Genomic DNA, 105,143 nt, shown 5'->3' with positions numbered 1-105,143 from the left:
TATTCCTTATTTCAGGATGCAGCATAAAGGAAGCAAGGAATGGCTGGAGTCAGGGAGGAAATGCATGGGAATATCTTAAACTGGTTGTACTGTCTGAAGACAAGACAATGAATCATGTAGCTACACTCTAATACAGATGTTTGTATTCCTTTGAGGGAGGAGCTGGTCAAGTGCTTAAGTGGTTCTGCAGCACCTCTAAACTTTTTAGATGTGAAATTACAATTTATTTGACTGTGGAGTGATTCATAGTCCCTATCAGAATTATGTACTTTCAGCAGTACCAAAAAAATAAAAAAAATCATTATTATTTAATACCTTTGCATAAAGTCCCAAATGTAAAGCTGCATATTTTCATAACTACCAATTAAGGTATTGAAATATATGTAATATAAATTTAAAAAAATAAAAAAAACCCAAACAATCTCTACAAAACTCAATTTACATATAACCCAAAAGATAAGAAGTACTTTGGATACAAGTCTGTGGGTTACTGTTTTTCTTTTTTTTCCCTTTTCCCTCCAGAACAATTTTGAAACAAAAGCATAAATTCATCACCCTTGACCAAAGAGTTCAGATCCAGGGAAGACATTTTGTGGGGAATGAACTATTCTCCCTGCTACCATATACTTGGATCTCAAATGCTTTCCTGACTTGGGACATCTATCAATGCATAAATACAGAGGAAAATAGGCAAGATTATGAAGTTATTTGTAAATAATTGCTTAAAGGAGAAGGATGAAAATGGGGAAAATTGCTTAAGGAATATAGTTTTATGATAGATATTTGCAGGTGGTAAGTGTGTATATTTGCTGTTCTTCTTGAGCAGTCCTTGCTGAGAGAGTTTATATGCATCAACTACTTTCCCTGATTTAATTTAAACTGTTGTACTAATTTTTGTCTCCATTCAAATGGCACAGACAATTAAAATGAAGATGCCTTTATTTGCAAGTAGCACACTTTGTTCTGCTTTTCTCTGAACTGTTTCATGCTTTCTTTCTAATGTCTCATTTTTTTCCAGTGGTCTTTTGAACACATGCTCACCTGCTTTAGAGGATCCAAAGCTACTAATAAAAACACCCTATAATATATAACAGATGCAGAAGTGAATATAAGTGGAAACAGTTGAAAAAGGGGAGCAGACCCAGAGCTGTCATCAAGCTCTTCACAGTCACTAGATTTTTTTTTCACCTGCTCATGCAGTGCTTGCTCAAGACCTGTTGGCAGTGACTATACGTTTCATCTCTCACCATTTTTTTACCCCTCTACCTCACAGGCTTTTTCTGAGAGTTTGTGACTATAATAAATTCATGTTTAAATCCTGCTGAATGTGCTAAACAATGTAAAGTGGTTGCCATTAAAAAGACAAATTTATGTGCTGCCAATATTTTAACTAGGACCTCCTTCTAAAATTTTTCCTTGGAGATTTTCTGGATTCCTTCCAGCTTTGAGAAACTGGTGTGGTAGGGTGAATGCCAGCTTGGTGAGGAGACCATTGCAGGGCTGGAGACCTTCTGATTATTTTTCTTTATAAACAAAATGCATTTTGGGAAGAAATATGGAAATTTCCATTTGACAACTTGTGAACTTTATCTCCATTTGTTGGTTGTAGTAATGTAGTTGGACAGTAAACTTCTGGAAGAAAGACCGGCATAATTCTCTTGTGTTAAACCGCAACACTTAAAAGGGATTTGTCAATTTGGTTATTTACATTTAAGTTCTGCTTACATGTCCTACAATACTTGGCTGTACAATGCTGATGTGTGAAATATCTATAGACACAAATATCTTTTTAGAGAGTGTCTCTGTTGGCAGCACAGACAACACATTCCCAGTTCCCTGTCAAAGAGTACAGAGAAAAATAGTTTTCATCTCCTTCCCTTTCTCTGTCCTCTTTCCATTATCCCATGTGTAATGAAATGCAGTGCTCCTAAAAAAATGTTACAGCTTTGGGGTTTTTTTCCAGCTAAATTGAACAATAGCATTTCTGCAATTGATTGGTGCATGTTCAAAGGAGTTTTGTGTTCTGTGGTGTTTGTTGATTTGATCTATCTGTGTTCAATATGACTGATTTTCTTCTAGAACTGAGCTACAGGATCTTCTGCTTTCTATTTCACAAGGCTCTTGAAATCACACATCTTTATTATGCAATTTAGTGTCACTTGCCTGTTCAGAGGCAGAGCAGGACAGCAGTGAAAGTCATTTTGTGTTATACTGTGCACTTCCTTGCTCCCTGCTCAGTACATGCCTTTAAAGTTCAGACTAGCTCTGCTGTAGAGAGACCTGTCTCTGTTCACAGATGCTTTGTATTGGACATACAGACACATTATAAGTGGAACTTTATTATCTTTTGTTTGCAGCCTCTTTAGTTCTATGTGGTTGATAGTTTTAAGCATGCACTGAAATAAGCACTCACTAAAACATATGGATCCAAGTGCTGACCTCAGTTACATCACTGTAAATCTGGACAGGAACTGTTATCATTTGGTTTTATGCTGGTGCTATTAAGATAAAGAAAGGGAGTGATTTATTAGTGATGAACAGAATTTTTATAGCCATCTCAGTCTTGCACAAGTTTATAAGGTTGTTTAAGTACCAACACTCACAGATTTAACTCCTTCTTATATTATGTGTAAAAAACTCTAAGGCAGGTCATTCCTTGCATAGTAAATGAATGGTACGTAAGGGAATATTAATTAAAAGTCCTGTCATTTGAGGAAATTACTAATTGGATTTTTTTTACATTCTCAGAGCCCTTGTACAATCCTTAATTCAACTAGTTTATTATTTTTAGCAATATTTTTGTGTGATACATATCACATTGCCTGAGCAGATCCTTGGCTCAAAAGAGGATCATTAACAGGACAGGTAACAAGTTTGTAATTTTTCAGGGATACAGACATAATGTGTTGTAACACATTTTCTGGACACCTCAAGAAATTTTAACCAACATTCAAAAACAAGGGAAGGAGGCAGGAGGAAAGCTTTTTTCAGGGATATTGGTTGTGATTCAGAATTATGACTGGTGTTTGGTCTCTCCTTGTCTTTTAATTCATAGCACTTTCTGTATTTTTTCAATGTGTACTGTAAGGGAAAGAGATAAACAGATAAATAAATTTGCATATGTAGAAAGAATAAAGAGTAATATATGTGAAGAAGAAACACTTCAGTCTAAAAATGTTTTGTCTTGGTTGCTTTATGTAATGAGCATAAAATACTGTGGTCTTTTTAATGGTGTCTAAAGTAACTACCATTGTGGGATATAACAAATTATTTTATTGATTAATATTTTGAACATTTTAAGCATTTTAATGTGTAGAGATGAAACTTTTCTGAGAAAACTGGCAATAAAATAATTTTAATTTAAAAATCACAGGAAAAGCAGGAATGACTGCTGTTATAAGGCCACATTCTGCACCACTGAAGTCTGAGCCAATATTGTCTTTTTCACTAATCACTGACTGAATAAACTGAACAATTTCTCTTTAAAAGGACACATTCATTTCATACTTAAGAGAATTGGAAGGCTCAAGATGAATTTATCAACCTCATCAGAAAAAAATGTAAATTTCAGGAGGAATGCTTAAAAAAATAACTATTTCAAAGAAGGTTTCTGGTTTCTGCATTCTGAAAAGCTGTTCAATGTCCAAGATTATAGCACTGAAGATACTGAGTGTATCATTTTTCCATTAATATAAGTAACATATAGGAATTTTTCAGAGATACACATATAAATAAATGCAAAGTCAAGGCCTTAAAACAGCCCAGAAATTCTTAGCTCTCTTGATATCTACAGCTTCTCAGAGCAGGCATTACTTTTACTTACCTGAAAGTGGTTTTTATCTTGACATGCATATATAAAACTTTTATGAGTTCCCAAGAATCTGTGAGAAATGATGCAAATATACTCTGGGGGAGAGGGGCACAAAACCCCCTAAAGGTGGATGTTTAAATATTACAGATAAATTGTGAACTAACATCAAATCTTTATTGAACCGCTCATGAAGATGTGGTCCTTTCAAACACACTGAGTTGAGAGCTCTAAGGCAATAAAAATAGATCTTCTAATATTTATGTCTGAATACTGGGCTTATACAGTAATAATAGCTATCAGGAGGATGCTGTGCATTTGCAGACCTACCCTTTTCTGTGCTGGTGTGCTACACATATGTTTCTTACTTACTTACATAGTGCCAAGTCCTGTGTTTGAAGTGGAAATTATTTTATGAAGATCTTTTTATTAAAAGCATATTTGTATATTTGTATATTTGGTCTTAGACCAAATTATATACAGATACATTTGCAGATATACAGATATACAGATATATAGATATGCAGATATACATTTATGGGTATACATTGCTTCAAAAGATTAGATGTTTCTATTAAGTAATTATTTTCATGCTTGTTACCATTTATTGAAATTTAATAAATGGGTTCAGAATTTCTCCCATTTCTACCTGGATTTATTCTATCTTCACTTGAAACTGCTTCATAATCGAATTCCACTTCACTTTCCTCTCTTGTGCCAAAAATCCCAGGCTGTTTTGGGTATTGACCTGTCTTGGACAACAGTACATTCCCCAAAGTCTCTCTAAAAAATAACTTAATGCTATATAATATTCACATGCATAATATTCATAATATTCAATTCAATATTCATATTATTCATGATATTCAATATTCATAATATTCAATTGCATAATATTTATTTAAATAAGTAAACCTATTGCATAAAACTTTCCTATGGTTTTGTGGTTGGATCTGCTGCAGGGGGGAATGGGGATTTCTGACTTGGGCCAGAATGTGATGCTGCAGCTGTCCTTGTAGAAGGGCCTGAGGAGAGAGGAGGAAGAAGACCAGGGTGTGTACAGACTAATTCACATCCTTAGATAAGTAACCATTTAGAGTTATGTCTTATAATCAAAAGCATTTAAACAGATTTGCAGTTTTTTAAAACTTTAATGTAGTATTTGTCTTTGGAAGTAGAAGTTTTACCTTTCCACTTGATTTTAAAGCACATCAACTTCTCCATTTTAACACACATGCAAATTTAATAGGCAGGTCAAATTAACAGGCTATGCAGAAGGTGATCCTTTATTTGCAGGAAAGAACCAGCATATTTTTGGTACTTTATGCTTGTTGGTAATATGAGCTCCAGCTCACCCCAGCACCTGTAAAAGAAATTAATTCAGTGAAGTTCCCTATTAAACCAGCAACTTGTGGATAGGGAACTACTGGGGTGTTTCTTGTGCTTTGTTTTTGTTTTTTAAATGTGTGATTGAAATAAAAAATAACTGGATTTTTTGGATTGGGAATTTCACCTCTCTCCAGACATGTGGTCCTCTATGTCATAAGGGTGATTCTAACTTTAATTTTACATTCAATTCTGACTGCAAAAGCCTTGACAGCTTTCAGTCAGAAAATTTATTGTTGTTTTTCTCTTTCTGAAGTGTACTAAACTGAGGGCAGTATTTTACTAAGATTTTAGGGTCTCTTTATTACTGCTAATATTGTAAAATACTATGTCATAGCAGCTGATCTACTGCCACAGAAGATCTCTTTGCTGTTCCAGTAGTGAATATTTTTTCTGGTCTGTGGAAGACTGTTAGTTGACTCTTTTATGGTTCATCATAATTAAGGAGGATCTTATTGATTGTTAAAATTTTCACTCAAGTGAAACATCTTCCATGTCTTCCACTCCACTTTGGCCAATAATCTTCTCTGTGCCATATATGATGGACAAAAGTTGGCTGGCTTGTTTGTGTTTTGGAGGCAAACAGGACCAAAATTGTCTCTTTTGTGGCATTCAGGATCTTAGAATTCAATAGTCTTCCTGTTGAGGACAATAGAGGAACATTCTCTTTATAAGATGCTACATACTCTTCATGATCTCAAGTATGCCAATATATATTTTTTATTGCTGTTTGGGGAACATAATGTGTCCCAAGACATATTCAGATTCATAATGGCCTGTGGAAGTGTGATTGAGAGGGATAAGGGAGAAGATTTAGGAAGATTGGCTTGAAGATGGAGAAGGTCCAGGTGAAAATGTAGAAGACTGGAATACATGTTTTTTTAAAATATATTGAAGTCACAGCCCAAAGAAGAAGCATCAGAGCACATTTGCAAAACTTCAGACTTGATCCCAGCTGCAGTTTTGCTGCAGTTATTGTTGCAAGGTTTTGTACCCTGTCTATTGGTATTTTGCTTTTTTTAACTTTTATGGGTGATCCTTATCATCATCAATCTCATTATAAAAAAAATCATTAAAATAAAAATTTAAGCAGGTTGTCGTTCTTTTGCCGAGTCTATCTGATATAACATTTGAAACTGATTAATGTTTATTTACCAGCCCTGAGTGAAGATTACATACCTTGTGGCTCTTACAGCCTACAGTGGAATGGAAGTGGGTTTTAAACTGTAAAAGGTGATGAAGTGCTTCCTTCATGTTTGCAGTGCAGCTATTCCCACTCTGACCATGAATTCTGCTCAGTGACAGCTCCTCCAAGGGTGAGAAATGTTATACAGGTGTTACTGGGGCATTATTTGACAAGAGCAGGTGCTCTTTAAATTGTAGGTGAGAGGATGTGTTTGAAAGGGGGATTTTAAAAATATGGTTCTGAAAAATGAGAACATTCCAATTGGTCACAGCTGTATTCAGTGTAATATGTTTTTTTTTCTCTCTGAGTTGCTGATTTTATCTGAGTTGATCTTTGAAGTACTAATTTGGTGCAGAATCTTGTCATAATTTTTAGCTTATATAGAATAATGAGTTGAAGTTAAACTGATAATATCCTATTTTTTAAAAAATAAAAATGTTTACCTGTCTGATAAGTAAGTGCAGTATACTAAAAGAAAAGAAAAGGAAATTTCCTTTTGAGTTGGTGTTTCACCCAAGAAAGCTAATTAATGGAAAATGGATACTTTCCACGAGATGGCAGTATAGGTGCATTTTTTAAACTTTCCTGAACTAAAATAAATTGTTCTGCAAAACCCAAGAGAGTACTGGTAGTAAGTTAGCCATTTATGACTACAAAACAAATACTAAATGTTGTGTTGGTGTAGTTATTAGTAGTGTATCAGATCCTGGGTGATACAGAATTTCAGTAACTTCCATTACCACTGGGTTTTAGTATCATTTGTTTGAAATACATATTTGAAAATAGACTTTTGTGCATTATTGTATAGTCAGAATTTCTATGTGTGTAGACCTGTGGTCCTTTCCTTGGATGCCCATTTATCTGTGTGTGAATTCTTAAAGGCCTCATAATGCATTCAACCCCTACTTGATATTAGCTGCTGTCTTTGTTACAAGCTTAAAACCAAGGTAGGATGCTCTTAAATAATACAACATCATGATTTGAAACCATTCCCTGCATTATACTTGGGGGGCTTTTTGTTTTGTTTTGTTTTGTTTTTTGGTTTTGGTTTTGTTTTTGTTTTGTTTGTTTTAAATTGTTGTTGTTGGTTTTTTGGGGTTTTTGTTTGTTTGTTTGTTTTTGTTTTTGTTTTACCAAATGCAAGGAGTTAACTTGGTGGTATCTTTCTCTATTCACTATAATACAATTTTTTTTGCTCATAAGTGTTCCAGATGGCTTTTGCACACATTGCTAGAGCATTTGCTGTTAAGTGGTCTTATTTGTAAAATGTAAGTTATTTAATTTTCTGGAATTTAAATAGACTAAGTTCCCTCCACCTGTTTTCCCAAAAACTTGAAAAGGCTGGAAAAGAATAAAAGTCAAACCACAGTCAGTGTTCCTTGTCCAAATAGGGCATTAAGAGCGTGTTGAATCTCTACTATACAATTGCTGCTGATTTCAGTTTGTACAATTATCATAGAAGTAGAAGTGATAGAAAGTTTCTTAGATTTTTTTTTTTTTTTTTGAGGAATGCATGGGTACTAGATGCTTGCTACACATGCAGTCTGTCAGTGTAACAAACTCAATTGTGTTTTAAAATCCCATTAATTTGCTGTTAAGCTTGTTTGCTCCAAGTTGAGGGTAGCAATAACGAAAAGCCAGAATGTGAAGACTTAGGCATCCTTCAACTTGATTTGACTACAGCCATGGGAAAGTGGAGAAAAATGGAGGGGTTCTTCAGTGAGAAGGAATCATCTTTCATCACTGTGTAAAATGTAATGGTGTTTATCTCTGTTGAATACCTTGCTGTGATGTAGCTGTTCACAAAACCTATTCTACAGTCTTGGAGCCTAACAAGTTTATCTTTGTCCTTTTGGCCTATTTCTTATCTGGCTGGCACAGCCAAATCTGTGTGGGTTTCAGGGAAGTGTTGAGGCTTTTAGTGCTGAACACAGGTATGTTACTGATTAGCAATACAGCTGTTTTGTGGATTATATGTCTCCACAAGTGTGGTGAGGATGGAAAGAAAACTCGACAGAGTATGGAAGATAGAATGTGTTTGATTAATCCTAGCAACCAGTGGTTTTGTGCAAAAATTGCTTATTGTTTTGGTGCTCAGTTGGATTTGTGTTATGTTACTTAGGTTATCATACAGTTTCAATATAATTCTTTAATTTATATCACCATGTGGTGTTCAGGAATTTTGCCAGTTGACTGGCAATTATTGTACTGAAAAGTATTTGGCAATATGTTTGTCAGTGAAGTAATGGAAATTTACTGTACAGGTTAACTACTGATGTTTGTTTAATAGATTTCAGTACCTTGTTGAGGTCTCAGTCACTGCCTGAGGAATTTACAACCAAAGATATGCAGAGATAACAAACCCACATTGAGTTTACTTGGCTGAAAATTGTTAGCCAAACCAAACATGACACATCAAGCATGACAGATAGCATATAACTTGCATTCCAGCGTTAGTGAGCCAGTGAAAATAATTCAAATTTATAAATTAAATACAGGAAAAATTAAATTAGAATTAGGACCAGAGAAATACTGTGGAAAACAAGGTAGCTTTCATTCCCCAGTGAAGGCTTTAAAAGGAGCAGATTTTTATATTCAAAAATGATACAGAAATTGGACACAGGATTATTGATTATTCAGAGCAAACTGTTTACATAGAGAAGTGGCCCAGAAAGGGCTGAGCTTCAGTATTGTGTATAAAAGTCAGGATGAGAGAATTAATGTTTAATACCAGGTGATTTTCAGTTATTCCTCAGCATTTAGATGAAAGAACTAATATGAACTTTATGTGGAACATTGCTTTTTTGATTGCCTTCAGAACAGATTTTTTTTCCTGAAAGCAATTTGTTTCATTGAGTTTATTGGGTCAATGAGGCCCAGTCCTGGAGCTGAGTCACAAAGTGTGCTCAATGCCAGCCTGCTTGATTCTCAGTTTTCTCTGTTTCAGAACACACTACTTCACATCAGTGTCAGTACTGCACAGAGCATTCAAGTGCAAGTCCTGCATGGTTATGTGGGCTAGAATAAGCCACTGAATTTTAATCTGACTTAAAGCTGTCCTTTTGTATTTCATCCAACACTGACACTGATGTATTTTATCACTTACAGAGAATTACTGTGCATAAATTGAATGTCTTGTCAGTAAAACCATCATTATCTATGTCATAAAATTGTTACAGATCCATTATCAAGGTCACCTCAATTCTCGTTCAGTTTAACTGAACAGATTTATATTGACTTTGTGCAGTAAGATGGAAAAGATAAAGAAAACAACAAATAATTTGTTTCTTTATTTTCAAATTTGAAGGTTAATAAGGTAGATGAATTGAGTAAATCCAGATTTACCTCATTCATCTTCAAATATTCTCATTTGTTCAGATGGCAAAAGCTTCATCAGAAGAGAAAAGAAATTTGAAGGGGAAAGCTATGAGCTCTAAGGAAAGAATCTTTTCAGTCTCAAGAGCTTGTAAAAGGAATTTTGGATTACAAAACCCAGACAAGTAGCTCCAGGAGCTTTGGTGACATGAATTTCAAAACTACTTTTAAACACTGGTAAGTAGAAGGAAGAGCCTTCAGAATATTAAAAAAGTAGGCACCGGAACAAATTGATAAGAAGGAAGAAGGAAGGCTTACAGAGCCTTTTTGAAAAGGAGACGTGGTGTATGAGGTGGAGGAAAAATACATCACTGTCTACAATTACCTGAAGGGAGGTTGTAGCCAGGTGGGGCTCAGTCTCTTCTCCCAGGTAACAAGCTATAGTACAAGAGGAAATGGCCCCAGGTTGTGCCAGGGGAGCTTTAGATTGGATATGGATAAAAATTTCCTCACCATAAAGACTCAGTGATTGGAGCAGACTGCCCAGGGAAATGGTTGAGTCACCATCCCCAGAGGTATTTAAGAGAGGTGTAGATGTGGTGCCTGGGGTCGTGGTTTAGTGGAGGACTTGGAAGTGCTGGGTTAAGGATTGGAATAGATGTTCTTAAAGGTCTTTTCCAACCTCAGTGATTCCATGATTATTGAGTGATCCAGAGCATGAGAGAATATGCATATGGTCCTTGCACAGAACAGGACACCAAACTTAATGAAGGTAATTTCTTGGGATAAAATAAAGTCTGCTTTTCACCATGAGAGGGAAGAGGGATAATTACTAGAATGTTGAACGTAATAAGGCAGGCAGACCATCAGATCTAGTAATCACACTTGATGTTAAATTCAGTAGCAAATTTTTTTGCCTTTTCATTTACTAAAGGAGATATGAGAAGCAGTGAAAAGTATCTGATTCTTTTTTTAAAAAGAATTAGGAACAAGTTATTTTTTCACTTCTTCTTATCCTTTCCAGCTCCATGTCCAATAGAGTAGGATTATGCTATTTTATTTAATTATTTTTCATATTCAGGTCACTTCAATTAGAATAATGCTTGCAGTCAAAGCAGGCTCAGGAGTATATTTTAATTCAGATGACCTTCCCAGCTTGTGAATTGACAGACCCACATATTATTCTCCTCTTCAGTTTCCTAGGGGCAAAATTTAGGGCAAGGAAAAGGAAATGTAAATTTCACTTTAATTAAAAAAAAAAAAAAAAGAAAAAATCCCAACACAAAAACTATCAGCAAACCCAAGAAACCAGTTCTGCAGGTGTGGGATGTTAGTTTAGAGCAGAGGCAATATAACTATTAGAGCTGGGCAGGGGTTGTGGCTGTATTGTCAGTGCCACAGATGTTTTGTACCTTTTGAGAGTTCTGTACTTTGATGGGAGTCACAGCAGGAGATTTGTAACCTGAAGCTAAACAGCCCATTAAGGGATCATCCTACTGCATTTTTTGCTTCTGTGGTACCTGAAATCCTGAGCAAAGGGGTGTTTAACCAATAGGTCTAAAGAATAGTAGTGCCCTTTATTTTGTGTGTTTCTAGTAAAGTACTTCTGGAGTTGTAAAGACTCAAGTGTGCACTCATGTAACAATCCTGACTTGCTCTGGATCTTATTATAAACATCTCTCATATGTGGTAGAGTAGGGTCATAGCATCATCCTTTATTACCAGGAATGCACACATTTAGAACATGTCCTTCAAAATTCTGGAGAAAATGGAATGACAAAAATGATCTCTAAAGGTCACAGTGCATTTCCCCTTGTTTTTCCTAACTCAAGAGAACAAATGATGAAGCTCCTGGTTGATGATGTCCTGCTTGCAAGTGAATGATTTCCTTCTCTGTTTCCCTAGAACTTTGTAGGACTTTTATTTCTAATTCGATCTCAATCACTCAACAGCATTATATTATTGAGAGCTAGCAAGTGTCTTGTCTGGTTGTTAATCTTTTAACAAATATATTTCATGTTTCTGACTTTATGTTTCCATTTACCCATACATTCTGGCATCATACAGTGTTCATAAGCAATATGCTGTTTGGGGTGAATCACGTGTTATTTCACTGGTAATATGGACTGGAGTATCTCACTAGATTAATAATAATAATAATAATAATAATAATAATAATAATAATAATAATAATAATAATAATAATAATAATAATAATAAATAATAATAGTGAGTATGAGTCAGTGCAGGAGTGGCTAAGATTAACTCAGAGTTTCGGGGAGCCAAGAGATGATTCATCCTTTGAAATAAAGAGAAGCTGCTAATAAACATTGATAGACATTCAGTTTTGTTTGCAGCACATCAGCACTTACTGTAGATACTGAAGAAGCAATATGAGGAACTGAGAATGTAATACTAGCAACAGTTTTATGATCAATGATTTATGCATGTTGATTTGTCACTGCTGTAGATATTGGCACTCTCTACTGTCAAGATACAGCAAAAAACCTTACTGGTTTTGCTACTGTGGCAGCTTTTTTTCACAGTCCTTAGTGCTGTTCTTTTGCTGGGTATTTTCTTGAATTTCTGGATGCCAAGTGCACATCAACAACAGCTCTACTAATTTATAGTATTTGAAGTGGCAAATGGCTCAGATAACAAGAGAATGATAACAGTATACTAAGATAACAGTAGAATGAATTTATTCTCCACAGAGTGGATGTGTTTGCTCCTCCTCTTCACATCTCTGCCAGATCATTTTAACTGGAACCTCATGCTGTCTGCCTTCTGTGACAGTCACGCTGAGCCCCCTACTGCCCTGAAGCCATCTTCACAAAATATGCTGAACTGTACCCGTCTGTTGACCACGTTCTCACAGCTCATGGAGAGCTCGGTTGCTTCAGGTGAAAAACAGTGTGATCTTTGCTCAGCTCTCAGACAATGCCTTTGACTTCCTTGCTGGTGTGGCCACTTCCAAGAGAGCTTTTGTTTTCTAGTCACTGTATGTGTTTGGACTGGTTTTATCTTATTAAAGGAAAGACACAGCTAGGAGTCAGACTCGACAGTGTAGTGATAAACTCCAGTTGGTATCCAGTGTGATACCAGAGAGCTTTCCAGAGAGCTTTCTGCCCTCAGGAATTTCGTTCCTCCCTGCACATTGCTCAGAGTGGGAGATAGTCTGGTGTGTCACAAGCTGTCATCTTTTCCTGTTGTATTTAATGAACTGCTGCTTTTGTTGCCTGTGCAGTGCCCCAGACCATCATAGCCACTGCTCTTTGTCCACCCTAAAGAGTTTAATTGTGTAAGCTAATAACTTATCTTTCTTTTAGAAACAGAAACAGGAGAGAAAGCATAATACTTTTACTTTTACTGGCCATAATTGTTCATGTCCTTGATTTTTCGAAAATTATTTATTAATTTTTTGATAGTATCAGGAATTTAAGTTGGCCAAAAAAAGATATGACAGGCATTCTTTGGCTTCAATGAATAACCTGTTTGCATGGAAAATATTTAAAGAGTAGCTAGCACATAAGATAGCATAGGTAAATGGATTTATCAATAAAACAGATGAAATTAAGAACATATAAGTATTTTTTTTTAAAAAAGAAATGTAAAACAATACTATTGTGATCAGTGGAGTGATTCCTAACTTTTTTGTTGTGCTGAAAGTTTTATGAAATCAATAGTTTTGTCTTGTCTAAAAACTCTTCAGAAAGGAGTGTTGTATTGTTGTAATAGCATGTGTAATATTAGTGGATTTCTGTCCATCATGGACACTAGGAATCCTTCTGCCTTGGAAGCTGAACTACTTTGGACAAGCACTTTATTTTTTATTTCTCACAGTATCTACTTATTACATGTTACTTCAGTGGCATTCAAGCAGATTAACTTTCTTTCTCTTTCAGATTAGGATACACATGCCTAACACTTCTCTTTTTCCCAGTAGAACTGGTAAGTGTTATGTCAGTCAGATACATCCTAAAACTGTTTGTTACTCAAGAAAACTAAGCAGTTTTCCCAGGTTGAGGCATCTTTCTCCATACCTTCTTACAAAAGAACTCAACTCTATTTAATTAGCATTGACGTGATATCCACTGACAATTGTACACAGTGTTCAGAGACCTTTGTGTTGCAATGTGGTGTTTCTTTTCATTGTGGGATGACTCTGCACTACTAGCCTCTATCATAACAAATTAAAGTTTAACCCATTTATGTTCTGGAAATAACGGGGTTTGCCAGGTACCACTGCACTTCTGTGTAGGGGTGGAAACCTTCCTTTGTGGAAAGGGTGCAACTTGAATTATTTAACAGGAAAAACTGTGACCGTGTTAGAATTTCTGGATAAATAGCTCTCAGACAATAATTAACAACATCTATATAAACACAACAAAGTTCACATTGTTGAACATGGTGTGGGAAATAAGGGGAAGAGAAACAGGTGAGAGAAATGAGAATCCAGTTTTCTTTACACTGAAGATGCATCAGATTCCTAGTAAGGTAGAGAAAGGATCTGAAAACTGCATGACAATTTAGTGTTGAGTTCTCAGGCAGATGGAGTCTATTGTGTTTTTTTCCTACTCAAAACAGTAGACTAATACCTTCCAATTAAATGTACATTTCAGAGTGGGAACATTCCTGTGGTCTTGTGAAAGCCAGAGTTGAGATGATTCACAGTAAGGCTCTCCTTTGTGGGAATCCTGAATTAATCAACATACTTACAGAGGAAATAATGTAGATATCCAGCTGAACAGTGCTACTCAAATTCTTTTTACATGATCTATTTTTATTTGTCTAGTTCTGCATAAAATGGTACTGCCACATGAAGAGGATGTGAATATCATACTCCCCCCTCCTTCTGTTGTGAAATAAGCATTCACATTGCTCTTAGTTTGGAAATTTAAAGTACATTAGTCTGTTACTAATTATTTATTAAAGATAAGAGTTGGCAGTGACAGTTATTTTGGAAAGTTTGCATTGCTGTGCTGGCTCCCAGAGTATCTCTCACCAACTGTGAGAAATTCTCCTTCACTTTTAGAGCACTTGGTGGCCTCTCTCCTTTCTGGTTTTTTTTTGGCACTCAGCTGTGACATGGCCTGCATCTCTGTCCCGGTGCTATCAGTTCAGATGCAACAATGAGGAATTATTTAGTATAATCCACTGAGCTGGAATCCAGTGCAACAGGATGAAGTCTGTAATATAAAATTCAGATTTGAATATATGAAATCTTCTTGAGAGTGAAATCTGTGAAGAAAGGGACCTTTGATAGGAGTCGTGTATATCCCAACATGGTAGATTTTTATAGAACAAACAATCTTGTCTACAAAGTCCTGTTGTAAGGAGATGTGCTGGATCATCTAACCCAGCAGGGTCTGTCTGGGGTTTTTTTTTTTGGAATGACATAGAAGGACTGGATGCAAAGGATAAGGAGAAAAGTTACCTTTGAAATCCTATGTTACTGTTCTAGTAATCTAATGTGATAATACCCAGCAACAAGAGGAACATAAACTAGTATTAAAGTGTAATGCTAAATTAAAACTCTCTCCAAAGTTTCGTCTCAATCCTTCTATTAGGCTGCTTATTTCTCACCCAGTGCAAGAACACTGTTTCACTGTAACTTTTCCTAACCTTTCTTGAAAACTGTGACTTTTTCACCAGAAATTTTATTCATGTAATATCAGATATTGGTGAATAATACTTTTGAAGCTTTTGATAGAGAAAATTACAGAAGCTTGCAAAGGATGATGTTGTTATAAAGCTTATTTAAACTTATTTTATGCTTAGTTTTCTTTTCAGTGGAAATATTCAACATTCACATTGAAAAAGCTCCTTTTTCAATTTTCTTTTTCAAATCACATTTGAGATTACTTTAAAGGATTCATGACTTCTTTCAGGTAAGCAGAGTACTAGGGCTATGAAAAAAAAAGTTGAATTGTTCTTTTGGTTGGTTCCACATCATGCCTTAAGAATTATATGCATTTTTGGAAGGTCTCAATGACTTTTTGAAATTGTGTTGTCTGATGCTGTGAAGCAGCTCCAGGTTCACTAATAAAATAAAGAGTGTGAGGGAATCTACTTTGATATTGTTAGTACTTTTTGTATTGAAAATTGTGTAATAATATCTAATAAGTTCTGAATATTTATGATGGCCAAATGCATTGCATAATTTGAACATCATTGGTATATCTTGGGTAGGTGGGTGTAGAGTAGAAACCTCGTACAATTTGTTTCTGTATGCTGCCACTGGCAATCCTGCATTAGAAGTGTGTCTTTTGCCTGGGATAAAGAACAGTCTTCTCTCATTAGGCAATAAAATTGAGTAAGAGATGGGATCTTGTGATGTGATGGAGAAATGAGATGTTCTCTTGGAAATACTCTAGGAGGTCAAGAATTGTCATGTAACATCAAAGCCAAAGGACTAAAGAACAGGCTGCTGCTTTGTAGAGGTAGCAAGATTATTTGCATTTTTTTCCAGTTGTTTTGATGTTAGTTATCTTCTAGACATGAGCCAATTTCAGAGGGTGGGAGCAGCTGTTCATGTTGATAGGGATATCTTGTTGTCTGCTTTCTTCTGACTGTGATAGTCACTGCTATCAGAAACAGGATATGGAAGTTTGACAGTTCCTGTGTACTCTCATACATCCACTGTTTACATAAATTAGAGGGAAATAATTTTACTCTGCCCTGCTTGTAGTTTTAATGGAGAAAAGATCCAAAGACACTAAATGAAAAATCTGTGTTCCAGAAAAGTCCTTCATTAAACATGCAGGAGAAGCTGCATGCATTTCAGATGTGTAACCTTTTTACTTTTTTTTTTTTTTTTCTTTTCTCACCCTGTAGGAGGAAGGAACACAAAAGCCATTGCTGTCTCAATTTCAGGGATTTCATAATAATTTTGATCCCTGTTTTTCTCTTTAAAAAAGTCCAAACACTGTAAAATAGCTGCTGAACTAATGTACTCTGCCCAACTGTAGTCAGTTTTGGTGCTTAGGATCTGCCCTGTTTACAGTCACTGAAATTGATAGATTTTCCAAGTTTATTGGACTTGTTTCAGTATAAATTCATCACCCTGCAGTGCATTGCATTGCACTTTTTTAAAAAATGTGGAAGTGTTTCAGGAAAAAGGACAAGATTAGAGTAACTACTATACAGAGTGTTCCCAAAAAGCCCAGCAAACAAAAGGAAGCCAAGATTGCGACAGATAAGGAATGTCATTAGGAACATAGCTCAGGGCTATTCTGACTTGTGGCCATAAATGCAGGAAGTAATTTTCCTCCTGGATCCTTTTTAAATATAGGAACAAAATAAAAGTCTGGTGATTGCAGGTAGAGTGCGTGGGAGATACTGAAAGGTCACAAATATCTGGGCAATAGAATGAAGGTGAACGTGTATGAATTCATAACTCCTAACTGTTAAATTTTTTAGGATGTTACCACTATTCCACCAGCATCTGTGATAAAATTACATAATTCTTAATAGTACTTCCTTTCTTAACACTCAAATAATGCAGTCAGATGTTCCTGTTCTTATGCCCTGAACAGTATGTTCACAAAATTGCTTAGAAAGAAAAATTCTTCAGTTCTGTTTCCATTATGTCAACTACAAGAACTACATGCAGGAGCTTTAGGCATTTTAATAATTAACTGGAGAACTGTCAGGATTCATTAAAAATCCCAGACAAACACCATGTGTATGAAACAAATTAACCTTGCTGAGATAATAAATAAATTTAAAAAAAAATTCAGAACACTACCTTTTTCTTTAGTACATATCAGTGTATATGTTTCTCCCTACATACACATTTTATATGTTTATGAGGGATTTTTTTTCTATTATTAAAAGGTAATTGCCAGTTTTTATTTACAGCAAAACCAAGAATATTCTCACTGCTTTCTTATGAGCATTTGTTAACATTTACATTTGTATATTGTATATATGCACATGCCCTTTAAACTCTCTATAAATATACTCTTTAGAAGAACATTTTGGGGCTAAAATTAAATTGCAAATCTTGCTATTGTGTTTTTGAATCAACTACATTTTTCAGTTGTATTTCACATTTAACTCTTGCAAATTAAAATTGGCATTATGCTCAGCAGAAAAATATATTTAATTGCTTAACTGGCCATCTCATTTTCCAGTTGCATATTTCCTGTAGTTCACTGATTTTTCATGATTTTTTAAAAAAATATTTTACCTGTAAACATTTTTTCCCTTACTGTATCTTCTGCATTTTAAATTAATTATTTCCCACATTTTTCTTTGTGCGGAATAATTAATTTAATAATTAACCCTGTGGGCAAACCAATTGCCTTCATTTTAGATTCAGACAAGCATCTTCCAAAACAAACAGGAGTGAAATTCTGGTGACATAAACAGTTTGCACATTACAGGAACTCTTCCTGTAAAATTCAATCTGCAAATTGAAGTTCTTAGAACATGAAATCACAGTGCTTAGAGTGAAATAGTCTTCTGTCTAGCTGGGAAAGAAGTTTTAATGGTGGTGGTAATCTTGCAGGTTGTTTCATTTAGCAGTGTTTACTAAACAAAGTGCTATTTTGCTTTCCTCCACTAAATAAATGCTTGCTAGGTGCAAAGAGCAGCACTGGTTTGTATAAAAAGGACAGTTAAAATGGTTAAAGAGCTACCCAGAAGTTTGGGTTTTTTGCAACACTCCATAGCCACCAACTGCCCATATGAATTTGTCCATACAAAATACTATGTCCTCTTAAGAAAACTGCAAAGGCTCATAGACTTATTGAAGGTGGGGCTTAATCTTTAATGTCTTCCTGTTTCAAGTGCTCCACTGTAAATTGTAGTTATTCATTTCTGCACAATCAAGCATAGAAACTAAGACTGTGCTTCATTCATGTGAGAATAGTTACTGTAGTAAAACATAACATGAACTTTCTCCAATGTATTTAATTTTGCTTAAAATTCTTCGTGTCTGGATCCCCAACAAAATTCTGGATAATAAAAAGAAAAATTATGAAGTAATTAGCATTCCAGAAATCATACAGTGGACACTGGGGGAAAACATGCAAGAAAATTAAGTAATGAATATTTCATTTTATTAGTGGTTAGAGATTGTGTTGAAAATCTGGCAGTTAATTTTTATCTCAAGTGAAGGCAAATGTTTAAGTTGAATAATTGAATTTAAAAATTAAAATTAATACGGTCCATTCACTTAAGAGTTTGATTTGGCCATCCTTCTGGGTCCCTTCCATGGACAGTTTTGTGGTTTGATGCACACTACAAAGGTGGGAAGCTGGCTCTAACTCTAGGCTGCTTTTCCTAGAAAAGGCTCACCTACATAACCCATATTCAGCAAAAACTGAAAAAGGGGTTCTTGGTAAGTGTTTTCTTGCTAAGAGAAAGAGTTTTGGTTCTGTTGTTGTATTAGTCACATAAAGGTTTAGGGGCTATGTCAAAACATGAGCTGAGTAAGAGAAGAAACCAGAAAACATTGTGTAATATTTCTATTGCAACTTCTGTTGTTATTTGGAATTCCAGTTTTATTTATTTTGACCTTCATTTTCCACTTTGTTTTCTAGTTAGATTTTTAAGTCCCTTTCCCAATCCCAGACAGAAGCTGCTGGTACTAACTTCTGCAAGTTCCTCTTCTTCAGTAAGGTCATTTTGAGAAAGCAGTTTAGGATCAATATCAGTGGTTTGATAGACCCAAGGATGGAGTAAAAGACCCCAATAAGTTCCTGGATGACAGAGACACTTCATTGTGGAGTAGCAAAAAAAATGGGGGAAGGAAAGAGGTTGCCTGGTCCTGGAAACCATTTTTCATTTTCCAGTTCTGTCTTTGGCTGAGAGAAACTTGTTGGTAGAAGGCAAAGAGAGGAAAGTCTGCCACTGCCTAAAGACCACATAGTACTTCATCAGTTTTTCCTGGTTTTCCACCCACACTCTAAAACGGTAATTTCTTCCAGTCTTATAACAAGGAGTCAAGATTTATAATGAATGTAATTTTTCTGAAGTAAACCCTTTTTGCTCAAACTAGAGTACTGATTTTACACTTTATTATTTTCATGTCTGGGACATAGAAATGTCCCAGACAGTAAGGAATTCACAAGGCATTTTACTTACAATATTTCTCTCCATATTTTCTTTTTAGTTGGTTCATAACTCTTCCATATTCTTCTGGAGCATTGGCTGGTGGAAGGTTTCTAGTGAGAGAGAGAGCAGTCATATTTTTTTAAAGAATGGTTTCATAGTGTACCAGAAATTGCAAACTTTTTGGAAATTAATGATACATGGAATCATCTGATTCAGAACATGCAAGTGCAGAGAGATTAAAGTTTTTATTTTTTTTAAATAACAAACTAAAAACAGGCAGCTAAAAGACAAAGAAAAAAAATCCTGGAACTAAAGGAGACAAAATTATAGATGAACAATTTAATTCCCTAAAAATTTCAGCAGCCATAAATCATCAAATGCCATCTATGTTTTGGAAATGAAATATTTAGTTAATCCAATAGGCTTTTCTCCTCAGGCCAGCTGCATGCAGAACATGCAAGCCTGGTCATGTCCTCCCAAACATCTTTCTGCGAGATCAGGATGTGGGTTTGCCAGTCATCACTGCGATTCCAAGATCCAGAGCAGTGCTGATGTCAGTGCTCCCTGGTGGTGTGAACTGGCTCAACCTCTGGAAGCTGCCACGTGCTGTGAGGTAAAAGGGCTGTGGCATTGCTGTGGAGCTGTGCCAGCAGCTGGCTGGTTTAGAGGAACAGCTCATTGAGGAAGCCCGTGACAGGACCAGATGGGATGAGCATCTGGCAGTGGGTAGCATGGGTATAGGCAGGTCCTTGGTTCCAGTGTCTTTTCCCCTTTTAACCTGTCATCCTAAATTTCACTACTACCTGTGGCTACCAAAGCTGTGGCTTTTCAATAAGCCCACTTTTGTTACTTTTTTCTTCTTTTTTTTTTTTTTTTAACAGAAAAAGAAGTTGGTATACTTTTGTTGAATTTTTTCTCATACAGCCTGTGTAGTAAAAGTGATTATCCATGAACTGGAAAAAACCCCAAACAAACATACACACACATTGATCTATATAATGTTGCTTTTTGAAAAAGCTTAGAAGTCACAGGTACTACAATTTTATTACTACATATTGCCACAAATGATAGCAGAAACATGGTAATTCAGCCTTTTTATGAAGCTTCATTCATAGGAATGCAATGTCACCTTTTAAAAACCTGTCTGGCTACTTCAAGTGTTTACAAGAGAGAATGGAAAGGATGGCATGCTGTTACATAGATGTTTTAAAATATTAATAGACATAAAGTATCTTTCAACTCTTTGCCCAGTCAGTTTCTTTCTAAAATGTATTGTACTTTGAAGCCTAATCTGTTTGCAATGTAGCATGATATCTGTATGAAAACTAGTATTCATGAAAAAAATGGAAATTATATTTGAGTATCAGTTACTAGTTAAAAAATAAAGTTGCTACCCCTGCACAATAGGATAGTCACAGCTCTTAGTTATGCAGGGTCAAAGTGAGTTTCAGTTCCAAAGAGGTCATGGATTCCTGAGAAAAAACAATATGAGTTCAGGCCAATAATGGTAGAAATGCTTTCTGGGGTGAAACAGTACACATTACCATTGAAATAGAAGTATTTTGGTCTGAGCTCCCTACCTGCAAAGGATAGTAATTAGCAATTGCACAGGTAGTAATTGCATCTAATGCTCCTAGTCTGAAACAGATTAAAAAAAACCTCAGGGCTGTGTCTATCACTGACAATCAGATTTTCATATGGAGTGATTCTAGGTTTCCCCTTAATACAAAAAATTTTAAAAGCCTTTTCAGCATGATGCTAGAGCAGAAAATAATATTTTCTTAGAAATCACAGGGAAATGAGAGTTATGAAAGCATTTAACTAATTTAGAATTTGGTGTTTTAGTGTGAGGAATCCTGCCTTAATAAAGTAATCTCATTTAATATCTTTGCTGAAAGGATTGTTAAGCACTGACACAGGCATCCCAGGAGAGTCACCATTCCTGGAAGTGTTCAAAAAACATGTGGAAAACATGTGGATATGGCATCTGTGAACATGGTTTAATGATGAATATAGTGGTGTAGCTGGGTTGACAGACCTGATGATCTTAATAGACTTTTCCAACCTTAATAATTTTATGATTGTATAATTTGTCTTCCATTTAGAAAAGTGTCTGCTTCTGCAAGAACAAGAAGTGCTATATCTCCATAAATTCTGCAACAGTGTCCTCTGAGTGTAAGTTCCTTCCTTAGCCCTTCAGTTCCTTTTGCCCACTTGCTTTCCAAACTTGGAAATGTGGTTCTTTGGTGTGATTTGCAAGCTGTTTAATTAGGACACCTAGGGATGCATTTGCTTCATAGTCCAGATCAGCTGAACAATTCCTGCTAGTTCATAGGCCAGGAAGGGGATGAGGAAGGCAGGTACACTAAAGTCCCCAAACCTTCTTCTGGGCAGAATTGGTGTTGAAGGGATAAACAAGAATTCAGATTATTCTATTCCTTCCTGTCTGTCATGTCTAGAGTTTCCTTAGTGCAGCAGCATATCTTGCCCTAGGGAGCCCTCTGATACATTGGATACCTCCTCTCCACAACTACTTCCAGTCCAGTGTGGGACAAACCCCTCCTTTTCTCAGACTAAACTAAGTATGTTCACCAAGAGTATTTCAGAAGCAATGAAAACATTGTGTGTGGTGTCCTCATGCTGCTAACAGCACTAGGTTTTCTACCATAAACAGAATTTTTCCTTCTTTCATCAGGATGTGCACATGGAAGTAGAACCTCTGCTGTTTCAGGCAGAGACAGACCTCACAGGTGATTTCAGGTTTCTGAGTAAATTTTCCTTCCCATTACTCTACAGTTAGCAGTGTTATCAGTTACTCCTTACAAGATAAAATCCTGCAGCTCATTCTTCTGTACATAATTTCTAAACCTCTAGTTCTGGTAATGGAAAGTAGAACTATGCAACCACACTCAGTGATTACAAGAGAAATCAAAAAAAGGAGAAAAATGGATAAAACTTGATTTCTCTTTAGGGAGGAAATTCCTAGCCCTACACTGTTGCTGTATGGTGGGTCTTTGTGCCATTGCTTGCCCCTATTTGACACGAGCTGCTTGTCACCAGATTAGAGATCAGACTGGTTGTGGGGTGTTATGGTGGTCTGAAAATGAGCAGTTCCAAAAGCACCACAGTATAGCCCATGTGGAGGATATTAAAAAAGCAATGTGCAGAACTACAGAACAGGTCAGGTTAGAAGAAACAAAATCATCTGGTCCGACCTTTAATCAGAAATGGAGCATAGGTGGGATTGTCCAATACTCTAGAACAGCAGAGAGCTCTTTTTCCCAGAGAGGACGCCCCTAAGAAGGCTTTCCTGCAGCTTGTATGGATTCTTTCCTGTCTCTTTATTCCCTTGACTGGTACTGGCTTATGTTCTCTCATTAGTATTATGACACTTTGCCTCTCAGGCTGTGGACTAATTATCAGCCAATGGGTGACAAATTTCTTTTCAAATTCTTCTCTGTTTAGTCATCTGATGAATGTGTTTCACCGGAATTCTAGTAAAACTTACTCAATACCAGACTGATTCTGTGTCTCTAAGGTGCTCTCAGGCTCTACAGAGTCTTCCTTGATGGCTTCTCATCCTTTACCATCAGACACCTTACATCAAAATGTAAAAAGATGAAGATTTAGATGTGGAAAGGTCAAATATAAAAAATAGTGTAATTTCATTTCAGCTTGGCACTAACAGAAGACGAAATTAAAAACAATGCTTGATAAGGAAGAACTTACTGCATGTAGACTCCTCAACTATCAAATGTTCTATCTGAAACCACATCATTTAGAACAGGAAGCCCAGAAAAATATGTTTCCTCCAGATCACGTTGACGTAATGGTGTATATAATGTAATAAATATTCTGGATTTCAAACTGGCCTAATTGAATCCTCCATGGCAGAATGATATGAGAAAGCAAACAAAACATTTCCTTTCTTTTCCAGAGAAAGATAAATAGGAATATCTAAGCAAGTCCTGAGAAGCCTTAAAATCTGATATGAAATTCGATTGTATTATACCACCTAAACAGGACGCCAGATTTGTTGAGAGTTGGTTGTTCCACTGTATTAAGATATTAAATAAACCTTATTTAGGAGCAAAAAAGTAACAGTTGGTGACCAGGAACTCTTTCAACCCAGAGATAAAATGTGTGGTACCAGACTAGGAAGTTTAAAAAACCTAACATTTTCTAGATGTTGGAGTAAGCAAAACAAATTGTCTCTCAAAGTGTTTATTGCTCGAGCCATTTAGTTAGGAAACAACTCTCAGAGGCATAAAAACTGCACGAAAATAGCACAGATCTCTGAATGGTGGAGACCAATTATTTTGCTATTGCATCCAACTTAAGCTTAAAGAGCAAACAGATGTGCTTGAAGTTTATTACCCTTTGCACTGTCCTTTCCTTAATTCAATTAAGTAGATGGAGAGAAAGAGAGAGAATTGATTTCTCTCTCCACATGGATATCTGGCTATCAGTATGCAGCAGGCTGAAGTCGACAGTTCTTGTGACAATCACAATCTTGTGATTAAATTTGCTCTTTCGGTGTATCTCCCAGCTTCTGCTAAAAGATAAACTATCCTCATGGATTTTAATTTTGTTCTTTCGATTAAAATTCTGATGCAAGGCAAGAAATTTGTGTCTCAGCAGCTTCAAGTTCTTTCCTTTTCTTGGACCGCCAAATTAGAGGGTGGTGCAGGATGTAAAAAATACACTGATCTCCACTGGAATTAATGAGCACAGTTTTAAAACTAATTTTATACAAATTTGTCACTCTCTTTATTTTTTTGATATGTGAGTGGAGTTATGTATCCAATAAGAGATATACAAACCCCTCAAGAGCTGCCAAAGAATACAAGTTATACAAGCGGGCATGTCACAGGCTGACTTGGTGACTCACATTTTGGCAGCTGCCCTATAAACAAAGCTACTGAATTGGTTGAATCTGTTTAATCATGAAACCTTTTGTGCAGCTCACTTTCAAAGATATGCTGTAAAGAATTACTAGAGAGTGAAAATTTGATCAAAATGCATGAATTACTAATGATTTGAAAAATTAGACTAGGCTTTAAAAATTCAATTATAATAGTTGAATTTCAGGCTCTGAGTTTTAATCAGATATGAATACATATTAAATCTAAACCAAAGATTTGAAAATGAAAATGTATTCTCTTGGTAATTTCCATTTCTGCTTTGGGAGTCAGCCAAACAGCAATGGCAGAGCTTCTGATCACCTGAAAAATTTTTGAATATCAGGTAAATATTGAGGATCCAGTAGTCATACTTGCTTTAAAGGGAATTACAGTTCTGCTTTTATATTCTGAGTGCTTTAAATATCCAAAACCTACTGAAATGCAAGGAAGAAAAAAAGTAAAATAACTATGATTCTGCAGGTCAAATCTTTCCTCAAGGTTGTAGTACTATAGAGGTAGCCACGTTCTAAGTCAGGGTAGTCATGCTGCTGATTAGCAGTTATTTGCCAATTTCTAGAAGTGTAAAATATATTTATACTCCACAGTTCAAAAACTATGAGTGTTAAGCATTTACTGTTGTTGAGGATACTCAACTGTTGCCCTTTGCTGGATCACAAGCCCCCTTTAGAAAATCTCAATACTGAAAATTCAGAATGATTACTATACTATAATGCTACAGTCTTTATAGGAAGATTTCTGCTAATCTGCACATGTGACTGTAAAGTCTCATTTTTCATTCTCTCTTCAATTATTCTGGAATGCTGATTTTTTGACTTTCAGAACTAAGGACTCAGTCACCTCTGCCTGGAGGGAAATGAAAAGTATTTGTGGTCAATTTGGCTAGACATTAACATTTCATTTAGAAATTGAGTGAGAACTCAGTTTATGCATGTTTTTAACTACTCTTAGCAAATCTTCACAGTTTGTCATGTGCTGGACCAGCATTTCCTATTAGATAGTTCCTAAGTCCATGTTAATTAATTTCTTCTGCATTTTTCTCCAGAATTGTGCAGCTCAGAAGCTGTAACCCAATACATATGGAGATGAATTTTAGTTTTATGGGATAGGCCAAAATTACCTTTAACTGAATGTATCTTTGAATATCAAGAAATTAAGGGGTACTGGAAGCAAAGAACTAACAAAGCAAGACAGCTAATGCAGCTCACTTTCATCCAGAAGGTGGAGAACAATGCCACGCAGGAGGGAGGTCTTGGAGAGAGGCTGAAAATTCCATCTTGTTTCTTTGGGGGATTCTTAGGTAGTTTTCGCCTTCCCTGACCACAAGGGCAGTCCAAAATTCTTAGTCTTCACAGGAAGGTTTGGCAAAGAAGGAAGACTCCATCAGGACCGATTTGCAGTTAATGCAGTGGATGCCTCAGTGCTGTGTGCTATGCCATTAGTTTTTGTCTAGCACAGAGACTTGAACACAGATTCAGCTGACTTGTAGGCTGGTTCAGGCTCACTGAAGCTGATGACATCTTAGCATTTCCCTGAAGCTTAGCATGCAAATCCTGCCTTAAATACAGATGTTTCCTCAGCATGACAAATGCTTCAGTGCTGAAGTGTCATTTAACTTGAGAACAAAAGTGCTTTATTATAAATGCTGCACCAAGGCTTGAAACTTACAAAATTAAACACATTTAGTTTATTTAAAATTATTATGATTGCTTTTCAAGCTGTTGCTGATTGAAGAGGCCAAAACCAATGTCTAATGAGATTTTTGTCCTTATGTCTGTTAAACAGACTTCACAGATCATTGTTTGCACCCTGGAGGATTTTAATTTAAGCGACAAATGTGTTTTCAGGGCCAAATGTTTTAAGAAACTTTCATTGGAAATGAACTTTGAATCTCACTCCAATGTGTAGAGTGAGTACTGAATCATTTTTCTTCCTTAAGCTGTTTAAATAATATTTTTTCCTAACAGTATGGTACAATGACAAATTAAGGGAAAAAAAGTGGCCAATAGGAAAATTACTATCCATACTAATATTTATACAGGCTCTTCTTTGTTCATAGGAATGAACCTTAATCTTTCAGCCACAGAGTTTGTACCATGTACATGTCATTGACAAATGTCTGTTCTGCAAGATACAGCTATTTATCTTCAGTTCAGTTGAATAGAACAAGCTTTGTACTTTATAGAAACATTTTGTTCTATGTTCGTGCCTTTTTCTAGGCTTTTCTTTTTTTTAATGTATAACATATTAGACATAATAGGGAATGACAAAGAATAATGAAACTACTCAGATGATATATTTGATGATTTTTCAAGGAACACAGTCCCAGAGGTTGGCCTAGTGACCACATCTTTGTTTTTGGCCACAGTATAGCACAATTGTTCTTTTTAAGCAGTGCCCACTGTTATTTTCAGTTCACAGTTCTGTTCAATAAATGAAATGGCAATGTATGTACTTTTATGCCTTTTTTGAGTGTTGGCATTGTTTTTTCATTTTGTTTGCCCTTTCTGCAAATAAAAATTAATAATACTAGCAGCATAAAAAAAGAATGAAAACCAATATGAAAAAATGTAAATTTGCCCTGCCATAACAGTGGTCTAAATGGTCTTAAATATATTTTCAACCTAAGTGATTCCACAATTCTAAAAACTCTGTGTATAGCATCACAAACCTTCCAGTGACTGTGATAGTATATAAAATAACATAAAAGAAATTGTAATAGATAAGAGCATAGATTTGCCTCAGCAGGTGGTATTTGAGGCATCGATAACATGTCAAAGACTATACATCAGTTAATGTATGATCATTTAAATTAAAGAACAAATCTGATTTTGATATATTTCAGGAACTGAGAAGAAAAATGAAACTCTAAAATTCAACTAGGTAAAACATTCTTAATAAAATGTAATTGATACGGACTTAAGCTTATTTCATAATCTTAAGACACCAAATTTGGGAGATAAACATCACTGAGAAATAGTGGTTTACAACTTTTATAGAAGTTACTATCTCCAGGGGCATGCAGAGATAGTGACTATTGCTCTAAACCAAAAAATTTCTATTGTATGTGTAGATTGTGTGTAGTAGGCATATATATGTATACATACACACACATATATATATGCATATATAGATATATAAAAGATTTCTAGCTGCATTTTCTCTAGTCTTTCATTAACATGTACCAGGTAGAGTAACTCCCTTAAATCAAACCAACAGCAATAGTTTTGATAAGTGTCAGCTAATTTGTAAGCATTGCTGAGGGCAGTCTATTTAAAGAGATTTACAAATGCAGAGAAGGATAAAAGCTCCATAAAGGAGCACTGTATCTGTTTGAATTGAAATTGCCAGAAGGATTTTGTACAAGGAAGCTCTTTCATTTCTGAAGAACTGTTCCAGATTAGGTAGTAGAAAATTCAGTATTCTCTGCCCATCTCTAGATCTTTCTTGAGAACTGCACTGTTTGTGTGTATATGCTATTTAATGCTTGTAGTGTTAATTGCTGAAATAATGCTTCAAGGTCAGATGCTGTACAAGATTTTGAAGTGTTAGTCATTTAAACTAAGTAAATCCAAATAGTTAGATGAACTAAAATACAACTGTTTTTTCTCAAGAGTTCTATATTCCTGTATTCCAAAAATATCTTTATTTCCACTTATGTGGGCTTTGTTTGCAGCTGTGGGAAAGTGCACTGAAAGTTATCTATGTGCTTTTTTTTCCTGCAAGTAAGCAGAAGTGTGCTTATCCTCATGTCCTATAGGAGAGTTCAAAGCTGTGTGACTGACAGCCTGATTTCCTTCCTATTCTTTCTTTTCCTTCTCATGATTGTGGCTGTTGAGGAAAGGTTCCATTGCAAAGAGAAAAAAGCTGCCAAGATACCTTGAGCCATTTCTTTGATGTGGAGATTGTGAGAACTAATAAACTGGGCTTACAGTTCCTCTGAAATCAGTGAAATGAGTGATGTCCTAAGTTAATGTGTTCTTGGTGGCTGCAGAAGAAGCACAGCTGTTTTGGAATAGCTCCCTTCAGAAATGCTTGTGTTTAAGGTAGTGCAATGTGAAGATGAAGAGAAGGAGTTGACAGGGTCAGGGTGAAAATTAAGGGAGCAGGTAGATCTTTTTCCTTCTGCTTGGATATCACTACCATAAATCTCTGCTTGATGAGGTTAAATCTAGAGCCTTCAACCATTCAGAATTCCTGGACCAGGTGTCAGACCTGTCACCAGATGATCACACTGTCCTGTGCAGCCTCTTTTGTGAAAGGAGGAGGGCTAGGAACCCTGTCATGAAAATGAAAGCTAAAAAAGTGCAATTCTTGTAGCAAGAAATTAATTCCACCTCTGCAGTAGTAATAATCTCTGTAAAGTGTGCTCAGCAGATGCCAGCAGTGAATTAACACAGATCTTGTGAAAAATAGAAGGATCAGAATATATAACTCTTTCAAATGCTTCACATGATTACTTAAAATAGTTCAAAATTTTCAATTAAGATTAATTTTTATTGTGAAGATCCTGATTTTATCCTCTGAATCCCTGTTAGCTTGTTTGTACACAAATCAGAAAACATCAAGATTTAAAATTGGGCCACAGTGCATTGTAATGGCCTTTCACTTAAACAATGGGGTTGAAGTTACTTATTTTAAAGATGTTCCAGGCTTAGCCTCTTCACACCTTATTTTTACCTGGTCTGTTCTCTTCCTGTTTACTGTCCCCATCAGAGTAAGAACATAATGCTTCTTGTTTACTGTCCCTTTCTGTTATAATTTTAAATTTGTCCTGACATTAAGCTGTTCCTTTATATACTGGAGGGGGAAAAAAAATATAAGTCATATGGTATTATCCTTCTCTTTCATTTCACCATCTGGATTCCTGGAGCTCGAGCTAAAAACTGTCAATGTCTCTTGATGCAAAGCAAATAGTTTTAGCTAAAAGGGAAGTTCAAGCTGGAGAATCACCCTGTAGAAAGTTTAGAGAAGTTCAACACTGGAGGAAGGAAATCATCATCTATCAGAAGAGCCCCATCCTGCCCAGAAGCCATAGCTTTAGGTATCTAATGCTGTTCTTTAATCTCATATATACTGTTTCAGTAGAAATCAGACTTTGGTTTTATTGAAGTTTATTTTTGGTTTACTGTTTGCAAAGCTTATGTTTCAAACAAGAAGGAAAAGTCTAGTCTCTCATATCTGGGCTTCCTCAAATTCAGAAAACTACAAGAAGGATTTGTCAATTCATGGTTCACCCCATCAATAACAAAATTGATACACATATGATTTTATGGCACTCATAATACCAGTTAATTCCAGTTCATTCTGAACTCTAAAGAATGCAATGAACAATCCACATAACTATGTAGATTATGCATCTCTTAAATGTCTTGAATTAAGGCACTAAATAATACAAATAAACTAACATTGTCATGTAACAAAGCATTTGAAAGGCCTTGTGATTTGGGCTTTTGTGTGTAGCATACTAAGCACTGAAAAAAATGGAGTTAATTACTAATATTTATTCTTTACTCCTAAGAAAAATACCACTTGAAACTCTAAGAACACACTGAAAAGTAAACTTGTGTAACATGGGTTTGAGTGTTCATTCCAGATAATGATCATTATATGAGTCTAGAATATTACTTGTTATTTTATGATCTTGGCAATTAGTGTATCTCATTTAAAATATTTATTTTTCCTTTTGGCTGAGTTTCTGTACAACACTGGAACAGTTGTCTTTAAAATTATGGTCTCCCAGGCAAAATAAATTATGTCTTGGAAATATGTCAAGACTTTTAACTGAAGAAGAGGTTTCAAAACAGTCTTTGTGCAAAAAATGAAACTCACTTTCCCCTTCAACTCATCTTTCTACCTACTGCTTTTCTGGGGTTTCTCTCTTTAAATCAAACATATGCTCTCTTTCTTTCTGATTGGAAGACTTCCAAAGTTTGGGGGGAAATCTAACAGGAAACCCTTCCAAAACATAGGAATCAGGACTTGTTCTTCCTGTGCAGATAAAACTCTCAGATGTGTTTAAATTCAGACTATCTGAAGCTGGAAAGCTGCAGTTGGTTTGGGGCAGTTTTTAATTAAAAGGTAGAATTTTGATGGCTATTTGTCACATTATGATTTGAATCAATGATTTTGTTTCACATACATATTTCTTCCAGTAGGTTCCAGGTGTGCAAATAATTTGAGATTTATCTTAGTTTAAGTATTTGTTTGATTCTGAGGCTTCCTTATCAGATTATCAGATGGAAATCAGTGCAGTATATGCTTTTAATGAAATTTTCTGTATGGCTTTGATTTGAAAATATCTGTCCTTTGAGTTTCAAAATTAATCCAGAAGAAAAACCTATACATGTAAGATATGATTTAAATTCTTTCCCATATATAGGCTCAGATTTTTCTGGTGTCTTGGAGTCTAATTGCATATTTTATGAATTTAATTTTTTCTTGTGTGACTATTGATATACCACATAAATGGAATCTTAGAATAATGCCAATTCACAGAATTAGAATTTTTTGGAAGTGTAATATTACAAGCTAACTGAACAATGACTAAAATGATTAGCTGTAATTAACTTTACATTTCTTTCTGGTTTTCTTCCTTCAGGGAGAATACGTTGGACTCCTGGTTTATTATTGCTAACATTATTATATTATTTATTCTTTCACAGATTCCCTGGGAAAGCCAACCCACCCTGTTTAGCAGAAATTTTTTTGGGGGTATCAAGGAGCAGAGATGAGCAAAAGCAATCAAGCAAGCAATGTGCCATCAACAATATTCCTATTGCTATTTGAAGTGGGTTACTAAGAGGAGCTGCTGAGTTACGGTCCTAGTGTGGCATTTGATGGTTTCATGTTTTGCATGTACAATCATTATTGTTAAACCTTCCCCAGTTTCTAGCCTGTGTTGAAACCCTGCTTAACAAGGAGACACACAGAGGTAGATGATAATCAGCTTTAGGACCTAATTAACAGCTGAATTCAAGTTTTCCTCCCATCTTTTGCATTATTCTGCATGCATTGGGAAATAATCTGATTTTAATGAGACAGTCATAGAAACTAAAACTATCAAATCAGATAGAAGTTTTTAATCCAGAGGGATATACAGATGCTGTCAGGGATGCTAAAGGTGTGCCTAGAATCCTGTGTATTCAAAATGGGCTGTAAAAATAGTGAGAAAATATGCAAAAATGGAAGCATTGGGAGAATGAAGAGTAATTCTAAACACATGCTTCTGTTTCTTTTCTTCTTCCCACAGACTTATCACTCCCTTCCACAGAAGGCAAGTACTATTGTTTCCACTCTTTCAGTAACAAAAATCAGTAGAATTAAAGTCACTACTCCTAAGAATGGTATATATTAATTTTCCAGCTTTCCCAGGAGTTATTAAATCTTCTTATACTATGAGCCTAAGTAAATTAGCATGCAAAAAATTATTTTTGTTAGGCATGTAACCCATGAAGTACGAAGACTTTTTGCATAAATGCAGTTGAGGATTGACCTGGATTCAGAAGGTCCAGTACTGCTCAGGAGGTAGGAAATTCAGTTTTTATTTTCATTGCTACTATATGACATGCTACTTCTGAGAATATTCATCATGAAAAGTAAAGGCACATATATATAACATCATAAAAAACCAGATTATTCAGGATTGAATTGAAATTTTACTCAATGAAGGCAAGAAATTAAAGGTTTAGAAAACAAGATTTAAAAGACAAGCAAACATTTAAATCAATGCCAAAATATTTACCCTTGTATATACAGAGTGAGAAAATTCACATATATATATCTATAAAAGAAAACAAAAATATTTCTGAAATATTTTATAAATATCTAAAATCCAAAAAGTTAAAAATCTGTACTTCCTTATATGGTATACAATATACTAAGCTGCACATATGCAACATTTCACAAGAGAAAGTTAATTCTTAACTCCTTATGGCTACATTTATGATCTAGATTCCTGAACTGAATTCCTGGTGTGAGGAATTCAAGATGTAAATTAGTAGGCACTATAGTGAAAATAATTATAACAAAGTAAGTCAGATCAACTAAACTATGCTTGGAGCATGTAGATCAGAACAACCAGAATGAAAAAAAGTGGCCCCTACTACAAAATAATTATCAAAATAGGCTTCAGAGCCATATGTTTATTCTACTAAATAAATACTGTTACTAGTGCTTATAGAATCAGAATGGAGTGGTAACATCTTCCTACAACGGATTTTTTCTCCTATCTCTTTGTTATTAGGATGCAAATGTTTGAACACTGATACTGATCTAGAAACAGCACTAATCCTTTTGCCCCCAAAATTACTCTTTTCAAAATTTTTTCTATTTAAGAAAAGCTAAAAGTAATTATCACAAAACAATTATTTATCTCTTTGATGATGTAAAAGGTGTTTGGCCATATTGCTGAAAATGAATTCCTTGGGATGCTGTGATCTTCATAACTTCTCCATTTAGAGTATCATCTTCAATTATTGTTATCAGTCCCTCAGCAATTATTGATGGGCTGAAAAAAAAAAGTAATTTCAGAGTCATGATATAATAGAACAAGTAAAAAAGACAAGAAACTCAATGTAAAATTATATATCTTAAAATTTTAAAAACTGGCATTTCAAAAAATTTATTTTGAGGAAAATCAGAGGTGGTATGAGTGTTTCAGGAGAGATATGTATTCTCCTAAATCAGGACATACATCTATAGTGGGTACTTTACAAATCATTATTTGTTTGCACTAGTTTCTGATAAAAGCCTGTGGACATCCAGCTGCCACTGGGCTTCCTATCAAAGTTTTTTCTGTCAGGGAAATGGACAGAAGTAATCCTTAAATCCTCTGCAGCTCTTTACTGTTGATTTATCCTGCTTCTGTAGCAGAGCTGACATACAAATTAGCATAATTTCACATGCAGTTTGCAACAGGGGCAAAATATTTTACATAAAGTATGGGTGAAACAACATAGTTATACAATTTCCTTTGCACAGAAGCATCTTGGAAGCTAATTGTTAGAAGTTAAGAAAGTGTTAAAAAATATCCTTGTCATGTCCTCACAGTCTGTCCAACTATTTGCTTTTGGCCTTTGTTGGCAAGACTGTGATGGGCCAGGTAACTCTTTGGTCTGATCCATGGTGGTTGCTACTGTGCTCTTAATCCAGTTTTGTCAGTTCTTGGTCTGATTTCCATCTTGGTTCACTTGAAAATTTTGTGAGAATTCAGTGCAAATTATATATCCTGTATCCTACAACAAGTTTGATTAAACAAATTCATAAGGGAGCACCAAAGGCGATTAAAAATTAAAATCACTGTATTTAACTTGCTAATTTGATTTGGGCTTTGCTGGGAAATGGGAATGCATAAAGGCATATATCACTGTGCAGATGGTGCTCTTAAAATAGGGTTAGATAGCTACCATTTTTTTCTTTCTATACAGATAAGGCATTTGATTTTTATCTGAGGCATCATTTCCCTTTTATATTAATTTTGCTGAAAGTGTGTCTTTGTTCTTCAACAACAAAGTGTAAAAACTGCACTTTATCTGACTTGACTTACTCCATCACGCCATAGAACTGCATCATATTTTTTATCTCATCCTTGTATGAAAAGTATTGTCCCATATTCTCTTCTTTATCTATTGATTGGAGAATTGGTGTGTTGACAAATCCTGGACAGATTGTGTTGAGTCTCACACCGTAGTTTTCCATATTAGCAGCTAACTAGAAAAGAGAAAGAGACTTTTTTGTAATTTTGTAATTTTTGTATTGTGTAAGCAAATTTTCAAAGAATGAGATTTACCACAAAGTACTTTTCAGTCTTGCTAAGTAAGGACATTTTGCTACTACTGACTGTTTTAACAACTAAGTTTGAAGCACGTTTTCTCTAGTAATCCTACTAAATTACAAGAATAAAAAGTGCATTTCATTTGTTAGGAGAACAATTCCGCAAGAAATCAGAACTCTTTCCAGGAAGATGTTTTTTCAGAATACTTTTTGTTATTAGTGCCCTTTAGCATGTCATTAACAGTATTCTAGGGTAATGATATAACTCTTCTAAACAAAAATAAAAAAATAGTTTGCCCAAATGTATGCTTCCAATCTTATAGGAGCTTTTTTTATTAAAAGGAAACTCTGAAATAAATAAAATTATCTTTAAGATACTCTGTTTATCTTGCTCACATCAGCAGAAATACAATATGTTCTCTGTCCCTACCACTGTAATGCTAAAGCTTTCTAGTGGCTGTGTAGTCCATGCCAAGGTATGAATCTATCACTGAGCATCTCCACTGGAAAGTCCCTGTGAACTGATTTTTTTTTCAGGAAGCGGCTCAGGAACATGATTAAAGAAAGAAGCACAAGTTGTTCTGGGAGAGGTAGGACCCCTTGTTTGTGGTTCTACCAAACTGTGCATGCAGCAAAGAAGTCTGATCCACATCCAGGTACGTGTTGAAGGCTGAATTAACTTTCTTAGCATTAGCACAGAACTGATCAACTATACATGATATATCCAAGAATAACTATAACTGTTAAACACTGCATTCTATTTATTTTAACATTTAACAGGGCCCCTATGATGTAAGTTACATGTCATTTTCATGGTATGGTAGCCTGCCCTTTTGGTCTGGGGGGACAAGAAACTGAAGTCCTACATGTAAGGTGTCCAACCCACCCACCATCAGAATGTACAGCTGTACTGTAGTTCACTATGTTTATTATTGTTCTTTTCTTCCATGGCATTCTGGCATTTTTCCTCTTATTTACTTTTGCACTTAGATGGTGACATTTCTATTTCTAATGAGAAAACAAAAATGGAAAACTAGGCATCATGTTCTTGATGTTATGATATGTTCAGTTTGGTTCATGTGACACTTTATCCATACTATTTTCTTTATGTTAATCTGAAAAATGAGTTGTTTTTGTGGAAATGGGGGCATAAAATATGGATAGAGTGTTCAAAGTATAATTTCAGGTGATTCGTTTCAGAAATTGGATTGGAAATCTTGCATAGATTATCTTTAAGATTAATCTATTAAAGTGTAGTTGTATTTTCTTCCTCCAAGTTGTTTTATTACAGTGTTTGTTCAATTTAACTAGGAAGTTTTGGAGTCAGAGGCTGAGACTTACAATATGGTCATCTTACATGCCCCATTCTGAACGTGTCATTTTGCATTTTCAGAGTAATAAGAGCTGGTAAGAAAAAAATAATGATTTGTTCCAGTCACTTTTGTACACTTTAGTGCCTATAGTCATTGACTAGAACTTAGATCATTGACCTGAGTTAGGAAATAAGGAGACCAAAATGTTAAATGACTGGGACAGGGTTCTGAAAACATATTTTTAAAACTCGGATTAGGATTTGGCTTTTGGACTCCTCCCACTGTCCTTAAATTACTCTGCATCATTCTTCCATGCTCTCCAAATCTCAAATCAGTCATAAACACACACATAAATACTTATTCCATCTTTGGATTCCCTTCTGGAGGGAGGGAACCTCCACTGCTTCACACACTTTGACTTTTTTCATACAATTAGCTCCAGTTGTGTGGCTATGGAGAAGGAACATGAAAAACTCAAGCATGTTCCCAAGGAGCTGCTGATACCCTTTAGGACAATGCATACTTACTGCTATGGACCGTGTGAATCCAATCACTCCATGCTTTGTAGCACAGTACACAGGCTGGAATGCAGCAGGCATGAGTCCTTTAAAATAAAAAGGTAGCTGAAGGAAGATGTCAAATATTCCTAATTTGTAATTACCTTAAACACACAAGTCTATAGTATAAAAAAATCTCTGACGGAGAGGCAGCAAAATGGATTAGTAGACATTTGTAAGTTATATTTTCTAATCTGGCATAGACTAGGAAAAAATGAGATGGATAAAAATGTGCAGGCAAAAGAAGAGCAATAAAAAAGCATAACTTTTAAAAGGAAAAGTTGTACCTATCAAGTATGAGTTAAAATAGAGAATACAGTCTGGAAGAAAACACTCAAGAATGAGATTTTTGAGGCATCTTCTATGAATCAGTAAAATAGTTAAAGTATATTGAAGAGTAAAGTATTTTAGATAGGCTTTGATATCTAATGTGTGAACTGTACAACTGAAATAATTTACAGTGTGTTCAGGAAGTGTGGGAATAGGAGAAGCAAAATAAAAATTAGGCCCTTATGAATAACAGACTTCAGACTGTCTGAAAGCTAGAGGATAAAATGCTCTACTGAATGTGCTATTGTAAAACTGGATAGTAATTTTAATGCCTTAATGTTTGATTCTAATGGAAGTAATTCCAAATAATAACTCCTATATTTTTTATATCTTTCATACTTCAGATCTTAAGGTGATACTTTCATTAGGGGGTGTGACTTACCTCAGTGGAGATGAAGAATTCACTATCTAGCTCTAAGTATGGATTTGCCATACTATTTTGGAATCTATTTTGTCTGAAGGAATCTATTTTGTCTGAAGGAAAGAACTGTTTAAGAAAGCTGTAATTACCAACCTGACAGCTTCAAGCTTTTATCTTGATTTAAATGCTAACTTGATGATCCTGTGAAAGCAGCACTGGGAAATAAAGAACTTAACCTATTGCCTGGTTGTTCTTTTAAAATTGTATTTATTTGCTTAACTTGAATTAATGTGATATGCTTCTGCTTAAGAACTCATTTTATGAAATGGCTTTTACTGTCCCTTATGGGTTGTGATCACAACAAATTCTTAATATTCCTCTTTTTGATTTGTTGACTTTTGATGATCACCAAGTTATTTGATATATTGGAACATTGGCACATTAGAAATAATACAATATTATTTTTAAAAAAACCCAAACTCTCAAGTACTTTTACATGCTTTAAATAAAAGAAATTCTAATCAGGCTGCAACTAACAGAAATAAAACAGACAACGTCTACTGGGAAACACAGAAGAAGAATTTAGAAGTAATTTTATTTTTAATCACATTGTGAAAAATTACCTTTTACTTGAGAGGGAGGAGAAACAAAGTCAAGAAATAAACAAAGGAAGGGCACAGATCACAATAATGAAGTGGAATAAGGTTCAAAGACTTACTTAAATGCCAAAGACAGCAGGAATAACTAAGCAGGAAGAGAGGAACAAATAACTTTTTTTTCATAATTGAAATTATTTTCTTTGCTGAAGTGGAGAACCAAGAAGAAATCATCTCACTTTTGGATAAAGCATCTAAGACTAGTCCTAGCACTCCTCACATGGAACAGTAACAGTCTTGTGCCACTGTTGTTCCTGAGCTCAGTACTCAGAACCACATTGTGGGCTTTCCAGCTCTGAGCATTTCCCTGCCTCAGGAAGAGCTGGGCCTCTGTTGGTGTGTCCCAGGGACTCTCCTAGCAAGCATTTTATGATGAACCACTGTGTCATATTGAGTCTGCTCTGCCCACATATTTATCAACCACTGAGCAGAAATGAGTTCCTAATGTATAAGTTAGGGAATTCATTTGGTAGAAAATCTGGATTCTATTTGCTGCTGCCATGGATATTTAATTATCTTATACAAAGCAGAACAGCAGTAAAACAGACTAGAGACCATTATGTACAAAATAATGGGGGGAAGAAAAGGAGGGTGTTCAAGTGGATGGTGATGGGCTAGTGTACTTCTGGAAAGTGATACATTTGGGTTTTAATCTTTCTTAGGGGCAGGGAGCTGCTATGGCTAGACTTTTCTCTCTCTAGATGTTTCTGCAGGGTGAATTGCAAATGACTTTGTGATGACTCAAGATACTCTCTGGTTTACCAAAAGCAGTTCAAGCAGACCAACTCTGTCTAATTTTTCTCATCTCCTGGCAGGCTGAGATAGACAGTTCTTGCCCTTGCTTATACTCTGCTCTCCTTGTTGGTGACATGATCATTCTACCATTGAGGAAATGGTGTCAGGTGTCTCACTACAACTCCTTATTTATCATGGTCAATAGCTTCAATAACCACATCTTGAGAAATTAGTACTGGAGGTAAAGAATTCTATCAACAAGTTTGAATAGTACCAGTAGGCCTTGCTGAAACCAGTATTTCCTTTCATTCCACTTTCATGGAACAAATAACTTTGATAGAAACAGTATTAAGCATCTTTCCCCAGTTATATTCTCCCACTGAACATGTTGCCCTCAGAGATTTAAGTTCCTTCCTTTGAATATGATTTATTAGCCTTTTTAGTTTTAAGCTGGACTTTGGCCTTTCTGATTTTCTCTCTGCATACCCCCATGATATCATTGCAGTCTTCCTGAGTGCCAAAACAAAGGTGAAACAGAAATCCTAGCAAAGATTCTAAGCCATTCCATTCCTGTAATTTTTTTTTAAAGTGAACTGAAGTCTGAAGGGAATAGCTTCTAGCTTGTTTTAACCTCATTCTGGCAGATTCTGCTGAGCATTTTCCTTTTCACAAAGGGAGGGACCAGAATCTCTGTCATGATGCTGAACTCAAGGCCCCAGTCGTACAGCCATTGACATTTCTGCTCCCCTGTATCACTGTGAGAGGGTCCTCGCTTGGTGATGGAACCATATGCTCAGTTTTGTTCCTGTGCTACACATAGGATTTGGCCCTAAAATATTTGTTTGCTGACATAGGTACTTCAAGTATTTCTTGTGGCTGAAGCCTTCAATAAAGGGAAGACAAACCAGCTGTTTGCAGAATCTGGATGCTTGAAGTTTAGTGCAATCATACCACTGATACAGCTGTGCAGTAGAAAGGTATGCAGATTCATTGAACAGCAGAAAGGTATCCAGACACATTGAAGAGCCTCTCAAAAAAGTAGCATGATACTATGCTAAAATTTCTAATGTTTTTTTAAGCCCTCTGTGAATACTTTAACCTATTTTGTCTGCTAAAATGCAGACAAGATACAAATTCAGTTTCACAGAAAACCTTCTTTGAAATACAAAACCCATCAAAACAAAAGTGCCTATACTTCAATTCCTTTTGCCCTTTCACCTTTTGCAAAACGGATACAGGTACCAACCACCACAAGGTAAAAGACCATGCTAAGTTTAATGATTTAAACAGCCTCTTGAGTTAAATTTAGTTTTTTATGATTTCTCTGTCGTGACTATTAATTGCAATTAAAGGTACCATGTGTGGCTTACTACAGAAAAAAACATTTTAGAACATTTTATTACTTGAATTTGAAAATTAGGTCTATTCCTTTGTAAAAACCTGCAATAATTGAAATTGTTTTTTATTGAGCCAAATTTGAAGTAAAGCACATTTCTCATTATCTTAGTTTAGCAGAATTACTTCTTGATATGAGTGCACAAATCAAATAAAATTAGATTTTGCAGCTTTGGGACATAGTTGTGTGCTTGCTGCATGTGCTCACATATTTCTCTCTCTCTCTTTTTAGTCCTGTCCAGGGTCAAGACTAAAGAAAGCAAGACACACTACTGGATAGACAGGCTCTGGCTTTGATCCAGTTGAATTAACACTTATAAGCATCCACTTCACAGAAATCATTTTGGTAGTACCATGGGTGTTTGGAAATGTAATACTCTAAGGCTTGATTCTGTCCCTAGTCGAAATCATAGGCAAAATTTCCATGGTGATACACAGTAATTAACTAATGTGCAAAGGAAATATTATCAAATTTTACATAAGCACCATGTGCAACTCTTTTTGTTGCTCAGAAAGACATAGGAAGATTTGCTCTCTGTATCTTACAAGAACTTGGACAGCAGGGATCAAAACCACTCCAAAGTTTAATGATCAACAGAAGCTAGCTCTAAGAAAACACTTGAAGAGAATGTTAAGCAAGCCAGTGGAAGTTTGTCTTTCATATATGGAATAAACTGCAGGACTTAGGCCTTCAGACTGGAAAGGAGAATTAGAATCATAAAGCACAAATTTACAAAATTAGTAAATAAATAAGCAATAAAAGTTAGCTTTTAAAGTGTGTTTTTCCTTATGATCTTGGAAACAATTGTTAAACACAAGCTATGTAAAACCAAACAAAGCAAAGCAAATTGTTGTTTTAACAAATAGAATGGCGAAGCTTCTAGGTCTCAAAAACAAAATCATTTTTGTTCATTTGAGACCAGTTAGAAAAAGAATCAAACCACTTGTTACCCCTATCCTTTCTTAAACACTGCCTTGGGCATCAGTGTTTCCTTGAAAATGTTTAATCTTTTACTTGTGTTGATGACCTCTTGCATGGCAACAGCAATTTCCTTCAGGTTAATTTGGACCCAATACAATGTCCATTTCAGCCTATAGAGATAAACTTACAGTGTCAGTGGGCAATGTGTCAGGCAGTATGACGAATGCTGACTCAAAGGTACATGGAGTCTTTTAATAAGACCCCCTCACCCTTTTGACATATGTGCATGTGTTAAGTCAGATCCTCAAAATCCATATGAATTATGACAGTAGGGTGAACTGGACTTTTCATCACAAAAGCTAAGGTTTATAGAAGAACTTAAAAGTACTCAGAACTTCCACACCTAAGCACAATCAGGTAACTATAGCTGGTGCTATCTTAACTGGCTTTTCATTGTTAAAACATGTAGGAATATCCTGGAATGAAATTACTAGAATTTGGTAATCTGCACAGATACAAAAAAAGCCCCTCTGCAATTCAAGTGTTGGGTAGCATATGTATTCTTTTTCACAGACAGTCTGACAGTAGAAAGAGAGAGCAACCTCTACAAATGGAAAAGAGAGAATGCAAATACTTCCCCACGATATTTTTGAGGAAGGTTGCCAAATGACTTCATTCTCCATGTACAGTTTCCCCCTCAGCTGTGCTTTTTTGCTGGGAGCCCAGTCACTGAAACATTGAGCATATTTACAGGAAATGGTGCAGAATTTTGCACCAGTCAGAAAACCAACAACGGGGCAGCATTACCCCCAACTGAGGTAGGATCCATAGAATTTTGTTTTTATGCTGATAAATTGAAATACAGTTATAGCATAGATAAGTAGCGAGCAAAGAAAATGCTTGCTTAAGCTTGGTGAAATATGACTGTTAATTTTATGACTTCTCTAGTACAGGCAGATCACATCTGAAAGGACTTGGAACACAGAGTAGGTGTGTGACAATCTTTGTTGATTAAGTACGTACAGTCTAGCCTTAGATATTAGTACATTTGTTTTCCTATGCAGTTAAATGGAGGAATTTACATCAGGCTCAAGATTTTAAATACAAGACTGACAGATTAGGAAAATAACTATTTTTTCTATAGAATTGTGTTTAAAAAATCAAATTAAATTTGTGGTTGTTTGAAATTCCTTCTGTTGCTACGATGAAAACCAGTTCAAAATATTTCTAAACAGGGAAGGGCCATAAAGAGAAGAAAAAATAAGACTGATCAGTATGATTAATTTATTTAAGAGGAAAACTCAGCAGAGATTGTTTATGCAGAAAATTTTCTCACCTGCCAAGGATGACATATTAATGATTACTCCTCCATCACCTCCATTTCCTTTTCTCATGTATTCTAGGCCAAGGTAGGTTCCTCTGATCACAGATGTCTGGCATAGAGAGGAAGCAATTACTGAAGATACTCAAAGATTATTTGAAATTATTAAAAATATTTTGCGGAATTATTGATGTTATTCAAATTATCTATTGTGCTTCTACAAACTGAAACTTGCTTTCATTGTGGTGCATAGAACCTGTATTGCTTTACCAGTGATCTTATTTATAATATGAAGTTTTTAAGCACAGAGCCACTCCACAGTAATGCAACTCAATAACTTCAGAAGCACAATTGTAATAGATAGAAGTAATAGCAGTTTACTTATTTCTCTTAACAAGATATAAATAAACAAACTAAAATATTGAAATGCAAAATAAGAGCTGTGAAGAAAATGAAAGAGTAAGTAAATAATTTATAAATGAAACACATGCCTTATCTAAAAATATAAGTGGTAGATGAACAGATCTAAGTCCCATGATTTTTGTTGAGATAGCCTGTTCTATATTATAAAATTTTACTGACTGTGTCTGAAGACAACATTAATACTTAAAAAGGCTCAAGTCAAAAGAAATTCACACTTTTTAGGATTAAGTACCATGATATATTTCTGGTCCCAGGATATTAAAAACGTGTATTATTTTCTGTCTAAAGTTACAGGAATTTTACCGTTCCTCTCAAATGAAAGTTAGCCCACACAGGCAAATACAGAGAAGTTAAAAAAAGCATTCTAAGAGATGTGAGATGTTGTAAGCATATTAGCTATGATTTTTACAAATATTTTTCTCCTTTTTTTTTTTTTTTTTTTTTAAGACAGAACTTTGAGGAAAAAAAATTTGGAGATCTGCATCATCTTGATTCTTTAAAATCTATTTTGAATGCTACTGCAGTCAGAAATTCTGCAGAGATTCCTCTCACAGAGCTTCAGACTTTTAAACTGAGAGGTCCAAAGACACACCAAGCCTTGGGTTACCAACCTGAATCATTAGAGCTTCTCCCAGAAAGTCACTTTACCTGAGAGTGAAACTAATAGTAAGAAAAGGATAGCAGACCAGGCTCCTGGTGGGAGACAATAACTTTAGAGAAATGTTCCAGTATTACTGCATTAGTGATGAGTTCCAAAACAATTTACCAATTTTTTAAGATCCCTCTGTAATAGTTTAGTATTTGCTTTCCAATTCCTACTTAAAATGGACAAATGAATTCACACACACTTTTAGACTTTTGGAAATATTATTTGAGGTTTTAAATGAGAACTTTGCTTGTACTTTATGACTACTTAATGCAATTTATTGACCCAAATAAATTAGGATGTCCAAAAGATGAAGTGTGTATGATTATTTCACTATTTTTGACCAGATAAGGTCTGCAGAATAATGAAGATGGAAATTTCCCATTAAAAAAAAAACCACTGAAAAATCTATATTTGTTTGCCTAAAGCCTAATGGATAGTGACTAGAGAAACTGGGGAAGGAAGAAAAAAAAAAAAATAAAAGCAGAAACTGAACTACTTTTCTGCCACTATCTAAATTCGCAAAGCAAAATTGAAATAATTTTGAGATGGATATTGTATTTCATTTTCATTAGCTGATATTTTTAGACATGTATGCTATAAAATATAAAGTAGTACTTATAATTCAATTGCAGTTATCCTTCATGCTTTTTGGTTTTAATAGGAATCAGATTTGGAAGAGTGCATGTTCTACTTTATTAATATCACTCGTTCATTTTTCAAGTAACATGAGGTTGCACATTGACAGAGATAAAACAACCTGAGGCCTCATTACCAAGTTTGCTTTGGAATCTTGATAATGTCTTATGTTTTCTCATTTTTTATGGTTTCAGCACTTAATGAGATATTTTTATAATATGTGTTTTTAGAATATCTATTTCTTGGAATAGTGTAAAACCCCACAAAATATGAACATTTCAAAATCCTGAAATAGTATTTTAAATTTTTCTTTAAAAATTCCTATAAATAGATTTCCTTTTCTCTCCTGAAGTCTCATTTAAGGTAATATATTTAAAAAAATATTTTTATGAATTTAAAAAGGATTCTGTTGATTAAATGCTTTAACAGAAACTTTTGAAAGAACTGTCTTTAAGTGTCTTGACACATACCAAATCAAATCAGATTTCTCTTGCATATTCTGGAAATTAGCAGAGCCATTATAAAGGTTAATCTATTGCTGTTTAATCTTGATTTTCATATGCAAGTTTGATTTATTGAAACCAAGATTGTTAATGCCTGGTTGTGTTGTTATAAGGTATATTTATTCTGAACGTAAACTTACTGGCACCTAATTAAAGTTAGATTTGGACTTTAGCATGGAGTATGTTTTTCAAGATCCATATGTGCATAATTGGCTGTACAGAAGACATTTTAGAAAGAAAGGGGTTAATGCTGTTTTTAGAGAGCAGGTGCAGGTCCTGTCATGCCCTGGAGCAGTGGCTCAGCCTGCTGAGAATTCCACTTAGGATGATTAGAGAAAAAAAAAATCAGCTGAAGAAGGAAGTAGCTTGGGGCTCCTTGAAGCCATTTCTGTTCCTTCTAGTTTAGAGATAACAGAGCTAGATGAGTCCGTGGCCAAACCACAATTATAAACCAAGAAAAAAGTGGCAGCTTGGCTGTCCCATCAAAATTACTGTATTGTTCTTCTTCTCCCTCTAGAATCCATTAACTTAGTATTTCTTCTAGTGGCTGAAGACATGTTCTTCTTTGCATAAAGGTATTGTGAGAGGTGATTTTCAAGATAAATGCAGACTTCCATCTGGATGTTGCCCTTTACACCTGCTATAGCCTTGTAATCCTTACCTGTGATCCTAGCAAAAACCTCACTGAGTGTGGCTGATCTTGGGTGAAATGGCTTTTTATGGTGTTAGGGCTGATAAAATAAAGAATTACTCTGCAGGCACATTGAATCACATACCCAGGGTGAGAAGAACCTGCCTGCACTGTCAGCAGATGGCACTTGTCATCTAAAGTATCACATGTTAGATTTCCCATTCTCTCACAACAATCCACCTCTCTCCAATCCTCTCAAATATATGTGTTTTCTGAACCCAGATTCTTGGTTTCAGGTTATTATTAAAATGTCTGTAATTTCCTTTCAATTAAATGAAAGGAACTAAAGGTCTTTTCAGACTGTGCATTTGACCAGTTGTACTTTTAAGACTAATAATTTAATCCCATATTTTAAACCAACAATAATTTATAGATTATCTATTAAATAAAAAATTTTGGGAAACTTAAATGAAAATCACCTAATAAAAAATATTGTCTGACTCAGCTTAAGATGAAAATATGCTGGGAGACTTTGTACAAGAAAGAGTTTTAGAGCTGAACTTTTTATGATTCCTTTGTTTACAACTGCACTTAGCTCAAGGGATGTTGTTCATAAACATGTCAGGAACAAAGAGTATCAAAGTAGTTAGCTTTATAACTAAATGTAAGAATGTAGGTAAATATAAAATATATACAGCTGACTCTCACTATTTTATTTTATTTTTTTTTTTTAATCCTGGCCATGGAAAATGAGTATTCTTGAAGACAGAAAATAATCTAAATTACTGTTGTTCTAGATGTTGAAAAACATGATATCACAGTAATGCTGCTGTTTATTTTCTTACCAAAATACAGTGTTTTATTACAGCACATAATGAAGATGGGCCATTAAGGTCCACTGGAGGTCTGAGTGTGCTCTCAAGGGAGGCAATTTTACTCAGCAGAAAATCTAGGATTCTTTCAAATAAAGTTACAGGGGTGAGTGTGGGAATATCTCCTAGCATTAATTTACATAAATTAGTAGAGATCAGACATGCTGAAGTATCATACAGTAATAAACCCAATATCATATCTGACAGCATGGTAAATATTGCAAAATAATTGTGCGCATATAATATTTGCAGTTGCTTTTGAGAATAGCATATTAGTAATCAGTAACTAATTTAATGATTTCTTAAATGACAATTTAGTTGCCAGTGTCAAAATCAAACAAAATCTTTGATTCTTTACATTTCTACCTATCATTTGGCTGTATACCTTTAATTATATCATTCTAAAATATATCATATATTGAAACTCTGATTCTATTAGATTCAATCTTCAGTAGAGCACTATTTAACTTTCCTACTTTTAGGAACCAATGTCAGCAAATGTGTACAAAGTTCTCGTAGTTGAACATTATATCAGTCAGTTTTCATACTTTGTGCTTTATTTTATATTTACCTGTTAAAAAAAAAAAAAAAAAGAAGTGTTTTTTGGTGATGGTGCCCAGGACATCATTAATCACTATCATTTTGGAGTGACAATTGCTTTGAAAATAACTTAGTACACAGGGCTTTTTTTTCCTAGTGTTTCACGGCAGCTGTTCCAACTGACATAGTTTCTCACACCTATTTAATAAGGTTTTGCTTGCCAACTCTTGTCTGATATATCTGGTAATTCCTGCTGAGAAAATACATCAGCATATTCAGTGCTGAAGATGAGCACTATATTGATATTGAGGTGATATGGTAATATGAATTCCTTTGAGAATACAAAATAGTAATCAGTCCTAATATTTTAGGTAGGTTCCTGAAATAAGATAGTTCAGTGCTAGGGGTACTGAACAAAAATGAAAGAGCCACTGACTTGTGGTTTCATAAAGCAGGTTAGCACAGAGCTGGAATTTGCCCCAAGATCATTTGCCTTTCATACAGTGATGTTGTAACATTTAAAAGTACTTTGTGAACTGTGTAAGATGAACTTCAAAATTCTGAAACTAAAAGTGCTGCTTGTGATAACCATGGAAAGTTTTAGCATTTTGCTGTTGGACAGGAAGACGGGACTAATTTTTTTAAATGTAGATTTTCTAGGATGTAGACAAGTTGGAACAAGTATGCAAGTTCCTTGGCATTCCTATGTATAGGTTACTTTGACTGCTATATGAAATGAAATTGCAAGCTCTTGAGTATAGATTTCCAAACTCAAACTGTGGAAAACAAGAAGTCTTGAGTGGAAGAGGCAGAAAGCAGAAAGGAATATATAACAGGATTTGATAATTTGTTACAAGTCAATAGATTTTTTACAAGGTGGGAACTATGCTTCAGTTTTTTATGGTGCAGATTTCTTTACTTCCCTCTCCCCCTTCAATACACCTCCCCATTACTGAAGGACACAGGAATAGTATTCCATTTTGATAGCTGGTCTTATGTTCTTTGTTCAAAACCTTTGCTTTTCATTATACTTCAATATTAGTTACTGTAAACATACACAAAAGCCAGAAGCCAAAAAATTCGTTGACTTACTGTGCTATTAAGGTAAGTCATTGTATCCTTCCTAGTACAATATACACAGAAAAAATAATTATACCCAGAGGCTTCTTTATATACTTAGAGAATGGATCCTTGTGCTACTAATTTCAAGGTGAGTGTCACTTCTCATTTTTTGGCCATGTCTCTCCCTAGACACAGTCATCTGATATCAAATTATGCTGAAGAATAGGCAAGTAGGCCATTGAGGCAGCCACTGGTGTCAGTAAACCAGTCACCTATGCCATTTCATCCACTACAGTAGCACTGCTTGCTTAGGTTTGTTTTTCTGTTGCTGGCACTGAGAAATGGTACTATTGTGGGACCTACTGGCTATTTCCAGCTGCTGAATCCAGCTATGTGTCCAGGTTACATTACTCTGGGAGGAAAGCTCAGTCCTCCCTTCTCCTGGTATGCTGGGAAAGGCCAGCAAGGTGATGGACCAGAAGAAGGCTGCAGCATACTCCCTTGGATGGCTTGCACAGTGGAGCAGCCTTGTGATGATCATGAAGTCTTTGTCACAAAAACATATTCAATTAATCACTTCTGATGTTTGCTTAGCTACCCTTCTGGTTTCTGCTGAAATATTAATTGGCCTTATGATAAATAGATCCTCGCTAATAAGCAAACATTGGTTTGCTGGAACATGTATTTCACCATGAGCTACATTGAAAGGAGTCACAAAAACATACAGTGATGTGTTGTCTTCTCTGTAGTTCCAATCTGACCATTTTGCAGGGACATACCATGATGTTGGTAGGCTTCATTTTAGTGAAGGACTTTTCTAAATTAATGGAATTTTTTTACTTTTGTCACTTATGGAAAAAAATTGTACAGACTCATGAAAAATGTAAAAACTTGGAATTAATGCATATTTCTACATTTTTCTAGTAATTAAGAATAAGATTGTCATGCACCTGAAGAAACTTTATATGTGCATTTGAATTCTACTCACTTCTGGTCAGCACATAAATAATTGAATGCCATATGACTGGGATGTTTTGATGTGCCCAGGCTCTGGCCTGCAATTTAAACTTTTGCCAGACTGTGTTAAAAATGGCAAAATTACCACATAAACAGAAGATACTTGTGATTTTGCTTTCAATTTTTTTTCATAATTTAATTTAAGGAATTAATATAGACACAATTTTTTTTTTTTTCATAATAAAAAAATAAGGTAGTCAAAATGTCACATAAAGTACTTCTAAACTTTTGATTCAAGTAATATTTAAAATGTAAGCATAGGTGATACCAGTACTGCTACATTTAGCTGCATATTGCAACCTATGTCAGTTTTCAGAAACCTCTGAAATGAACATAAAAAGAGACCCTGTGTATCATTTGGATTTTCCTCAGTATAAAATGTGCTAAGTGCATTTGTAATGACAAAAGACACTGTAATTATAGCAGCCACTCTACATTGGTACCAGAAAGCAACATCAACACAAGATCATTGAAGCTTCTTAGAACACCCAACTGTGTTTAAATGACATACATGATCAAAGTTTGTAAAGATGTGGGCCCTTTCCTTGTTTCAGGGATTTGAAGAATAGAAAAACTCGGATTATAAAATTTCTAGATCCCTTAGGCAAAAGTTTTTATGATGCAATAAAGACTGTCATGCTGGAGAACTGTAGGTAGGACCCTTAATAAGAATTTATGTACCATACACCCTTGTGCACACTTTTGTGTGTGTGACAGACTGCTGAAATTCCACTGGTAATATCTCTTTAAAATGGAATTCTTGCATGGTTACCAAGTTCATTTTTGTATGTGCCATAATAACAAGAGTATACCCTTGTATGAGTACCACCAGTTGAAGCTGCTCTTGATCAAGCTGATTTAAATCAAGTAAACACCAGGAGATTTGGAGTTTTGAGGTGAGGAATAGATGGCATTGCTGGAATACTTAAGTTAAAAAAAAAATAAAATTGGATGTATCAATAAAGCAATGAAAATATGGATGTCTGGCACAAAATGTAGCGAAAATGGTGGGAAGCACTGCAATGCTTGAAAATGATACAAATGGTAGAAATGATATTTTTTCATTTCAGCAGTCAGTACTCCTTCCAACATCCCCTCCCTGGCTTTATCAAGTTGTCTTTTCTTGCTCTCAGGAAACTGTAATGGAAACCAGTAGGAATTGTGTTTGACTCCATTTTCTTTCCAAATTCAGTCCCACTTTTTCAACCTTCTTCATGCTTTCTCAAGCATTACTACCAGAGAACTTCCTTACACTCCTTTAAAAACGTTCCTGAAGACCAACCGGTTCTGTGAACTGTTTTAGCCATAAAGAACACACCCCAGATGTGTTTGTTCTGATTTGTATTGCTCTGTACTGCTCTACTTTTGTACTTTGTACTTTAAACTAGGGCAGGAAATATTTGTTATATCAATATATAAATGATATCGCTAAGACAATGACTGACATGTAGACAGTTTTATTCCTGCTTTAAAATAAAAAAATATGTGCATAATGTGTATCACATTGTGTGGCTATAGCAGCTATTTCTGTTCTTAGGAATAAAACAAAAAATACTTATACCATCCTACAAGAGGGAAATTGAGACATTTTTTAAAAGAATGTATTTCATACCTATTTTGCTTCTTTCTACAAGATACAGAAAAATATTTTATAAAACCAATGCATAGAATATATTATGTGTGTCAGCTATTTTTGTTCTGTTGTTTTCATTAAAAAACAAAAAGTACAAAGTGTTATATTTTGTTTTACAGAAATTATAGCAACTAGTTAGAAATGCTTATGGAGATAAGCTAGTTAGTTGACTCAGTGTTAGACAGGGAAAGAATAATCAAATCAATAGGTGAGTGGAGGTATTTGGATCTTAGAGCAGCTTTGATTTAGCTCACACAAACTGTACTTCTATCCGATCATTTTAGATAATCTTCCAGTCACCACCATGTATTTATGAAAATTTTCAACATTCAATGTGTTAGGTCATTAGGACATTTATGGTGAACTTACATATACAGCAATGTATAAACTGTAGAATATTCCCTTATAAAAAAATTAGAGGACTAACTTGCTAGTTAAGCGTGTAGGTTTCTAAGACTTTCAGGATTTCAGATTTTCTGCTACTTGAGACCACTTATGGTCTTCTTCTGCTCAATTACTTGTAATAAGAAAAAAAACCTAGAATCATGGAATTATTTAGATTGAAAAAGACCTTTAAAATCATCAAATCCAGCTGTTAGCCCAGCACTACCAAGTCACTAAACCACGATCCCAAGCACCACATCTGAAGGCCTTTTAAATACCTCCAGGGGTAGTGACTCTGCCAGTTTCCTGGGCAGCCTGTTCCAGTGCTTGATAACCCCTTTGGCAAAGAAATCTCTCCTCATATCCAATCTAAACCTTCCCCAGCCATTCTGACCATTTTCTCTTTTCCTATTGCTTCTTACCTGGAAGAGGAGGCTGTCCCCCACCTTATCACAACCTCCATTCAGGTGACTGTAGAGGGTGATAAAGCTCCTCTTAGCCTCCTTTTCTCCTGGTTAAAAAACCCATTTTCCTCAGCTGCTCCTCATAAGACCCTTCAATGCTCTATTGCCCTTTTCTGGGCATACTCCAGCACTTCAATATCCTTCTTGTAGTGAGGGGCCCAAACTGAACATGGGATCTGAGGTGCAGTCTCACCAGTGCTGAGTAGAGAGACAATCCCTGGCCACACTATTGCTGATCCAGGGCAGGATGCCATTGGCCATCCTGACCACCTGGGCACAGTTGGCTCATGTTCAGCTGCTGTTGACCAGCACCCTCAGGTCCTTTCCCAATGGGCACCTTTCCAGCCACCCTGCCCCAAGCCTTTGGCAATGCATGTGGTTGTTGTGACCAAAGTGCAGGACTCAGCACTTCACCTAATTTCAGCTCAATTGGCCCTGGCCCATCAATCCAGATTTGTTCAGATCTACAGAGCATTTACTGCACATTCTGACCCCTCAGCAGATCAACACCCCACCCAACTCGGTGTCTTCTGCAATAGAGTAGGAGGAGGTTCTCAACATTTTCTGCTTGAAGATCTTGGCATGGGAAAATTATTAAGACATGACTCCAAGTTAGGATATCTGTCTTAACAGCAAGTATCACAATCAAACATATTTTTACATGATGTTCAGTATTTCCAGTAATGACTTATTATCCGTGTTTGCAAATTTGACAGGTGTATACATCTGTATCTGACTTACTTCTCTTTACTTCTGTGCCTGGTTTTAACACAGGATATAAGTTATCTAGAATGCAGACTTCTTTTACAATCAAGAGATCTGTACTAAGAGATACAGGTGTTGCCTATCACTGAGGATGACAAACTACTGTTACTTCACAATATGAAGTTTCTTAATGTTTAATTTTTCAAAACTGTTCAGAAATTAAAGAAAGAGGAAGAAATATATTATATACTTAAATCTCAAAGAACATACAAGAAATAGATATAAAATATCAAGAGAATGGCAGTATGGAACTTACATTTTTTCTAAATGCCTTATTTTCTCATTAATTTTTCTGTAACTTGTCTCATATACAGCTTGTGTTACTTGCCCTGGAGTTGTTTTGTTAGTTTGGTTTTTTTTTCGGAGGCATTAGGATTCAAAGATGGGTACATTTGTCCTTAAAATTTTTGACAAAAACACACCTAATTTTTATATTCTGAGCTTTCTTGTTGCATGACAAATTTCAAATTAGAAAACTCCACATTTTACTCTTCAAAGCTTCATTTTTCTACCTTTTTTTGCAGTAAGTATGATCATGGAGTGACTTGTTGAATCACCACTGAATTAGGACTTCACAGATGGTGGACTACAAGCTGAATTTCATTAACCTAGAAATTCTATTAATGCTAGAAAGGTCATTCCTTGTATCTTAGATGTCCTAGAAAGTAAAAAGTACTTGAAAGTAAAAACTTTTCAGCCAAGAAACAAATATTGTGGTTTCATCTCATGAGATAGCAGGAAATATCAAAGAAGTGTAACAGTTTGTTTGAAAATTAATTTTACAGGCTTGTTGAATACACTGGATTTTAGTAAGTGCCCTTAAGTAGTGTGCTCCTGCCAGAGATGATGGGGAAGTGGCCTATATTAAAAAATCAGATGTTATGCTGGCATGGTTGGTGAAGAAAGTGTGGAGAACAAGTTTACTTGTAGTATCAACAAATGGCAACTCTAACACAGGCCAGTTGAGCCTCCCAAGTAACTAAAATGTTAGAACATTTTATACATGCATATATACAAAAACACTAATATAAACAGACTGGCCTGTTGTAGATGCAGGTCTACTGCCTTGGGCAGTCAATTCTTACACCTATTTGGGAATTAGTGGATTTTCTAGAAAGAGAATGTTGTCTGGTGATAGTTAACCTGAGCACCTCTACACAGTGCTGCATGTCTTGGATAGACAATTTTAGGGACCCACCACACACAGCTATGTGGTGATTGTTCCAGTAGCTGTACTTATCAATGTAATAATTAATGTTCTCATCTGGCAAAATCTGTACAAGCCACAGGCTATTAACTGTATTCCAACATTAAACACTGAAATATAGACATGTGAAAGGAGATAATGCTTACCAAGTTAATTTGTATAGTGCTTTCCCAGTCCTTCTCATTGTTCACTCCAGCGTTATTAACCACAATATCCAACCTTCCAAAATGTTCAATTACTTTTTTGAAAGCACCTATAGTAAGATCCAAGAGTGACATTTCTTAAAACTTTGGAAATTTAGATATAAAAATACAAAGCATACATAAAAATGAATAGTTTATAAGTCTACCAAAATTTCTTCATTATTTTCTTAAACATTAGTGAGCACCATGCAATTAAATATTTTATCTAACATGTATCAACATTAGATATATTTAGGGAAAGTGGAAGGATTAGGATAACATAGTTGCCTTTTCATTCAGTTTGATAATGTCTGATAACTGGAGCTAATGTAAGTTCTTAGCACTTACATATTTTGTATTAGATAGGATGTTTGGCATCCCCATTATATAAATTAAGCATTTATAGCTTGATTTGTAGCAGTTTGATATATCTAATAAAGCCAAGATTTGACATCATCTAGTTAGAATGAAAAAGCTTCAAGTGTTCAGAAGAAATTTCTTCATTCAGTCCAACTTTAGCCTGAGAATACAGTTTTTATTTAATGAGTAACTGACATGAACATTTCAACTACAAATAATTAATCACAATTCTTATTTAGATGTACCTATTTATGGATAAGTTGTTATAAATCCTACTTGTCAGGTAACTTTAATAGTGTGTTTCTCAAATTCAAATCTTTTTTTCTGGGGATAAAAATAGTGACCTGTCTTGCAAAGAATTTAAAAATAAGAACTGGGAAGCTTCCACAATGACATTTTGTTTTTCCAGGTGACAGTGTTAGAACTAAGATAAAAGATGTGTATAGAAAAATATGATGATGTCATATTGAGGAGCAAACTCCTCAGGCCTGGCTCTGCTTTCACAAGATGGATGAGATGAATTCCAGATGTTCATTCCAGTCTAAGGTGTTCTATCACTGAGGACATTATCTGACATGTATATATAGCTTGTTTGTTTTCCCCTCCAAAAAATGTTCCTCATTACTAAACATTTACTATTACATAAACCAAGACACCACCTGCCCAATATAGTTTTAATAAACATTGTTTAGTGCTTGACTTGAAACTGACAGTATTTCAGATATACTGAAATTACACTTGACAGGCCTTGATGAAATTACTTCACTGAAAGGTGATCCCAGGAGCATATTCCTTCTCTGATCTCTAGTGCTTGGCTCTTCATGTCAATCAGGTGAACAGCATCTGCTTTCAGACATCTATCTTTTTCTGCAGCAGTTGCAGAAGTTTACGAAGTTTTTCCTGCACCAGCCTTTTCTCTGCCTCAATGCTTTGGGTCCATCACAGTCATCATCTTGTGATTAACACAAGAGCTGGGCAGCTGATGGTTCAGGCTTTATTTGTCCAACTGCCTTTATTGTACAGATTTTTCTAATAATCTTATTCTACATCAGAACACTGTAATATTAATAAATCTTCTGGTTTGGTCTGTCTCTCTTCTTCTCTTTACTTTTGTTTGTTGCCAATTCATTCACTGATTTCTCAACTCTTTAGTCACTTATCTTCCTAATTCTGCATCAGCAAGGACAAATGAAAACCTCTGACTTTATTAGAAGCAGAAGTAAGTATTTAACTTACTTCCGATGAGTAAAATAAGTACAATTTGGGTCCTTACTTAGCTTCCAAATTTTTGGAATTTTTTAAGCCTTCTCCAAATAACATATTTCTTAAGAAGATTCTAATTCTTAATAGAATCTTTAAAAAACACCATTAACAATTGTAATTTTGCCAATGATTTTTAAGAAAAACAATGCAAAGTTAGCACAAGCACAAGCACAAGCTTCCTAAATATCCCTGGAGGGCGAAAGTAAGTATGATGATTTTTCAAAAGTGGGATAGGTTATGAGATTTTTATGGGGTATTAGGTGAGAGAATCACCAGAGAAAAAAGTACAGACAAGACCTGAAAGTTGATTAAGCAGACGATTTCTTGCCCATAAGCCTCATGTACTCAGAAATACTAGTTCTAGTACTGAGATTTGCTTCCTATTCAAAGGGCTAAAGTTTAAAAAAAGAGGAACTTCATTCACACACATGACCTTTAACATAAAGTACAGGACTTGATTAATCTGGTAAGACTTTTAAACCCTAAATGTGAAATTAATCTAAATTTGTTAAGTAGTAGCTTACAATTGCAAGTGGAAAAAATATGAAAATAAAGCAGCTAAAAACAAAAAACCAACACCAAAACCAGCTCAGTTTCCCCACAGGATGGTGAGATGTGCTTGCAAATTTATGGTAAGAAATCTGCAGCAGGACTAATGCAATGATCATAGAGGCATTAGCAGCAGCAGCTGCCTGTTCTTGCTCTTTTTCTTCGCAAGAACCACTTCCAATTTTACTCTGATTGCTTTTTTCCAACTAACGTGGTTCCAGAAACTCCCTTGTTGACCTGCTCTACTCACTCCAGCTCCCGGTTCACACCCTGTTGGTCCTGCACTCGCCTGGCACTAAAGAGAGGAGGAGTTGTGGGAGAGAAGGCACACTGAGGTAACACCCACCCAGCAGCACATGTTATTCCTACCTCTAGGATGCTTTTTCTTGCTCCTTACTCCTCCCACTTGGAGAAAAAGTCAATAATCAACCTAGCCGATAAAAACTTTGCTGATTACAGCAGATCCCAGATTTAAAGTCCAGCATCTTTCTTGCAAACAGTAAAGCTATAGAATTAGGAATAATCATGCTAGCTTGGAACATGGACAGTACTGCTGAATTTTGGAATAGCAGCAATGTTTTCTGAAAGACGAATGGCTATGCTCAATGATCACTGTCGAGAAAGTGACCAGTGAAGTGTGATGAATGAAAACAGACCAGAACTGCTCACATCTAGCATGGCAGAAATGAATCTAGGGAAAGGGCACTGGCAAAAGAGATGTCAAAATCTGAATCTGAGTCACGACCTATGAATGTACCATTTAATAACGAAACTTTGATGAAGTGATGTGCCTGTTATGAAATATTGTGAAGGTACATCAATGTTATATGATACTCAGTAGGGAACAGTGTTTATTCACTAAGTGAAAACAGAAATGCAAATCGTCTATGAGAGAAACTGCTTTTATTCCAGGCAGCTACACACATAAATGTGTGTGAACTGTTATCAGTCTATAGTTAACTCCTATAGTTAAAGCGTGCCACTTTTTGCCAACTCTTCTTTCAGCTAAAGCAGCACACAATGAAAGTAAGTGTGCTGTATGGAAAGAGCACTGCAACCCAGCACAGAATTTATTACTCCTGTTACGAGGGAATGCAGCTTGGAATCTGTACTGAAACCTCATAAAAAACAAGTCCGTGCTTTAAAGCTCATATATACATTACTCATAAAATAGCAATTATCTTCTGCAGAGGCTTTCATGCAAAAATATCACACACAGCACACTCAATGAAAATGACTTTGGCTTTTCTTTCCGATGCGCCAAGGAACAAAGTGAAATTGTGGCACTATTGCTGGCAGCAGTATTTCACATCTGCAGGTTCAGAACAAATGGTTTGTGGGTCAGTGCCAGAGCGCTCGGGAGCAGGCTGTCCTGCAGGACTCTGCTGAGCGCTCACCGGTGCGGCAGCCCGGGCGTGCTCCTACCTTTCAGCTGCTCCTGGTCCGTCACATCGCACTGGATGAACAGCGTCCTCTGCGCTTCAAACTGCTCGTCCAGGGCCGCCTTGCTCTCCTCTCCAGCCTCGGAGTTGCGGTCCAGCAGGGCTACCTAAGCGGGGAGGGAGGAAAATGAGTGGCTGGCGGGCGAGCGGATGGACAGACGGACAGGTCCCCAGCCGAACCGAGCCGAGCCGAGCCCCGGGGGGCTGCCACCACCCCCCGCCCGCGGGTGCCGGCCGGAGGCAGAGGGTAGGGAAAGAGAGGACGCGCTTCCCGGGGCTCACCTTGGCGCCCTTGCCCAGCAGCGCCTGGACGAAAGCCCGGCCGATGCCCTGCGCCCCGCCGGTGACCAGAGCCACCTTCCCATTGACGTGCATGGCCGCCGCGCTCCTGCCGAGCCGGAGCAATCCCGCGCCGTGTCACCTGCCCGCTTTCCTTTCTCCCTCCTTCGTGCCCTCCCTCCTGCCCTCCCTCCTTCCCTCCTCCTCCTCCCGCTGCCGCCCCTGCAGCGGCTCATTCCCCTCCCGCTCCCCACTCGTGCGACCGAGAGCCTCCCGGAGTTGCCTGGGCGGGGGGAAGCAGGGGCGGAGCGGGTCAATAAATCGTCCTCCCGAGTGTCTGGATGAACCCTGGGGAGAAAGAGCCAGAGGGAAGACCGGCTTCATCTCTTCTTCCCGCCCCCAGGCTTTCCGTGGGGGGGACAGGCTCGTCGCGCCCCCCGGAGAAAGGGTCCCAGGGCAGCTACAGCTTCGCTCGGTGGAGAGTGGGATTTGTGTGTGTGTGTGTGTGTGTGTGTGTGTGTGTGTGTGTGTAATCGCGTGAGAAGCTGCTACAAGCTTTGATAAGGGCTGTTGGCAGCTCCTGAGGCTGTGTGAGTTTTGGTTGGCCCAAACCGCTGAGGAGCAGGGTGAGGACAGCTTCCAAAAAAACAAACATAGGCCACTTTTTCTTTCTTCAAAACAACCCACCAGCCTTCCCCCTCCCATTCCCCTAATAAGCAGAATCTATTTGCATGAAAAAGCAACCATTTAATGTTACAGATATTAGACATATCAAGATAAGTACTTTTGAGAATTTTTCAGGTCTGCGGTTAATGTAGTTTGTATCTTAAATCATGTTTAAGTGCTTTTATTTCTTATTAGCCAAATTCTGTCTACTATATTAACATGAATTGTTTGCAATTAAAATTCCTCAATACAAATGTGTATTACCTTACAGTAGAAAAAAGCACCCTTAGCCATGTAAAAGCTGAAACAAATGCTCTTGCTCATTAATTTGTTGTGGGATTCACAAATGGTATCTCATAGAAAATGCAATGTTGTGGAATGTTGGGTAGGAAAGAAAAATCCATTGTTTCAGTCCTAAGCTCTATAAACGTGTACATAATGCAAGTGTGTGTATATTAGCACACACATGCTTGTCTTTTATGTTCTCTGTTTTCTTTTGCCTGGTGTATCAGGTTTAAACTTTTTACTTGTGCTTTCAAGGCCCTAAAGTATGCTGACTCAGACTGCATCTCTGTCATTAATGTCTTGTAATTTTTCCTTGTCTCTCAGTAACAGTGTTCCTATTTCACCCTGTCTCTTATCCCTCTTCTGTTCTCTACAAGTCTGCCTTTATCTATGGAATTCCCTTCTTTTGTATTACTTAGAGGAAAGAAATTACATCACTCCCAACACCCAGCAAACTGTTACAGAACCATTAAGGTAACTATGTTACCTAATTGAATAAATTAAATAACACAAGATCTCGTTATTATAACCTTTGTCCTTAAAAATGTGATCTAATATAACCCAGCTGGTAAGCTGGATCACAGCCATAAAGTTTTCCTAAAGATCATGATTCACTGTACTTCATAAGAGTAGTCAAAGATGGCCTCTGGGATAAATGATTTGTTGGAATATGATACCTGTGTTTCTGGGAGGACTCCAATTTGCTTTGGAGCTGTGAAAATTGTGCCACTTAAAGTGCCATGCCTAATGAGCTCTGTCCCAACCAGCTGAGCCAGCTTCCCTAATTTGTTGGGACACAAGTACAGAGCCAGTTTAAAGACACATCATGAGAACAGCATTACCACATAGGGACCTAACAATAGCATTGCAATGGATTCTTTCACTCTCAATTTAGTCCTGATACCCCCTGCCCTTCCTTCCCTCTCCTTTCTTCTCCTATGGCAATTATCAACATCTGTCACAGTCTTTATTTCCACAATGTAATGGTTTTTTAAAGAGCTATGCAAAGGAAAAGATCAATAAACCTCTCTGTATTCCAAACAGCTGTAGTTGGAATGACCTTTGGCAACAGTTTTCTAAATTGTTGATAATTTGGCATGGATATTAAGAACAAAATGGACTCTTTAGAAATGCTGGAATGCTTTAAGATCTGAGTGCACACACTGTTTCCATAAAAAAACTTATAACTGTGTGTCCAGAGATCAGCTTGGCTGAATACAATCTTGGGCATCATAGGTTGAAATTGTTCAGAAGTTTATTCTGACAAACTAAGCCAGGTTTTCTAACCTGTTTTTGTTGGCTGAAGATCTTGCCATTATTCTATTCAAGAATCTAAATGATGCATCTTCCAAGATGGAAAAAAAAAAAAAAAAAAAGAAAAGGACCCACACTGATACCCATAACCTTGAAGAAATATGTTTGATATAAGAGACAGTGTTCCTAATTAGAACAGGATGTGGCAATCCTCCAAATGCAGGAGGAAGTAATAGAAGGATGGCTCTGTGATTTACCCCTAGAGCCAGCAGAGATCTCTTGGCTGTAAAGGATATGTGTGCTTTGCCCTTCCAAACTACACTGGATTTGTTGCCAACTCACTATAGATACTCTTAAGAAATTTGTTGCTACATAGTCCTTAACCACCACAAGTTTTTAATTTGACCAATTGCATAAAAGATAAAATATTGCCCATAGGAAGAATCTCCTTGTAGACATCTGTTAGAAATCTGGAGTTAGCATCTCAGTTTTCTTGGTGAAACTTGGGGCGGCAGGGAGTAATTATGAAATATGTTTTCTCTCTTATTCATAAATTGACAGCTCGTGGACCTTTCCTTCAATTTTAAAGAAATCTTCCATGGGAGCATGAGAACTTCCATTGTCAATTTTTCAGTGGACCACCTTTTCCAAGAAAAAAAAGAACCCAACCTCACATAAAAAGTTGGAAGAGATGTCACATCAGGCAGTAGCATACCATAAGTGATCTGTCTTCCTGAGTGGCCAATTTACAGAAGTATATAACTTGGGTACTTTATTCTCTGTATCCTGATAGGCTCATTTAAGCTGGTATGCTGATTTAAGAAAATGTGAGACAGTTAATAATGAGGCATTATTCAATGGTCAAGAGTCAAACCAAATCTTATCATATTTGTGATTTTTTTCACCAAAGTGAAATTTGCACTAGCACTTGCCTTAAGAAGTTTTTGTGTAGTACATTAGCTAGACTCAAAAGTATCACAAAAACTATTATCTGAAATCACAGGCAAGAAAAGATACTAAATGAGTCCATGATATTTGGTTTTGGTGCTTTGAGAGAAAGCTAATTCCATGCATTTTCTGTTCAAAGTTAAGCAAAAATACTGCTACTAGATAATGTCTTGGATGCTGAAGCTGCTCAGGTCAAATCTTTGACACAAACTCCTGCACAAGGGTACAAAGTGGAATGTTTATTAACCTTTGCATTTTATTTGTGTACAGAATGTAATTTCATTTATTGCTTTCTAGTAAGCCTCTTGGCTAGTACAAAGTCTTTTTTTTGCTTTCCTTTTATGTCTGTGATTCCTCTTCCATATACTAAGTCCATGGCTTGCACTGCACTGTTCCTCATAGACCACATGGCATCAAAGTAAAGGGGCTCCAGGTAGTTTTAATGTATTTTTGTAGAGAAGACAGAAATATGATCTCTTAGACATATTTCACCCTGTTCTTTTTTTTTTTTTTAGTTGCTATAAAGACTAAGTAAGTGGTATCACACCTGTGGATGAATTATCAGGCTATGTGTGTAGCAGGGCATGCAAACACAGCTAATCAGCATGTGTGCTTTGGCATGTAGCTCAGTGCATTTCCACAGCTTCTACTAAGAAGAATAGGTGGAAAACAAAACTAGAGAAATGCCACAAATGACCAGCTTTGCATGGTAATTATGACAGATTTCAGGTCACATAATGTGGTGTATTTTTTTTTCATTAACAAGAAACTTACAGCAGGTATGAAATAGTTTTCCATGTCCAAGGGGCTTAATAATAATACAATTTCTGTATTTTCTTTCTGCATGTATTACACTAAAAGACATAAATCACTGCATAAGAAGACAAGCTGATGCAGCTATGCTACATTTCAGATATTACACGTAGCTCTATATAGAATTCAAAACATAGACTGGCTGCCAGAAATATCTAACTAACTCAGAGGGCAAGAAAATGAATGAATAACAGGCTCAGAGATTTGCCAAAATGCATTTTTTGGGGACAACATCATATCAGCTCATGGTAGTGAAAGGCTAGGTTATTTTGTTCACACAGGACAACAGCAGGACATGCACAAAAATGTAATGTACTTGGGCCAAATGAGAAAAAACAGGGTACATCAACGTAGAGTACAAGAAAATAGTTGTCAAAAATATTTTTTCATAGTGCTCGGACTATATATTCAAGATTTCATGTCTTTCATGGTGAGATTTGGAGCAAGACACTAAAACAGTTCTGTTGTCTGTCTTTTGAAAAGTAGCAGGCAGGATAAGAAAGCAATAGTGTGGGTTTTTTTGAAAATATAAGCAATTGAGGTTGGTAATATTGTCATAAGAAAAATGGTAGTTGAGGAGAATTAAAAAAACCCAAAAACAACAACAACAACAAAAGTATTTGTTAATTAGCTGAAGGAAGCCCAAGAAGTGAAGATTAGATCACTTCGCTTTATAAAGTAGAAAAAGGAAGTCACTGGAAATGATAAAAAAGAGAAAGAGAAACTTGTACAGTGCAATTTCCTGATTCCTGAAAATGTCTAAAAAGTATACAGTTTTTGTGAAAAGATGCGTCAGAACATGTGGGAGGATGTGACAGTAAATGAGACACAAGAGAGACAGTGGCTGGTTTTTAGATTGCCTCTAACTGACATTAGAGAAGGAATGTTAAGAGAGGAATTCCTGTAATTTTGGAAACATCTAGTACTACTGAGAGAAAAGTTTTGAAGTAAAGAAAATAATGTAGTGTCAAATATCTAGAGAAGAGGTGAAGAAAATAGCTGCCTAGGAAGCTAAGAACAAAAGATTTAGAAATTCTCTCCTGAGTGCCTATTCAGAGAGGTTTCTAGATCTCCAGCATACCTTTCCTTGATCAAATTCCTCTGCCATGCTCAACATTAATTCAGTCTCAGGAATCACAGTGATGAATATTTCAATCCATTGTCCTGCATATAGGCCATAAAACTGGGGAATACTTATCTACTTGTGTTTTCCCTTAGATACTTAATTCTGTTAAAAAAATTAAAAAGCTGAAAGCAATTAAGGTAACACAATGTTCAATGAGCATAGAAACATTATTAATAAAATCCCTTTTAAAAAGCTACTAGATAGGGGAATTTGGGGTTAATCCCGTGCTTGAAAATCAATAAAACATTTTAGAAAAATCTAGTCTGCTGGAAGAATGAGAACATGAGCATGAGGCCTTGCTAAGAAGGAAGTTCTGCAAGGTGTTAAAACTTCTCAAGGCTCAAGACAGGCTCTAAATGAATAAGGAAAGATTCAGTGTTAAAGCATGCCCTGCCCTTTCTCTATCTGATATAATTATAGGAGAACCTTTAAAACCCTGTATTTGGCACTGTCTTTAAACACCACAGCAGTATGGCAGCTGGCAGCAAAACCAAAACAAAAATATGTGAACCCCTCCCATGCCTCTCGCAAGTTTGGCTGCACCCTATATGCAGGACTGACTGTCTTCCCTACTAATTTAATTATCAGCCCATCAAGCACTGCAAATATCTATATATTTGCAAAGAAAATATTGTATATTTTCTTACATTCAAATTGTAAAGGGCTTCCTAAAAAGCTAAGGTGAGCAATTAAAACCGCACCAGCTGCTCAGCAGAGTAACTTGAGTTTTTTAGAATTGTGTAATTGTAGTACAAGTGATTTGTATATTTCTTTAAAGGATTTTAAGATCAGTTATATGGATTTTGGTATTTGTTGAAATCCTGGATTATTTTATTTGATAGATATTACTAATGTGCTTTCTTTGAGTGCTATCCAATTGAGAAGAAATATTTTTTTGATTATGCTTTTTCCAAATTTGTAAAATTAGGAATTAGCAGGGAACCATGAAATCAGTCAATCCTCTTATTCTGCTCTCCAGTTTTATGTATGGTCTGATGGTGATAGTTAGCTTTCAAGCTAATGTTTTGATTCCCTCCATTTTCTCTAGTCATTGTCTAGGTACATCACTTTGTGGATATCCTGTTTTGATAAAAAGCTATCACATACAATTTTTTTTTTTAGTTGAGGAAGATTATTTTGTGCTGTAGAGTGATTGTGAGGTGTATGTTCTAGGGAACATCTACTACTACTGAAAGAAAAGGTTTAGAATAAAGAAAACAATGTGCAAAAACTTGGAAGTGATACATAAAACTTGTAGTATGCTATAGATTAAAAACTGGTCAGAATAATGACGTAGTCACACCCAGAAAAATGAACCAAAAATCAAAGAAAAGGAATGAAAAAGGATGTAAAAAATTGTTAAGTGATGTACTTGCTAGAAATTATTACATTAAATTAAATGAAGAAATGAGTCAAAAATATCAAATGTTAACACCATGGCACTTTTTCCTGTAGGAAGTTCATTCTTTAAAATTAAAGCATGACATATGCCAAGGGAAATTGTGTTGAAACAATTCTGACAGAATTTTTCTGACAGAGAAGTAACTGATATATTGTTTTCATATTTTCCTTTTAGTAGTTATAATACAGAATAAAAAAAATCAAAAAACCCCTCAACAGTTAGTGGATTAATCCATCCTGAGGTAAATCAGGCAGAAGCTGGCAGCAAAGATATTTTAACCTTTTTTTCATTTTATATATGCACATAGAAAAATTGTTTGAAAAGGTTGTCCTGTATGTTTTTTGGACTGGAGAAAATAAAATATTCACAGGAAATATTTCATTTTTCTCACACACTGAATGTAATGGAGGGTAAAAATAATTTTCTTGAAATGTCATGTTCAAAAAAAAAAAAATTAAATTTTCACAATTAAAGATCTTCATGAAATAGAACATAAAGTCTTTTCTTAGAAATATGAGGGCAACTATAAGCAGGGTTGGTGGTGCAACCTAAGAAACTGTCTCACTTTTCTCATCAGAATTTGTCTACTTAAAATTTTTTCTAGTTCTGCCAGGTTAAAAGCAAGACATTTTCATATCAGATGTTTTTTTCAAATTGGAAAACTGCAAGTAAAGTCAAGTCAAGTAAGAGCTGAGACTCAGCTGCATGCCTCATGTATGTGGGCTGTTGTCATGCAGAGCTGCATCTGCAAAAGGTTTCCAGTAGTTTTCAAAAAAGTGCTCAGCCACAGCATTCCCAGAATGTTTTTTTATTCATAGGAAAACTGTCTCACTGACTGTTAATGTGTAAAGTGTAGAGTTTGTGTTAATCTTTGTCTAGTAAAACCTCTCAGGCTTGTGGCTGGTCCTGTATGCTGGGATGTGAGCAGTGAGCACAGATACTGATTTAGATATATTAGATATACCAGGATATGAGAAGACTCTCTCAATTTTAGAGGAAAAATTTGTGCTGATTTGTGAATTGCAGCCTTAGTTTAAAGAATTATGTAATCCGTTTCTAAGCAGCTGAGATTTAAAATCTGTAAGGCAGAAGTGGTGCCGCAGAAATCTATAACTGATTTTAATTAAAGTGCCCTGGTGATCTGAAGATACTCACAATCCAGCACTGAAACTAAAAATGTCCACATCAACAAAACCTTTTCTAAGGCTTACAGTGCCAGTTGGCCTTGATACACATTATCTATCTATCTATCTATCTATCTATCTATCTATCTATCTATCTATCTATCTATCTATCTATCTATCTATCTCTCATGTATTAATCTACAGTTAATGACCATTGTTTAACCATCTCCAAGTAAGCGAAGCAGTGCCAAGCTATGAGGTACCTGGTTCCAGCTTCGCTTACTCAGATAACTCAGCTGAGGCATTCTATCCATAAGCTTTTGGTATTCATTGAGAGAATGACGTGTGTGATCTAAATGGGAAACTTTTCTGCTGAGCTGCTTAGAGCTTGTGAGTACAAATGTTAAACATCACGTAGGGCTTATGAATAAGCCTTATATTTTGGGTATCTGTTCGTTTGGCTTCTCAACATCAGTGTAAAACTAAAAAGTAATACTTGACTATTTAAAAGATGACTAGTGTCGATGGAAGACATACCTTATCAATGAAATTTACAGAATCACAGAATAAGCTCAGTTGGTAGGGACTCAACAGGATCATAGAATCCAACTCACAGTCCTGCATAGCACTATTCCCACCAAGAGTCCCTGAGTGCACACACCATGTGCCCAAGTATTGTCCAAACACTTCTTGAACTCCGTCAGGCTTGGTGATGTCAAACAGGCTCTGGGGAGCCTGTTCCTGTGTCCAACCACCCTCTGGGTGAAGAATCTTTTTCCAGTAGCCAACTCAACTCTTCTCTAGCACAGCTTCAGGTCATTCCCTTGGGTCATGTCACTGGTCACCAAATGAAGGGAACAGTGCCTGCCCCTTCTCTTCCTCTCATAAGGAAGTTGCTGACAGCAATGACGTCTCCCCTCAGTCTCTTTTTCTCCAGGCTGAAATGATGACTGCATTGTCATTGTTTTTCAATACCTCCCAGAATAATCCTCTCCATAACTTTACCAGGCACTGTAGTGAGACTGACAGACCTATTATTTCTGAGGTCCTCCTCTAGACCTTCTTAAAAACTGGGAAAATGTTCACTAGCTTCTGCTCAGCTGGGTCCTCTCCGGATTCCCAAGAATTGAGATAGGTTTTGCAATGACATCAGCCAGCTTTTTCAATATTCTTGGTTGAATCCCATCAGACCCAACAGATTTGTAGGGATCCAGCCAGAGAAGCAGATCCTATACAATTTCAGGGTTGACTGGGAGTTGATCATCCTTACAGTCATGGTCCTCCAGCTCAGGGCACTGAGATCTTCCTGTTCCCTCATCTATGTTGATGATCGAGGCAAACAATATGTTAAACACCACTGCCAAGAAAATAATATGTATGTTCATCTCAAAGAGGATTTTGATGAACTAATCTGATTCTATACCTTAAAAAATTTGGCTTGTGTGAATGCAAAAAGAAATTTCAATGTGTGATATTTGTACAAGACATTAAAAATACTTTAAAATATTCTGTGCCTCTGTAAGCTGATTAACTTACTCTAATTCTGTAAAAAAATGAATATTCTTTGTCAAGAAGAAAAATAGCACCATGACTCTTGTTATCATGCCTGTTATTATCAATATATTCCTGAATATATTTATTTATTTTATTTTGGACTTTTTGTTTTTACAAGTAAATACAGTTGTTTATTTAATTCATTTATTTCTTCTGTAAGGTGGAAATATGTTCTCTTCAAATCAGTTATGCAGGGGCTTCCCAGGATTAAGCCACAAGTAAACTCTACATGTGTTGCATCAGTGCGCTCTAGTAAGTACAAAGTCTGCTGCTAGGCTGAAGCCTTCTGATTTCATTTTTGCTATTTTTCTATGCTAATTTTTTCACAGTGTTAAGCATGTACATGGAACATTTGTTTACTCAAAGTTTTCAGTGTACCTTCTGTGCACGAGAAGTGAGGGTGGATCTTGGCACCAATGTAGGGGTTTTTTTTTCCATATCTGTTTTGGCCTTTTTTTTTTTTTTTTTTTTTTTTTTTTTTTTTTTTTTTTTTTTTTTTTTTTTTTTTTTTTTTTTTTTTTTTCTGGGCTCTAGCTCAAAGTTACTAACCACATCTGGCATCTGGAGCAGATAAAGTTCAAGTCAGGATGTCCCAAGAACTAGCAAAGATGTCCAAAAATTTGGAGAGTAACTATGTGCAAATTCAAAATAATACACTGGGAATCTAGGAACCAAGACAAATCAAATATTGCGTGACTAAAAATAATGCAATGAAGCTAAGACACACATGAATTATTTTGTGCTGATTCACATATGTCTATGACTAATCTGGCAGAATTGACAGAGTTAATTAGCACAATAGCAAACTCAAAAGGGCATGAGAGCTGGAGAAATCAGCAAACTTTGCAAAAATATCAGTAACTGGGAAAACACTTTGCTTAACACTTAATTTATTGCACAAATTCATTGCATACCTTCCTTCTGTTGCTCTGAGAACAAATAATCAGCCTAAACAATCAGAGATGTGTCTAAACTAGCCTTTTGCCCTACATCTTTCACCCATTAGTATTAGTGAGGAGGCAGTCCTCATGGTAGCTGATACAGCACTACTGGCACCAATAGCTCCTGGCATGCAGACAGCTTGGGTGTTAAAGGCAGCAGTAGCTTTCCCATAGCAGATCCCCACAGTTTCTCATAGTACTGTTCTAGTTCAATTCAAGGCTCAGAAGGTTTCAGGCCAAGATCCAAAAAAGTGTTATAGTGCCAAAAGTGTATCTGTAGGTGGTTTTAACTTCTAAATCCACACCTGTGATTCTCAAAAGTCCTGCTGAACCATGTAAGGGGCTGAATTTTTGGTGGCAAAACTCCTCTAATGCAAAAGATTCCACAATTTTCAGTGAGTGCCATTTTGGTAGGATCAAGACTGGCGGCTGTTTGAAACTGAAATGTAATCAGTAGTCTAAAAAATGGCATTTTTTGGCCCAAGTATTTATCTGTGCAGTTTCACATTGGCTTCAATCAAAATATATATGTTTTGACCACTTTTTTACAATTTAAAAAAGAGATGGTAGAGGAGGTCTGTCTTCTGTTTTGTGGAATACCTGAACAATTAAAGCATTCACATTGAATATGGGGCTAAGGGGTTCAAGACTTTTCACAAAATGAATGAACTGAAGTCTGTATCTCCCTAGAAAATGTTTTAACCATAAGGCTGTGAGGCTGTACAGTGATACTGGTTTTGGTGTGAGGGAATGCCCTTCTTTTGAAATTAGGGCACTTTAAGTAGTCCTTCAGTAGTTCCTAAAGTATGCCTGTGTATTTTAAACTAAGTGACCATTTTATGTATCTGCAGAAACATCCAGGCTTATGTGAGATATTTTTGGTATTTGTTTCCATGCATGCCAACATGATTAATTTAAATTCTAGACAATATAATTTCTTGCAAAGAATTCTGTCTCACCCTGTGGGCTTAAAAAATCCTGCAATTATTAACTCCAAATAGAAATGGAAAATTCTGACAGAAAAGTAATTTTATTGTTACTGTGGATTAATTTTTGCATCTAGATCCTGCAAAATTAGTCTTCAAGAAAAACAAAGAATGAAATAATAGATAGAGAAGCAAAGCAGAAAGATCTGTGAGTCTGTAGAATTCGCATATGGGATAATTCTGGCCATTTAACCTAGAAATTGTATCAGCAGAAGATGTAATTTATCTTGACATAAACTAGTTGGGACTAGTATTTAGTATTTCTGCAAAACATGAGGTAAATAAATGCAGCTGAGTAACAACCTACTTTGACACAGAGGTTCTCTGTTTTTCTGGCATCAGGCAGCATTTTTTGTTCACAGAATCTAAATGAATTTTAAATTCTGTAATTATGAAAGTCATATGCATTCAGAGTTAAAGTAAAATAAGAAAAACAGAACTAAGGAGAGAGGGACTGAAAATGAGAAAAGTAAATAAACACACAGTATATGGTAACCATAATTAGTATACCATAAATGTGAAATACAGATGGAGTATCCTGTGATAGGGAAATTGCAACTAAACATCTGTCTCTTCCAAATTTCCAAAGAAATATAGATTCACAAATTATGTTGAAATGTTTAAGAAACTAGACTACACAAACATGTCAGAAAATGTGAAATTCATATTCAAATTTTAGCTTCTTAGTTTTCCTGTTTATAGACTTCTTTAGTACAGTCACTGTCAAATAAAGAGTAGTCAATAAAAGTGCAGATTTACGCCACATGATTATTTTTTCCTTTAGTTCTGTCCCAAGAGAAAGTAGGTCACACACAGATTATCTATGTGTACTAATAAAGAAGGCAAATAACCCGACTTTTGAGCAGTGAAGCCATTTGAGCTTTGAGTTATTATGGCTGTCTTCTGTTCCCTAAGAATTATTAACAGAAAGCCTCAAAATAGTTATGTCTCAAAGCTAAAATATGGAACTAGATCTTTTGAGGTGCACTGTATTCTGCAAGACATCTTTTACCTCGGTTTAGTGAAAATAGTGGGAAGGATTCTGTGGCTTAAGCATTGGGATCCACACCATTTTTTATGCTTTAAGGAGTAGTAGATACCCACTGGTAGATTTGAAATAGAGCATTCAAGAAATCCAGATTTTCTGGAGCAGCAGTGAAAATGTAACCACGCACATAACCATGAAACACAAGTCTGCCCTGTGCAACAAGTGGAGATTTCCTGGAAGTAAATTAGTTTCTCTGAGACATAAAAACTGTCATATCCCTCTTGATAGTCTTTACAATCCTGAGATCCAGCAATTGTGCTGAGGTGAGAGAGCATATAGGTGCATGTGTACATGTGTTGTACATATACATGGGTGGAGAGAATGAGTTAATGAGTTTGTGGTAGCATGAAATGTTTGAGATCATATAAATTATTATTTCTTAATCCATTGTGAAATGATTTTAGATTAAATGTGGTGCTCTCTCACCTCAGAGCAACTAATTCTAGGCCATCCTAGCTATGGAACAATATAAGGTAATAAATAAAAAAGAATTTAAATATTTTTGTGTCATACCAGGATGTTTACAGCCAACGAGTATGAAATGAGTTATTACTTCAGGATGACTCCAGGAAGATGGTATAATTGTATTTGGAAGATAGAAGATTTTAAAAAAAGTGTTGCCTCTGGCACATGAGAGTCTGTTTTCCATTTTGGTTTATTTTATGAATTTATTACTTGTGTTTAATTTAGCTGTAGTGACGATATGCTAATAGCTGCAATATAGATTCTTTGCAGCACAAGTACATTCTTGTGACTATTCACTTATATGTCTTTAGCAGGATTTTAGCTCCTCAGTTTGTTCCTAAATGTTAACACCTTTGCATCACCACTGAATAAATAATAGACTTTGCACTCAGTGCAAAGAATACTTTGAAGATCAGATCTCTGAGGTCTATGAATCTATTCTGCACTCTGCAAGTAGTTTTCACTAAAGTTGGTCCAAATTTTCATTAATAGCATTTTTTCCACAGAAAATACTCTTAAACCCAAGCCAATTTGTATTGGCTTCAGAAACATTTCCAGTAGCTTGCTCAAGCTAATTGAAAAGTATGTTGCCTATTTGGTATCATTGTGGTTTTACTTTTTATTCTGATTTGTCTTCAGGAAGTTCTATTTCTCTTGCATGTTTTTGCATGTACCTGTTGACTTTGTGAGTACATCTTGATGATACACCTGGTTCAGCCTGAAGAGGAGGAAACAGAGGGATCTTATCAGTGTATTTCAATGTCTGAATGGAGGGTGTCAAGAACCAATACTTTCTCACTGGTGACAGGCATTAGGACAAGAGGCCACAGGCAGAAATTGGAACACAGCTTTTCACAAGAATATTAAGAAGAGCTTCTTTGCTGTTTGGGTTACTCAGCACTGGAACAAATTATCCAGTGAGGTTGTGGAGTCTCCCTGGAGATATTCAAAAGCTGTTTGGATACAATTCTGAGTAACATGATCTAGAGAATCCTGCTTGAACAGGGAGACTCCTGGAGAACCTCCAGTGGTCCCTTACCTATTCTGTAATTCTTGAAACTGCAATAATGCTTGAAGTCTTCCCCTTGCCATAGTTGTAATATTTTCTAATTGAAACTAGGTCCACTTTCAGTGGTGAAGGAAAGGGATTGCCTAGAGGAGCAGAAGGAGCAGTCTGTAAATGATTCTCTAGAAAAATAGGTTATTGCATACATAAGTATACTTTTTGAATGATGAAAAGGAGGATGGGGACTTTTTAATTTCCCTAGTATCAAGAAAGAAAGGGAACTACCTCTGATAATGCAATATTTCTGCTTGATCTGGCAACATCACAATTCCCAAAGCCACAAACTGTTTTTATGGTTCTAGGAACAGCAGTACAGACTGTTCACAGCATTCCTCTGACCTTTACTTCAGAAGGAGAAACAGAAAGAAGTCCTCTACTTCTGGAACATTGCTAAGTGGAACAGTTAATCTGGAAGTTTTGCAACATGAATCCCAAGAATCAATGATTGTGAATTACCTAAGACAAACTCTGATGTAGAGGTACAGCCCTTCACTTTGAGAATGTTAATGATGTGAAAGAAGACCATTTGTAATCTGCCTAGGATCATCTGAGAAAACTTCTTCAAAGTCTCAAAATTTGCCAGCCTTTTCCCAAAGATTGCCAATTAAATCTGTAAATGTGACTGAATTTCAATTATGGAAAGAATATTGTTGCATTTTTTAGCACCAGGATAGATGCACTCCCTATTAGGAGATCAAGTGACATATTGCTTGATAGAGATCATCTCCACTTGTAATTTTTTTGACCCAAAACTACTGAGTTACCTTTTGATGGCCATGCAGATGTTTTGTCTGTGATCTGAAAAGGCTGAGGACATTAGGCATGATAAAACAAATTAAAAACAATCACAGAAAAAAGTATTCCCCAGAAGGTTACTTCAGGTGAAATAGAGTCAAGCACTGTGTCTGCTGGCAATCTCAATATAACATTTAACTGCTGCTTCTCACGATTTCATCAGTTCATTCCAGCAGCATGGCTCAACACACTTTAGCAAGTCTTTTCAGAGGCAGCAAAAATATCATTGCAAACACCCTGGAGCCACAAACTTCACCAGTTAATGTGTGTGGATGCTGACCACAGTAATGCCTTTCTTTTGGGAGTAGCAGAGACATTGTATGCTTTGGTGCTGCTCCTGACTTTACTGACAGGTTCCCTGTAGTCTTAAAAAAGGGCATTTGCCAGGCTCTGCAGTGCCATGAGAAGAGTACCTCTGTACAGAGGTGGTGTTGGTACAACTAATCATCTACCTTGTTCACAGATGTCTGTAGGATGGCCCTGCCTCATGTATCAAACAAATAAAACATATGGTAGGGAGGACACACCCAGACAAGAGCAGTTTACCAAGTAGCACATTTTCTAATAGGTGAAGAATAAAACGTTCATAATGATGTCTAAGGAAAAGCACAGCATTGTGAATGAATGATCCTAGAAGCCTCTGCTGACTTCTTGGAACATGAGAATAAAACTTCACAGGCAGCAAAAGAGATAACTTTCAGCATGAAAAATTAGAAGTTCTTAAAATGCGTGTAGACGTATTTTCCACAGTGCTGTTTTAAACCCCAAAAAAATGATTTGCTCTTCCAGTAAACTGTATTTCTGTGCATTCAGGAGGCAGAACACTGATTCATCAGTTGTAACTTCCTTTCCTTCATCAGGAAGCAACAATGCAAGGGAAAAATAAAAACAATGCAAGGTTCCAGAAAAACCTGACAGACATCACTGAAATCTTTCTGAGGTCAAGGCAATGTCAGACAATGTCAATTCACTCATCAGACTGAATCAGCTTTTAAATTTGTCCTCCAAACCCGTATTGAACGTTTTTGGTTGTGTCTCGAGCGACATATCCCTCTTCTGAATCCTGTGGATGTAACCATTGAAATGGCCTAAACAGCTGTGTTCCCATAAATCTGTTAACCTAATAGCTTTTTTTCTGACTTTGATAAAATCACATACACTACTGTACGCACTGCATCACATAATTGTGTGCTGTCAAGTCAAAATACATTCATGCACAACCCCTTAACTGTGAAAAAGAAAATAATATTAATGAAAATAATTTTAATGAAAATTTAGTCACTACTTTGACAGGATATCATTAATCTGTTGGTGATTTAGAACTAACATGAAATGTATTAGAATTTTTAAAAAATATATATACACCATGTTCTTAAAAGAAGATGAACTGACTTCAGCTTTAGATTTCTAGCTAAATCTACTTACCAAAGCATATTGTCTCAGCTAGAACAAAGGACAGATAACCTTCAGGACCTTGCAGAACTTTACAGAAAATAACAGGAACTTAACTGTCTCAAATTGAAAACAAAGGTCTTGCTGCTTGAGTAAATTTTCATAAAGAACATTTCAAAAAGAAAGTAGTGACCCTCTTTGAGGAAGCTGGGAGTGTGTTTCTTTGGGGGGATGTCTGGTGCCAGAAGATACCTTTTGGATTGAAGGCATCCCAGAACACAAGCAAACAGACTGAAAGGTTGCATTTTAAAGAAGCCAGATGTTTTGATGTGACAGTTCTGAATGAAACAACCATTTTGCACAAAAATCCATACTGAATACAGAAGATGTATTGCAAATGCAGATTGTTTCTTCAGTGATGTGAATAAAATGAAGAAAAGATCTAGAATTTGATCTGTGGTACTAAAGTGTAAACTTCTAATATAAACTGTCAAAAGCACTCATCCTTATGTGGTATATATTTTGCCCTTAAATTTGCATGAATTCACAAGCAAACACAGTCCTGTTTTGAAATCGATGTTGTTGCGCAAATTCAGCTGATTGTCTGCAGTTTCAGAAAGAGCTGAAGTCGGTGCCTGGGGCACAGCTCCATAATAAGTAATTGCATAATAACAAAATTCCATAAAGAATCAGATCAAGTGGCCAATATTCCCCAGTGGTAGCAATGAACATTTTGGTGTAAGAAACAAGGTAGGGCAGAATGATTCTTTCACTTTTATGCACATAATGATCTAAAAAATAAGGGAATGCTCAGTTCAGTTCCCCTTTAAAAGAATTATGTGTTCCCATGCCTCAGACAGTGCTTCCAAGTAAGAGAGTCATTCCTCGGCCATTAGGCAGATCTGGAAGAATCTGTCAAAGTGTCAAAATATGCAGCTGCAGGACATTGCAATGACTAAGATATGGAAAAGGGAGCAAAAAAAAAAAAAAGAAAAAAAAAATCTCTGTTTTGGCTGCTTAACCAGAAAATTAAAAGAAAAACATATTTTCCATTACATGGATATGTTTTGTTGTTTGCTGTACTGAAGTAAGCTTGATCCTTACTTTCATTCCCCACTTCTTAACAAAACCCCTTGTTCAAAAGGAATGCTTTCCAGGTTTTGTCAGAAAAGCAAAGGAGGGAGTGTAGTCACAAATCCAGTGAGAGGTCACCTTTTCTTTTGCCAGGAGGTTGGGATAATCAGACATAGAATATAGAGTCTGGAATTTTCTATGAGAAATTTTTGAGATTTGAAATCATGTCCTTTACTGCCTGAAAGGGCATGCTAACTTCTTGGGTGTGGAATGGCTCTCAACTATTCCTGCTACAATCTGTCTTATGGAAACTGCAGAAAGTGAGACACTAAGAACTGTAAGGAGAGAGTGACTGTTTGGTCATTGGGACATTCACTACAGAAATAGGCACCTGGATTCCCATTTCACTGAAATGCTATTGCTTGCAAGGGTAGGTAGAGAAAACCTTCCACTACTAAAGGACGATCATTTAAGAAGCAGGAGATGCAAATAGTCAGCAAGTTAGGAAATTATTTTTTACAACTTTAATCTCAAACAAACTTTTCTGCTGAAGCTGATATTTTCTATATATGCTCAGATTTGGGGAAGTAAAAATTTCTTTTTGCTCTTTCTTTATTTCTGAGGTTTGAAAACATACAGAATTTTTAGTAAGTTCATTGTATCCAGTACTTTGTTGTTTAACAAAAACCTTACCAAACTTAAAAATTTTACCACTGTATATGGATTTACAATATTTGTTTATATTTCTCTGTACTTCGATGATGTGAAGTTTGGATTTTCTCTCCCTCTAAATGCTTATTATTGCATGGGGAAGCATTAAGCTTAATCCTGTTGTGGTTAAATAAGAAGGTTTAGCAATTTCATTCCATGACTTCAGCTGTTCTTAGCCATGCGTGCATGTCTCTTGCTACTGTTTGATCTGCTCAGAAGAGATTTGGTTCAGAATGTCATCTATATGGAGAATCAGCATAGTTATGAACACATGATTTGGGGGTTGATAACAAAGTTATTTGCTGTAAGGTTGCATCTTCTTGATTGTAAGTAGTTAAGGAAGAGAACAATAAAGCATTTTTGATGGTCATGTCACAGGTGTAAATTTCTCAATGGATGGAGCCATGAAAAAAGGCAAATGAAACTGAAATATTCCCCACCATGAGAATTCCAGGGGAGCCAGTGAGCAGGACAATAGTGCTGCAGTCATCTGGAATTGTTAAAAGTCCAGTCACAGATATACAACAAATTTAAACTGAAACTAGTTCATTTGCAGAGAAGACTACAAGGGTGACATCAGGAAAGGAGAACCTAAGTAATGAAAGATAGTGGAAGGGTGTGATTTATTTAACTTTGCAAAAGGAAGGCCAAGAGGGGCTAGGATTGCTCTCTAGGATAAACACCATAAGGGAATCTGTTTAAGATCTGTTTAAGCTAAAGAACAATGCTGGCGCAAGAACAAATATATATAGACTGACCCTGAAAAAAATCTTGGATTGAATGTTAGAAGAATGTCACTAACTATTAATAAAGTGTTCTTCAAGCAGTCACAGCCATCCCTCAGGATGGACAGTGTACACCTGCAGGTGAAGCTAAGAGATTTACATGTCTGAGTGAGAATGCACAGTCCAGAGGCTGAAATTGTAGCTCTGTAGGTGTATTTCTGTAGAAGCACCGGTGTTTTTCTCTTTAAATTTTGTTTTGCCAAATGAGTCTGATGTTTTTATTACCATGGACCCAGGTGTAATGGCTCTCTTCCAAGCTCTCCTTCCACCGTGTATTCCCAGCTCATGCTCACATTAATTTCTTAAAATGTAGCTGACAGAAGGTCAGTTCTTCTGTACTGTGACATAATGCAATTCAAGAGCAAGTTTCTGACTTACTGCAGCGTTTACTTGCTGATCTGCTCTGCTGTGTGTTTCTGGCCATAACAAATGACCATAATAGCACCTCCTAGCTTAAAGCCCATTAATCTGTGGATGACCTGACCATGGGTTTACTGGAAACCAGGGTTTCATTGTTGTTTATAGATAACAAGCACATTTTTTTTTAAACAGCAAAGTATTTTTGCCAACAGGGATTTTGAGGTGCAGCTATAAAACCTGCCATAAGCTTTATTATGACACTGCAAAGAGAAAGTAAAGGGGCTTTGAAAATTACATAATTTACAATAGAATATTTACTTTTGGCTGTCGGTAATGAAAGATTTAGAGCCTAGCCCAAGTTTTATTGCAGAACAACATTAGGGGTTATGAACTTAAAGGCACCTGTTTTTTTATGTGTTAGACTAATATGACATTTGCTGTCAGATGCTGTAATATTTTCCTTGCAGGTAAAGCCTCTGTTCCATTATCAGCGTTTTACTGAGGAAAAATAAATCCAGCTATTGAAGACTTTATCTAAAATATCTTCAGTGCCATAGGGAACTTAGGTATAGGAACAAACACCTGGAATAAAAATGATAAGATAAGGTCTATTGAAAAGAGCATAGTTAGATAAAAGAAAATAAAATAATTTTCTACAAGAAACTAAAAGTCTTTTTGTTATCAGCTTTTTAAAATTAACGTATCAGTGAGGTCTTAGTAATTTTTCAGTTGAGACAGTTGAGTAACACTTTAATGATGAAATGAGAACTGTGTTCCTAAAATGGGACAATAAAGGATATATGGGTTAGGAAGGAAATCCAATGGAACTTAAGGTAAGCACAGTTTTAAAAGAGGGATCAATTGTCCAGACTAATTCCTGTTCCCTTCATTGAACAGTAGGTGAAATACCTAGCACATATTTTGGTGCTTGCTCTTTTATTCTTTAATATGCCTTTGAAGTAGTGTATGAACTGGGTGCCTGGAAATCAATTTTTGGTCTGCTGAAGAAAATTTTCAGGGTATGCAGGTTGACTCATAGACAATATTTGGTGTGTCTTTTGTCTGTTTGTGTGTGTCCATCCTTAAAAAGACCTAGCAGCAAAAATAAAGTGCAAGAAGAGTATTGAAAATCTGCAGTTCTGTTGCAATGTGTGGCCAGTCCTCAGGGAAGAACTCTGAGGGATTTCATGTGACCTGGCAGTGTTTTTTGGATACAAGAGCTTAAAGAAAGTAAGAGAGAATTGAAGTCATATTAGCCTGAGTTTCCCCCCCATGTGCCATTACGCTTCTTCACATGGGAAGTGAGAGTCTTCATAGAAGAACTAAATGATAGAATTTGAGCTGAAAAGCATCAGGACTGAGTTCTGGCATGCAGATATTTCTCTGGGACATGTACATTATAGGTTGAAAATTTTCATGGGTTAACTTGATAGCAAGTAGGCTTCCACTGTAAAGTCATCCCAAGTATCCTGATTCAGAAGATAATTTATTGCTAGAGGTCATGCTGAAAGGTGTTTACTGGTAGAAGGGAATAAAAAGCAAATATAGAACAAGTGTGCTAATAAGGGAAATGTTAGAGAGACAAACTTTTAAGAGTTTCCTGTTCTCTCCTGAGATCTGGGAGAACAAGCTGTACCTCCAGCACCTGCCCTATGCTCTGTGTATCATCTTGGCAAACATGCCATGTACTAAGCCCTGACGCAGAGAAAAGACCTTCCTCAGGCCTGAAACAGCATTTAAAGGGCTGCTTAGCAGTTCCTTATTTCAAGCAGACATTTGGAAGGCAGATTGATGCAGAATGCACTGTTCAGCTTATGCTCAAGATATATCAAGCACTTTTTGGTTTCTCAGTAATCTCAGTGTCAGTAATTTTTCAGTTTAGCGTAGATTAGACAGATCAGTTATGATAGACACAAAAAACCCCCAGAAGCCTAAGAGGTCACCATCAGATGGATTACCTGCTGATAGAACTTCTCTGAAACTGTGTGAAATGGTTCCCACATCACCAGGCCGAACACTGGATATTGTGATAAGAATAAGGAATGGGACTAGCACTAACAAAAACAAAACAAAAAGGAACTGCATTCAAGGTAGGGGACACTTATTGTAACTTTCTTGTTGCTTCCATATGCTTTTGGAGAGTATCCATCCCTGTCCAATGCTGCTTTCCTGGTGAAGGGCTGTGTTTGTATATTATCTGGCCAGGGGCCTTCCCCCATTCTCAGCCCCTCTGACACTGGGACTAAATATGAGGATGGCTCTTGAGCTCACCATGATTCCCCTCTTTGGAAGTGTTTGGGAGTGTCTCTCCCTTGCTTGTGTGTCCAGAGTGTTTCAAAGCCTGTGAGTGTCACAGCCCCTGCACAGAGCCCTGTCCCACCATGAGGGGACAGGAGGTTCAAGTGGCCCATGGCAGGTCCTTGGGAGCCACTTTGGGCCGGTGTGTGTCCCAGGCCCAGCCTGGGTGACTGCCACAGCCACAGGGAACTCTGTGGCTCTGGGTTTGGGCTGCCTCCCTGCCACCACCTTCCCCATGCCCAGCTGGCAGTCCCAGCTCTGATGGATGCCGGGGGAGGTCCTGAGGCCCTCACCCGACACACAGAAAACAAGTCTGAAGGAGGGAAGGGTATCTGCTCCTCACCTGCACAAGCAGAGTGTTACTTTCCTGAGTCAATATTTACATTTGGTAATCCGTGCCTTTTTAAACTTCAGGTCTTTGAAAAGAAGTGCTCAGACAGCCCACGCATTCAGGTAACCCTGCAAGGTGAAAGGAAGGGGCAGATACTGACAGAAGCGTGTCTGTGTCACAGGGAGTGCGAGCTGTGGAATCAGGGAGGAGGTTGAAGTGGAAGGGAAGAATGAAAACATGGGTCTGTGATTCCCGGAAGGAAAAGCAGCAGGCTATTGCAGACCAGAGGCAACAGGAAAAATGCTCTGCTCCAACATTCTACATATGACATTGAGATTTTGGTTTACCCACATGGCTGCTGAATTGCACTGGATTCTCTGGTGGGCACTCTGGAAATTATAGATGGACAAATATGATAAGTATGTGATCTACCTGTCCCTGCTCCCAACAGCAGGAACCTGGAAAATCTTTTGTTGTGAAAACTGTATCCCCCCCTCAGATGCTTTAGACACTTTCAAACATAGTGTAAGGATTTTCCCATAACTTCAAGATTTCTTGTGATTCCATATTAGACTATTTGTTGTCTTTGCTACTATGTTCTGGCACCAAAAGTTTGTAGAGAGCCCTACTCAGCTGGCAAAGCCAGCTAATTTGCTGGGAACACACCCATTTGCTGATAAAATCACCCATATTTGCCCCATCCTCACCTTCCCCCAAAAAACAAATATTGTCAAGGTAAGGAATATTTCTTTCTTTTGGGTCACACCCAGCATACTGTAACCATGATTCAGTCTTGTGTTCATCCTATGTGGCAAAACTATCAGCCTCATTTTGCAAGGGTTGGAGTACATAACCATATTTTTCCAGCTGAAAGCATAACTAAACATATTTCCTTCCAGAGGAAAACTGCATAAAAATAATTTGCCAAAAAATTTGCATAAAAGTTTCTGATTGTGACTAAAATGGGAAGCCAAACTCTATTCTTACTCACAGCCATTTAAATCTGGAACGTATCCATTGACTTCAATGAAGAGATTCCAGATTTATATTTCTTTAGGCAGAACTTGGCTTGAGTCCTTATACATGAAAATTTTTCACAGGATTAGAACTTCCAAAATTTATGTGATACCATAAATCCTGAAGCAAAGCTTTTGCTTTTATGTTAAACACTTCTTAACCAGCCATTACATATGTCAAAAGTACTATGAGAATATCAGGAGGATATAGGGCTTCATTGCTTCTTTTACCTCCAAATCTCAAATAATTTTGAAATAATACCCATTCATAAACTAGACGACTATGATGGTCTCAGCTTTTTTTTCCTCAGGGGCAAAACCAAGAGAACTTCTTAATACACAGTTCATATTCAAAGCTATTCCTCTTCTAAAGAAATCTTCTAAGGCTCAGATCTTGCAAATATTTAGATGTGTGCTTAAACTTTAGTAGGTGAGCAGCTTCAATTCAATGGAACTGACTCATACAATGTTTACTTGTAAATTGAAGTATTTTGAGAAAATTTATATATACACACACAAAGCCACTATTTCCTTTCATTTTATCTGAACACCCTTGTCATAAGAGTTTGCTGGTCTAATTTAACTTTATGTATAATAATGATGATAATGGAGCAAGGAGCATGATCTAAACATCTACAGAATATGCAATGAGGCATAAACTAGTGTGAATTTAGAACATGGAAATGAACTTTCAGGGAAATGTTTTGATATACCATATGAGAACAGAAACGATGTGAAAAAGACATTAGAAAGCTATGAAAGGTAATAAAATTGCCTAGATTAATTGATATAAATAGCTTTCCTTGGAATTTTGCAGTTATTCATTGTAAGATTGAATTTCCTGTACTCTTGATACATCAGAAGTAATTTACTACATTTGGAATGGTCATGATCCTCCCAAGAAAATGACACAGGCACCACTGAAGATGTCTATTGATCCCTGTTTATAATTTATTGTTAATAAAGATTATAAAATTGGCACCAACTAAATACAAACCAAGCCAACAGACTTCACTATTTCTCCTGAATATATTTTTTGAAACCTCAGTGAAGCCAATGTGGATTTGACAGTTTTGCTTCAAAATATAGACCTTCAGTTCACTTCAGTGGTTAAAAATATATTTATATCCTGTGTTGTGATTAATTAAATTTAGGTCACTGAAGGAGAAATTTTGATGTACAGATAGTATGCCCTTATTCCTTGGGAACAATACGTGGAAATGGAAAGGAAATAAAACCATATGTAGGACAATAAAATAATGGGATTATTTATTATTTTGAATAGTTAAAATAAATATATGCCCAAACTATTATTCTAACTTGTTTTTTATTTAGATAATACGTATATTTGTCTTTCAGTATGTTTATTTAATACTGGTATTTCCCATTAGTCTCTTGAAAGTAAATATTCCAGAAGCTCTGTTAATTCTTTAAAGTAACCATACAGTCTCTTGCTTTAAAATAGAACTGTTTTGTTTAGTTTAAGACAGATGTGACAGCATGAAAAAATGAAAACACAGCATAAATATTAGCATTCCACTTTTTCTCTTAGCTTACTGACAGAAAATCATATGAAATTTTATGTTAGAAAGATTATCACATTTAAGATCCACGTTATTTCTGTATAGAATATATTTTAATGAAAAGTCTAGCTAATGCTACCATTTTATTTGAGATGGAAAAATTATACAACTGCATTAGGCACATAAATCACAAATATTCTTTCAATGTTAGATAAAAAGGTGTTCTCTTGGCATACAAAGTTTCCAGATCTCAATAAGATTAAGAAAACAGCTTGTTTCCTGAGATGTGAAAGAGTGCTTGTACCTCTTTTCTTCTTCTCTTTTCTTAAAGAGAGAAATACATTAAGGGAATAAAGTACAACTATCTTCTTTCTCCCTATTATGAGATCAATTACAAAGCAGCTATGTCAAATTTTTGTTTCCACAAGATAAACCCCAAATAATTTCAAACTGGAATACACAGCAAAGAATCATACAGGACCATTATGATTACAGGACATTATGATACAGGACCATTATGATTATCTTATTTGCACCACTGTTCTTTCACTGTCAGAAGAAATTGTGAAGGAGGGCACAACAAATGTATCACTTTTCTGATCCTGAGTGGCAGTCATGCATAGGAACATACTAGCCTTGGATGAGTATTGCTGTGGATTGATTTTGATTTACACCTTCTGCTGTTCCAGCTGTCATGACTTGCTCCTTAGTCTGTACTCTGGATTTTGTAACTCACTTTCATGGGCTTCATCATCACATTAGGATGTGATCCATTGGTTTCTATACTTTCTGGTTTGCCTTCTAACTGTTGCACCACCAGATGTGCAGTGAGACAAAAACACAGCATTTCAGACAGAACTCTGTGAGTTAATGAGATTTTAGTTGACAATGACTTATGTTGATATGTCAGTCTCACAGATTCTGAGCCTCACATAAGAGACCTCTCACTAATGGAAGTTTTCTGATAATTATTTGTGACTAATTTGAAAAGATAGTATCACAATACACTCCCTCTGCCATTTCCCATTAATAATACCTCAGACAAATAACGTCCTCATCATTAGGCCTGAGGCATGCTTGTGATAATCTGCTGATAATACCAGTTTAGGTTAGAGATTGCTAACAACTCATCTGAGCTCAGTCTTTATCACCAGCTCAGTATGGTTATGAATACCTGCCTGAGACTGTCATGCAGGTCTTTTTATTGTGTGGCCTAAACCATTTGACTGCTTCTTTTGGCATAGAACCCTCTTTGTACCTTTGAATATTCTACTGCAAATTTATTGAGACCTTGCGAAACACAGCAGTGTAAGTTACAAGGAAAAAGTCGTTCTTCATGTCCTACTTGAGAACAGATTTTCAGAAAAGCCATTAATACTTGCCAATTACGCAATCCTCTCCAAAAACATCTATATTGTGTATCCATCTCAAGAAGCATTGGCTTTTCTCATCTGACCAGTTTTTGTGGAATTATTATTACAATTTTAATATCCTATACAGTACACCATTAGAAGTGACCCATGGTAATGTAACATCAAAACACCTCTCTGTCTCATCTATTCTATTTTCTGCTGTTGAAGCTTTGTGTACTGTAGTTCCTGGCAAATATGGCAGCCAGGTTTCCCTTCTCGGTTTCTATGAAATTTCATTCTGCTTCAGTCAGGGTTCACTTTATTTGTACTGTAGAAATTTCCAAGCTGTCTTTGCATGCTGAAATGGTATTTGGGCTAGAGAGATTAGTCTAGAAAAATATAGAGTGCCTGAAGAACAATGTGATGTTTGGAAAGTCGGACAATAGTAGAGTTTATTCAAACACTCATTAATTCAAATCTCTTATTAATTCAAAGATATTAATTTATGTCCATTTGTTGGCCAGCAAGGACTCACATAGTAGAACACAATCCACTTGCTGTAGAGCTCCACCACATTTCTCTGGCCACTGCCAAGTTATCCTGTTGTTTCAGCAAAGCTATCTTCCCTTGGGTACCCTCTGTGGTTACTCTAATTATCTGCAGAGTCTTTTGTACAGCTTCCTGTACTATAAAATTTTCCTTTTTGCTCTTGCTGAAGTGTTCAACTTTGCTGTCATCTGTCTAAATTCCTTTTTCATTTACCATCTTTTAGTCTTCACTTGAATTAAATTAGTTTTTTCTACTTGGATCTTTGCCTTCCCTTTCATCTGTTTCTGATCATGTTCCACCTTGATTGACATTGTAATTATCATGTCCAAGTTATTACGTGGATGTCTGTAATAACTCCATATGTTTCACTGTTGCTTTGTTGAAACAATTTCCTCATTGCCCGTGTTCCAAAAGCTAGATGTTATCTATCTTGTAGCTGCCTCAGGAGTTCCATAGTCTAGAGGATTTCTCTTTTAAACAGACTTGCCAATATTGGTCCTTTTTGTGTGTCAGGTAGAATAAATGTTTTCACCAAGTAGTCTATGCTAAATATCTGTTCAAGAACAAATGGAATAATGTTCAGCAAAGACCTGTTAAAATGTCTGGGATTAAGATAAATTATGACTTTTTAGCTGTGACTAAATTATAAACCTTTTTTATTATGTTCATTTTGGCCTTGACTGTGGCTTATGAGTTACTTGGCTACAATTTTGAATCTGTCTCATGCAGAGGCATGATAATAGTGACTGACTGATGCTTGTACTCTGCCAGTATATTTAAACACCTTCAAGGGCTTGAAAAGTACCATCAGGGTTTGTGTGTGTGTCTGGATGCCTTAAAATTCAACACTTGGATTAAGATAATATGGTTTCTTGGTCTGTCATGAGCGACAAAGAGCTGAAGACTTGACCTTAAAAGGTGTTCAAGCAACTCAGTTTGGAATTGCCATGTCTTACAGGTGTAACACCAAAGTGATATTTATTACTGCCTGGCACCTAACTCAAAAGTTGAACTGAGGAAAACTTAACTTCAGGCCAAATATCATTCTTGATTATCAAAATGTGGAAAACACCTCTGCTGCACGTACTCAGCTACTTTTCCTGCTCAACATTAATCTGTTTGGGGTTTAAGAAGAGTAAATTCCATGCATACATTTTAAGTATTACCATAAGGTAAACCTAATTCTAGTCTGCACATGGAATAATTTTATAAATTTTGCAACACTTTAGTCTGAAGGCTGAGCAGAACAGTACTTGGGTGCTATAGCACACATGTACTGTCCCACTGTGTGATCTATTGATGTCCTTTTTATTCTGGCTATATCTCCCTTAGCTGGTAGCAAGTTGTTGAGGACATCCATGCAACACATTTGCAGTGGGAGAAATTACTTCAGATAAGCTCTTGGCTTGTGTGAAGTGAATATCTGTTTTCAGCTGAAGTGTTATAATATGGAAGTGAAGTCCTGCACTATAATTCACTCTGACCCAAAAGTGTATCAATTCCTGCAGTCTGAGGCTGCCCTGAAATGCAAACCAGCATGTAGTAATTGGAGGCAACTGAGGGACTTCCTTCATGAGGCCGCTTTTTGTCTGAAACAAAAAGCAGCTTTAGAGGTAACTGCTGACTCTGAAATGTGAAATTCTCTAGGATCCCTTGAACTGACAGAGTTGTACAGATGGGACAAGATTTCTATATCTGTTCCTATGTCTTGGAAGATACTGTCTTTTCTAAAGTCTCCTTTTTCTTTATCCTGCTCCACTCTGACTACATATCTTTTGTTATTTCTAAATACATAATTTCTTGCCTCTCACCTCAGCTATATTACAAAATTCTTAGTGGTTTTTTCTGCATATGTAAAAACTGATAGTCTGTAACTACTTTGAAGAATCAAAGCACATTCATAACCATTACATACAGTGAAAGGCTATTACGAGCTTTGAGAATCCTTGCTTCTATGAATAGCAAAGCAAAGCTTTTATATCAGTTGGTACTATATTGCTTCCTGGAGCCTTGAGCTGTATGAAGAGTTGTCCAAACAACTCTGCTTCTCTGCGAAATTGCCAAGAAGAAATTAGACTGGAAATCACTGACAGTTATTGTTGTGTTTTATTAATATTGCTTTTAAGTTTGTTCATATTTTGTTTTGCCTTGCTTCATTAATTTTATTTTGTCATCTATCTATCTATCTATCTATCTATCTATCTATCTATCTATCTATCTATCTATCTGCCTATCTAGTTAAAGATAGCCTCTTCTTGCTTTAACCCAAATGGTTTCACTTCTTATACAAGGTTTCCTAGCTGTTTGTTGGCTGCTCAGGAATTCAGAATGAGCCCAAAAAATGATGAAAATTCTCTCGCCATTCTTTACCTCTGGTTCTCCAGACAAAGTATCTGTTTGTATGAGAGCTGCTTCCAACTTCCTACAGAAGCTTAGCTATTAGAAATCAGTCATTGTAATGCATCATCACTACAGTATAATTTTGTGATAACTTAAGAGTTTGGGGGGACAATTATAGCTCTATATTTTGTGTAGTTGTAAAAGAATCAGATTGCCTGTACATACTAGAGCACAGACATTCTTGAAAGAGATGCAGCACTTCATCCATTTAGAACAGCTTTGTGCTGTTTAAATGTGATTCAAATAAGCAAAATACTTAAACATTAAATTATCTAAAGGATCACAATCTTTATGTGGATTAAATTGCTTGAGGGTAGAAACATGGGTAACTGCAATCCTTTGGGAAGATTCAGTATAGTTTTACTGAAGGGAAGTCCTTCATTGCAAACCTCTTGAGGATTTTTCAAAGGGCTCAACAGACAAGTAGCTTAAAGTAATATGACTGCTAGTTTACCTTTCCAAAGACTTATTGGGTATCTGTCCAAAGACTTTTAAGGGGACTAAATTATGGAATTAGAGAGAAGGTCGCATTGGTAAAACACAGGTTAAAAGATAACCAAAGTAGAATTTATATGTTTTCATTACAAGAGAGGTTACCACTGTAGAATTACGCAGCATCTTGGATAAGCATCTTGGCTTATCAACATATTTCAGTAGAAATATAAAACTGTTTTCAGATAATGTTGTTTATTATAGCATTTAAAGACAGATAAAGCACCTTAGAAATCCATGTGACTATGTAATGAAGAGGCAGCTAACATTCATTTTAGATATGTACAAGAGAAAAGAAATGAGGAAAGAAAATGCCAGCTTTGCATGAGACCTGGTGATCTGCAGCTTTGCTCCTCATAAGTAAACCAGTGCTATGATAAATAGCTCCATCAAAACACTGAGTTAACATTCAGCAGTGAACAAAAAGGAATGCTAGGTATTATTACAAAAGGAAGCAAGAGCAAATGCCAAATAAATGTTTCTGCCATTTAGTATATATATGCTTCATCTTCTCCTAGAATACTGTGATTTTTTTCCTTATCTCACATCAGCAGAATATAGGCCTACAGCAGAAATCAAAAAAGTTCAAGGAACAACAAGGATGATCAAAGACAAAACAGCTTCATAATGAATAGTGATTAAACTGAATGATGTTTAACTGAGAGATGACTGGATTGGCATATGGCAAAACTCCTCAGAATCATAACTATCTGAAAATAGTTGTGTAAAACCTAGAGAGACCTCTTCACTGTCCTTTGCAGGACAGGAATTGGAAGCTAATGAATAAAACTGTAGTTTAAAACTGAAATAGATAGTTGATCATGCATTGGTGTTGAAATTCTGAAATTTTGAAATTCTTGCTAAATGACATTTTTATATTAAAAATAAACGTGCTCAAGCAAACAACTGGAAAGACATTTAGAAATGTGATTCAAGTACTTGGGAGGTGTTGTTAAATAAACTACATGAGGTTCAAGAAATTTGATAAACTGGAAATTATTGAGACCTGGAAAGCATTAGAGAAAATATAATCTGTGCTTGCCCTGCCCTGCACTAGCTTTTTCCTAGTAACTTCCTTTGTCTTTTAGAATGAGGATCCCAGGATACTAATTTTGCTCAGTGCCCATGGTTTCATAGTTTTCTGTACTTCAGTTCTGGTTCATTATTTATTTACATTTTCTATTTATTACTTATTTATATTTATTCTTGTAAATTAAATCAGTCTGTGCATTAATTAATTTCAGTAGTAACTTCTCTAAAACTCACTCATGTAAGCTGGTATTCTTAACAAATTTGTCCAAATTTGGTTCTCTGTTACATACAAGCAGGCTGCCAGCCTCTCCAATAAACACATTCGAAGAATGAAACTGTCAAAGAAAGATATTAATGTGATTAATGAGGAGTATGAATAAATACATGTACATATTTACTGGAAATAACTTGATGAACTTTGCCATTTAACTAAGTTAATTACATTTATATTAACTCAATTTAATAATTATTGTATATGAGTTTTTATGTGTAATTGTTTCTTCTTGGTTTATACTGACTTTGCTTGCTCTGCTCAGGAGCCATGGATACAGGATAAAGTGCAGAGCTGCTTTAAACTTTTACTCAGAGTGTACCCAGAGACATTATTTTGGAAAACAATTATCTGAAAGCAAGACAGGAATAAGCTTGGTTCCACGTAGATTGTCTTTGAAGAAGGGAGAAGTTAATTTCTTAATATTTAATAAACATAATAATTTCAGAGTACTACCAAGGCAGGCGTCAGGCTTCACACTCTTACCAACTGCATGCAACCACCACTCCAAACCCCACAATTATAAAAACCTCACTCTGTCTTTGATAATTAAGTAAACCTTTACCTCAGGGTAATTACTACAAGCAAAATGCATGCAGTGACAAGAAACCTCAGCTTTTCTACCAGGTAAATAAATATGAAACAAAAAGAGACACCCAAAGGCATACTGCTAACCTAATCTATTTTGCCTAAAAGCAAAACTGAAGAATCTTACCTCTACTAAACTTTTAATTTAGCATAGGTCTGCAACTGGATGTAAAAATGAAGCAAACAACAATAAAAAATAACTCCTCTCAAATTACCATTTTTTAAAGCAATAAAGCAGGTAATTATTTCCACTAAAACACCCCAAAGCATAACAAATGGAATTCTAGGAACATTACATGTGTATGGTTCATTTGGAAAATCAGGAAAATCACCAGAACCCTGGCTTGGATTTTTAAAAGAATGTTAACCTTATGATTGCTTGCCAAGAAAAAAAAAAAAAAAAAAAATTGTTTAAAACCTTCTACATGGTTCAGTCTAATTAGCAAATTTTTCCAAGAAGGCCCTTAACAAGGGACCAATATCTGTCCCAAGACATAGTCAACTCTCCTCCTCCCTGTGATCCCTTTGAGTTATTTGCATCCTAACAGTTCAAGAAGCTTCCTTCTTTTGTAACACTGAGATGATAAAGATCACCAGACTATTGTCAATATAATCATTTGACTTCTTTGTTTTCAGATGAGCTGTAGTTTAGATCTCAAGTAAACAGATGAATTCTCACACATCTTGTTTTCTCCAAAAAAATCATTACTCAGTTTAGCTAACATATGATGAATAAGAGTACTAGCATGAGGTAACTCCTTACGTAGATAAATCTATTTAGAATTTCAACATAAATTTAGAAATAAAGCTGGATCTCTGCTGCAGCACAATCTGCTATAGTGAATTGCTAATGTATGAAAGTCACAAATTTATAAGGCATTTGTGACCTTAAGTGATGACACACCTAGTTTCCTACTGAAGACCCATCTCCATGAGAAGTGCTTCCATGCTTGGAAAAGCTTTTGCTTGCTGCAGGCAGGTAAGTAAACAGGCAGACACAGGCACACAGAGCTTACAGTCATTTGGACTACTTGTCTGCTTCAAATTAAGCAGCAGTTAAATGTTTTGTGGCTCATAGCCTAAGTTCTGGAATTTGAGGCCCTTCCCATTCCCCCATTGGTTTGAGAGAGTGTGCTGTCAAGACGTTTAAAAACAGTCTTATGCTGACTTTTAAAATTTATGCTTAGATAACTCTATAGAATAGGGTTTTGTTAAATGTTTTTCTTTTCAGTAAGAAGTTCCTTACTTTTGTTTGTTTCCGTGTTTTCTTCCTTTTTTTTTGTGTGTGTTTGTTTACTTGTGTTGTGCTAGGAAGTTTGTGTTTGCTAAAGAGCAAATACTGATGTTAGAAGGATAAACAGCAGCTAAGGTTGATAAGAAAACTGATAGTAACAATTAACTAAGCAAATCTAGTGGAATTTTACTTGTTTTCAAGAAAGTTAACGAAAAATAAATTTGGCAAATGGCAAGATTACAAATGCTGTAGCTAGAACACGCCATAATTAATTTCATCTTTTTTTCTGATGTATGTCAGATAATGATTCATTTTGCAATAACTCTTTAACACAGCACATGACTTCTGTCTCTTTGTTTTTGTTATGGAAGACTGAAAACAAAACAATGTAGGAAAACGTGTCTCTTGCTGGTTATGGCTACAAGAAGACAGGGGATAGCGAAATGGGCTGAAGATGTAGAAAGGTTTTTTGCAGTTAGGGCAGAGAGTACTTCAGAAATTCTTCTTTCAAGTGAACCTTTTGTATGTCAGTCATATGGTGGTAATTTGCTCATAGCATCACATATTTTTCTAGTCCCCTAATAATACAGGTTAAAATTCTTGACTTCTTGCTAAATAATTGCTGTCTTCTAAAGGCTTGTAGGAATAACAAGTATTTCAATTAGCTAATACCAAGGTACTATTTACATACATTATATAAGCACACATATATAATCATACATGTCCATAGATGTACATAAACAATACAATTCAAAATAATCAGGTGATATTCAGCCATAACACACGCTCTTACCTGTTTTCACCTAAGTGATCTACCTATTGGGCCTAGTGGAAAACAAATTACACAGTTGTGGATGATGGCTCCAAAAGTAATTGGCAGAGACAGAGTTTTGCTGTGATAACTGTATTCCTGGTGACACTGGACTTTTGCAGAAAGTGATGAGTACATTCAAGATCAGAGTTCTGTAAATTGATCTGATATTGCATCTCACTCAAATATTTTATTGTCCTATATACCTTTCTTTAAGCAAGACACAGTTAGTTATGCATATCAGTAATTCATCCTTTCAAGTATGTTTTAACTAGAACAAGCTGTGAATTGAAACACATGGTCACTATCATTATGTGACTGTTCAGGGAAGGCTTTTCTCCTCAATGTTTTTTCCAGGGGAAACAAAATTATCAACAAGCATTTTAATATCCTCTTTTCCAAGGCAATAGCTTGACATTTTTCTAAGTCAACTGGAAACACACTTGACAGGTTTACTAAGTATAAATTTAACATGTGTAACAGTGAACTTCTTGTTTTCATAAGGTCCACAAGAATATGTACACAACTGAGAGCTGTAAATTTAGATTGTTTTAGGCTTAAAAGATATTTGTTTATTTTAACTGAGCAGTCTTTTTTGTAGAATAGATTGTACTACATTTTCCTCCCTCGTTGCTTCATCAGGTGAACTTTCAGACTGAAAGAATTATCTATTGTCTTTTTTCTAAACTGTGTGAAATGAGCTATTCATGACAGGTACAAGGACTCTTCAGTGGCACCAAAATTTGCCATTTATGTATTTTTGAGTTAACAGGATCAAGTGAGAGACAGTAGTACCTCAACCTTCTTGTAACAAGCTGACATTCAAATGAGTGGATGAGACTGGTGAGATAATGATAAAACAGAAGGAAACTATTCAGGAGAAGTGATCTCACTCTGGTTTGTATTTTATTATTCTTAAATGTAACACACCATCCCACCGCCCACCGCCCACTGCCCCCCAAAGACACAAAGTCAAATTCTTTTACACTAACTTTGTGGCCTATGTATCACCTTGAAAAGGGCTCTTCAAGGCAACTAATTCAGAATTCTTCGGGGAAAATGAGAAGTAAACAAAACGAAGAAGGGAAACAGAAATTAATGAAATCTTTCTCCATTTTCATAGAAAAATTCTGAATTATTCAACAAGAATATTTTATTTCAGGAGTCAAAAACCTCTACATTCAGAGGGCATTTAGCCATAAGTTTGGTGTCCAATTTTTCTCACCTTTCACATCAATAATTTTTCCAATACTATTTTTTCTGAAGATCAATTGCCATGATTGTGCAAAAGCAAGGTTCAAAATTCTCTACCATACAAAAATATGGCTTTCCACAACTTTCATTCAGCTCTTTTGTGTAAAGTGAATTTCATCATTTTCTTTTCATCATAAAACACTCCAAAACATCTCCTATCATGCAGAAATGAAAAGGGGTGGTATTCATGGGACAAATTCACATTTGAGCCTTGCATTTTGAGGAAGCTGCATCCAATGAAGAGTGTAACTAAAGACACCAGAAGTGAAATAAGAGCATATGTCAGTGGCTTTAATTACAGTGACAGAGAAGCTTGTGTCTATAACTTGGTTTTTGGACTTTGCATAGTGTGAGACAAAGCTTTCAGAAGCTGCATGAAGACATGAAACTTACCACTGACACCGTGGGAAAGAGGAAACAAAAGAAGGTGTTCTGCCTAGACATCATCATTTTTACACAGAAATTTCTTGCCAGATCTTTTCTATAAAATTTCTAAGGGTTAAAATATCATATATTTGTAGTTTAGAGTAGATCCAGCAAAGGAAGGAAAAGAGAATATTTATCCCTTTCAGTTGGATGATGGAAGAATTTCAGTCCAGATGTTATGTACTCTGTAAAAGCAGATGTATATCTGTGATTTTGATTATTTTTCAGCCAGTGTTTCTTAAGACCAAGTAATATGTTTTGACTCTATCCAGTCTGACTCATAACAAAGCACAACAATATTTCCTCAGTACAACTGCAGCACTTGTGTTTTTCATGCAATTCCCTTCACAATGAGGAACCTTTCAACAAAAATAACTAAGGAATTGAAAGAGAGTTTAAGGGAAGTGGAAAGGTATGATACTCATAAAAATTTGTTTGCAATCTCTTTTCTGCTGAGGCACAAATCCATAGCTTAATCTGAAATCCATGGGTCTGATAATAACTGGTTATTTTGGCATTTCAGAAAACGAATGTATTTCTTCCTTTGGCAAAGAACTCTTACAAATGCAAGAAATGCAAAGATAATAAAAAGAAAAACAGAAGAAAGAAAGCATTGAAATTACTTTTGCATAAAGTCATAGTATGTTGTAGGATTTGTTCTATCAGTTAGATAAAGAAAAAGCAAATAAATCAGCACAACCTTACCACAATTTATTGAAAAACAATGTTATTCAAATGCACAGTAAGTGTATGCTGACTCTTTAGGAAGAGAAGGGAAGCTTGTCCCAGCTGCCTAGCTTGTTCCTGGGTTTTTCTGTTGGGAGTGTCTGAGAGCATGCTGCACTGCTTTGCTAATACCACTGAGGATAAAAAAGATAGATAAAGGCAGTAAAATAAAACATTAAATATATCCCATGTTTCTTTTGTTAGTGTTGCACCACTAAAGAACTTAAAGATGGAACATGATTCTGCTACTGGCTTTGTATTAAGTAATTTGTTGAATTGTTTTTTTTCACTTTTAATTTTTAAAATAATGTCTCCTGGTACTTATTCATAATGTCAGTGATATAGAAAAAAATCCTTTTTTTCTGCCCAAAGGGGCAGTGTAAAATACAAATGGAGCTATTAATAATATGGTGATCCATATTGTACAAAAATTTAGTGTAGAAAAGCTTCAGCATTTTTAGTGATGGTTTCCAGATTCCTTCTTGCAGTAGTAGTGATAGAGCAGCTCAGGTCTGACTAGCTGGGTGTGCTGGAGCTAGCAGGCCATGGGTCTTATGCTGTGTCTCAGGAGGAACTTAAGGCATAGCTCCACATCACAAAAGGAGTAAGCTGGCAGGAATTGTTCAAACCTGGAAGTGTATTATGAAATTTTGCCAGAGACCACAGTTCCATTCAGCTCTGTTAGCTGAACTATGCATATATTTGCTCCTGGGCCCATTTTAGTCAAAATGGACCAGTGTCCAGTAGTTCAAACTAATCCAGCTCAATTTGAGGGCTTCAGTAACTGAGCCTAACAGATTGCTAACCTCAGAAGGGCCTTGAGTAGGGCCTCTGCCAACTGCTTCAAGAAAAACTACAACTTCTTTCGCTCCTTTAGAAATATCCAAGAAACCCTTCAATACCGTTGAGCAAATCATGTTGCTTTTTAAGTAGTTAGTTTGGGTTGCTATTCTGGATAATATTCTAAGCACCACTGCCACAGGTATTTTTTTTTTGCTATAAATGTTAATAATGAATTTTGAAATATGAAATGGGTAACTGGGTTATTCTTTATTTATATACACACAATACACTCAAGAATACATGAAAATTTTTATCCATCCAGAAGTAATTTAGAGCTAAAAATTTATACTAAATGTAAATGAATGTACTGAATGAACTTTCTGTTCCTCAATGTTTTGGTAGAATGATTGCCTAAAAGATATTTGTGGAAATGTTAATACTCTTGAGAAATAGTTTTTTTTTCATCCCTTTTTAAGATTGTGAATGTAGTTTCACATGACTCAATCAACTGAAAAATATTTTATACTAAAAAGCATAGCCTTGTCTGCCATGGTCCTCACTTTGACCACCTAGAATTTACCCTTCCTTCTCTCTTTTTACTGCTAAAACAGAAATAGTGAGCTTAGTGAGCTGAATTAGGTTTCTGAAGGGCAGCCACAGAACTGGTATGAGGGAGAGGGCAGGGCTGTGTGTCTGGGTATCAGGGAGGAGGCTGGAAGGGATGACATCACCTCTCTCACTGCCTTAATTTTTATCATATCTTCTTGAAGACTGTACTGCACTCAATGCAGTGAGAGAGTTAGTACTAATTTCAGTAATTCCATCAACACTGTGGTTGAACTAACAATAGTAAAAATAGGCCCCACTTGGCTTCCTTCTGACTAATTGTAAGTCCATGATAGAGCAGGAATTGAACAATCCTCCAAAGTTGGGGCCCAAATGAGTCACTCTTAAATTATACACTGTTTTTCAGGGTATACTAAGGTACACTCAATCCTAACTAGTTCCTGGAAAAATGTATTTGTTCTTGCTTTGTCGTCGTGTTTATCTAAAATAAAAATATTGTATAACAATTTAATGTCAATAAAAACACTGACTCAGGACTATACACCCAAAGTACATATTTTGCTTTGCAGTGGCAAAAGGTTATGACATTTAATTCCTAGCCAACCTTTCCCATATCTTTATTTACTCTTCACATGCATACAGTCAGATCAAATACTGCCACGGGCAAAAACACACTGCCATGGGTAAGATACATTATACAATAACATGTAGTTTCTACATACTGCAAATTTTATCTACACACACACATATGTGTATATATGTGCACAAGTACATATGCACACAGTAATGGAAACAATGGACTAGTAGGAAATAAGTCACTGAGAGAAACCCCATTCTGTTGTAGGAAAGCACATTATGTTCCTTCAAAGTTCTCTGTTTGAAGGCTTTTACTCCTACTGATTTCACTAGAAGTCTATTCCAAACACTGAAAGCTCATTATTAGGTCAGGACTCTTTCATCTATAAGAAGAACGTCTAAAATAGTAATGACTTCTTTTTTTTTCCCCTGACAGTCCTAGCTCAAAAAGAGTTCTTGTTTTTGTTCCTGAATCTGCCATAGGTGTTTGAACATATTCATTCAGAAGAGTTCCAGGGCTGTTGAAAGGGATCTTTTCCTAATAAAAGTGTATCTGATTATGTTTCCTATGATTCCTTTTGCATTTTTCTCTCCTGCAATGCATGGTAGTTCAGTGCTATTCTGTAGTCATCTCTAAACCCTTTTTTCTGGGCATTTCAAGCAGACCAGATTCTAGTTTACTGAATAATATGAAGACTTTCTGTTTTATATTATTGAATGAAAGTTGACTCCTCCTTTCTTCTCTAGCATACAAGGTCATTGAGAAGTTTATGGAAACTGCTTCACATATTTCCAAAGAGCTCTCTTTGGAAGTTGTGGAACCAAATTTTAAGTCACAGGCTGTTAGCTACAGAACTTGCTGTGATGGATCACGTGCACTGCTAATGTTGATCTGGCATTGTACCATGTGCTTCTAAACAGTCAAACGATTGACCAAGCACCAGCTATTAAATGTAACTTAATCAACTGCATCTACTTCTAGGAAGGAGCTTTTGGACCAGGAATATATATGCCTGTGATTTCATAATGGTTCTGGTGTGACAAGAGTCTGGAACTACCCAGAGATTTTCCATGTTCAAAGTAATGTGTCTTAGTGAAGCTTCCCACTTATGTGGAAGTTTCATCCAGTTATCTCTTTTCCTCTTTTCATTGTCTCCTTTTATCTATGACTTTAAAAAAAAAAAAAATCACTGTAAAGTTATTACTAGTTTTCAGATTTCAGAAAGCTATTTTGTTTCTTTAACTGTGGTAACAACCAGCCCTCTTCTCTATTACCTTGTATTTTTGTAGGAATTTACCCATTGCAACCATGGAAAAAAGCAAAGTCAAGATTATAGAACTTCTTGGATAAGCTACAAGTAAAAACTACAATGCCAGGATCATAGGGAAAACACACAGACAAATAAACAAACCAAGTAGAAAAAAAGGGATGGGAATTCTTCCTACCATGCTATGTAATGAATTCTGACTTTATTCCTGTTTCAACAGAACCCTTTTCTTTGTATCACAGATATAGCACCACTGAAATAACAGTCTTTCTCTTATTTTAATATATTTAGTAAACCATGGTAACCATTAACTATGAACTATAAGACAAGAACCTTATTAGAAAAATAAATTAAGGTGAAAAAAAAAAAAGAATCTTCTTGAAATATTGTAATTTTCAGTGTCTTATTACTCCTTGCTACTTACTCTGCTTCCCAGGGGGCACATAACCTCATATTCCCTTTCTCACGTAGAAATCAGAGATGCAACTGATATGGAAGAGGGAAGCAAAAGGACAGTTCACCATCATAAATTAATGGTTAATGTCTTTTCATTAGAAAGTGATTAGAGGACAAATATTCAACAGTGTATCTGAGACACCTAATACAAAATCAGCCTCCAGTTTACATCAAAGAGCTCACTTTTGATAGAGGAAATACTTCACTGCCTTCCCTCTCAATTTTAAAATTAATGCCTTCTTCTGTACGTGTTTTGCACAGATAATAACTATATGAGACAAAATACTCTAAAATGAGGTCTCTTTTCTTGTTTCTTTAATGATTTAAGACAAATCCTTAGCATTGGGTTACTAATGTTTTTTCAGATGTTTGAAATTACATCAAGGGAAGCATTTGGATTTGCTGACATTTCTGGATTTTGGAAGGCTGTCTAGGTCTTTTTTCCCCCATGTGCTCTCTGAAACAACTGGCAGTCCCATTTAATAATTCTTGACATGCAGAACAGTCTGGCATGTTCAGAGAAAATTAAAAATAAGTATTGGTTCTGAACACATTGTCCTTAGCAACGGGAAGGAGGGAATAGAGGTGTGGGTGTACTCTGGTAAATATTGGAAATCCAAATGCAACAATATTAAATTGTTTTGCTGCATTTTATTGCAATTTAGATCCTGGCAATTATATGAAAACTCAAAAATTTGAATTACATATTCTCTAGGAGTGAAAGACAACTTTAAAAACAGTTTTCCATAGAGGTACTACAAATTTCTGAATCCATTTTCTTCAAAGGCTTTTCTTCTAACTAGATCCTGATGTCTTTCTGTAAATGACACTGCTGTGACCTAAATGTGTCAGTGCTTTAATCAGCAAAAAAAAAAAAAAAATAAAGACTTTTCTTTTCTCTCTCTAAAAAGCATTATCATGCAACCGAAACACTTTGAGGAATTACACCTAAGATGTTCTTCTAATGTTTGTCACAAAAATGTTTCATTCAGTGACAGAAACTCCTCCGCTTCAGGCGCCAGCTGTACACTGAGAACATTCTAATTGCTCTCTGACACTGACAGAATCCTCCATAAGAAATGAGTTTGTGCTTGTGAGCATATATGTACGAAAAGGGAAGGATGAAGAATCTGGTTTTTATTTTCTGAAAGCAAGAAATGGCATGAGATGAGTATTTACTCAAAATTTCATGCTTTCTTCCTTAAAAGCTCTTATTACAGCATGTGAATAATATGTATCTTGGCTATGACAGGGAAACTTTGTTATTGAGTGATGGAGACAGTTCTACTGACATGGTCTTTAAACCTTTGAAGACTTTTAAAGATGGGGAAGGATTTTAAAAGGGAGGTTCACAAGAACTGAGCAAAATATTTTTCTCAATCAAGTGAAACAGAAGGCTTGCTAATATTTGTGCACAAAAGAAAATCTATGGATTAGTATGGCTGAGCATAAACCAGCAGAGGCATGCAGCTGTGAAAATGTATAAATAGAACTCTATAACCCAAACACACAAAGTAATCTCTCTCCTCTACACCTCACTAGCAAGACTTTCATTAGAATACTTTTTACAGTTCTCTTTCTTTCTCTCCAAAACAGGTAGGAGATTGGCTGAAATGCATGTAGAGAGGAGAAGCAGCAGTTATTTCAACTCTGGAAACCATGATCTCCAAGGAAAGAATAAGTAATTTTAATTTTTTTTTTTTTTAAAGAAAAGAGAAAAATAAAGGAATATGGTGGAGAAGGAATGTAATAAGCAAGCTATTAGCACATAGGAAGGGAGTAATGCTTTTCCTGTTTGCTGTAGATAAAATGAGAAATAATAACCTAAGTTGCAAAAAGAAGCAGTTATATAAGATATTTAGAAAAAAACTTCTAAGAGTAAGAATAATGAGCTTCTGAGAAAGTGTGAAGTTCTTTTAAAATAGGTTTAACAAGTGTGTGTCCACAGATATGTGTCTGATTCCATGTTAACTCAGAAAACTCTTCTATGATTTTATGTTCACTTACAATGCACATTTTAGGTACACTGAACATATAAACTTGCATCACATAACTGTTTTTTGTTAACCAAAACATTTGGTTATGGAATTTTTCAAGTGTATCCCTCTGCCTGTGGGGTGGACTCATGTTCTAGAAGTTGATGGAGAATTGTCTCCCATGGGAGGGATCCCACATGGGAGAAGACGAAGCGTTTGAGGAGTCTTCTTCACAAGGAGGAAGGAGTGGCAGAGACAAAGTGTCTTGAGCTGTTTGCAACCCCCATTCCCCATCCTCCTGTGCCACTGAGGGGGAGGTGATAGAGAAAATCAAAGTGAAGTTGAGCCTGGGAAGAAGGGAGGAGTAGTGGGGAGGTGTTTACAAGATTTGGGTTTGTATCTCACTATCCTACTTTGGTTTGATTGGTAATAAATGCAGTTTATTTCTCCAAGTAAGCTCTGATATTTGCCCATTACAAAAACTGATGAGTCATCTCTCTCTGTCCTTATATTGAACCATGAATATTTCCTTTTTTCTCTCCCCAGTCCAGCTGAAGAATGCCAGAGTGGCATTGGTAAGCATCTGGCATTCAGTGAGCCAGTCCACTACAAAATATCTGACAATAATAATGCTGTAATTTTGAATTCTACTCAATATATTTTATTTATTTTATTTATCTTCTACTTATGTTTCCAATAGAACCTTTGATTTCACATAAAGATGAATTTTTTTACTTTGATTAAAAATAAACAAACATTGGGCTGATTATTTTTTTTCAAATTTTTATTTGCATCATTATAGGAAAACCACTTATTTAGGCAGATCTATTTCATAAGCAACTTTTACTCTGTACTGTACCCAAGGATGATTCATCTGCAGGTAAAATACCAGTAAAATATGTTTCATTACCTGTGCAATTTTTTTCCCTGATCCAAGGGAAGTTCTTATCAGCACAAAACTCCAAGGAAACAGTTTATAGGTTTGGACTTCGAGCAGTGTCAAAAATTCTCTGTTCAGTGGTATATCTATTTGGAGAGTACATGCAGATTCTGAATTTCACTTTCTTCCACAAATGATTTGCTTTGTTTTAATAAGATTACTGTCTGGGGAAAGACAAGAGTTGTTATCCTTTAATGGATTTAGAATGTTGATATAGCAAATTTCAATTTGGGTTTTTAAGTGGAAAAGGAACAAAAGCATGACCATTTGAGATAGTTAAAAATGTTCTCTAAAACTTGAAATAAAAAGAAAAAAGTGATATTTTTCTAAAGCTCAACTCAAATACATTGTCTCGAGTAGGAGATTTAAATGTTTCTTTCCTTGTTCTGACCTCTGCTGATTATTTACTGTCTAGATATAAACAGCACAAACAAAAATATTTATTTTGTTTCCACAGGTTTTTATTCCTAGAATTAAAAAAAAAAAAAAAAAAAAAAAAAAAGCAACAAACAAAATAAACAACAAAAATAGATTGGAGGATAAAAGAAGCATCAAAAAGTAGCATGATGAAAAGAATTTTTTTAAGCACTGTTTCTGGATGTTGCATGATTACTATGTAACCATCTCTGACAATATTTTCCATGTTTCTTTTACTATTTAAAATATAATAGTATAATTGAAACCAGTCACTCTTGAGGTCTGTAGAAATATTTTTGCTTAAGGCAGAGCCAGATTTGATGGCAGTAGAATTAAGGGAGGCATGATGGCAAGCACATTTTACAGATGTTCAAGTTTGGTTCAGATGTTTGAGCTCAATTTAGATTCTGCTGCACTTTATTTTTATGAAGAGAATAAATAGCTCATTAACTTGCAGGCACACAACAATTAAACACTGGGAAGGACTCACAGTTTGTCGAGCCCCCTAAGCTCAGAACATCTGCTTAAGGTCTGAAGTAAACTGAAGTTTTTCAGAAAAATTATGTCAAAGATTATGATTCAATTTCCTTTGAAAAAACAACAATTAAAGTTCCAGCTACAATAAGATATATAACCACTGCCTTTTGTAATCAGGTAGACCATCCTGATCCAATTTTTCAGACATTTTCCATTGACTTCAGACCCACAAAACAGGGCTATTGGTAGCTACCCAAACAGGCTTGACAGCAAATTCTAGTTCAAAATAGATTCCCAGAAACTCAACTAAAAATCTGTCAAGCATATTAAGCTCAGAAAATGGTAACCACAGAATTAACTCAGTCGCTCACTCATTTAAACTACTGACTATGCAATTTGAATTGCCTTTTTCAATGGAGGTTTACATCAGGCTAGATGGATGGGCATGCATAATTTGTAACATTCCCAAAGAGGTGATATTACAAGGCTTTTCTTCCAGGTAGAGAGCTCAGAGTGGTCTGGTAGCCTGGTTAGATACTGTGAAAAAAAATTTGCTTTAGATAGTTTTGCACATGCCTCAAGAGGTATGCAGGCTATGTTGCTCTGATGGTTGCAAGTAAAATATTCTGCTTTAATTTGAAAATGGTTTAATAACCCTACAAACTCACAGATAAGCTAATGCTGGCTGTACTCTGAAATTACCCTGTAGACATCTCACAAGTATTAGAGAATGGGATATGGTTGGATGAGAGCTAGTACAGGCTCAGGAGAGATGAGGGTTTACAAGAAAAGAGGGTGTATAGGATTTTCTGTGTGTTTATAGTAATTGTCCTCCGGTCCCTTTGGGCATCCCAAAAGAACTGTTCCCTCAGGTGAAAACAAGAAAGGAAAAAAAATTATGATTTTTGCTGTTATTTAGACATAGGTTTGATACTTTGAAAATGTGTAGAGAAAAATACACTTGTAGAAGACTTAAGACAACATGGACTTGCTAATACTGAAAAACTTTTTCCAGGATTAGGTAGTAAATGAAAAAAAGAGGTGAGGAAGGGATCGAAGTACTTCAATTTTCTAGTATCCCTTATGCCAAGAGAATGCTTGTGGTTTTTATGTTAATCTGAGTCTATACTTCCCCTTGCAAGGGGTGCCAGAGTAGGAACACAGGCATGAGTATAATAAGTGAGAAGAAATTAATAGAGGTTTAATATTCTGAAAGACAATGTAACTGTTCTACAAGTGCAGCAGTTGTGTGAAATGTTGATGCCAGTCACAGGGGAGAAATAATTAGAGGGTCAGCAGGGATAACAAACCAGTTGAATACACTTGCCCTGTGTCATAGGGCGGTGTTGGAATGTACAGCCTTTCAAATGAAAGCAGCATTCTGGAGGTGTCATCAAGAAATAAAGGAATCAACTCAGGGGTGAAATCAGTATGTAAGGAGCTCTCAGAAAGGAGCCTTACATCAGGGCTTTGCCTGAACACAGAACTACTGCCACAACCAGTAGCACATTTTCCCTGTTCCCTCATCTAGCAGCTGCTTTGATGCTGCTTCAGAACTCTTCAGAAATTTACTTGGTTTCATATATTTGCTATAACGAAATTCAAGGGTTTTTTTTTTTGTGTGCTTATAAACCTTAATTAAATCTGAGCCTACTGGAGCAGGGACAGGTTGTTTTTGAAAGTGTTTTAAAATTTATTTTCTCAAAACTGTGTGTTGTATAAAATTATTTCTGTATTATGTCCACAGTCATATACAATTCAAAAATTTCATATTGAAGTGACATATGCCTTTCTTGACTTATTTTTACTGACCTTTTATTGTCAATGAAGTTAAATACAAATTGTAAAGTAATTCAGCTGAATTATCATTGAGGAGAGCCTGCAAAGCCTGTGAAGAAAAGAAACAAGCAAAGTACTCACTGATTTTTAAGTTGTAAATACTTCTGTGAACCTTAAACATACATTTCATTAACTTTGGAGATATATTTTATCAAGTAGTACTAAATTAAAGTTTAATAATGTTCATGTACTCTTATATATTGTGCTCTCCTGCGAAAGATACAATGTAGTATCTATTCTAATCTGCAACTATACTGTAGTATCTGTCTATAATAATATTCTCAGTATCATTTCAGATCAAAGTTCAGAGTGTTCTTACTGCTGTTTCCATATTTGTTCAGTGAATGTGTAAAGGGGTGAAGTGTGCTTGGAAAGCAAGAGGGTGGTGACAAAACAAGTTATCACAAAACAAACTGAGTTCTGGATTTACACTCAATACTGCTGAAGTGTATGGGCTCACCTCATCTTAGATATGAGATAATATGAAGTTATCTATTCCTCAATGAAAAATATATATCATAAAATCATAGAATAGTTTAGATTGGAAGGGACTTTAAAGATCATCGCATTCCAACCCTTCTGCCATGGGCAGGGACAATTTCCACAAGACCAGATTGCCCAGAGCTCCATCCAACCTGCTCTTGAACACTTCCATGGGTGGGGCATCCACAGCTTCTTTGTGAAACCTGTTCCAGTGCCTCATCACCCTCACAGGGAAGAATTTCTCCCTAATATCTCATCTAGACCTGCTGTCTTTCAGTTTCTATCCACTGCCCCTTGACCTATGCAAAAAGTTTTCATGACCTTACTAAAAGCCTCTGTCTTTCTTGAAGGTTCCCTTCAGCTACTGGAAAGCCTCAATTAAGTCACCCTGAAACTTTCTTATAATTCCTTCTTTGTGTTAATGACAGCATGACAGCACACACATACTGTTAATAACTGGAATGGCTGTTTTGCATATCTAATAAGTGATGCATTTGTAATTGTAGCTATCCCTGTACTCTGAAGGCATCCTTACTGAGAGAAATCTGCTCCAAAAACCTTCAAAGTTTAATTTTTTTTCTAAGACAGCATCACCTCAAAACGTTGCCATCACTTTCAAAACGAATTATGATTTGTAGCACGAATAGTAATAATATTTTATAAATTTCTTTCTTAATGATGACCGTCAGTGGGTGGAATGCCTTCAGGGAGAATGATTGCGCTGTTTTTTGTCCGTGAACAGAAGGCGCGTTCCCAAAACATCCCGATCCGTGTGAGGGGTGCCATCTGCTGGTGCCACTGTCCCGAGAAACGGCGATTATTGCCTTCGCTGCAATAGAACAAGGCACGGCTGGGAGGGACACCTGCTCCGTGTATAATGGAATGGAGCAGAGTTGAGGTTTGTAAAAATGTCCAATAACCTCCTACTTCAAATATGTTAAGCCTAACCCGAGTAAATTGTACACTTACTCTATGTGAGGTTTACTCTTCATACAGAATCACAGAATAGTCAGGTTGGAAGAAACTACAGTGGCTCATCTGGTCTAATCTCTCTACTTCAACAAGGTCATCCTAGAGCACAGGATTGTGTCCAGGCAGTTCTGGAATATCTCCATAAGGGTGACTCCACAATCTCTCTGGAAAATCTGTTACAGTGCACACTCACCCACACAGTAAAGATTATGTGGAGTCGGTAAAGAAGATGGAGTCAAGCTCTTTTAAACAGTGCTTGGTGGCAAGATTGGAGGCAATGGGCACAAACCAAAACAAAGGAAGCTTCCTTTGAATATCAGGAAGCACTTTTTACTCTGATGGGGACTGAGTGCTGGCACAGGTTGCCTGCAGAGGCTGTGGAGTTGTCATCCTTAGAGATATTCAAAAGCTGTCTGAACATGGCCCTGGGCAACTGGCTGTAAGTGACCCTTCTTGAGCAGGGGATTACCCCTAACAACCTCAGCCAATCTGTGACTTTGTAACTCTGTGAAATAAATGTTTAAATAGTTTTTTAAATGAGAAAATATAATATATAAAATATATACTTGTTTATTAATTTTTAAAGTATTAATAATTTTTTGGAAACTATGATTCATTTCCAAAAGAAAAATTGCTCTGTAATTCTAGGTCTGTGACTTTTGAGGATTGTTGTTCTTGCTTTTAAATTCACAAGCTTGTGTCTTATTCAGAAAAAAGTATGTTCTCAGATCCTGACAGCGTATAAATAAAAAATAAAATCTACTGTATGGATTATGTGAAATTAAATATTTAAAAATATTTTAAAACAGCTAGGTATTTTTAAAATTAATAGATCGCTTTTAAAAGGTCGCTATATATGCAATCATACAAAGAGGATATTTGGTATCTGTTTTTTCAGAACATTGTGTTGAAAGAACCACACAGTTTATGCCATAAAGCACATATTGATCTCTTTAAGATCTGTTACTTCTCTTTCCTATGATTCTTGGGTCACATTACCTGGCTGTTACTTTCTTTTCAAATTGCTTGTTGCATTTGCAGTTTTCTTGCACTGGGAACTGCATACCTCCTCATGAGAACATTTGCTACTGCAGTAGCTTCATGATGTTGTTGCTTGTGAATGCATCTGAATGAGGGCAGAGGTACCAGCTGTGCTTTGCTTTAGGGAAGACAAGATAGTATCGATCTGCTGGAGCAACAGCTGTCACCAATAGCAAAGATCTGAGAGCTCTGCAGGCTGTGAAGGCTCACTCAGGAATTCTGCCAAGGCCTCTCTGGTTTTCTTGTTTCATTTGACTGTTCCTTTTAGAAATTTCCATTTCATAAAGCTCCAAGCTACAGTTTTGCTGAACTGAATTACTTGCAGGTGATAAGAGAAACACTTCATTTGTGAGTATGTCTAAGTTGCTGTTTTGTGTCCCATGACATGGGCAAATTGGGAGGTGTGACCTGATGTTGTCTTTGTGACATGTGGGCAGGGAGTGACAAACAGCTGTGCTGTCTCCTAAAGACTTGGCTTTTACTGACTGTGCTCTTTACAAGGCCATTGACATTGCTGTAATCAGATTAGAAGAACTCAGTCTGTTCTCAAATGACTTCTTACCTGCTAACTTCAAGTTTTCTATCAAGGAGTGTATAGGAGGGGCTCAGAGATCTATAGAATTTTCACAAGGCTATTTTACTGCTAGTGAAACTCTTTGCCTTTTTGATGATGAGTTCAGCAGGACTATTTTGGAGTGGCTATACTTATTTCAGTAGGCATTTATCAAGATAATTTTCCCTGAGTTTGCAGAACAACTTTTTTTTTTTCACAGCTAGAGCCCATATAACAATCAAAGGCACTCTTCCTTTTCTCTCTTGCTTTCCCTCCTGAAATACTTAATGGTAGTGCACCATAACTACTGCTGAGGGTTTCATCCTTTTTTCCAATGGTGTTGTCTGTCCCTCCTTTGACTTGAAATTCATTACCTAAAATATCATAAAAATTATTTCACGGTTTCTGAAAAAAGATAAGTTTATTTTTTTTGAACAAAATATCTACAATGACATGGGTAACACCATAAGTTTCACATTTTTAACACTTCTGACAGCAGAGAATGTCAGTTGAGTTCAATATGATACTGTAATACAGTAAAAAGGAATCTAATCAAATCCATGCACAACACATTTATAGATTTTTACAAAAGAGGAAGTACTTTGAGATGAAATTGCTGTCAGAGAGAACTCACAGGAGAATATTTTGAAGACTCACAGACAGTTTATTAATACACTTATCATATAAATTTTATTTTTTTTTCTTGCTGTAGCCTTTAAAAAGCCAGGATCACTAACACACAAAATACCATATATTATGTTAAACCTTTATGTCAAAAGCTTATGGCACA

General features: G+C 36.0%; 1 protein-coding gene and 1 long non-coding RNA gene across 3 annotated transcripts; one reads left to right on the top strand and one right to left on the bottom strand.

Moving 5' to 3' along the window:
* Positions 1 to 32,205: 32,205 nt before the first annotated feature.
* HPGD (15-hydroxyprostaglandin dehydrogenase) lies at positions 32,206 to 57,110 on the bottom strand. Its single transcript, XM_079305705.1, is given in 7 exon segments — positions 32,206 to 33,191; positions 34,230 to 34,393; positions 36,297 to 36,373; positions 42,062 to 42,158; positions 52,979 to 53,085; positions 56,612 to 56,736; positions 56,738 to 57,110. Coding segments are annotated over 7 exon segments (975 nt in total). The 5' UTR covers positions 57,004 to 57,110; the 3' UTR covers positions 32,206 to 33,052.
* Positions 57,111 to 88,420: 31,310 nt separating this feature from the next.
* Positions 88,421 to 102,511, top strand: LOC306802011. Of its 2 annotated transcripts, XR_013774246.1 has the most exons (4): positions 88,421 to 88,533; positions 90,372 to 90,496; positions 97,252 to 98,511; positions 99,029 to 102,511. It is a non-coding gene; the product is annotated as an uncharacterized lncRNA (long non-coding RNA). The 2 variants fall into 2 exon arrangements; XR_013774247.1 differs by having other exon boundaries at positions 97,252 to 102,511.
* Positions 102,512 to 105,143: the final 2,632 nt, after the last annotated feature.

This window comes from Erithacus rubecula (genome assembly GCF_903797595.1).
Source record: "Erithacus rubecula genome assembly, chromosome: 5".
Taxonomy (NCBI): Eukaryota; Metazoa; Chordata; class Aves; order Passeriformes; family Muscicapidae; genus Erithacus; species Erithacus rubecula.
This window is presented reverse-complemented; position numbering and strand designations above follow the sequence as displayed.